Source organism: Bombus bifarius, unplaced genomic scaffold (genome assembly GCF_011952205.1).
Source record: "Bombus bifarius isolate JDL3187 unplaced genomic scaffold, Bbif_JDL3187 scf7180000007977, whole genome shotgun sequence".
Classification (NCBI taxonomy): Eukaryota; Metazoa; Arthropoda; class Insecta; order Hymenoptera; family Apidae; genus Bombus; species Bombus bifarius.
The window spans coordinates 26,021-157,134 of NW_022884362.1; the positions used below are offsets into that span (position 1 = coordinate 26,021).

At 34.7% G+C, this 131,114-nt stretch overlaps 1 protein-coding gene across 5 annotated transcripts; it reads right to left on the reverse strand.

Annotated features, from left to right (window-relative positions):
- Positions 1–49,889: 49,889 nt before the first annotated feature.
- LOC117204064 (protein tipE) lies at positions 49,890–121,669 on the reverse strand. 5 transcript variants are annotated; one of them, XM_033441082.1, is made up of 6 exons: positions 118,691–121,669; positions 116,114–116,447; positions 115,484–115,549; positions 76,006–76,094; positions 73,373–73,426; positions 70,528–70,973 (listed from the first exon to the last, which is right to left on the reverse strand). In XM_033441082.1, exons 1-4 carry the CDS (start codon positions 119,247–119,249, stop codon positions 76,052–76,054), a joined length of 1,002 nt encoding a protein of 333 aa, XP_033296973.1. In that variant the 5' UTR covers positions 119,250–121,669; the 3' UTR covers positions 70,528–70,973; positions 73,373–73,426; positions 76,006–76,051. The 5 variants fall into 5 exon arrangements, with proteins under 5 accessions (XP_033296975.1, XP_033296973.1, XP_033296974.1 ...); XM_033441083.1 differs by lacking the exon at positions 70,528–70,973 and having other exon boundaries at positions 73,341–73,426; XM_033441084.1 differs by lacking the exons at positions 70,528–70,973; positions 73,373–73,426; positions 76,006–76,094; positions 115,484–115,549 and adding exons at positions 49,890–49,901; positions 56,734–57,165 and having other exon boundaries at positions 118,691–121,662.
- Between the last annotated feature and the right edge of the window lie 9,445 nt (positions 121,670–131,114).

A 131,114-nucleotide genomic window follows, 5' to 3' on the forward strand; every position in this document is an offset into this window, starting at 1 on the left:
AATGATCAAATAGTATTTGTTAGGTAGTTGATACATTTACACTGTGCATGTAAATGTGTGTGTAAGCGTCAGAGGGCGCCCAAGACTCAGTTGAGACAAAAGACGATTGGAGGCTGTTAGAAGAATCTAGAAGAGTTGGTTGACAACATGAGTGCGTGCAAGAAGGTTATCGAAGTCTTCAGAGTGTAATATATATATATAGCTGTTGTGTGTGAAATAAAGTAAACTATTTGTATTTCCGAATCCTCTTTATACCTTAACATGGTAGCAGAGCGTGGTTACTAGTTTTCCAAGCTATTTAGTGCGTGGTTTTTAGTCTTGCGAGTTAGTTCGAGTGAGTTTAGTGAGGGAAGAAACGTTCAAAGGATATAAAATAAAAGAAAAAATACTTCGAGCACGTAGGAACGCTTGAGTAAAGAATAAGAAATCAATTAAAATCGAGAGATCGGAAATTATGATATCGATATTTGATGGTGAGGATTACGGTATGTGGAAGACAAGAATAACGATGTTTCTGTGGTACAAAGAATGCCATATTGTTATAACTAGAGTGAAGACTGAAACAGACAATCTAGACTGGAATAAAAAGGAATAAACATAGGGCAATAAACATAATTTATAGTGCCATCTCAAATAGACAATTAGAATATATTAGGGAAGAAAGAGCAGCGTATGAAATAATGAAAAAGTTCGACGAAATGTACTTGAAAGAGTCGACGCCATTACAGATCGTGTGCAGAAGGAGATTGGAGAAGATAGTCTTGATAAATACAGTGATTCTGCATCCTTCTTTAGCGATTTTGAAAAATTAATAAATGAATTAAAACGTGCGGGCGCACAAGTGAGTGAGAGGGAAAAGCTGAATCACATGCTAAATACGTTACCCGAAGAGTATAGTTATATAGCGGATATAATAGATGCATTGAAAGAAGAGAATCAAACGGTAGTGTACGTGAAAAACAAAATAGAAATAGCGGAGAAGAAAGATAAACCTAATCGAGGAGAAATGAAAACTAACGCCTTTGCTGCGAAAAAGGAAGGATGTTTTAAATGTGGAAGAGTGGGACATTTTGCGAGAGAGTGTCAAAATGGCGTCCAATCGGGTAGCAGTAACAGTTATCGGCGTGGGTCAACACGTGGTCGCAGCAAAGGAAGAGGAAACAAAGGCAATACGAGCAGGGGACGTGGAAACTTCCATCGTCAATCAGCAGCCGGCACGAGCGAGTATGGCAACTCAGGAGCAGGCACATGGATGGCAACAGCGCACGCAGCACACAGCAGCGAGATGAACGAGATAAGTGGTAACGAAATAATGTGCCTATTAGATAGCGGTTGTGCCGATCACATAATTAACGATGTAAATTATTTTGATAAATCTATCGACATTAAAGAACCGGTAAATATACATTTGGGCGATAATAGATCGATAAAGGCAACAAAAGTAGGAAATGTTATAAGCTATTTTGAAGCATTTGAAAAGCGAAATAAAATAAATATGAATAAAGTTTTTTATGTGAAAGAAATGTCCGCAAACTTGATTAGTTTAGGCAAGTTAATGGATAATAATAATATGGTTATTTCAAAAGGAAATATTGCAAAAATAATAGATGAGAACAATAAACTTACAGCTTTAGTGGTCAAAGAGAATGGTACATATAAAATGAAAAGTATATTGAAAGGGAAGGAGCACTTAGTAAACAGTGCCGAACGTAGTGGTATGACTAAAAAGGAAAGATGCCATAGGATGCTAGGACACGTAAATTTTAGATACTTAAATATTTTGGGTAAAGAGCAGCTAGTGACAGGTATACTGAATAAACTTGAAAGGAATTTTTGAAATGTAAGGTGTGTATAGAAAGTAAAATGCATAATTTACCTTTTAAAAATAATCGATCTAAGGCTAGGGAGATAAAGGAAATTATTCATACGGACGTGTGCGGTATCTTTAAGACTACCGGATTAAATGGAGAGAAATATTTTATTTCATTTATCGATGATTATAGTAAAGTAGCTAGGTTCTATTGTATATAATCAAAAAATGAGGCCTTTGATTCTCTCGTACAGTTTGTAAATGAATTGAGAACTTAACGGGCAGGAGGTTAAAAATATTGAGATGCGATAATGGAAGAGAATACTTAAACAATTTATACATTCGAATTTATACATTTCCTAGCGATAAAGGTATCATAATAAATAATTGTTCAACCTACGTACATGAATTAAACGGGACAGCGGGAATGTATAATAGAACAGTGATGGACATGGCGCGTTGCTTGTTAACGGAAGCGAAAGTACACAAAAAGTATTGGCCGGAAATAGTATGTACAGCGGCATACTTGAAAAATCGAATACTAGCAAACGCTGTAGAGAGAAAGACACCTTTTGAAATATCCTCCGGGAGAAAACCAAGTGTTGAAAATTGATATCTACATGGAAGTAAAGTTTTTGTAAGAAGGCCAGAACAAAAAAGAGTTTCTAAATGGGATAAGAAGGCAGATATGGGAATTCTGTTAGGATATAGTGAAGTAGGTTACAGAGTCCTATTAGGTGGAAAAATAACAGTAGCTAGACATGTAGAGGTCATAGAAACAGGCACAAAATGTATCGGTTTTGAGGAGAATTCATTCGATGCAGACAGCGATGATAGTAAAGATAATTATTTATTGGACACCATGAATATGGAAAAATTAGAAAGTAGAGAAAATGAAAATGATAATAGTTCTGAAAGCTTAAAGATCCCTAGGAGATCTACACGTAATGAGAGAAATCCAGTAAGGTATCCAGAAAAGGAAAAGAGTAGTGAGATTCACGCAAATTATTGTAGAGTAGATATCCCTTGTACATTTGAGGAGGCGATTTGTTGTGAAAATAGTGAAGATTGGGAACAGGCTATTGTGGTATCGTTAATATAATAATTAGTTTATTAATAATAAATGGATTAAACAGAAAACAATGGTTATTTAACATGAACTAATCGTGACAACGTATTATAATTAATTAGCATCTCTCGTCAACACAGATTCAATTCTCTCTCAACAACGTTAACAACACTATCTCGACAACGCAATTCGCATTCTCTGGCTTCTCAACTCATACTGCCGTTAATTCGTTTATGTCCCTTAGCAACCCTTTGTCTTTTGTCTTAGCCTCATATCTTTTGTTTAAGCCCCATCATGTACATGCTCAGCAACCGCTTGTTTATAATTCGCACGACACTCCCCCCTCCCCCCAGGCCCCTCGTCCTCCATACTACACTCGACCATACCTGACAAAAACATCTGCCCTCAGATGTGCTCACCATCGCTACTTTCACTCGCGTCACTAACACTATCAATGTGCCACCACTTCATATGAACAGCCGCCATGGAGATCGTTTGCGGCCCCTCGTGTTCGCTTTCACGTTGCACCATGTAGCGATCATTCCGCAAGACTTTCACCACGCGGTACGACCCAAGGATCTTCGAATGCAACTTTAGCTCTGGACCGCCCTGCGTCCTCTTGATCGCCACCAGTGCCTTCGCACTACCTCAAATTTTCTCTTTGCTGCCTCATTCTCGCTTTTCATTCGCTTCTTAGAACTCGCGCTAGAACTTGTTTGTTCGACTCTACAATTCGCACGATAATACTCTATACATCCTACAAAAACTTCATCAACCGTCCGTGTCGTTTCCACCCGACGCTACCGCGGTTATGTTCGTCGCAACCGATTCATCTAATAAAATTTTGCTCATTACAACGCTGTCCTTGAGACAAGCACTCGTGGGAACTACAACTGCCATATATTCTCTACTATTCTTCTCGATAGGAACATGAAGAGATCCGTTCCTTTTTTCAACTACGATCGGGTTTGCAAAGTCAGATTGAGACTGATTTATTACCTCGTCTTGCTGCATTTCTATATCTACTTTAAATACCTCCGGAAGTCTATTGCAATCTTTTTCCTCTGTTTTACGAATAGAAGCATTTCCTTCCTTTATGTTTAATTCGACAGTATTCCAGAAGTCTGTGCCAATTATCAACGAGTGTGGCATCAAGGTATCTGAAACTACATGTATCGTTATATCGTACGACTCATTATCTATCAAAATATTCGTCGAAAATTCTCCGAGTGTACAATTTCTTTCGGACCCGATACCGCGAAATTTAACAATTTTCTGGCAATCTGGGCGCTCCAATGTTTACATACTGATTCGCTCGCATTAAAGTTAATTCGCTACCGGTGTCTATCAGCGCGTTTAATTCGAAATTTCCGGTCTTCCGCTTTTACCACGCTTCGTCGGTAATAATCGAAACACGCTACCAACCTCTTTAAGGGACTCGCTCAGGTTATCGCGCTTCGATGCGATGTGTCCGTACTCTCTACATTTAAAGCACTTAGGTCCTCTCGACTTGTTCGGACACTCAGCACTTAAATGATCCTCACTATCACAATTAAAACATCTTCTTTTGTCACTACTTGTTTGTCTCGACTGATTTCGCACTTCTGATCGTTTTCCCATATCGTCCTTGCGTTCCCCAAATTTTGTTTTCACTTTCATATCCCTTTTCATTGCTTCGTACTGCTTGAAACGTGTCTTCAGCTGCTGCATGTTCCTGGCTCCGTATAACGTAACCTTATTTGTGACCTCATCAGTAATACCCTGAATAATATAGTTGACTAACGACTGTGTATCAACCCCTCCTTCTCACGCAATCTCACGCATATTATACATATATTGCTGCAGACTCTCATTTGCTTTTTTCCTTCTATGCGCCAGCTCGCGATGTATCTGCTGGTCACTCACTACGTTCTCGAATTCATCCTTCAGCGCTTTCTTTTTAGCTTTGCCCAGGACTTCGTGCATCGTTCTTGTCGTACGAAAGCCTGAGCATAGCCTGTGAGAAATTTCTTGGCGTAAGCTACCATGTGGGTATCTGACCAACCACACACTTCTGCCATTTCTTCAAAATCTTCTATCCATCGATCTATACTCAGCAGATCATCTCCGCTGAATTTCTCTAACGAGTTCTCTACGTCTTTGAGGCTCAATGTCGAACCAATACATGCCTTTCGATAATATTCATCACAGTCCTGGTACACCCTACGCGTACCTTTTTTGTATTCTCGGTGTATCGTTTCCATCCATGGCCGCCTGTAACCGTGCGCGTAGTTCAGTGTTTCTTCCCGTTACTTTTAACCCCAAACTAGCGAGGCGCGCTCTCAACTCCTCCGTCCTCAGCTTCTCGAGGTCTTCATCTCCCTCGTGATTGCACTCAGTTCTCTGCCCGCTCCTTAGGCCTCGCTGGTTTGTTAATTCTTCACCGTACTTTGATCCCTTAGGAGTCGATCGGCCAGCCCTGCACACTCGGTTCAGCCTGGCAATCAACACTGACTTCGCACCAGATATTGGTTGATTCATCTATGCAAGCTTGCTTCTTAATTGCTCCAGCGCCAAACCCTCTTCATTTGACAATCGTTCGTCCTCAATGTTTGCCATTTTTTATTATTTTTTCTCAACACTACACGAACTTCAACGTTCAGCGATATTGTCTTTTATCGCACCACACACCGGCAAATTCAAAACTAGCACGAATAGTTCTGTTAAACGTTTCGCTTTCTATCTTGTCCGATCCCGGACGAGCCCCCAATTGTAGTATCATCAATATAATAATTAGTTGATTAATAATAAATGGATTAAACAGAAAACAATGGTTATTTAACATGAACTAATCGTGACAATGTATTATAATTAATTAACAACTCTCGTCAACACAGATTCAACTCTCTCTCAACAACGCTAACAACACTATCTCGACAACGCAATCCGCACTCTCTGGCTTCTTAACTCATACTGCCGTTAATTCGTTTATGTCCCTTAGCAGTCCTTTGTCTTTTGTCTTTGCCTCATATCTTTTGTTTAAGCCTCATTATGCACATGCTCAGCAACCGCTTGTTTATAATTCGCACGACCCCCCCCCCAGGCCCCTCGTCCACGATACTACTATATGGATAAAGAAATAGAATGTCTCTGTAAAAATAAAACCTGGATGTTGGTAGAAAGGGTAAAAGGCACATAAGTATTAGATGTAAAATGGGTTTACACGAGAAAATCAGATGACAGGTATAAGGCTAGATTAGTGGTAAGAGGATTTCAACAAAGAAACGTAGTCGATGACATATATTCTCCAGTAGCGAGTAATCAGACCTTCAAGATATTGCTATCATATTGTTGTCAAAATGGATTAATCATTGAGCAAATGGATGTAGAAACTGCCTTTTTAAATGGTGAAGTAAGCTCGGAGGTATATATAAATTAACCAAAGGGATATGCAGACGGAACGAATAGAGTTTGTAAATTATCGAAAGCGCTTTATGGGTTAAAAGAAAGTCCGAGGGATTGGTATGAGTGTTTAGATAGGTATGTGACGAGATTAGGTTTTAAGAAGAATAACATGGAGTTGTGCCTATATACTCATGGAGAGGGTGAAAATGTTGTTTATTTGCCAATATATGTAGACGATTTGTTGATCTGTAGTAAAAACAAAAAAAAGTTATTAACAGATAAATTTAAAATGAAAGATTTAGGTGAAGTAAGAGAATATCTTGGAATAAATATAGAGTATGATTATATCAAAAATGAAATGAGACTAAGCCAAACAAAATACATTGAATCATTAGCAAATAAATATAAATTACAAAACAGCGAATTCTACTCTACACCTATGGAGACAAATTTAAAAATTGAAAAGCTGAGATAAATGGAAAGGACATTGGATACAAGAATTTAATTGGTGCATTGCTGTATATTAGTACAAATACCAGACCTGATATAAGTTATAGTGTGAATTATTTAAGTAGATTTCAAGATTGTTGTAGCGAGACACGTTTTAAATATGTTTTGCGAATATTGAAATATTTGTACCGGACTAGAGATTTAAGGTTACATTATAAAAGGAACGATAGATTGTTATGTGGACACTGATTGGGCAGGAGATCATTTAGATAGGAAATCTACTTCTGTATATATAATTAAATTGTATGGAAATCGGTTGGAAGTCTAAAAAACAAAGGTATGTGACAAAAGCCTCGACGTATGCAGAGTATGTAGCTCTATCGGAAGCGGCGAGTGAATTAATGTCCATTAGAGAAATTATGAAGGTTTTCAATGTAAATCTAGACAATAACCCTGTAAAAATTTATGATGATAACTCTGGAGTGATAAGTATAGCAAAGTACAGAAATTTCACAAAAAATTCTAAACACATGAAAGTTCATTACCACTACGTTCACGAATGCTTAAAGGGAAATAAGATAAATATAATTAAAGTAGGTACAGACGAAAATACTGCGGATATTTTTCACAGGCACTGTGTAGGGAGAAATTCGAAAGGTTTAGGTCATGGATGAATGTAAAATGAGAGAAATGTAAATAAAGCAATAAGTGTTAAATTTTCTGTTAATTAATTCGACAAGCATGTAAATACGATTAAGTGTAGAGTATAATGTAAGGAGGTGGGTTAGGTAGATGATACATTTACACTGTACATGTGAATGTGTGTGTAAGCGTCAGAGGGCGTCCAGGTCTCAGTTGAGACAAAAGACGATTGGAGGCTGTTAGAAGAATCTAGAAGAGGCGGTTGACAACAAGCGTGCGTGTAAGAAGTTTATCGAGGTCTTCAGAGTGTAATATATATGTGTGTGAATAAACTAAACTATTTGTATTTCCGAATCCTCTCTATACCTTAACAGTATTCCATGCTTTATGTGGCGTACATAAACCGTGTTATCATTAAAGCAGTAATACGATGCTCCCTAGACATGGAGAAATCCACAATGAAAACCGAACGTGTTCCCTGCGAAGAGGCTTCGCTGTCTTTGTGCTCGCGTCAGTTGCGGTTTAGTGACAGATTATGACGCGTCGCAGCGTGTATTGAGCCGCAGCCTCATCGACAGGGAATAACATGGGAGATGAAACGATTGTGTTACCACAAATCCATCGTGATTAAAAGTCACAACGGAGAACTGTCAATCGATATGATCGCGGATCATCGTTCGACTGTGTTGCGTTTCGACATGTGATGGGTATAAAATACAAGTTATAGGTATTTTTCGCTTATGATTTAGGTCGGAATCATAAAAGTACCATAGAAATCACGACATTACAAAAAGGGATGTTTCCGTAATATGGGAATTTTTGATTGCAGATTGTTGGTCATTAAATAAAGAATTTGTCTTTAAGAGCTCTAAAATATTTTTTGTAATAAAATGAGTATTAATCTAGAAAACATAACAATTTGTTTCAACGCGCATAAACTTTGATTTATTATAGTTTTATATAGAAAACATTATCAGCTAAATAATCACAACAATCGTTTCGACAGGTAGTCATTCCTTTCTTAAAATTCTTGGTAATACCTGAGCATAATTGAGATTCGATCTTGTTGAGAAACGTTTTGAATTTCAATTTTAAATTCGTAAATGATTCAAGAACTACACATATATTGATGTACGTCTTAATTTTCAAACAACCTCAGACATATAGTTCAAAGAAAGTAATTTGCTCAAACGTAAAAGTTCAATTAACGTCATTGTTTCGCGAAATAATTCTACTACTGAACTTTTGTTTTAATAAAGCGATTTGATCACAGACTAATTTCGATCATAGACCAGTATTTATACGGGCAATAGCTTCGAGTATTATTAAACAACCAACATTCATTTCAAATAAACGAAGCACTTACGCAACTACTTAGCAAAGATTTTATTTATACAATCAAACAATCTTAATCAGATTCTATTACGTTATCACGTAACATAATCACTACTGAATTCATTGATCCAATCTACAGTTCGTCATTTGATACCAGTCAATGGAGTGAATTGATTAACAAAATTTCATAGACTTCTTGATTTGTTATCTGGCTTATAATTTAACGAGAAAGTTTATTAACGGACCCGCGACTGTATGGAAGTTTTAATTGAATGTCCTTGTTTATTTGTTCAAAAGGAAAAGAACAAAGACGCGACAGAAGAACGAGATCTGTCGATTATTTCGAGACTGTAGACGACATTAAGGTGCATTGTATAGGAATTCGTTTCCTCTCAAAAGGGTTGGAAGTTACATAGAATTCGAAGTTAGCTTCTGAAACTTTTGTTAGTGTAAATAATTCCTTTGTTCCATTACGCAGAGTGCTTCTTCAAAATTAATCGGACTTAACACTTGAACGACGGATTATCATGTTTTAGTTGGCGAGCTCTCGTAGAAATTCTTGCCTATTTCTTGGTGTGCACAATGGATTTCGGATTTCAGTATTACGCTGTAATGACATTCTACAGAATCTTGTACATAGTGTTTCCATTTTAAATTTCCCTTATATTTCTGTAGAAATTGTTGAGAATTTTGGATCTTGATAGCCGTACATGGTATAGGAACGCTAAATTTACACTTGGAATTAATATTAGAATAGTTATATATTTATTTGATGAGCGATTTCTAAGACATTCATCGATACACACTTGCACGCGTTTCAGCACTTTCTTCCATACCCGACTGTTAACCGACTGAACAGTTTACATACATTTGTTTTCGAGACGCCGCGCACACACATACTTCCACACACTGATATTCACATACAAGTATTTCTACTACGCATCTAATCTAGTCTAGCACATGAAATTATACATATCTCAATAGAAATAAAGATGATTAGACATAATAGCTGACTTTGACGTAATTAACTACAAGCTGTTAACCCATATACAGTTTAACAAATTTAATATATACTGTATATTAAAAAATAGTTTATATTTATAACAATATTCGAGTAATTTTTTAGAATTTAACAAAATAATTCATAGAGTATCATTCAATAATTTATCGTAGAAACATTGCGTGTAGTGTTCATCGTCGTCCTCTTTAAAGTGCAACTCATTTCTTGTATTATACTGTAAACGTGATCTCATCATTATATCCAATAGCATATTACACCTTTTATACATAACGAAATAGATGCTTCAACTTATAATATCTCATCATTCATTAATTTATGCACTTGTTACTCGCCGAAACAATTTGCAAATAAGAATTTACGTAATTTTCGCTCAGAAATTTGTCAGTAAGACATATTTATTTAGAATTAATTGGAAGAAGTTTTATGTCAAAAATTTAATTCCGATCATATTTATTTTCCTCATAAATTCTATTCATCATTATACTTTATATATACTTTATATATTTATACATATCTAAAGCAAAGACTCAAATACAGACTTGTTTTATTTGTTATTATATAAAATAAGTAAATATCATAAGAGATACTCCAGATATTTTATATATTTATGTATATTACGTGCATTTTTTGCATTTTTGCATGTTTAAATTTTAAATACATAAATACATAAATATCGGCAGTCTATTAATGATGGATGATGTTAACGTAATTTTTTATAACTAGTATGTCTTTCATACCTTCTAACTTATCTTTGCTGGCGTGGGTCAGTGAAGTGCAGCAATGACATGCAATGAAACGTCGATAGTCAGTATGTCGATTAACGGGAATACCAATTATCTGAATACTAATTACTTGAATGATCGATTATCAGAGAAAGGAACGAATCGAGTGCACTACACCTATGGCACTACGAGACTTACCTACTTGAAGTCGGTTGCGCTTTGAACATCATACCGTTTTACATGGAAAGGTCGTTACGTCCTCTTAAGATAAATTTCATTCAAGTTTCAACAGAGTATATGATTCTATCGATATTTTCATTTTATCAAATTAGTAAGGGTTAATAATAGTTAATTTTTTGAATGATTATGTTTTTTCAAGTAATGGCTTTCTAGCAAACAGTAATAAACAAACGATAGTTTGATTTAACGGTGTTTGAATCTTTTGTTTTCAAACAATTTTATTTGTAACGATGACTTTATAACGTACAATTTTTTGATAGACGCTATGAAGGTAAAATATTGAAGTGTCATAGAAATAAATTTCTATAATAAACATGTACACTTCCACTATCTTCGATAAAATTAAAGAGACAAAATTGCAGTAAAGGATTCCTTCAAACCTATATTTCTATCATTTAAATGGTTTTGTAGAAATTAAAAGAGACAATAATCTGAATATATTGTAAATAGTGATAACTATTACCTATCTAAAATTATTTATCTTACGATAGTCGGAAATTGACATTAGTCTCCTAAAAGCAATCTTTTCACTGTCTATCGAAGAACCACCATATTGCGTCTGATTGCTCTTCAATCAAAATTATCTATTTGTCTATGGTGGAAGAGTGGAATAGTTCTCGAGGGAGCGAAGGTCTCGTCGGAGAATCTCGGAAATAATGAGAAAGAATTTCGATCCACTTCTGAGTCTCTGAAAACTGTCGAGTACACGCTTTGACTGTTCGAAGGAGCATAAAAGAGGTCTTCGATGCATCTTACACTGCGGTGAATTGCAACAAATTTCGTTCGTTCCGGGAGAGCAAAGTTCCAATTGGAAACAGCCGCTCGAGCAGTCAGCACTGTTGACAGTAGCTCTGTAACAATACGAAAATCACTGTCAGTTCCTTAGTCAGCACACGGGGATACCGCTACACCGCTGTTTGCCGATCGATTTCGCAGTTGCAGATTCGCCTTCCGCCTTTAATTTCAAACTATTTCTCGCTTCGTGTTTCTTTTACCATTCGATTTAACGCTGAAATTAGCGAAAATTTTCAATCTTCGTGTACGCAAATTTTTCAGCATACTCTACAAATTTCAATATCCTATAGTACGAACAGAAATTGCAATCAAGATGGCTTATCGAGCAAACGGAAATTTATTGTCATATGTTCGGCGAATATCGTTCGTATTCCTCTCTTCATAAAAGTTATTATTTCTCTTGCACATTTTATTATATTAACCCCTTCCATTCGCGAGTCAAACTCGCGATGAAGATTTTGGCCTAAACACGAATATCGCGAGTCTGACTCGCGACCAGATACTTGGGCCAAACGTAAACATAGCAAGCCGAGCTCGCGGACTGTTTTTTTGCCCGTTACGATCGTGACTGAATGTTAGTTCTTGTTTACGAGCACCAATCTGGTCTGTTTATGGTAGCGTGCGTCGATGTCTACCGCTTGGGCCCGAGTTTCGTCGAACTAAATGGCACGGGAATGGGCAAATGACGAGCTAATTGAACAATCGTAGTACGATTTCTCATTGCCAACTATTTTTGTTGATACCTTTCATCGCTGTCTTTTACTTAAATATACTAACTGAGATTACTAACTAAAATGCTAATTTTCGTACACACCTTTCATATACTTTCGTCGATTCGTTAATAGCTACAAATACCCATTTGCTGCCTCTGATATTAAAATATTCCGGAATTTTGCAACACCATATTACATCTTATAAATTTATAATCACATAATTCTTGCTCATCAATAATCTCGCCGTAAACTAAAAATTTACTTTCGGAGGTTTATTTTGCAGTTGCCCATAAACCAGATCCTCTAAATTTCCTTAATTTATATTTCTGCGGCATTTTACGGTTTCGATAAAGAAAGTATAGTAACGGAGTCGACGTACCGCGTATGCAGCTTAACCGGATCTTTGATTAAAAGACTTACCTTCTCCTCCTTTCGGAACGGAGGTGCAAAAAACGCGCGGCTGTTAATGACGTCGTTACGCTCCATAAATTCTGCGATAACTGACATTAAACGGGTGTGCGTATGAAGTTTCGGAGCTGAAAATTGCGCGCCACGGAGAACGTTGCCAACGTTCAACAGTCAAACTCGATTTCCGGGAGCTCAAACGAACCGGCTCCAGTGTTCCACGAGATGATAAAAGCTCGTCGATACTGGCGAACTGAAGGAAGAAAAATGCTGTGAGTAAGTTGTCAACAAGAGTGTTCGGGATTTGGAGTGGCCTTTATGACTCGGACAGCACCTCTCCCTTTTTTGAGAAAGCCCGAATTGCCTATTTCCCCAAGCTGTAAACCTTATGCTGCAGACATTATTAAGAGATTAAAAAGACACCTTAAGTGTCAATGGGTCAGGGCATAGGGAAATACCTGGTAATACCAGAGGATATGCACCCCCGAGAGTACAGGTACATCGGGGAAAACCTAGGGGGAAGCTAAGGGGGAAGCGATAACATCTTGGGACAATCTTCGTCAGAGCGTCTTACCGTTCGTGAAAAATTACATCTTCAGTCTCAACAAAATCGTACAATCGTCGTGATGAGAACATCAAACTCTGCATATATACTGAAAGTGCAAATAAAGTGCCAAACTACACTAGCACTCGATATATTCCATTTACTCCACCTTGAGCGTTAATTCATTCATAATGACTGGTCGCTAGTTAGTTGAGAATTCGCAACAAAGAGAACGTTCGACGTTTCGTGATGAAAAGTGGCGACACGACGCGACATTTCGTATTACAATATTTTCGATGATGCGAGTTGGTTGAATCCGCTTTAGATGTCTGTTTCTCTCGCTATCGTGGATTGACGAAATGATCGGTTCTATGCGATGATCAGGGTGTTGTATAATGAATTCGATTTATTAATTGTGAATTGATGGATTGGCGAGTACTGTATAAGGTGCAGTCTAATGATTGTTGCGAATTGTTGGTTGAGGTGAATTAATCATTGGTTTATATAATGGAACAGTTGTCAGTTGACTAGGATAGGAAAAGGAGTGCTACAAAATTTGTCATTTGAAAGAATTATATGTAAAGTATTCGAATACGTTTAAATAGTAGTATAAGTACATACTTCAAGAAATCGGGTTGGATAAGATTTTTGATATTGTATATGTCAATTATAAGTATTCGTGTTGTTAGTTGTATATTATTGGTTACTTTTTGCTATGAGGGTAAGATTAATGAATGAGATATTGTTACGAGAAATTACTTAAGAAAATGGTTATTAACTGCAATTGATAACTTATAGGTGAACAAATGGATTACCATTCATGTCTTTTGATGTATTAATTATCCTCCCTATTTCCTACACAGACACATATATTAGTTTTCAAAGTAATAGGTTAATCAATTAAGATGAGAACACACGAACTGAATACATTTGTAAAATATCAATTTGTATCGTAGTCCTTATTTGTTGTATCGTAATTAGAAATCGATAAATTTTTGTTATGAATGACAGAAATATTAAACTAAATGGTTCACTTGGATTATTAAATAATGTTATCAAGTAATTCTATCAAAGCGAAGTATCTAGTAGGAAGTAGCGTGATACTGAATCAGGTGGAAATTAAAATTCTAACAGTCTCTGAAGTGTGAAAATAATCTTTGTTTGGAAGTACGAGGAAGCTTGTATACTCAAAGATATTCTGTGACAACAGAAGATTAGCTGTATGTCGATTAGCTGACATTGATATTAATCAAGTCTGAGTTGATGTTGGTATTAATTAATCCACATCCACATTTCAGCTGTCACTTTATTCTTAGACATTGGTCGCAGCCTAATTACAAAATTGTTGATCTTTTTCAGCGACAAAATATCTTCAGAATAGAAAACGAGAAAGAGTTTAATTCTCAAAAATCTTCCCGAATGTAATTTCCTTATGCTTAAAATTTTATTTTCTTCAAGGATTTTTACTAAAGGATTTTTATTTTAGAATTAATACACTTCGCTTATCATCGAAACAGAATATATTTATATTTTCTACTTGACGAATATTCTTCAAAACTATGACGATCGTAGAATTAGGCAGTAATCAAATACCATGAGGGTGAATTAGGAAATAACGTTTCCTCAGAGGGTTAAGAATATAGATTTAACATCGCGTCGCGTCGGTAGTGGATGTATAACATAGAACTGGAAGATTAACTATTGTAGGATTAGATGAAATGATTCTAAAAGTACTGACGAAGGGAAGCTACATAAGATGACACCTTAGTATATTCAGAAGCTCCATTTTAACTCCTTCCCCTACTTTATCGAGTCAGACTCGCGATGAAGATTTTGGCCCAAACGTAAACATCGCGAGTCTGACTCGCGACCAGATACTTGGGCCAAACGTAAACATAACAAGCCGAGCTCGCGGACTGCTTTTTTGCCCGTTACGATCGTGACTGAATGTTTACGAACATCGGTCTGGTCTGTTTACCGCTTGGGCCCGAGTTTCGTCGAACTAAATGGCACGGGAAGGAATTGATATCCATTATCCAGTATCTATTTTAATACGTGTATTATGCAAATGTATGAATTGTAAATAATAACTAGTGATTTCTTTCAGTATGTATTATTATGATATGTTCTGGGCCGAGAGAAGAACATTTATAAACATGTTAAATTAGAGTGTACATTTTAGGCTTTACTGGATTTTAAAGTAAGAACTTTTTTTGTTCTTTTACAGGAAACTTTTTCGTTGCAGTTAAAGATTTTCTCTGATCAGTGAAACGAAGTTTTTGTACATTGAAAAGCTTTTTATAAATTGAATCCTTTTTTAACGTTAAATCGATGTCTTTTGTGCAAATCACGGTTGGCTTACTATTATCAAGATACATTTCTACCAATCACTCTGTAACTTTTATCTTATTTATATAATAAAGATTTATTAAACTCTGTACTTCTAAATGTATCTTTTCGATATTTTCCTAATTTCAAAAAGATCGTTAGAAGATAAATTCTTTTGTAACGTTAAATTGAACTCCATCATGCACATCACACCAGACCAATAACTATTAAAATACATTTTAATAATTGACAAGTACTAACTATTTAGTTATTCAGTTATTCATTTCATTTCATTTACTATAAAATGAGGATTCTATCGCAGACATGTCCATTTGTGTCTCGTTTAACGTACATCAGTCCTCAATCATCGCTTTCAAATCCATTTTCTGTATCAGCAGGTTCTCTTTCCATACACAGAGATCTCGAAATATGCCCCGAAATACATCAAAACGACACCCGTGTAAACCACCAAGCGACATGAGTCCTCGGGACTCGCTATTTTACCGCACGATACACGTTATCTCGTCATACGTCAACGGCGTCGAGTTCGTCATATTCATCATATTCTCCTCGTTAAGTCGACTCCTCTTCATTTAGTAGCAATGAAATGTTGTCAATTTTCACGTTTTCTATACTTATTAGGAAAACATAAGAGAAAGTAATAGAGATGAAATAAATTTACTCGTGTCAGACCGTGATTTATTCGGCTGATACGATGAAATCAGTTTATGCAAATATTATCGCAGTCGAATTGGTTTGGCAACACGCCCGGTCGCGCGTGCTACTGAATCTTGCAACGACGACTCGGATTTCTGGCGCATTAGTTTTGGTGTTACGGCGCGAATACAACCAGGGAATGTAGCCTAAAATTTTCGTCTAGGGAAGATTTAAGGCCCCTATGCAACGGCAAATAATTAGGACGAACGTGTTTTGGCACATGACTGTGGACGTTTAGTAACACGCCACCGGGCGAAATCGAGATTGATCGCCGTAAAGAGTCGTCATTGGCGTCTAGTCAATCCGATCGATAGATTTTTTGAACTGGTTGTCGTTGAATCGAGGATAGTAGCGCAGTAAAGTTATGAAGAATACTCTGATTTTTTCAAAAATTATCAGTGAATTTTGTTTTTAATTTGCATTGAGATTGCAAGGGGTCAAATATTTTTTTGGTATCTTTATTTCCTATAATTATCATAACAAATAATTTTCTTTCTATATCATGAAATGTAAAAGAATATAGAATTGAACAATCTCAGAAGAAGGTATAAAGTTAGAAAGCTCATTTTGTAATTTCCAGAGCGCAGAAATATATACTTGTTCGATTTTGTCTTCGCGATTCGATTAATATCGTCATAAGATAAAAACGATATTTATATACCCCTTATCCTAATTTTATTTTTGAAGGAGTTGATCCGTAAAAAGTTATTTTATACTGCTTCGTTTATTATCGCATGATTATAAAGAAAAACATATAACATATCTAGAAAACATTAATGCTTCTACATTTTTTTCTCTCATTAATATACCCTACACGCTTTTCATAACGATAGAATCAAATAAAAGACCATTATATTTTCGAACGGTCTCACGTCGTAAAATATTGACTTGTTAATCATGAATCTCGCGAGGGTAGAACCAGCACTCGGTGCCATTAAAAATCATTCACAGTTCGTTAGCCCGCAGGCGACCGAGCGTAATGAAGATCCAAAAGACGAGATGTCAGAGAATCGACGTCTTGCCCGCGTTGTGAGAGCGTTTTGGCACGCGCGAGTATGCAAATGCGAGATAATGCGAACGCGTCTAATGAAGCAAATAAAAGATGAGCGCAATTAGCGCGACGGCGTACCCGGCATTTTTTATTATCCTCCAGTCGTGTGCATGTCGGAACAGACACACGAACGTTCGGCTTCCCGCGGAAATTAATGATCCGCCTCCTAACCCTCTGGGCTACGTCGTGATGAACACAGTGACGAATCGTCGAGTTCATTCAAGTATGTGCTCGAGGAATTCAGTGAATTAACATTCGCCTGGTATCAGAGTGAGCCGCGTTCCACGAATTTTTCGTCTACCATGGAACAATGTTCCATGGTGGCTGTTACACGCGTTTAATGACCCACCGACATTCCCAAAGGGGCTTTCTTCGGTTCATCTTTCTGATGTTTCTTCGTCTTGATGGCTTTCAACATTCCGAAAACGGTTCTCTTTCGTTCGTATTTTGATAAGCTTCTTTAGGTTAATTGCCCGTTCTTCTTCATTATGTAGGTGCTTTTTTTCTAGATTCTAAGGAACAACTTTTCATTGAAATATTTTGGAAAATGTGGATTACGAAATAAATTTTAAGAGATAGATAATATTATGGTTCCTCTCACACAATTATGACAAATAAAAAGCATAGAAGTATTTAGAGAAATATAATATAAAACATAATGTAAAAAATATAAAAGTAAGAAGATAAAAATCTACTCGCATAAAATTATTATGTACTTTTGAGGATTAGGGTGAAACGTTAATGAAGAACAGAATGAAATTGAATCATGGTCGTAAAAGGAGAACATATGTTCCCTAGTGAATGAACAAAATTAAAAATGTTAACCACGCGCGTGTTTTCTCTTTTACTGCTTTAATTAATCCAAGAATAGCGTCAGCGTTTACACTTGTAATTTAGCTTTTATTACATTCATCACGAAGACAGTTGCTAGAATTGTAAGTCACTTTACATCCACGTACATTCTTTTATAAAATTAAAGTAATTAGAATGAAGCAGATAAACAAAGCAAAGCGGCTTCTTTATCTACCCTTAATTATTACAACGAGCACTTTACTTACGATGTAATAGGAGTTTGACATATTTTTTACATTAAATTCTATATATCGTTGTACCACTAAATTTCTCATATAAAACATATTCGCAACATAATTATTAATATAATTTATCGCCATTAAACCCGTATTTTAATAATATAAGAATAAAAAATTCAACCACGATTCTAATTGCTTTAATAAAAAAAGAAACAAGATACCATATCGAAAAATAATTTCACCGCTCCACACGAAAAATGAAACTTTGAAGAATCATAAAAAGTATAACGAATAGCACGTAGTGCTTCGATTCCCACGGTGGGGACTAAATACCGAGACGACGAGAATTAGCAACTTAATCTGCCGAGAGGGAATGAAACTTGACGAAATGGAATGAAAACGGCCATCGATGGAGAATTTGTACGAACGATCGGTCCGATATTTTGCGGCTTCGCGAGAACTGGAACGTCGACAGTTCTTACTTCTTTTTCACGCTTCCGCGTCGGCAATGATCGATAATTCATGCACACTCGATTGACGGTGCCGCGGGCTGGTCTCTCCCTTAAAAAGTGGAACATCAGTCGAAGCTGTGTGACAGCAGAAAATCTGAAATCGATATTCCGACCGCTTGCTTCTCCGACTCGCGAAACTCGCGTATCCTCGATTCGCTTGAAAGAACCTCTTATCCGCGAGATCAAAGCGAGAACAAAGATTCCTGATAACGTGGATGAGTGTATACCCTTCTACAAGACTTTGAATTTATTTCGACGATCGTCTTGGTTCGTTTCGTCGGCTTCTTTTGTACAATTACTGTATGCTTATGGCGAATATGAATGAAAAACGAATAGGATATTTGTGCGTTTGATAATGGTATACTGCAGGAATTTTCATTTGTGCTTCTTTGATCTTGATGAAAAAGGTTTTGGTGATGTTGGCACATGTAGTAAAAGATAAATGAATACATCAGAACTCCGTTTATATGGTCTTTTCGGAAGGCAAATGAATCTCTCAAAAGTTATACCGATTATCTCTATCTTTTATAAAGCTATCGATTTCACATTGTTCAAGTACATGATTAGCCCCTTCCCGTGCCATTTAGTTCGACGAAACTCGGGCACAAGCGGTAGACATCGACGCGCGCTACCATAAACAGACCAGATTGGTGCTCGTAAACAAGAACTAACATTCACTCACGATCATAACGGGCAAAAAAGCAGTCCGCGAGCTCGGCTTGTTATGTTTACGTTTGGCCCACGTATCTGGTCGCGAGTCAGACTCGCAATGTTTATGTTTGGGCCAAAATACCAGTACCAAGACCGTTAGATTACAAGTAATGTAAGAACAAATAAACTCCGGGCAAAACAATGTTGCCGCTACATGCAACCATCGAATGAAGACGAATTTGAATTTTCCGGCTCTCCCCCGACCAGTATAATAAACAGAATTCGTCTGTAAATAATTTATTTATTTATTCAAAATACATTTGACGGACAAAATCTATCTATTCTATAGCCCAAACAATTGTAGATTCTAAAGAAAATTGAAAAAAATAATGTCTATTATTGTCATTCTTCTATGGATCTTAATTTATGGAATTAATAGGTATGTTTATATACTAAGAGTTCATTGATTCTTTCTAATATCTACGACTTTTTATTCACATAATAAGAGTTCAGATTCAGATAAGTGAATTCAGCCAATAGAAGTATATTTAATCAGGCACTAACAAACATTTTATTGACATAAATGAAGTTCCCTGTAATATTTGCAAATTGAATTTATTAGACAAACAATAAACTTACAAAAAGAAGAAATAAAATGAAGATATAAGAAAATAGTTAAAATAATATTTATTCTTCGTGTGTGTAAAGTCTTTTCATATTTTCAAGATTTCGTATGCATATTTTTTGCATATACAGAATTCACAATGTGCTATAGAAAAAATTGAAACGTGTTACACGACTGTATAGTCTACACAAAGAGTTTATATTTTCCGTTCGTGTTTGAAATCCTGTTCGCTTCCATGAATCACGAGATCAAAGCACAAGAAGGATTTCTGATACAGTAGTATTTCAAACACCAAAGTATTCTGTTATTCCTTCCATTTCTGTATGAAGGAGAACGCAGGCACAAGATAACAGTTTGCCGATATAAAATATAGTTTTGTATAAAAATATCTAAAAAAAATGATTACATACTATTTAAGTGGAATGTTTGACAAATAATTATTTAAATAATTTACTTTTTGTGGTTCTTATAAAAATATTAAAATATTCACGCCTTGGCTTATACTAAAAAGAAAATAAGTTTTCCTTGAATTATTTAACTATCAAGCTCAACCCTTCATTTGATGTACCTAAACTAATGTCTTTAAACTAATGTCTTTTAAATTAATAATAAATTGATAGAGATGATTCATCATTCCGAGCTGTTATTTTTCGTTCCATTTAAAATAGAATTTATTTGGATTTGCTACAAATTTCATATTCGTTAATGCAATTATTAACTTTAGAATAATTATTAAATATCTTTATGTAATAAAATATATTAAAATGGAGAAACAAATTTATTTAAATTTAAAATTACTTGAAAATTCCCGAAACGCAATGACGCTTTCAAATTGCATTAATTCCAAAATTTAAACATGACGATAATCTCATTTTCAAAAACGCAAGGTTAAGCGCATCTCATTAATTTGAAATTAAAACATTGTGCGACTAATAAACGGGTAATGTAGTAATTATGTAGATGCAGGGTACAGCATTTTACGCAAACTATTATTCTAATTGTAAATTCACTACACATTATATTTGTGTCGTGTCCAGAGTCGTGTCACGTGTCGATAGTCAACGTGCTTTGTAGGCAAGTCAACTACAAATTATGCCTAACACGAATGTGTAATTATTCGTAGTGTGGGACACGAACTGTGTAGAAGTTTATAAAAGGCCATCAAGTATCCAAAGAACTAGTTACTTTAATAAAATTGGGACACAGTTTTTGGTATTTTCGTGTCATGTAATTGAAGGTCGCGTATTAAATTACAACAATATTCTGATTTACAAATTCTATTTAGTTATTACAATAATTCAAACTTCTAAATTCTAATAAACTCATTTCTAATTGGCCCATTTTTGCTAACTGTTTTCCTATGAAATTAAAAACTAAAAACTGTAATTTCTTATGTTTATTTTTACATTTTCAAAAGAATTTCTATTTGCTAATTATAATGCAAATTATAATGGATGATAAAAAATTCAAATAAATTTCTTCTTTACGGTCTCCAAATGGAAACAACGATAATAAAAATTTTAAAAACTTCGTTATTTGGCAATTTACATCTAAGCGAATTTTTATTTGAAGTGTAATATCGTAAAGTAGTTTGAACTAGAGATCGGTTGAAATTAGAAAAAACCGTGCACGTCGTCTTTCTGTGGTTCGTTTACATTTAAGAGCGCCTATGTGACTAAAGTCACCGAGTTCTTACATAGGTATGAGAAAAACAATAGACAACGTTAGATCAGAAGGACGGTTTCGTGTTTCAAGGTGGGACGACCGAAAGGTCAGAGTATGCGAGTCGAAAAGTGTGTGTGTTGCGAGAGTCAGAGTTGATCGAGACACCGAAGAGTAGAGTTGAGAGAATTGATCGAGTTGTTAGAGAGAGAGAAAGAGAGAGAGAGAGTGTTAGATTCGTTGTGACGAGAGTGGCCAAATAACTGTAAAGTTATTTGATATAGATACGAGTATCACATTTAGTTTCAGTTAAACAAATATCGTTTCTGTCCAATTTATATTTGTATATTCAATTTAATATTAATAAATTGTAAGCAATCGGGAAAAAATTTATATCTTTATTTTCCGATATTATAGAAATATTATTAAAATACTTTCATATCCAATATGGAATAGTTTTGCATAATTTGGCCTGAAGTTGTCCCAACTATAGAATTCAAAGGGGGTATGGAAAAAAATATAAGAGGAATAAAGGTAAGGAAGTGATTAGATAAGTTAACTATTGTATTAGCTTATAATCATAAAGTTATATTATGTCAGACGTGCATATCACTGTACCGTATATCTTCGCTATGATACGGTTATTTATATAATGGAAAAAGTTTCCGAAAATTTCTCCTCTATAATGGAAGTTAATTGGCACCGGGGAACTTGCGAACATGTGCGATTATTTGAATCCCCTAACTTTTAGTGCAAGTTTATAACTAGAATTAAAAATTTATAAAGTAGAACCTTTAATTGTAGAATTATACCGAATTATTGAAATTATCGGTTTCGTGAGAGTTTATGAATATCAAGATTTCAAGATAATGGTATTAAATTATTATTTCGTTTTATAATAGCTTTATATATAGTATATTCGTATAGTATATTCGTTTCATAATAGCTTTATAATAGCTTTATAATAGCTACATATATTTCCTGATTAATCATATTAATTCACATGGTTAAATCGTGCAAATTGATTATTTTAAAATTCTCATGGAAGATTCTCGTAAACTTAATTAACATAGAACCCAATGAAACTCTGAATTGAATCTACTTAAACGGTAGTACCTTCTAACAACTTCAAAATAACATACGATAACGTTTTAATGAATTACACAAATAATAATCCAATAATTCTGATTTATAATAAGTCTACTCTCTCACCTTATTTGAAGATAACGCAATGAAAATTCCTACGTATGTATATTTTCTTATATTAAATTCCAAAACATTCTAACAAACCCCAGGTCAATTTTCAGCTAGTTTGACACAGTAGTCACAATATCCAATACTCAATATACGTGCTAAATCGACACCACACGCTGAAAATATACGCTCGAAAGTGAAACGTAGGATTGTCGACATGGGTTTCAGTAAATCTTTGGTAGATCGTGACCAAATGCAATCGGTCAAGTCGCCGCGGCAATTACGAAGCAATTACGCGCATGTTTGCGTGCGCGCACGTGTTCTACGCGATGTTTTGATGGCCGTAAGTGCATCGAATGCTCTGAGACCGCGTGTCGCAAACAGCGAACCGTAGTATTTGCTATGAAAAGTGATAGCGGCCAGCAGTTATATGCGACCAATGCAAGCGATCCAGGTCAAAGTTATTCTACTGCCGCACTATAAAGCAGTCATGCCGAACCCTTCTTTCGCCACCCTTCTTCCTTGTTCCCTTCTTTCATGAGTTGCAGAGTATCGAATATTCATTGCGTTTTTCCATTTGTATCTTGGATACTGTCGCACGCTTTCAGACAACATTTAGTTATTAGCTTCATTATTGATTACTTTCTAAAAACTAGCTAACATTGATAGAAACATTGAATAGATATATTTAGACTAGAAAAATAACGTTGAAAATTGTGATAAAGAAAAAGAAATATTAAGTTTATGTTCTTATTTGCATTCGAATTCTACTAGGATTTAAATATCGAGAATGTATTATATCTAACTATAGGTGCAGTTGTAAAATATTTTATCGAACTGATTTTAAAAACGGTGAGAGTTTTAACTAACGTCCTATATGAATGCAAACTTCCATATTCAAGGATTAGATAGAAAAATTTACAGTACAAGTGTGTTGTTTTGGTTTTTTCAAATATTTATAAGGATGAACAATGAAATATGTTTGCCAATACGAACGAACGTATTCAACGAACATGAAAAAAATTGTTGAATATGGAGCTGTAAAGTATTTCAAATTCGATAGAAAAATAATTTCATAAATAATGACAAAATGTACTCGGTGCGACCAAATCTGCATGTAAAAAACACGTAATTTTAAAGAGAGTTAAGTAACACGAATATGAAATAAGATAACTGTTAAACTTTTATTTAGAGCAAAAGTTATGTTCCACAAGTTTCGAAGGTACGAAAGGAGATAACGAAATGTCTTTACACGACAGGTTGGGGCCGACGTGAACGGAATTTTTATTGGATCGTCAAAATTATTGATCAATTTATAGGGAGCTGCTCATAATTTCTGAAAGTAATATCGAGAGTATATTGTACCTGTTACTTAAAGTAAAACCGAATTTTGATGAACAGAAGGTACGTAAAGAACAAACGACATGAGTTCTTTCTGAATTGTACTATCATTGAAAATGGCGATATTAGTCAAGTACAGTTCATAATACTAATCAAAATTAAAAATAATATACTCTTACGCCATTAGTAACTTCGCATTTATATATTGGTAATATGAATATTGGGACATTTTCTTCTCTAATCTTATGACATATTAATCAAGTATACTTTTCGTGGAAATTACCATTTGGAGCGGAAAATTTAGACTCCGATAAAAGCAATTTCTTATTTTCAGAACTACGTTTCGCGTACGTATTTCTATCCCTGCCCTATTTTTATATTTTTATTTCTATTAAAAGTTTACTGTACTGAAAGTAAGTTATTTCGTTTAATTGATGCCACGATCTTGTGATACAATTTTTTATTAATTAACGTTAATTTCATTACATTTATTTAAAATCTTTCTTTAAAAATAAAGGAATAAATAAAATATTCCAAAGAAGTCATTCACAAAATAGTTTTCTCATAGCCTACTGAAAACTATAGATAAATAGTTTATTAACTTTCTTTTAACGAAGTTAAATTTTTATTTATTATTTTACCAGAACGAATAATTCATCATTGTTTCACAAAATATTTCATGTCACAGCTTATCTCTTAAATACATTCCTATTTGACATTACATGCGGATACATAATGCACGTAGATATAACGTGGTAGACACATAACACTTGTAGTAAACATAGTGTAACAGACATATAATATTAATTACTAGACCGCGGATATTCATGTAAATTCATATTCGTATGAGCAACACTAATTGTAAGGAAATAAAATCTGAATAGAAACCTGTTTCATTCTTAAAATCTAACAACGAGTAGTTTATATATAGTAAACATTCCCCAATTACGAGATTAGTGATGATATACAACCAATCAGATAAAATAATTTATTGCATTGTCAGAACAATTACACAAATTCCATTTGTTTGACAGATAATCTTTCTTCCCAGATATAAAAAGATACAGAAAAATTAAAAAATAAACTTTTTATTATCATATACTTATTCTATAGTCATGCAACGCATAAATTCATATTTTCTACAGTTGGAAAAATCATGCACCTAAAGAACGAAAAAGAAAATCTTAATTTCAAGCATTTATTCGAAACTATTTATTCGTTGGTGTACTTACCACTAAACAGGAGGTTTATTATCCCTTTTATCGAATCGTGCCATCGAGAGACACGCGCTATTTCATTTTTATCTTAATGTTTATCCACCTGTTCTCATTCTCGCTTACGAAAAGCATTCCACGCGCTCTTCGTTATGTTTTCATTGTTTATTCGATATGTACCGTCATCGAGGTCAATCTTGCCCCATGGAGCAACGATCTACTTATTTAAACTTATACAAATCTAAGAAACGCATACAACTGGTTCTTTAGGTGTTAGATTATCATTTGACAATCTCGTACTTTCACTTCATACAGCACTTCGTAGAAGGAGAAAGCAAGATACGGAAAACTAACATTCCATCTGTGTTCCCTTGTCACCTCCTTTACTTTTGTTCGCCATTATTGTCATTTCCGTGTCGCTGTACTTGTTATTGTACATAGTACACATACGCAATAGAAGGTTAGAATTATGTTTATCTCTGACATGAGATATGGGATTGTAATTATCTCTATTTGCGTTATCCAATGAAGGGAATAGCTTAAACGATATACGTATCACTTTTTGTTATTCGTGTTTTTTAATGTGTAAAGTTTTTATTGAGAATGTATAATTGGAAATTTGGATTTGATTAATCCTTTCGCTTCGAGTACCGCTTATAGGCGGCGACCGTGCGACGACTCCTGGATCCGACACCCCATATATCCGATATCCAAATGATGCATATACAAGTGCTATCTGTAGTCAATAATATATTTTTTTGTTATCGGCATCTTCTGTTGATTTCATTGACATATTGGATTAAACACTTCTTAAAGTTACTCATTGTTGAAATAACATCAAAACGTTTCACGCAATATATTTCAAACATCCAAACAATCGTATACTGTTTCATGCTAGAAAAAATCTATTAGATTCATTGACAGTGAAACGATATTTCATACGCGGTTCTTGCAAGAATTATTGTCATTTAAGGCTTAGGAAAACGTATATATAGCAACCACGTGCACTGTGCGTATTTCTGGCGCGCGTTTCCATTCAGTGACAGTACTTCGGCGGACTGGACTGCCGAAGCGAAAGGGTTACTCCTTTGATGGTACACTAAAATGAAGAAGAATTTAGAATTAATAATTTGGAGAGTAATAATATAGATAAAAGAATTACTCTACTCAAATCGGTGAAAAGAGAAAAAATTAATACAACAAAGTTTATTTAAGTCTTCAATCAAACAACTTTCCATCCAAGAGTTGCAAAATACAAAAACGCTTTGTTAGTAAATCTGGGATCAGCAAACGTCTACGAATATCTACAAGACAAAGTTACCAAGAAATCGGTCGAAAGAATATTTAGCCCAGATTAGTCTCGTAAGTACAATGCAGAATATAGACCAGAGATTTTGTTCTCTGTTCTCTGCATTCCTCTTTATTACAAACGAAAGGAACTTAGTAATCTCGCGCCAAGCAGACAGAAACGCGACTCACGGAGAGGAAAAAAGAACGTGATGTTTCAACGATGGCTGTTCGTCGTGCAGCTGTTGAAAAGCTTACTTTAAAAGTCTCCGTGACCGTGTCTCACAGCCACTTTTGTCATGCTCCTGTTGCTCGATTTTTCTATGAACCGTTTCATTGAGACGACGACGACGATGTCAGCTGGAAGAATTTACGCGAAACGGAAACTGGAAGAGATCGTGGAATGCAGTTTGAGATAAAAACGAGAAGAATCTTTATTTTTCTAGATCCTTTATTATTAACAGATCGAATTTGTTGATTAATGTTTGTGACATAATATTGTAATGTTACATATTGTTTTGTATCTGTTCGTCAAATTGGAAAGAGCGAATGAAAAGTGTAAAAATGTGAGATGTTTGGAAATATGTAATTGTTGAAGAAATATGAGTTTGAATATCAGTTTGGTAGACTGAACGCTTTGTTAATTATATATTCAGATTACACATGAAGTATAAAGTAACGAAGTTTTACATCAGTTCGCTATTAATTCAATTTTACTAAATTAATTTGATTTACTGCGTTATATTTTAATCGATACCAAACATTAATTAAAAAATGAACAAAGACATTAATTTAACTTCAAATATTTCTGGCAAGTATGAAGCTGAATTCCAATTTAAAATAAAAAGAAACGCATAATTTTATGGTGTTTAGGAAATATGTAAGAAAATGAAAACAAAACATATATCAAGGTTAAATTTATAAGTGCTTTCAAATCTTATCCTGTATTTCCTGAAAAAGAAAAGAAATGTACTTATACACTGCTGGAAAATTTATTTGCTCAAATTACAAGCGATCAATACTTGTTAAAGAGTATTAACTCGTCAAAGAATGGTCCAACTTCCTTTGCAAAAGAATACAAATTTTGAAATGATCGTGTAAAGTACTCGTACCAGATTGCTCGTCGAATCGAAGGGCTGTTATAAAACTTGAATGTTTCCGTTTTATCGCGTGGCGAGAAGAACAAAAACGAAGGTGCTCGCCAAGTGCCGATTGGTTACAGAAAGTTGAATGGGTGTAGTAAAAAAGAGTAGAGGGGAGGGGGGATTCCACTCGAAAGAACGAGAATTTCTCGAGAGTTTTCTGGGGACGCTGTTGCGTAAACAACGAAAGGGAACGAAAAAAGGTGGGAAGTAAATAATGTTCTGCGAAGGGATAAATGTTCGTTTGGGAACTTTTAATAAACCGTATTGTACTTTAAGCGTTGCGTAACCGAGAAAACCACGTTTTAACGTTTAAAGGAACATACGTTCCAACTCTGTTTTTATCCGTTGATCACCCTTATTCTTTATCTAAGAAATGTTAAAAATTTTTTTAAACAATTTAAGAAAAATCGAACACGAATATTTCTATATTATATAATTGTCCAGAAGTAATATAAATGTTATTATAATTACTTTAAACAGTCGAATATATATATATATATATATATATATATATATATATATATATATATATATATATATATATTATTGGAAAATTATTACTTAATCTTAATTCACTTAATAAGGAAGGAGGAAATGTTGAAAAAATAAATCGAGCAATTCGAATCTTTCGTCTGTTTTATACACATGTTTCATTCGTTCATATTATCGATTGATCGACGTGCCTTTCTTCAGTTCAGTCACATTCCGTCCAGTTTTGGCAACTGGCATAGCAATACGTTCGAAGCAGAGTAGATTTAATTGTCCAAGTGGCTCGAAGACATTACGTTATTTGATCCTGAAAGGTATTGTTGTGACGCTTTGAAATATTATTCCGATCCGTTAATTTACCACTAATTTCTCCAGTAAATGACCTATCGTTATTCTTCGTTCAAAGAATCCTATGGTACTTTAGTACGCTACTCATAAATGATCTTACACACAATTTCTTGAATAGAATATTATCTTAAATGTTTCTTTAGCTTTTATATTGCATTTTCAGTTCTATTTCTTCACCACATATTTTGTACTGTAATCGTCGATAGTTCTAAATTTAAACGAATTATATAAATAACTGAAGTAAATCTATACAAGAGAAATTTTAAATTTTCCAATTCATCGGTACAGCTATTTTTCTGTGTTTATATCAAGTTGAATAACACCGATTCTGATGGATTTATATCTTTTATTACATTTTATTCTATGAAGAACAAAGCACACTGTTTGACAACTTGCGAATAAAAATTTCATACTTTACGACTTATCCATCTACGTGTTACGCCGTTCGCGGAGAGACGCGGTCGCGAGGAAAACGCGTCAGCGAGAGGCGTAAATTCTCGCTACGATTCGGTGAATCGACGCCGCGAAGTAATCGTTCCCCTGTTTCGGTTAAGATAACAGAGGTGGTTAAATGAATATGACACAGCAGAGTAAGTTATATTTCACCGTTTATTCCAACAACTTATAACGAAGGCAGTTACGCTGGTGCGTATGTACGAGATGAGTGAGTGGCTGATCTACGGGTGTGTATACCCGGTTAAAGGATGTTGATCGTTCGAAGGATGCAAAAACAGTACTGTCTTGGGAGACGATGCTGTCTCGGAGGAGAGCTAAGGATGGGTGTGTCTAGCGCACGGGACCATCGGATTTGTTGGTGACGATTTTAGTCAGTAGAGTGATGGAATAGGCTTCGTTGTTAATTGGTTAAACGAAGGGTCTTAACCGCCCTCGAGAGAAAGTGGTTAGTGGGAGGAAAGTTGCAGCGTACGTGAGAAAAACTAACTTTCCCTTATCCAGCCGTGGTAGACAATAGTCTTTAGAAATTCTTCGGAAATAGACGTTTGTTTGGTTTGAAGGACCTTTACTAGGAAATCTATGAGATTTATGGAAGATACTTGAAACTATGGAGGATACGCTGTGAGTATCCGAAGACATCTGGTTGCCATATTGCCCGCGGTGTGCGGCCTGGGCTAGGTAGAGTGTTACGCGACGTAACACTACGTTTTAAAACAATAAAAACAGACTATTACACCATGAAATGTTTTTATTTCTTCCAAATTGCTCTTTAACGTGAACACCAATATTCCGCGAAGTAGAATGACATTTATCTCGCGGAAGTTGATTTTGGCAGGGGCCGCGGCAATTAGTTTAACGTAAATCAGGTAGAGGCAGCCATCCAGTTAGCGCGAGAAGCTCTTCCATTTGGAATTTACCCAGCGTTCGGGGCCTCTGTATACGCTGTGTCTAAAGAGGAAGTCGACGGTGCAAAATAGGCCAGTATCCTACTGTATATCCGTTCAGGAAGCCATCTGTAATGCGGTAAAAACGAGCCGCGAATCGATCTCCCTCGTGGCCGACCTGCGATCGCATTAAACGATACCTTTGTGACGAGGCTAACTTTCTCTAGCCACAATTGAAAATTCAGGTTACTTTCCAAGCTTGTCGTCTTTGTTAGGAGATCAGTATCTACTTATTCGATATAGGAAATGGAAGCAATAGAGATTTCGTGAAAATTCAGTACGATCTTTTCTATTTAAAATATGTACGAAGATTTTCTGTATGATGTGTAAAGTTTTATTAATAACTCATCTTATTTTGTATTGCCGTATAATATTTTTCCGTTATTCTAACAATTAAAATAACAAACTAATTTCGAGATACTTATATAATATGTTTTAATATTTAATTGCGTCTATGAAGTTTTAGTTTAATAATAATGTCAAACTGCGAAGAAAACAATCTTACGTAAGAGTGAAATTGTCTATTTATTTAACAATATATAGCTTCGAAACTGCTAACTTATCCTCCAATGTGAACATTGTAAGATTATCAATATGTTTTTTATCTAATGTGCAATTTGATATTATGTTAAAAGTCGGAAAACCAGATTGTAGATTTTTTAAATTAAGTAACTTCAGTGGAACGTGCTCGTATTTCCTAACAGATTGGGAATAAGTTGGGTAAGTTCTTGCTGGTCGTTTCAACGAAAAGTTTTCACAGACCGAGAAAAGTAGCCGTACATATTGCAGGAGTATTCGGCGCGTAAGCTTTTCAGCGTTAATCGATACTTTTGAAGCACGAAGTTGTAACGAATCTAAGTTAGACACGGCAAAGAGGGAAGTATCAGAATGTTCCGAAAATTCAGGTCAGATAAAAATGATCAGGTCAAAATATTCGGAGTAATTCCAAATTTAAGTAAATTTAAGCAAAACACGCACTGGCATCAAGCTTTCCTCCTAAACCAATCTTAAGTGTTCGGTACTTCTACCTCTTCGTATTAAACTACTTAACTCAAAACCATATAAATTACAGTGAATGGCTGGCATTTCCATAAACCATTTGAACGGAACTCCGTTCAGTTTGCTAAAGAAGTAAAAAAGAGGAAGAAGGAAGCTCAATGAAGAAATCAAATGGTATCGATTTGCGAATAATCCAAGTTTAGCAGCTGCTCCCGTGGTTTACCGCTTCCTTCGTAATTTATGAATTTATATTTCTGGCACGAACCAATAGAAGTTCATTGAAGCTAGGCCCCACCTAGAAACTGAATGGCCAAGATACGATATATAGAGTGAGCCCGCCACGCCCTTGCAAATAAGTAAACGCTTGACCGGTGACGTAGACCAACCGATTAGGTAGGATCAGTGCTGAGAAAGGCTGGCCGTTTGTTGTTGGTTCGGGGACGAAGAGAAACTGCGGAAAAAGCGGGTCGAATCGATGATATCAGAAACGCTTATCGAAGGGTAACGAAACGATGCCATTGTAACACCCGAAACCGCAGAAGAGTACTCGATTTTGCTTGAAATTTTTTATTAAATCATAACGCATAAAGAGGAAAAATATGGCATGTATTTTGTTTTTCATGTGAAGACTATAAGAAAAAAAAGTGTCTACATTTGTTGGTTTATTAATTTAAGTGCTATTTGAATTGATCTTCATATGATATCTCGATCTTCTTCGATTAAAATATATATACTTTCGCTTTTCATCAAAGTAAGTGATTACGTAAAAGTAGCTCAAATTAGAGACGAAAGCTTATTCGGAACAATGTAAAAGTAAAATACTCACTTTCAAAGGAATATCATAGAAACTTATTTATATCTTTAGCAGACAAAAGAACAGAATATTGATTATTCGTTAAATTGTTTATAAATTATGTCTTTGAAGCAAACTATATCTTGAAGGGATACTTCTCGGCTTACAAAGAGCTCGTGGTAACCGTCTGGTAGCTGTCTCGAGTTTCCGTATAACAAACGACCGCAAGTACTTTGTGTCTGACTCGACGTGTACTGTGGTCACTTGCTAGCAATCGTGAAGAAAAATCGCGTGTCGATCAAAGGCTCGAGGCACGCTTGAAAGTTTCAGGAATGCTACTTTCCAGAAACTACCCGGAACTATCGAGCTTTTCTGGCTATTTTCAGCGAGCCGAAATGGAACGTAAGTCGTGGCTACGTCAAAGTCAGAATTAATTTAGGAAATATTAGTTGAGAAGTTTTTCTTTCAACTTTAAATACCTTTTAAATACCTAATCATTCTCTAAATACAGACATTTGAATAGCTTACTGTTAATTAAGAGGAAATTCGTTTGATTGAAAAAATTTAGAATGATAGTGATTCGGTGATTCTGGAATTCTTGATATCAGATTTGAATAATTTCAAAATTCAAGAATGTACTAAATGATTGAGACTTATTGGTACAATATTACTGGAAAGATTTTCTGAAGCTTATAAAATCTTTAAACCTTAATTCAAAATCCAGAAGGAAAGGTTGAATCAAAAATATAATCGTTATTAACCAGGAAATATTCAAAGAGAAGGATTTTCATGGGTTTAAACTATCACAATTGCTGTTGAGAAAAAGATAGAAGCTCCAAGCTCTAAATCTTAATTAGAATTTTGAGCTACCTTCATTCGCAAGTAACTCGATAGAGTCCAATTGTAGGAGTTGAAGAATTCGAAATTTTCGATAACGAAATATTCGAATTTTATTATATTTTTGACAAAGAAACGAAAGAAGATATAAAAAAGTATAACGATTATAATGTGTCAGTTGAAGAAATCAATGAAAATTGGTGGGAAATGTAAACGTTGTTTGAGCTACGATCGTCGAACAGGATCATTCCTGGTGAAATTGCGATGCGAAAGAAACTCCCACGGCTGGCATACATTTCATAGCACTCGTGGGATTCGTCCTGAAAATGGAGAGCGTGAAAGACTATACGTCTCTTCATGGAATATGCAATCGTTCTGCGGAAAATTCGCGGTGTGTAGATCAAACGATTTTGTTGGAAGTTGTTGAAAACGAACGGAAAAGGGGAATTCAAAGGCCAATGGTATGCAAGATATTCCGTTTGAAATGCCCAGAAATTCTTCAGGTATTGATACCTTGCGATACCATCGATGTTTATCGAATGAAAAAATCTAGAAAATATATTCCAATTTTTATATTTTATTAAGCACTGTAAATAGATAGTGATACAATTTCATTTCAAGATAAATAAATTATAATACATACTATAATTTATTCTCAACATATCTATGTCCGTTAATAATGTACAAATAGTTGGAAATATTTTTAAAGACAGTATAACTTCCGAACACTCGCGGTTTGTGAGCGGGATGACAGAGGAAAGAAGTTACAGGCCAGACAGTTGATCACAAAGCGAACTGTATGATTTTATTGGATGCGTGACTATTAAGGGACTGTCCTTTCTAGATATAATACACAATATTGACTGTTATGTCGTGTACGACGGTCAGACTACGGTCCTTGAACTTCGTAAGACGGAAGACGACCGTACTCGATGAATGACTGCTCGTATCTACCCTGTCGTATCCGGCGGTTGGACCGTTGAACTTCGTGAGACGGAGACGAACCGTACTGGGCGACTAACTGAATCTGTCTTGTCATTTTCGGCGGTCATACCATCACCCGGAGGTGTCGTAAGACGGGTGACAACCTTACTCTTGATGACTGCTCCTTGGCGCCTCTGCCTCTCGTGTGTGGCGGCCAGGCGACAACCTTTGGTTTTCGTGAGATGGAAGGCGACAGCTCTTGACGACTGATTTCTCGCTTCTGCTGTTTACCGCTCAAGATGGAGGTGAAGGATAAAAGTTTGCTTCTTTTTACAAAGTGGTTTATGACACTGTTGTCCCTCCAAAAGTTTTCGGGTCTAGACTTTTCTTAGGACCCACTCAGCAGTGTCATAAATCGTTATCTTATCGATGGTTTTGAATAATAATAGAACAATCGCTTTTCAATAAGAAATTTAGCTTCTGTATTTAGTTTACTGAATGCAAAATTGCAATATTTTTCAATTTAACATCATTTTACACAAAACTATCGTAAAGTGTACCTAGTAACGTTAATTCACTTTTTTTTGAAAAAAGTTCATGAGAAAATAACTGGTATATAATAAAACGAAAATGAAATATATTGAACAAGGAGACAACAAGTTTTTCTAGAATCTACGTTACCAAAATCTATATTCTTATCCACGGGAATGAAAATCATGTTTAATCAAACAAACAAGTACGCGTGACAAATATTTATTTCCATTTCGAAATAGCATACACGCGTTCGATGCAGAAAATAATTGAATGCGTGGGCGAAATTGCCGACAGAAATGGAATTCATTGTTTCTCGTTTGCATAGAAACTTCACATGCTGAAATGTACGAGGACAAATGATGAGTGGAGAAAAGTGTGCGTTTTTTTATTTTTTTAATCTTACACCTTCTGAATATTTAAGCACGAAACTTAATAAGGAAGTAAGAGAAATATTAAACAAATTGTTTAAATATTTGCGAAATGTACTTTTCATAACTCGTCTCATTTTTATTTAAAAAAGATTTCTCGAGAAAAGATACATCTAAGTGTGATTAGTAGCGTGATCATAGTTTAATTTAATCACCGATAATTTTCAATGTGAAGGTAGAATTTGTTTCATAAATAAAAAATCAAAGATATTCTCGAAATTTCGAAATGTGTATGTAACGAGAGGAAACCATATAATGCACCGTATAGTTTCTTTGGAACTGTACAACAGCTTACCTTTGGGATTAAACAGGTTATCGAAATGATTCCAGTTTTATACTTCATCTTGTACATCTAAATAAATATTAAAACTGTCATAAAAGGCAGAAGTTTTTAGCTGAAACTGAAAATTATGTCTCAAAGTCATTACTTTGATTGATTACCGATGTAATCAGAGATTCCAACTAAAGTTATAGTATATTATATACAAACAGAAAAATGAAGGAAAGTACAAAAAGTAAAAGTCGAAGAAGCAGTTTGAAATATTCTGTCAGTAATTACGATTAAATACTGAATTGTTTGCCTCTCGTTCATCCTTAAGCCCGTAGATACGATTGAATTTTGTGCAGAGCTGTTTCTCTGTACGGCAGAGTTTGACGCGAATTACGCGTAAACGATACAGCACTGCAATGTGTGACGGATAGTGCTGTCCTCTATGCAAACGCATTGAAATGAAGTTTTTGATAATTAAATTATAATCTTTCTTGAAGATAAGATATTTTAACGTTAATAATTTACTTTAATAATTAATAATACAATTGAGTGTGATATATTTTAAAGCGCGGTACGACACACAGACCCACGTCACAATTTTCACACTCATAGCGCGATAGTGTTTTTCAAATTGCTCTTCGTTTTCTATTTTGAAGCGACATTTTGATGTTGAAGATTCTTAAAAGTTATAAGGATACGGATCGGCATGTTAAAAAGAGCATCTAATAATGGTATATTTATTTTAACGAAAAGCAACAATTGATATCTGACACTGGCGTATCAAAAACAAAGACTATATATTCTATCTGTATATTGTTAACACTGTTATAAAACGTTGCGAGGGCAGGAAAAGTGTGAAACAAGACAAATGAAAAAGATCATTCAAACGGTGAGTGAATGAATAGTAAAGTGAGTCACTGCAGTCCCACTATAACTCGTAATATAAGATGACATCCGCGAAAGTCACTATAATGGCGCAACGTACATAAGAGATTAAACTACGAAACGAAAGATCTGTTTGCGTATTTTATGGCAGACTAAGGCCGCATCGCAGAACATTTCCGAATGCTGACGCTTCTTGCCCAACAACTTTCTGCTTCGAAAGTTACCACAGAGATCTGGAAATTTTCGTGGCAATGCAGCGTAAAAGAGAATTAAGGATGAGCGGAAATAAACGGATTCTACGTTCAGGGAATACTAAAGATGGTCTTTGAAAGAGAATTCTATTGCTACGAACATCGTTTGAAATAATTTTATGTCATCAAGAAAAAAAGAAATGAATTTTGAAATTCTGCATCGATTAAATAGTGCTATTTAAAAAAGAACTATTACGAAGACTCGATTAAATTGTTTGAAATTGGAATAAATGAGACTCGTTCGATGAATAATAATTGAGATAGAAATGAAAGAGATATCGTGTAATATATTAAAATTTATTCGTACATTCTGTACAGATTGTTCATTGTTGCTGAAATGTCGAATTCTGTACAATTATAAAATATTATTTGTCGACACAAAGACTATGATTAAAATAATAATATGTAAAATAAATATTGATGTTTCAGTGCTTCGAATATGATACCTGCCAGTTGTAATTTAAGATCAAATTCTGTATGGCACAATTGCAATAAATTTGTCCAAAATTCGAAAGAACTAATCACTGATAATTATTTTAATATTTTGAAGAAATATGAGAACCATCTTTGATATTTCTATTGTATAATATATTTTTAATCAACGACGTTCTAGATTACAAACGAGTCACCATAATATTACCAGTAAATTATTAATAATTCATTGTCCAATTTTACCTAAACAAATGCAATATAGAAAGTGAAAAAGACCACATATTGATTCGTAATATATCACAAATTATTCCATTGCTCCATTTGCAATAACTACGCGAAATAGAATGCGAGACGGGGCAAAACCGGAAGCAAGGTCGAATAAAAAAACCGTGCAGTTACCGTTTCCGCTATTTCCAGGTTCAATAATCGTAAAAGTGGATTTCACGCAGGGTACACGTACACACATACGCGTTTTTAAAGAGAGGAACGAAGATTTTATTGGCACGTGCGCATGCCACCCTCTCGGCGGCGGCAGAAAGGAAGATTAACAGGGGAACGTAGAGGCGGAAGGAAATAAAGATTTCGTATCTCAGAGAATGAGTTCTCTTTTATAAAACGTCATGGATCACCTTTATTATTGTTTTATGTAACACGTGTCGCTGGTTTTACAAAATCAGGAATCTCGTATGTCGTACATGTACATATGTATAACTTTACACGTTTTATATAATTTTCCTCATTTTTTTGTTCATTCTTTACGCTTGTGTCAACATGTATACGTGTTCTACGTAACGAATATTTTTTTCTCGAGTTACTTACACTATGAAATCGGTCGTACTCTCGCTTTATTTCTAATCGTGGCCAATAAAAAGAGGTAAAAGTAACATTTCTAGTTGAAGTTCACAGGGACAAACGATAGGTACAGTTTCTTAGATTTTTTTTATTTTAATGTCATTTTATGACTAAAAATATTTCAACATAATATTGCTGGAAAATGGAAAGTGGAAAGAATCTGTTAGATCCAGAAATATAGTTGACACATTTTGCAGAAGCAATAAAAACACAGCTGTTAAAATGATATTTTAGTATTATGACGAGCAATATTTTTAAAGCTATAAACAAAGTGTAAAAATACGCGGTTAACACCAAAATCAAACAAGAGGATAATGTTGGTAACATGGACACTGCAAAAATATACCCTACTCTGCTCGTCGTTTTTCAATATGCGATATCATTCCTTTACTTTTTTATTATTTCGTGCGTTTCAACGCGTATGTTGTCACACGTATTTTTTTTTTTTTATTTTATTTAGATGTAAATCTGCACTAGTATTTCACTGAAATATTTCCATGAAAACGAGGCTTTTATCGCGTTGTCGAAATCCCAGTCGTTGCATGAGATAAAATGTATTCATGCCTTTGTTTTCAATGGAATATCGAATCCCATATCGCGAATGAGCTTATTATAAAACGACTTTGACTCTTTGTAGTATTTCATACTTCATACACTGTTAAAAAAAAGCAAAGGGAATGTATAAAATTCTTTAATTACTAAAATACCTCCTCCCCACAAAGCTCTGTTTTACCAATTTTTCATCCTTGTCCGCTTTATTCGCGTTATTCACATTTTGCGCTTTAACAAAATACCACTCTCACAGAATGCAAATTGTACGATCACGTAATCCTACGAAGATCTTCCTCTCGAACTGTTTCAACGTTGTTTCTTCTCCATTTCCTACTTTTCAACCACCGACAAAGTACTATTTCCATGAAATGTAAATTTGTTTAACAACGGCGCGATCTTACGAAAATCCGTTCTCGCAAACACTGCAAATTCTCGCCCTTTTAGATGCTATCATTGAAGCCGTGACCAAGAAACAATTTCCAAGATTTTTCGCGACGAAGCCAGCCTTCGCGATGCTTTTACTGACAACGACCGATATCTGGGTAAAGAGAGAGTGATAACGCTCGAAGCGCGATGTGATCGATGCGACGCGGGTCACGGGAATCACACAATGCTCGTTATTGAGCCATCTAACCGCGTTGCACGCGCACACCACTGCGAATCGGCCTCGTACAAACACACCGACCTGTGGCCGGCACAACAATATCCCTCCACCGAAATGCTAATAACAAATGCTACGTTTTGCATTACTGCGAATGCGAAAGCTCGAATATTATATAACGCGTCACCTTTGCTGAGAATTTTTGGTTCGTTTGGTTTGGAATGGTGATCGTACGTTATGTTAATTCAATCGAGTCAGAAAGACACAAAGAGAAAAGAAGATTAAGTATCAAACAGAAATGACAGAGCGGCAAGAGATTGGAAAATATCGAAGATTTTCTTGTAATATTTGTCGGTTGAACTAATACGATGAAAAGTTGAATAAAAAGGGGTTGGCGAATTAAAAAATGTGATAAAAAATGATAGAAGGAAGGGATTGCAAGGATGTTTGGCTAAGACTACTGTTATTTTTTGTTTTTGTACTTTAGTATCTTTTACTTTGTTCATTCTAGACTTGGAAATTACAAATAATCTTTTCGTTCTTCAAAGTTTTCTTGAAAATAATTATATATCGAGGAAATGAGGAAGAATTTACTTTTGAAATGTTTTAAAATCCAGCAAGTAAGTCCGCGCAAGAACTTCAATTTGGAACAAATTGTAGTCTCAGACGACAATGTAATTACTAAAAAAGTACTTCTGACAACATAAACCGTTTGACCTTCTTTTCAGAGAACCTATTTGTCCCAAAAATCCTCAGAAATGAATCCCTACATAGATCGGTCGAGCATATTATTATTATCTAAAGATAAATTTAGATATGCTTCAAATAATATTAGAGGAAATTGTGTGGTCTTAAAAAAAGTCTCGAAATGGGAAAAAGATATTCTGGAGTACGTTAATTTTGATTACAATACATTTCCTCCGAGAATATTTTCTCAGAATACTGTCCCCGGATTCGAGCCTTTGATCTTTAATTGATTTTACGAGAAAGACGCACAACGATGAAACTAGGTGAAAAATTGATTAAACTGGTTACTCTTATGACTCGCGTGCTTTCGTGTTTCTCTTTTTATTCCTATACTCCTCCGACGTTTACAACTATCATTCTGTGCAAGTCACTATGAGGAAAGGAATTAATAAGCGGTCATATAACTCGAATTTGTGCCAATTAGTACTTTATAAGATTACGTGTAATGAGTATCGTATTATATCCTATGCTCTTTACCTCGTGTTCTCTATAGTCTAGTATACTTTTGACACATCCGACCTTGCTTTTAGGTCCTTACTATCAAAAAGACTGTTATTAATCACATATGCATTTATATGTTAGGTATTATGCATAATTAAAGTACAAATCGAATAGATCTATTTAAAAATATGAAACTTAAACTAGTTTCGCAAAACTTTAATTCCTTTTGCAACGAATTTGAAATTGGTTATAAATTATCAAGAAATTCGAAAATATCAGGAAAGTATTTTGTTCTTGGAAATTTTTGTTCTTTCAAGAACATCTTAATCTCCATACAAAGTTTTCCTATCTAGAGACTCATCTAGAGCTGTCGAAACAATGTTTTCATATTTGTAAACATTATCGTAACCTCCATGTGCCGAGTCTATTTTCATTTCAAGGACTTACGTCGTTTTGTTGAAACTGTGTGAACATAATCATACAAAAATAAACCGATAAAACTTCTCAATTAGAACTGAATTCCACCTACACATCTAGAGATACAAACAAAATTTGTAATTTGTTTAACTTATATCTATATATGTATAAGAACCAGATTGTATATTTTATGGAAGATAATTTTATGGAAGATGATAATTTTATGGAAGAAGACAGGGCATAACGAAAAAGATAAATCATGCTTACCGAAATAACTCAACACGAAAACCTAAAAAACTCTCAGACGACAACAGTCGGAATATCGAAATGGATTCCTATATACAGGAGCACGAGGTTCAAAGAATAAGATGAAGATACATCGCAGGACGAAGACAGCCGACGGTAAAATAGCCGGGAAAATTAGAAAAGCCGCAACAAGGCGCAATGATCTGGGTTTCTTAATGACAAAGCTGCTCGACCATATCGTTTCTGAGATTGTTCGTTCGTCTAGCCCCTCGTCCTCTACGTTCACAGTCCTATCTCCGTTTCCCTCTCGGCATCTGTAATCTGGGTTACTCTACAATTAAGGTCAGGACGGTGGAGCAGCGCTCGAAATAAGACAGCGCCGGAACAGAGATTGCACTCGACGATGAAACGATGCACCGGCGTGTACACGCGCACAGGTTTCGATCTTGAGGAACTGATGCGTCGAACACCGACTAGCTAATTTATCGCTCGAGGTTGCCTGAGATATAGATAGTGTCCCATCAAGCCTATACAGCTTAAACTTTATGCGAAGTCCTCTCGTACGTTAATTTGTTTATCAATATTAGGGAACTAAGGCAAGCGATAAGTTGTAAAATTTATTAGCGTCTTAATTTCTAACTAATAACTTACTCGTACGATTCGTACGAGTCGTGCGATTTTGCTAATAATATTAATTCAAGTGCATAAGAGGATTCAGATTTTTATTCTCTGAAATGAGAAGAAAATTCTAGAAACATGAAAGCAATGATTTTAACGAAACCTTTACACGGTTCATGCGGTAGGCTTCTAGCTCTTAGCAAATCAGTTGTCCACAGAAGTAAATACTCAGAAGTCTGTGAACTATCTCCTTTTGTAGCCACGCGAAAGCCAAAGTTCAGATACATCCCATGTCTTTTTTAAAAAGCATTCTTTGTTCGTACCTATTGATAACATTAAATTTTTTTTAGTTTACTTTTCATATTTACGTTCTATTTGCAGTGGAGAAGAGGTATTAAACGTCTTTTTATCATATGTACAAACGACAATTTTCAACTTAAAACATAAACTTCGTCATGTATTAACACACAAAAATTATAATTCGCGTTACATATTGTTTTTTATTTTCAAACGTTTTTTATTACAAACGTTTTCTAATATTACCCACGAACAAGCTGAGTTACACCCGCAATTCATAAAAATTTCAAATCATAAATAAAACGAAAAAGAAAGTTTGCATCGAAATAACACGGAAGCAAATGTATCTCGTGGTAAATCATAAAATTAAAGGGGTATCTCACCTGTTCGACACGCGTAGAGGAAACCGAATTTCTATATCTGACGGTCTTTCCTGACGTCCGTCATTTAATTTCAATTCCAGCTTCTGATTTGACTTTCATGGATATTCGGATCGTTCTGGGCCAGCGAGAGCTCGATCGATTCCAGATTTCGCGTTTCCATATAGCTCTATTCTCATCCTTACAAGCGTCTCTGTAGAAATATCGATTTATGGCGATCGATTTCTTCATCGATCGTTTTTCACACGGAATAAAGTGTCTCTCTCACAATCGATAAAATTCAACAGCGCTATAATATAGTATAGTATATATATGGTATATATATAATATATAGACACTATATATATATACTATATATCATGTATGTATATGTATATGTATACGAATATAATTAGTAGAAACGAACCCTTTGCGGTTTAGACCAGCTAAATGCCAACATCGGGCGGCTATAGAATACTCTTAATTCTCGATTGGTAACATATCGTATCGCATTTACCTTAAATTCCATTTCAACAAACTTGAAACTTTACATTTTTCATCTTTTTTCTTTTTATCGTCTCTTCCTCTTTACCTTCGTCCTCTTTTTCTTCTTCTTCCGCGATGCTACAGCTCTGCCTAATTTACAGTGGCGTGTCTCTGTAGAGAAGTGTACCTGTGTCTGTGTGTATCGTGTGAGTATGATCGTGTGTGTTTGTCGATTACTTTAAAACGTAGCTACGTAAGTAGTTTACGGGTACAGCTCCATTTTAAACCTCAGTTCTCGTTATTTCCCAATCGATTATCTCGAGGGACAAAGAGAAACATCCTTGACAAACGTGACGAATAACAACAAGTTAAATTGCGTTATGTTATTTTCTTCTAGGAAGTGTTTTAAAAAGTCGCGTTATTTTTCAATTATTTTCAAAGTTGTTCCTCTTCGGTCTTTGAAACGCTTCTCGATTAACGAGAACTGTTCTCTCTATGTGTAAGACACCCTACAAGGGCACACAGGGGTAGCTGTCAAGGATTAGCGTACAAAATTCTTAACGAAAATTCGGCTCGTTACTCGATTAAATATCTCTAGAATTTCTTATTTTTTTTCTTTTTTTTTTTTTTTGTTTGTTTCATTTAACGTTTTAATTTCTAAGAGTTTCTGTTTTCCTCCCGCTGCTTCGATTTTTGGTACGTTAAGCTCGTGACCATGTATTTTTTGGTTTAATTTGTTTCTCGAGTGGTCTTCTATGAAGCTTGGTCAGAGCTTTCCTCCGGCGTAATAATATAGCGAGAAATCGTCGACAAAATCGTTTTGAAATTATCTTCGAAATTGTCTCTCTTTTTTTTTTCTTTTTTATTTGTTGGTAGTAAAATTGTCGACGACCAGGCAAAATTGTCGATTTTCATCGAAATCTTTGAAATTGGCTATGCCGGTTTGTCTTTTTTTGATTAGAGTTGCAAGCCTGGCAGTGCCCATATATGTATAATTAATACCGGAGACAAACATCGTACGTTCACGATTCTCTTTTTATATATCTTTACCTTCTGCGCAATTGGTTATCGTTAATTGCTCGCGAATGAACGATGTCTGTCCCCGAAACCTTAATCACTAACTTTATCTACATCTCTTAAGCTAGTTTCAATCTCTACGAGTTCATCTCGTGGAAAAGAAACAGTTAATCTATATGAGGTTGAAAAATCCTCTTCGTATCTCCTCTTCGAGGCTGAGTATCGTAAACAGAATGCTAATACTTGAAACAACTTCTTTTGCTACGAAGGCTTTGAATGATAGTAACGGAGTTTAATCGTATTATCGTCGAAATTAGAAAATACAATATTCTAACATAAAGTTTTATATAACGAGACAATAGTATCGTATAAGGATTTGAAAAGAAGTTTAAATACATGTGAAAGAAGATAATTATTATAACATTTTTCGTAGGCAACAATCAATTGTAATTGCAGTATTTTTTTATCCTACTTTGCCAGCTGTTTTAGAAGACGCCATATTTACCGGAGAAATGCAAATTTGATACTTCAATCGCATAGAAGATATCGATAGAAATTATAATTTAATCCTATTTCGTTCTTCCTGTCATTCTTGATCCAATTGAATCTTTTTAGCGTTAAAAATATTTCATGTCCGAACAAAATATGAGTTTTATGTCAAACATTTTTAAATATTACACATTCTGTTTGTTTCCTAAAATGAGAGCAAGTTTGTAACGCTCGTGTAACAATTCGAGATATGCAACAGGATTAAGGCTTTCTTTTCGAGGGTAGTAAATTTCATTTTTAAGCCAGTTGTATCAAATGAATATTCTATATTTAAAAATGAACTATTTCATCTATCTGACAAAACAATTTTAATCGAAGTGTCCAGAGTGTTCAGAATAAAGTAACAAGATTTTAATTCTATTTTTACATCGTATAATTTTCTGATCTCTTTATTAAGAAGCTAATACTTTCTCGATACTGTTAGGTAACAGTTAAACGAAGAAAAATAAGAAAGAAGTACTGCCATTAGTTGATCCGTAAAGTGAATTTGAATGTTGTCCTTTCTAAACCGTAGTTACTCGGATAGATTTAATTAAATGAGAACGACACGATCGAAGTTTGATTCATGCGTCGCATGCAAAGTAAATTTCATGAGGTTGATTGTCGAGCTACGTGGAAAAATATATTACCAAGCAACATCGGCTCGATGACTCTACGCTTACATCACGCGAGAAGATTGATTTTTGGCATTACATTTTGACGGTAAAGAATGCGAAGGACACGAAATTACTTTCGTTTCACGCCTATTCCGCCGTTATTCGTCAACGTAAGCCGTTCCCTAAGTTTCAATTTACTAACGCCTTCTTCCGGACATTAGAAAATTCCACTGCGAATGTCGCCTTATTCATCTCAACTCGATATTCTTCAAAGGAAAAGGTAGATTGTGAACATTTCGGTATTTAAAAAAGAAGATGAAAACCGCTGGCCTATATTTAATTTTCCTATTCATTTTTGGAACTGACATTAATTTTTTATTTCTGGAAGGTTTCGGTGCTAGAAAATATTTTTCTACTTCATTTTTTCTATTAATTCTTACATTTTTTCGAATATATAGCAGACTTAAAGCTACGGTGTTATAAATTAATATTTTAAGTTTAATCACACATGTCAAACTACATTAATTAAATAAAATCTTTATTTTTGTAATTACCTTGTATATTACCCGCGAATCGATATTATTTTCTACCGGTTGGTATCACGATATAATAAACATATTGTATAATTAGTGGCAATTTACATTGTTAACGAGTATCGCATGGACAATCGAACCGAAAAACTGATTATTGAACAGTTGAATCTATGGTAATGTAGTTACGGGTTTGATAAACGACACTGTGTGTGCAAATGGACCGTTGTTCACCGGCGAACTAATAAGCTAAACGAGCTTGCGATTGTAATTTAACCAACTGTAAACGCATATAACGAGAGTCGTATTTTATAACATTGAATACATATGGATAGTCATGGCAAACGTAGAATAATAAACATAATTTTTGAATGAGTTTTTCTTCATGAATGAGAAACAATATGATTCTTTCATGAATATAACCTTATTTATGTTGTCCTATTAATTAGTCAAAGTGATCCATGCATTTCTAATGTGGTTATAGAAAAGTGATTAAAAAATTTGTGTTATGTTTCTCGTTTGTCACTTTTTCAGATGTCTTTACTAATTTATTCTAAAATTAATGTAACTTATTGTTCAATTTAATTCAATATCAAATATCCAGCACTATTTGTATGTTAAATATTAAATCTAGTGTTAACTTAAAAAAATACGATCTTTATAGATTTTTTTCAATGTTATCTCACTTTGACTATTTTCATCATTCTCGCATGTTACATATTTTCGTTTGATATGCATTTAATGTAGAGTAACAGCTGGACAATATGCAAAATAAATTGACGATATTCTGTATATCTACAATAATATCAATAACATTGAAAACGAATTTGCATCAATAAATTATATGGGAATTATTTTAAAAACCAACGTTATGTTCAATCAAAAAAAGATAAAAGAGCCTATTTTAATGTCAAAATAACATTATGTTGTATAAAATATCCTAAATGGAACATTCTGAGCTAATTCATTTACCCTAAAAATGCAAGTACCTCAAACACGAGTCATAATATTTTGAAATCTTACTCGAAGTCTTTGAATCAGTTGTAATACACAATACTTATTACGCTTCCTCAGTGACGTTCAAACAATGCAATATAATTCAATTAATTAATATATAAACTAAAATAACTTTTATTTACAATAATAACCATAACAATAAGTAATAATTATCAAATTATAATTTATTTAATTAAAAAATTTTTTATAATTTATAATATATATATTATAAAATATAAAGTAATAGTATAAATATCATGACTCAACTTAATACTGCCTATTACTCAACAAAAAAGAAAGAACAAACTTGTGCGATATAACTGTGTAAAGATAGAACGAAAAGGACCACGTCATCGTCGAATATTTCCCGATTACAAGCGAAGCGAACACTGCCTTCGAGAGACCTCCATTTCGAATTATACAGCAGCACGTGTTCGACAGTGTAGCGGCCACGGCTATACAAATTATTTGCATGCCAGGACGAATTTCAGTGGCTCTAAAAACCTGGCTGTTCAACAAAAAGAAGCACGCGAACTCGCGAACCTACCAGACATAAATGTCAGTGGAGAGAAGAAAGAGAAACGAGAAGAGGGGAAAGAGAATATAAAGGAGAACGCGAAGGATCGTTCTACGTTGCTGCGATTAATCAATGCAGAATTGTTTCGGACCAACTTGAGTTTTTTGTTTCTTCTAATGAGATCGTCAAACGTATATCGATATATAAATATACGTGGGTGGATTCTTAAAATATATTGCTATGCATTAAAGTTTGTCTTTTTAATTTAATGGAGACCTTCGAAGATTGAATTACGTAAACTATTGTATTTATCGTTTTGATATAAGCATTTTCCATTGATTTATTTCTTTCTTTGAAAATTCAAACTAATTTTAAAATAAAAATTCAAAAATTGAGGAAATTTGATTAGGTCTCTCGAATAGGTATTATTATATTAATTTTCGTAAATTATTTGCACGGTACTCGATAAGTATTTTAAAGGGAATATAACCTTCATGGCGATGAACAAGTTTAACGCGATCGATGACAGATATCTGTTCAAGTTTTCCCGGGCTCAATAAATCCAGTCGAAAATCGGAAGCGGGTTTAATCGTTCTGGAAATTCAGGTTGATTACCACGTTGTCGGCTATGGATTTGTTCGATACGGGCGCAATAGACGTATTGTACAGTTTATGGTACTGTGCAATCTCAGATTCGTTCTATCCGAAACATATAGTGAGATCTTGGTCAAACCTGAAATTTTCATGAAATTTCGCTGCTTAATCCGTACGACGATAATTCGAAAAAAGGTTAATTATTTGCTATTTCGGAATGAGTCAGATTCAACATTTTATCGTAAATGAGCCATACTTAACAGATTAAGTTCAAAGGTTCCTCATCATTCAATTACGGTTATAAATTAAGTAAATTTTTTATCAAATATTTTCCGTTAGTAATTTTTTAATTAAATATTTTCTATTAATACGTTCCTCTTAATTTAAGTTTATCGATATGGAAGAATTTATTCTATATACTAAATATAAAATCAATAGAACGAAATACAAAGTTGAATCGCAAATGATTAATTAATGTGTGATATTCGCGTGTAATGTTATAAAATTCTGTACGACGGAGATCTGTTTAAAATATAGGTCAAAGCTTCTTTCGATACTAGAATTATTCTGCATCGCAGAAAAACACAGTCGAACCGACCTTTTTTTCCTTTTCCGAAGAATTTCATTTTTTACACTGCGTCACAATCAAAATTTTAACAGTGAGTAATTTTTTACCTTAACTCGTTATTTATGGGAAAGATAAAATGTTCGACATTTCGTTAACCACTCATTTGGTTAATTTACAATTTGTGAATTAATATTATGTAGGAAATTAATGATGTAAGAGGATTCTCTTTCCTGGAAAATATAGTAAAACTTGGGTAACTTGAGATTATCTTTTGCTGAACAAAAAGCAGATCTTTTTATGAAAATTTAAGAACTTGTAGTGTCCTATCTTTTAAAGAGAAAAACAATTTTCTGTTTTTTTTCGCTAGTTCATTATTTCACTCTAATATCATAAAAGGTATTACGTGCCTGTTTATGATTCTTGTTAAAATAAGCTCCTTTGGTATTTGGAATGGTGGTCTGGATATTCATTTGCTTAATTTTCTGACTTCTGGTACTGCTGTATAGTACTTCTTTTAATTCTCAATTCATTGCTTCCTCATATTTCTTTGTATAATGCTAATGAGAATTTCAAGATTACGATTGTTAAGTCTACAAAATTCTATTACTACATTCGTTCGACGTATTTTATCGCGGTTATTAAAAGCTCATAGTAAATTAAGTAATTAATTCAAAATAAATTTCAGAAAAAATAAAAATACATAATTAATTTTATAGTGGCTACAAAGCGCCCTATATGTCCTTCACGAGTTGTTCTATTCATAATGTAATGGAATGACGAGGAGCTTAAAAGGAATAATTTGGAAAGTATTAAGTTAAATAATTGCGATACCATAATAAAAAATTAACGATTATCTGTTAGAATATTTTAATGATTATTCTTACGACATTTTGCATTTTTGATGTCGGATAAAATAATTCTTACTTGATCATAAGAAACAATTTCAATAATTTCACGATTAAGAAAGTAACTTTCACTTTTGATGTATTGCACGTATCTTTGTTATATTACATTACGAAAGGATTAATTAATCAGCTTATGACATGGCAACATAGAATATGATATTCACACAATCTATTTGATATTCTAATATAGCGATGAAAGATATACTATATTTCTTTATCTCTTCCTCCAGTCAAAATGGAAAGCGCTGTAATTTATCAAATACTCGAAAACAAAGTAATCCAAGGTTTGAATCCGTTTCCATAATGCAAAGTATATGCAAATCGTTCTCCAATTATAACCACACGTTCGTATTACGGATTTATCGAGACGAAAACGAAATATTTTAGCTGAATTATACTACGATTCGTATTAGAGGCTTCTGTAAATCTTAACGATTAATCGATACGCTTCCTGTCGTCTATCGGCGATGTCGGGTCACACCAATTTCACCAAGATTTGCCGAAGCGGTGGCCCAACTTAATATATTGTCGCGTGCTACGGGTAATTCGTTAATGTTGTATAATGGCTGTAATAGTAACTATTACGTCTTGTTGGTCGCGCAGTGTACTTTACACGCGATTGCATTCCTCGTAATGGCGCACCGAAGGTAATGATCGTTTGACTAAATTATTTTCTTCCTTCTCTTTCGTATCAGTTAATTCCCCTGCTGGCGAGATAACAAAACATTTATTTGCACACTAAAGATTTAATCGTAACTATTTCGGAATTTACCTTACTTTGTAAATTGTTATCATGATACACAGCCGACGAAATCTCACGCAGGAATGCGAATTCTAAAATAGTTATATGCTTAATAAGAAGTATTGAATAAATTTGTTGATTAAATTTGTCAAATGATGTATTATTGCGTACCATGGACACTTTGATTTTTTACTTATTAGATCGAGTATGTCTAATTGCAGTTGTACAATACTTTCAACTCCCCAAGTTTCACGCGAGGTAATACCTGACATGTTAATATAATCATAATGCGAAAGGAGACACAAAAAAACTTGAAAATTGTCTTATGTAATATATCTTATGTAATATGTAAATATATCTTATGTAAATGAAAAATTTTTATCCTTTTCTCTAGCTACATATTTCAATTATATTTCCGATTCAGAAAAGTCTCAGACACTAAACTGCAACAAAGTTAAATTACAAGAACGTATATTTGATATTTGCCAATTTTGGTCATCAATATCGGGAAATATTTAATGAAATTAACAGTTTGCGATTACAATTGAAATATTTGATCATGAGGTACAATTAACAATTAAATTCTGATCCAATCAATGTATAATCATAGTTAACGATTACAGCAGGTAATCGTCAATTAATTAGGTGAACGGTTAAATTAGTCATTTAATTGCCAATTGGATTAATGATTAGATTTTGCACTTCCATTCGCCATGAAATTAGTATGTAAATTTGGTCTCAAATCTAAAGTTGATTAGCTTTAGTAGTTAACGATATTCACTTAACACGATACTTCATTAAATTTTGGTTTAAAACTGGTAACAACTGGTAATTGAGAATCAATATTTTTTAATCATCGGTTAATGATTAACGATCGGTATTTCTAACTGTCAATTGACGATTAATTTCACCAATGTTAAATTAATTGCAATTTTTGCAGATCAACTGACTTCAGTCTCGAAAATTAATCAATGAAAAATTTGTATCGATTATTGCTCAACGGTGGTCCGGATTAGAACTTTTCCGTTCGATATCCATTATATTTCAACAAATTGTTAAATAACTAGACGATAAACGTAATTGCCTTCTTATCCTGAAATTGATCTTGACATTTTAGTTCCTTGTGTCTTTTTTACTAATATATTACAGAAAATGTGTCTCTACTATTAATGATCGATAAGAAGTAAATTTCTCTTTACGTAAATGAATTTCGATACCCTCGAGGAGAATCGGGCTCGAAGAAACCAATTCCTCGATTTCTTCTTTTTTACCTTCGCTCTCTTTTCGTTCATTGTTTCGCTTCGATACTCAAAGGTATCGAGAATGAGAACGTCTCCTTACTGTTCGTTTCGCGACTTACTGCCTCTGGTCCCCTTTGCTTTTTCATTTTCTTTTTTTTTTTGCGTTTCTCCGGAATAATGACCTCCTAGCGTGGCAAGAAAATAAATTAGCTATTGGGAGACCTACGCTAGCTACGATCGATTAACTTTTGTCGCATTTTTCTTCATCCACTTTGCATGGTGGTTTAAGGGTTCCTTTCATTCGTTTCATTAGGATTTCGATGGGGTTTCTTAACGATTATTCACTTCATTCGTGCTACCGTTGAAATCAGAATTGTGCGTAAGAAATTATATGACGATAAGAATTTAGGATTTGTGATTTGTTGAAATAAGGATTTTGAGACATGAAATATAAATTTTATTTTAGTTGATTTACTTGTTATTGATTTATCCGTGTGTTAAAGGCATTTTCTAATTTTATATTAATTTTATTTAGTCAGAGGCGTAGTTCCTCAATTTTGTTTAATCTTAGTTCGCTGAATTCACGTCAATATTTTTGCGAATTGCTACGATCTTTTATTTTCATGACACAGTATCGTACATCTTATCCTCTGAACAAAAATTCAAGCACCTGTCAGAAATAAGTGATCTATCGTTACGTTTAATCATCTCACTTTCAAAAGAAAGGACATAAAAAGAATATCAGTAAATAAGAGAAAGAAATAAACACGGCAGGGAAACATCAATCTTTATCCAAGTACATTAATACACGTCGAAAATTGAATGTTTGAATCACTTGACACCAAAACTTTAACGCAAGCAGTTTTCATTCATTTTAACTTACGTACCAAGAATACTTTACGCTACTTTTCCTTTATAATAAGTACTACGTACACCGTATAAAAGTTTGATAAACTGCACGTTATCTTCATCTTCGCGTAGTCTACCGGATTTAACGAAGTTTCGTTCTCCGAAAGTCGAACTACCATCACAACCAATGGTTTCTATCGCTTCGTACCAACTGGAAACTCTCGTGACATGATCCATCTCTGTTGTACTTTTAACTTTGTATTACTACTCGTACGTGAGCGGCTTTAAACCGGTGAAAGTCCGATCACGAGTGCGTGGTCATTTTCTTGACGCGTCCGCACATTAATTCACGCGTCCGTGGACGTGTGCGGAAATTTTTGCCTATGGAAGCTGACTTATTTACATATTCGGAGGAACAGAACCGTCGAGGCAAGACGACGCGGAATTTACGGAAAAATTCGTGTCGCGAAAACGACCACCTCGATGTTCGGAATTTCCAAGTGCGCCCAGATTCAAAAATTTGAAACTTCCACAGGGAATATTTAAGTGCAGTCGAATTGCAGAATTTAAAAAGATCGTGAAAAATGTTTTCTTCTAATATTTATATTTTTCTATTCAATGTTTCAGAAGATTTTTTAATGATATAACATTTTTAAAGATCAAGCAGTTTTGCGAACTATTCAGTTACCATTAGAATAGATGTTTCCTTTCCGGTAGTGTTTGGTGATTTAATTTATATAATATTATAATATTTAAACGAGTTAAATATAATTGCGTATTTTACAGGTTAGAACTCTTCCTGGAGCACCCCTGTCACACGCGTAGGATGGTCATCATGGAGTTTTAGTCGGTAGGAGTCCTGCACTACTCTGCTGTTACGCGATTACTGCAGCAGCGGAGTGTCTATGAGGATTTCTCCACGTAAAAAAAAAAAAAAAAAAAAAAAAAAGAAAGAAAGGTTAGAACTTGTATAAAAATAAACATTTTGTCAGTTTCGCAATATTGTAACTTGTGTACAGCTTTTATAAAGTAGACTTTTTATCTCCGAATGTAACAAATGTCATACTTGTTTTACTGAAGCAATCTTCAGTTGAATCAGAAACTTGTTCAGATTCCCATTTAGCGAATTGAAAAACGAGAATACTTTTGTACCTCGTGTAACTTTTTGATCTATCGAACACAACTCTGCGTACAGCAGCGAACAAACAATTAAAATTTTCTGCTAATAAAAATAACAAATTATCGCACTTTATAAATAATTAAAATTAATTTAATAAAACAAGAAGAAGAATCTTCCAATTTACTTTTACGTTTCTCGTATAAATCTATTTTTATTCATTATGATTTAAGTCGATTATGAGGTACCATCGCAAACTGGGGAAACATATTTCGAAAATAATAGTAGTGCACAATCTATGATGTCTTGGCACAAAATTGCCAAGCAATTCTTCGACTCTATTCATAATTATGTTCATTCGAAATACCTCAAAGAATCTCTTCGTCAAGATTTTTAGCAGGTGAGATAGGAACGAGGATACACTTAATAAGAAATCGATAAATACATAACTTATAGAACTTATTGTAGTTCAATTTCATTTTATAGTAGATCATATATTTTTCTCACAGGTATCCCAACTAAAATACCTTTTTTTATATTAAAAGAATTATCGAACATCGATTTAATTTAAGAATGAAGCTTTCAAAATTTATCTTAAAGCATACGTAGCAATAAATTGATTTAAATAAAAGCGCTACAAAGCGATTCTTCGAAAATTATCATATACTACATATCTTAAATAAAAAATTGTTGACAAATTTTTCCAAAGACAGAAAGAGCATTTTAATATCACTGAAATAAAAAAGCATTAGAATAATTTCATAATTTATTTCCGAAACCTAATTCAATTCTCCGATTAATCGGCCCTTCTTTTACAGCTTTTTCTCTACGCAATATGAAAGTTTAAAATTTTATTTTCATGTTAAATTTCGTCTGCCATTAACAAAATTCAATTTAAATTTCTTTATACGATTCAAATTCTACACGATCAAGCGAAAAACAAAAATTGTGTACAATGTTCCAAATCATAATGTAATTGGCGCATCTCATGATGAAATGTTTTTCCGCTATTAGATAAATGCAGATTCGCCTGTCCATCACCGATATTGCCAGAAGTAACGAAACGACCACCTCTTTTTTTCTTTCTCGCTGTCGTGAATTGCGGTATCGATAATCTCGAGCGGAAGCGCGAACTTACCCGGTGCCTCGTGCATTTTGGCAACCGTCCACACGCATACAACCAAAAGCCCGCCACGTAATATGCAAATGAACATAATCCCTAAAAGGTCGAGACCGGACGTATGCTTTTTTGCAACTTGTACTCTTAGGATCTAGTTTAGGCCACCGGAAGTGCTGACCACCGTCCTTACAAGACAGCTTCCGTAACTCGAAAATTGTTATTTCTTTTTTAAATTTTGCAGCTTGTGTTAAAAGCCGGGACCTTGATAGCTAAAATTATTGTAGAATTATAGTAATAAATTAGATTTCATATATTTATTATATATATTATACGTTTTTTGATCTGGCAAAACGATATTTATACATAATGTAAAATTTCTTTAAATGAAACTTTTAAGAAATCATTATTAATTTCGCTATAACTTTATGTAAAACTCATATAGAACATTTAAGCTATTTTAAAGAATATCTTCTATCGATTTACAATATTTCAAGAAATTCAACGTTTTTGGTTACCTGACTTTCTTTATATGGTAAGTCTTTAGGCAATTAGTAAATTTTTTCAACCGAGCGACAATTCCTTTTTTCTCCTTTCCTCTAGATAAGAGAATGGGCTAAACAGTGGATTGTCAACTAGTGCATCAGTTTTATAGGTACGTATATAATTTCTTACGTAAATCGTAATTCCTGTTAATAAAAAATAAATTTTTCGTCCTTCGTTTAAAAATTTTTCTTTGAAACATAAATTTTGCAAAATCGTTAATTCTTTAACCTAGCAAATAACAAACGAAAATTTTTTTAAATAAATTATAATTTGGATCCCTGTCATGAACTTCTTACTTTGATTACGAAGTTTTCTGCGAAAGTTTTTGAAAATTTGCGAGTTTACAAAACTCCGCATAAAATTTTTCTCCTAATGAAACAGATAAAAATTCAGTGAATTAAAAGAATTTCTGTTTCAATAGATTGGAATATATAATAAATTTCTGCATTGCACAAAAGTTTGATTTACTTAGTTTTATATCAAATATTAAAAACACAATTCTGATTCCCATTCGGGTGAAATTTTATAAGATTTCAACGTTTCGCATAAATTTCAAATACGTATGAAACGAAGTTTATGTACGGCGGAGGTTTTCTAGGAAAAATGGTCCTATAAGTTAGATCGACCGTAGCTTCAACAACAGCCACTTGCGACGTAATAAAAAATAAATTTTATGATAATTTTCATTCAACTCCTCGATCGTTTTTCTTTCGTCTGGCTATTCAGGCAGTTATGCATTTTACTATTGCCGTTTTACATTATCTGACCTAACTCTTAATTTAATAGTTTCAGGATAATTTATTTTGTCAATTTTATTTTCTCTTTTCTTTAGAAGGAAACGATCCAACGATTCTTTTCTAACATATTTTCATTGAAACTTTTTAACACCCTTTTCATCGAAACACACGACTGCACCTATTACACGTGTGAATGTACTTTTAACTGGAAACAACCATCGATAATGGGAAATTAAATTAACATCATTGTTATCGCATTCATTCGATAAACATGTCCGTTATCGTGCATCATGTCATTTTAATTCAACTAGTAATTACCGAAAAATTTCATTTCGTACGATCGAATGTGCGAAGTAATTATACCCTAATGACCATCTAATGCAATGGTAAATCAAACTGACAATCACCAATAATCAACTGTTTCACTTCATTGAGGAAATTTACTTCTAAAATTCGTATTCAAAGATAACTAATGAATGACCGTTCTATGCAAACGATTTATTTTACTAAATTTAGATCATATTATATAGATTATCATTATTTTTTATTCCAAAATTCTTCTGAATTATTCTCGATTATGTATACGTTATCGTATTAATATAAGTTGCAATTATTTTCAAGATATTTAAAAAATATTAAAATATTGATACAATTGAAACGTAAATATTAAACATGAGTATTAAAATACTAACGTAAATAAATATTAGAAGAAGCTCGCACACAATGAACTTTTTATCGTGAAAGAAAAGATAAAAAAGATAAATTTTGAATAAGTTTGCCATGACTCTCCTTAATGAAGTTACACTATTATACGTTTGGTATTTACAGTTCCTTTTAGAAGTATGTCAACCTCGTAATATCACGACACAATGACACTCGATTATCGTGTAACTTCCGGCTCGTTTCCAAACATCAAAGGCAATTACTGCCTGAATCTTCCTGTCGCAGTTTTGATTCCAGCAATAACAACGTGTTCACGATGTTGTACGATAAAAGCCACGCAACAGGACGCTTGTAAAATGGCACACGAAACAGTTACTGCCTGTGAAACTTCCTAAATTTATGGAAATTCGGCTTTCGTTCCAAGCTATAATGCTTCGACGCTTTGGCTTAATGGTTAATGGAAGTGTAGTAATATGCAGAAGTTCCTGTACGCTTTTTTATTGTCTTTTCAGCTCTGCTTTGGAAGAGAGGAATTGATAGAAGTTTTGCATTATGTAAAATATAGGGAAAGTAGATGTCTCTTACTTGTGAAGATTAGAATGTGTTTTAATGTTCCATCTTTAAAAGTTGAAGATGAAATGATGACAAGAATCTCTACAAGTCGCTGTGTAGATGAATTTTTTTATTAAAGAAACAAAATCGGAACCTCTTTTATTACGGACATATGAAAGGTTACGTGTAGGGTCTGAAATGTTAATATGTACAGAACATCGGCAAGAGGTAACCTGCATAAAATTTCTAATAGAAATTGATATATTTGAATCTTGTTTCATTACTAAATTAACTCGAATATATCTGGAGAGTCAGAAAGCATTCTACGGTTGTCTTTCGTTCCCCTTAAATTTCCTACAATTCCTCCAAGTTCAAATCCGAAGGAAAGGAAGAACGTTTTCTCCCCTAGTAAAAGTTAAGACACTTTAGGGCATGTTCAAGTTATCTATTTATTGTTCCTGAGATACAACTGATGAATTTTATCCTACTTTCAATCTTCATCGCACCCCAGAATCAAATCCTTCTCACTTACAGATATCTTTATCTACTTACATCGCTATTTTTTACGCAAACCTATATTTCATATATGATTTCTTCCTTAGATAACAGTTTCCAAATAATTTCCAATAGCTTTGAAAATAATTTCCATGATAAATTAAAAATATTATATACACAAATAAAATCAATAATTCAATTTGATTCTATCGAGTGCACATTTTACAAACGTTTCCTCCTCCATCTTCGTTCACACCTAATTTTCATCAGAGTCAAGAATTAAATGACGAATTACCTGCATCGAGACCCTTAACAGAGATTAACTTTCTTGTTGGAAAAAAGATGGTAAAAATTCCATTCCCATCGTTCGAAGGATCGTTTCCTTTCTCTTTATACCTTGGCTTGCTCCGTTCCTTACACGGTGCTACACGTGCCATTTTGTACATGTGTATTATACGTGTACAGGTGTAATGGAATGCTAGTGGAAGGGAAGGATCAGGTGTGTTACGTACAAGGTGCGATGAGTTGGACAGATGGCAAAGGGTAGTTTTTCGAAGAGGTTGAAACGGCCGAGGGCGGGACGTGGAAGTGAGTGGAATAGGCCTAAAAGTCGGACTGCGACGTGGCCAGAGCACTCTCGGCCGTTTCCTCGCGTCGTCATAAGGGTCTGGTCACTTCGCCGCACTCACAGTGCGTTGGATGACCTCGTCGATCCACGCGATTGCTTATCGAGTGATCGCTGAAACAGAAGAAAAGGAGCTAATTAATTTGATAATCAAAAGAAGACAACCGAAGATGATATTAATGAATATCAGAAGAAACAGATTGATTTTATTATATTTTTTAGATAAAGAATTCTCGAATATAACGGATATATTTACAATAAAGCACGTGTTTTAATTTGCATTCGTTTCTTTTATCCATTGGACTATTTTATTGTTGCAGCAACGGTACTTCATCATTTGCGATTCCTCGAATGTACAGAAATTTCATTTTTCCATTTTTTATAGAAAAGTTTGCAGATTTTATTACTCATTATTCCTTGATTTATACTTACTTTTATGTTATACTATTATATTATATTTATATTTGTTTCTGTGCCATCTAATAACGCTCTTTGTTACATTTATTAATTTATTAATTCACTTACATCTTTAATTATTGATTATTAAAAGTAGCCCAATTCGGTTTGTATGACTTAATAATCTAATCTAAGTAACTTAGTGTATCGATATAGTTGCAAGAACACCATAATTGCCAAAGCAGAGACAAATTCACTTGAGAGTGCAGATAGTGAAACAATCTAAACAAATTTGTGATGTGCATGTGTATTGCAATAATTTTCTATTCTTATGCAAATATTCTTAGAAGAATAAAATTATTCAACAGTTTAAATAATATTTATTGGCAAAAAATAATTAAGTAATAAAATTGTTGATACTTCTGTTACCATAAACTAAATCACATAATATTTAAAAGAAGATACTGAAGTTCGAGCAGCTTCGGATGACAGTGCACGTGAATATGAACGATATGAACATTAAATTCTTCGAACAATGCTCGTCGAAAATGCAAATAATTTCCGACGCTGCGGACAGATGTGTCTCATAAAAGACTGTCGCGAACAATACGTTAGATCCTCGGTTCATGTTTCAAAAGGATCAATTTCTGCGAACAATAGGTCTGCAAGCCGCGAATAATTTTCTTCGCTATGATCTGACTGATGATTCAACCAGCTTACAATAGCCGCTGAGACGAGGATCGTGGTCGAAATTAACTTTCCATCCTTTCCTCGAACCTTCCAACGTGTTCAACGACGTTGTCGGGCCTTCGTTTACGAGCCGAAAAAATGCTTCAACCCAAATATCGTAGATTGATTCCCTTGATTACATCCTGAGTGAAGAATAAGGCTTGGCTGCTACTTCAGCATAGAAGGCTCATTGAAAAATTGGTGTTTTGAGGTATTAAGTATTAATAGCTGAAAGTTGAATCGTGATAAATTGTTTGATGGCTGTTGTAAGGGGATTTTATAAAAAAGCAAGAAATTATCCCTTTGCCTTAGAAAATATTTTCAAGACTTATGTGAAATGTTTGTAATAACAACGATAATAATAATAAATGAGCTATTAACTAATACAGAAGTGCTATAATGCCTTAACAAACAAGGACGGAACACCATAGAAACAAATATCAAATACTTCAAAAGGATTAAGAAGAAAAGATAAGAATAAGATGGAAGTAAAAAAGATATAAGAGAAGAGCATTGTAAAGGATAAAAAGAAAAAAGGAGGATTTGGGGCAAAGAGTAGAGAGGAAGAGGGGGAATATCAAGTGAAGGACAAAACTAGAAAAGATGGCAAAGGATGGATGGAACACAAAGAGGATAGAAACAGAGGGAGAGGGACAGATTAAAGTTTTAAGTAAAAGAAGGAAAATGAAAGTGAAGAAACGTAGTGAAGAAAAGAGAAGAAAGAAAGTGGAAGATAGAGGGTGAGACAACAGGAAAGAATATTAGGACGGATGGAAAAAGAAAATGGCAATAGAACTGCAAAGCTGGTAGCAATTCACTGGTTGCACTGTAAAAAACCTGAATATGATGTTACCATGACCTACATCGATGCGGCTGTGAAAAGAACAGAGAATAGAGGCCGGGCCATTGTCAGCGGTTGCGGACCGATCATATCGGACGAGGCAACGAAGCTCGCGCAGTAGTTATGACCTGATAATGGTCAGACAACGCTGTGAGTTGCGTGATAGGCCTCGTTAGAGCGCACGTAAGAATTTTTAAGTTATTTACTCGTCTCTGTTTGCTCAGCTGTGAGTCCATTTTGATGAACCCATCAATGCACTTAATAATTGTTCTTAATGTATGGGGTGGTCCATTAGAAATAAATCATCTTAATATTTTGTGATACGCTGCATGTATTCAGATTAATCCAATTATTTCGATGGCTACATCCTTTGAATGGAAAATTTAAGAAAAGGGTAAGAACGACATAAGAAATATGTAACATATGTAATAATATATATAATAATATAAGATACCTGTTTGGATGAATTTTAATAAATTATAGAAACGAAGTTTCTTAGAACGTAGCTTAGAAAATGTGAAGCAGCGAACACTGCTGCTCATTTATCATAAAATGTTTCCATCTATGATTTCTTTCAAATTAAAACTTCCTGTTGTTCTTTAATATTTATGTATTATTCGTCACAAAAGGTTAATAAACATTAAACAATTCATATAAAGCATATAAAATATACAATAAATATAATAATATACAATTGTAGTATTAACTAGTCCAAAGGAAGTAATTGAATACAAAATATTCCAAACATGAAAATATGGATAATGAATAAATTATAATATATACTACATAGTTAATAAAATTCTATTTTATATTACAATTCATTGCTTTTCCTCCTATATATGTTGAGATATATTAAACTAAAAAAAAAAAGAAAAAAGACATGAATAATATATATATATATATCATATATATGCAAGCGCCCTCGTATAAAAACCAATTATTTGATACGTGGAAAGTGTTTCGAGCAGCCGCTACTGTTGCCCTATATAAAGGCTCTTAATCTATTTGAATAGCTTGCTGATGAAAATCGATACCATGTATTTATCAATTGCGTAATCGAGAAGTACGCCAGCCATGCTCGCAACGCTTAAGCATTTTGATGATTTAGAAGAAATCGTTCGAAACGCGTAATATGAGGTCGAGCGTAGATAGCTAGTAGTCACGACTGTTTATGATCAGAACACGCATATGCCTTGATAGCATTTAATCGACAAGCACGATTATAATCGCGTTAATTCTTACGACGTCTCTTATTAAATCAGACATCTTTGTCATCAGGAACAACATTAAAATTCTACTTTACTTTAGTCATTATTTTATTTTAACGATGATTAGTATAGATATTACAAACTTTTTGACTGTAATAAAATCTTCCTGGCTTATTTCGACCCAATTGTGTTCCTGTTTTGTTAATTTTGAGATAAAAGAAGTTTTAACGCAAGACATGAAATTAAGAAATTTTTAACGGAAGAACAGAACGATTAGGCGGGCAAAAAATTTGTAATTTTTTTTTAAAATGATCCAAAAGTTACAACAAGGTTAAACTTTAAAAGAGTCGAAGGTACAGGACAGTGGATGTTTTGTTTCTCTTTTCACTATTGAAACTTTTCACTAAATGGAATTTTACATATAATTAATTTTCGAATGTTATTAAAATTGTTTAGCAGAGTAGATAGAATAGCGATCGAAGACATAGTGAGATGAAAATTCCGACATTCAATTCATTCCCTGGAAATCGAGTATGACCTATTAATGGTTAATAATCGATCTGCTTGAGCAGAAATTCCATTAACGACGATGTGCGGAAGCAATTTTAGTGAGGCATTGAAACGGTCGTTCTGTTAATTTAAATTTTTTCGTTGCGGGGAAATATAAACTTAGGCGAAACGTGTCGCAACGATATTACGATTCTGATAAGATTCCGATTCATCAGAATTTTTTCAAAATCTCGAAAACGTTGAATGATAAATACGTATCAATAAAGAATTTATGAAACAGATTAATATCACTTAATGTTAGCCACTGAATATTTAATATCGCGATAATATGACACAAACGCAAAGAATTTAATGAATTAAGGGGAAGATAGAAGGATATTAGTAATCATCGTTCGAATGACACCATGCTCAAATTATCGACAATGTCGAGAACGGTATTATAGATATTAGACGCGATTAAATCGCGATTACGAGTGATTCGCTTCAATTTGTAGCAGCGTCTATTAAATATCGATTTCCGCGCAGCAGAATTTCCATTTGCCGCGGAATATGAAGGTGGTTGGTAGTGGTGCTTTATCGTGGCGTAGCTATCGATTGCTTCTGCCACTAGCTACTTTTTTCTTTATTCTCTTCGCTATTTTTTACCTTTCTTCCGTATATATTTTTTTCTGCAATATGGTACGATGAAAACGTTGCTGGGCATGGAACAAGATACCGGCAAGAGTAATTAAAGCGGCGGTTTCGATCTACCCACAGGCGGAACGAATCATACTCGTAACCAAGAGATCGATCACGAAACCGGTGCTCCCCGCTTTTGTCCCACCGAATTAGTTATGTGTCAACATTATTATACTAACAAGCCGACTGTCGTGTTACCGAGTTATCGATTTGAACTAATGCACACCGAACACTGTTTACGATAGTTCTCGAAAGAAACTCAATTCTAAGAACATTGTACCGCGAAATCGCTAATAAGAGTGTTTCTGATTTTCCGATAGCCTGTGAATGGCCTTCGAGATTGCCTTGATAAGAATCCTTGTGTAATTGTGACAATTTAGGGGTAAAATTGTACTAGGGATATATTATTCGTTTTATGACAAAGATCTTATCTTAAAGGTTACTGGAATGGTTTGGAAATTGGATGGGTTACTACTGCTGATGATAAGAGATGAAAATGATGCCGATGAGAATATGGTAGAAAATATATAGTATTAAATACGTAATGCATAGATAAAGCGCGAAATCGTATATAATAGAATAAAATCATACGGTGATAATTAATAATATCCAGAAGAGCTAAGGAGATCAATATGATTAATTTAGTATCTACCGTGACTATGAATAGTTGATTTAAGTGGAAATAAACTTGGATTACGTCAAATAAATTCCATAATTACTTGCATGATCTATAAGATATCATTTTAATATTCTGAATGTTCTTTGATATTTATGGCCTTTATTTCCCCGATACAACACTACAGAGATTCGTTTCTTTTTATCCGCGCGAAATTTTTATCTTATCTTTGCAACTGCAAGGTGACCCGAAAATAAAACATCTTCCAGTCATCAAACTCTCCTTGATATCCTAATACGTCCATTCCTACAATCAGAATGATCTAAATTACATATACCTCTGCTTCTCTTTTTTTTCTCCAGATACACACATACTCTTCTATCTCCTATAAAATTCTAATTTATTACACAACAGGAACCTTAAGCCATTATAAAAAATAATAAAAAGGACCTTAGAGAAACGTATCTATATGGAAAAAAATATTGACAAAAAATAAATGAACAGACATCCTCGACCTTGTAAAAATCGAAATCCTCGAATCGTCTTGATCTCAGCCACAGGAGGCCTTATTAAATGCGTGCTCCGCTACGGATCCAATATCTCGCGTTCGACGAAATCTGGTCCGAGAAGCAGCTTTAAAATTTGCCATCACGCTGCTCATAATCATAACTTCAATTCCGTCGAGGATACAAGTCACGACGCGAAAAGGGGGTCGAGTATTTGTCCTCTTGCTCTATCCCCCATCTTGTTCTCCGCCACACCCACACCCTGTTAACTGTCTATAACGTTCGCTGACATTCTGAAAAGGTCAGAGACGCGTTTAACGACAACGTTTGTATACGAGGATCCATCTAGAGGATTAAACCCCGTTGAATCGGTGAGACAGGCTCTTTTGAAGGATCGAATGCTTTCACTTCGACAAATATTGGTGACCGGATAATTGGAAATTGAGATACCAAGACTTGATTCCAAGTATTCTTGTTCGTTGAGCACAATGCTTACGGAGGTTTGTTAGAATAAAGTGGTCTAAGTTGCAGCAAGATACAAGAAGTATATGGTATCTACTGGTGACAGTGAAATTTTATAGGTTTAATAAAAAAAAAAAAAAAATAAAATAAAAGGTGTATTAAAATTAACCAAAAATGCTGGTTATTTCCCTGCCTGGCATTGATAGTGGCACGAAAACTTAAAAAACGCAAATTTTAGAGGAGAGGCTTTTTAAAATTTACATTTTTTAAAAGGTTAAATACAGGCCCTGTTAACATAACTGCCCTCTGAAACGGCAGATGTGATACGGCACATAGACACATTAAAACTAAGTTTATTATGCGAGCACCAGGCGGAAAGTTTATCCAAACCAATTTCTGATAACAATGCATCAACCAAAAAGCGAACATTAATATCGATGCAATTTGAAATTGCTTAAATAAAGAAATAAAAGTATAGTTAGCATCATTTTGTGTCTCTAGTGAAGCTACAGTTTCAGGTAGGTTCTAAAATACCAAAGACCGCGCTGAAATAAACACATATAACTACGAATAAATCGAGTTGTAGAGATTCGGCTGAAAACTTGTCTGTTTATTGAGATTCAAACCAACGACCACTCTTTGCGATTACGAACCCAAGCCCTTTTTTATATAGAGTGTTTATTAACAATGATAAAGTGACAAACAACATGACAAAAAATATCTTGCTGCACACTCTGTAATTTACATAATGTTATTAGGATCGGAAGTGTAGAAATAAGAAATTCAACTGTATTATGCGTGAAATATTATAGTGTTTCCAAAACCAGAATTCTCACTGTATCTAAACACTCTTCAATTCAGGAATATACATAATATTGTTAAAAATCTTTCCTTACACAATGTCCCGAGAAAAATCATCCAACTTCCACATCCATACCATCAACGATCGCTGACGGGTAGGGAGTTAGGTGAACACATACTTGGAAACCGCGGAGGGTGATTGTCCTTGCCCTTGGTCTAACTCGCACGCACCACGATCGACAGCATGAAAGCTCGCGTGACGGGCTGATTTTAAGAAAATGATCGACTCGGTGCGCCCCTGAATACCGTTTCACTCCGCGGAGAAATTTCAGGCATTTCCCTAGTCGAGTGTAGCTGATGAAGAAGCGCGTGCACTCACGCACGTATCTCGGGTTAGCGTGATCGTAATAAATTTACCAGACTAAAAGCTTTACGCTGGACTCGACCAGTAGCAACCGACGAGCGGGATACTTGGTCTCGCGTTATTAATTTCGCCTGCTACCCGTATTCCCTGGGATTTAACTATGATTTCGAATATTTGGTGAATTACCTCCCTAGAAACTGCTACGTTCAGATTATGCTGTGTTCGGCTACCTCGGAAATACATGGACGGCTGGATAGACTAATGAGAACCGTGTGCAAGTATGTTTCATTTGGTTCGCGTGTGGTTGGTTTCAATTTATATGTTGTAATATGGATAGTGAAGTAAAGACGTTTTGACGAGTGGATTATTGATTTATTTTTCAAGGTAATTTTACTTGTGGATTATTGAACGATGTTTTGGAATAGAGACGCGTTTAACTTGGAATTATTAAATAATGAAGATATCTGTCAGATTAACGAAGAATGAAATTTCCACGGTTTAATTGTCGATTGTTATTTCACTGATAATCATTAATGATGAAATTTGAAGCATGGAATATTAATTCGCAACGTATTGTTCGCGATAACGATATCGTAATACCAAGCTAAAAAAAAATAGTCTTTTTATTAATGGCAATTATCTGGCGACCTGTACGTTGGCAGAATTCAAGCTGGTTTGCAATCTGACATGAAAAGACGCATTAAAGCAAATTGTTCTCTAATTACCTTTAATTGTGACGAGCAAAGAAAAACATCATTCGACCATCAATATTCTTCCATTAACTGAAATTGCCTTACTAGTACCTAAAAAACATTTTATCGTCGTTTCACAGAATCAATTTGGCAAATAAACATTCGTTTCATTCCAACCTCCCGCAACGAAAACATAATTAACGCACGCATCCAAAAGTACATATTAACTGTAACGAATCAGAACCAAATATGTAATTTCCACTGGAATCAAATATATACATGTTCAAAATATACGTATATATTAAAATTAAAACCAATCAAAACATTATAAGCTTATAGTACGTGAGTGATCATAATCATTCGACTAAGAGGATTAATGTGCACGTAATATAATTGAATTAATCACATACCTCGCTGATCCGCGAGGTTAATCTTCCATAATCCGAATTTTGTCTGATTTTGGAAAAAGAGAAACTATAATTGATTATAGATTCTTATGTTCTTATATTATAAACTATAAAATAATTTTAAAATCACTTTCAATTTTTTTTTTACTTTTATAAATAGATTTCTTGTGATTGCTGAAAAGATAAAATACGAGGGTAAAAAGATAAGATAACAAATAGCGGATGTTTATGCAAATTCATATTTTTATTAATATAAATAAACAAGTGGAATCTGAGTACAAGCTTGTTTCATCCATTAAATATTGTAACCAATGCTTTATTTTGAATATGTTATTTGCGATATATAATATTTTTGCATATTACGTACATGTAAATTTTCCATAAATGCATAAACACCCACAATTTAGTAATGAATAAATGCAGTATTATTATAAAAGTGTGGACATGACTTTTTTAATTCCAAATAAGATAATATGATACAGTGGAAGTTGTAATGGAAATCTGGACAAGGTGCGATTTCAACCTTTCCATCGGACGACAGATTTTATAAACAGATTCCTCTTTTATAAACACTTTTCACCTATAAATAACCTGCCTTTTGCTTTTACTGTTCGGCTTGGATGCCGACGGTACTCTACGAAATAAGCTCTCTCCTTCTCACCCCGCGCCTTTCCCACGGCTATGTTCAATATTTAATCGCGATCGGTGAAAGTGTAGACTGCCAATTTCGTCGAGCGTTTCTAACTAAAAATAAACCCCGACTGTCCCGTTTTAATTCCACCCTTCCGTATTTCGATCCAATCCTCCGTCTTACTCTGCAGAGAAAACGAAGAATTATAAGGTTGATCGGAAAGTTCCGTCACTATATTTTACCTGTTACGTTTACGACCAGCTTTCTGGATTTCTACGAAACGCAAGAACCTTAATTCTACAGGATGGTTCATATAATTGGATTAAATTCTTGTTTCAAAGCAATAGAAGATAGGAATAGGAATTTTATTAAGCAAAATAAGATATTTTCAGATAATGTATATGTCTGTTGGGAAAATGTAAATGTTTGAGAGATTCGAAGAATCTTTTTCTTTTTCCTCTTTTTTACGCACCTTCTGACATAAATATTTTGCATTGAAACATATGAATCTTACCTTTACCTTCTCTCCATACAAACATGATTTTCTCGTTGCAGATTATGCGAAGGTCAACATGTTGCACATCGTTGAATTTGTTTTTTATCAGCTATAAGACTGTTACGATGAAAATAGGTTTGTCCTGTTTAAAAATATTTCGATGACATTGAAATCTTGAAAAAAGTAACCTTGAGAAAAATTTTTTATCTATCACCACATTTACTCCTTCGGACCGAATATATGCTTCCCTTGATATTTTTGCCTATCATAAAAAATAACCGAGATGCTTAAGATGGTCAGGTTAAGCGAAACACCCTGCATATTCTTATCATTTGTAAAAAATTCTTTTACTTGGTAATACTATATATTTTTTAATATTTCAATAATAAGTGTGAAGAATTCTATAACGAGGAAGTAAGTTAAAACGCGATAAGTTAAAAGACAGTGTTAATGAATGAAAATCTTATTGAAGAAAAAACCGATTTCTTCTTTCAAATACATAAACGAATATAACTTTCAAACATCCCAATACATAAAATTAAGAGAAATGTGTATAGTTTCAAAATGTAACGGATAACGATTAAAAAGTTCGTTCGGTGTTGTTTTAAAGACGCTAAAAGACGCATTAATGCATAAAAATGTAACCCCTTAAATAAAATAACTTTCTATTTACGAGTATACATACTCTACTCCATTACAAGACACCATGTACAGTAAAACTTACTATTCTGCATGCTGATATCTTCAGATGTTTTATTCAACTTAAGCAGTTCGCTTTTGTAAAGTCTCCAACAATATATTATAGCGTCAGTGTATAAGTTAGGATAAGCGTTACATTATAAATACATTAAGGAAACAGAGTTATCGGTGGAACTGACTGCCGATAGTTTTCTGTTTATTTTTAATCGTTAGCAGACGATGAGAGGCTGGTGGCCACGTACAATCCTTGTGGGGCATGTAGGCTTAGGCCAAAAGGGATGTGCGTGCGTGCGTGTGTGTGTTTGTAACGAGTACCTGTATGAAGACAAGAGAGTCTTCGCCAGGGAGTGTAAGCGAATGGAATAAATTAATAGTTCAACTTCCCGTGACAGTCATCCGCTCTGTTATTCCTACAATATTAACTTTCGTCCAGGTCTTACAATTAATTTTATATCCTTTTTTCCGGCAGCCCGAAATTTCTCATAAATATAAGATAAGGTTGACCTACCGCTGATAAAATTGTTCAGCAGTACGCAGGCTTTCTTCTCGCGCTTCAACAACGTGTTTCGAGTTGGGTACCGGCGTCCGAATCGAAATAGAACAAGTGCGGCTTATCGGTTGCCGCGACCCAAAATATGCAAGACAAAGACCGGGTCCTTGGGTATTTTCAAATGGGGGAAGTTTAAAATACAAGAGGCAATAACTGTGGTATATATATAGAAATCGTGAAGATACAAAACGAACAGCTGAAGGGATCAGATGTTACCTTGGGGTTGATACTTTTAGAAGGAGAAGGTTAAAGAGAACTTTTGGAGTGGAACAGGAGAAGGAAATGGAAATGGAGGGTAAGATTAAGGTTTTCGGGAATACATGATATTATGCTGGAGATCCACAATTCCAGCTGTTCCATGTTAGAGATATTTTAGAATGTTTATCACTGATTCTCCGATCAAGAAGCATTAATTACAATGCATGTACTTTTATCGATGACTTATAGGATTATTTATTTTACTTTCAATGGATTTTTAGCAATAGTAGTTCAAGTTCTTATTAATATATCTATATTATGTATTTCAATATTTCTTTTTCATTCAGAAATAATCTTATTCAATTTCAATTATCCAAGTCCTGTCTGTTTTTAAATAAAATCACTTATAATTTTTACATTCATAAACTCCAATCCACTCTTCGGACTCTAGCATATTCCATTTTTATTCTAATTTAAGTACACAGATCCACCGTGCCGTTATATCCACGTGGACATGCAAATGAATACGTTGACTCGAAGGAAAACGACTTCCTCTCTCCAGCGACTTAACTTAGGACAATATAATGGGAATATATTAGGAATATATTAAATAACTCTGGTATAATTACTATAGGCATAATGGGTTGGTGGGATGGGTAAATCGTCATCGATAAGGGCGCAAATGGTTTCCCCCGTTTCCTGAAAACAATAAGGGTGCAATTCGCGGGACAAAAGACTCGCGAAATCTCGCGGACAAAAGACGGAACAATAGGTGTCTCCCTTTTCCGTCATATCAGCTGGGGCAGCGCGCGTACACGCTCCTATCAGCGCGGCCACGCGAGCCTGCAAGCGACCGATTTTTATTCCACACTGGAAGAATTGGCGATAACGGCCGCCTCGAACCTCGGTTTCGATCGATGCACCCTGTTCTGCTTAACTGATGTTCCGATTATAAATCGATTCGGATCGTGTATGTAGAATGGCTTAGTTAAACAAGCTAATTTTTTAAGAAGAATAGAAATAACATTGTAGATATAATCTGCAGGTGAGATACAATTGTAAGTAGACTGAGTAGAATTATATTTTTATGTAGTATAAAGCAACTTCTTAAGTAATAATATAAATACAATATAAAGAAATATTTTTGATAGGTAAAGGATTCGTTTTACTCGATAGAAATTATAACCAGTGCTTTACTTTCGATATTTTATATACTTAACATTTCTTACTTCAGTATATACATTCTGTATGTATGTTGCATTTTCAAATTTACCATAAATTGCCTAGAAATCTGAAGTTTAGATGTAATAGATAGATAATGATTGATAAAGTTTGAACTGTAAATATAGAAATAGATCTAAGTAATTTGATGTTTGATTGAATTGGAGTTCGATGATTGTTTGAGGAGAATGAAAATGATGTAAAGTTATAGGTTTAGTCTGGAAACGGACTATAGTTATGATAAAAGTGTAGTTAGAAAGGAATAAATAATAGATATTGATTAGTGAAGTTCGGATTATGCAGGGCTTAGCATAAGTAGATCGTTGAAGTTGCTTCAGAAATTGTATTAGGAGACTCTAAGTATTAGATATATGTGTAGTATAGTAAGTTATAGATAATACAATTATGGTTATAGCAGGCAAGCATAAAAATGACCGAGTTTATGCAAAAGGTAACATATGTATTGTTCTGAATAAAATGTAATGTTACCAAATTAAGATGTCTAAATGTTTTTACAAAAGACAAGTTTTTATAATGTATGTAATAACTTGAATACGTAAGGAAATTACGTACAATGGACAGTAATATATTTCAATGTATGGCAAAAATGTAATACTCGTAAAAGTCAACGTAGTCTGAACAGGAATGGAACTGAAAATTGGTCTAAGTTTAAAGATTTAAATATTTGAATAAACCTAGGTGTATAGTAGCAGATAATTCTACAGTGAAAAAAGACAATATAACTGCAAAAATATGATAGCAATAAAATATGTAAAAGTATGTAAATATTACATGCAAATTCCCGTGATTTCAATAAAGTTGACAATGATTCAAAATTTTACGTGCAATACCTGGTCATTTATACCAGTAACAATATTTCAGAGAAGAAGTAAAAAATATAAAAAAGAATCCTGAACACTTTATATACATACCATTGTTAAAATAGATGCTGTTGAAATTGGTAAAAATGATAAATATCATATATCAAAATCTTAGTAAACAATATAATTCTTGATATTCTGCTGCGTATCTACCCGCTGAATATTTCATTACCAAACTTCCATTTTTCGAAAGAATCGACTAAATATTCAAAGAAACGTAAAAATATTATTAAACAGGTCAATGAATGATTATATGTATAATATACAATAATAAATATATATTTCTAAAATACTTACTGGGCTTTAATACAGGTATCGTAACATTAACACCAGAATTTCTGACTTGTAAATCTATTAATCTATTAATCTATTAACATTAATACATAATTATAGAATGATACGATAAAAACAAACCTATGTACCTATTTGATAAGTTAAATATATCATATTTATAAGTCAATAGAAATTTTGCTAAAGAGCGCTCGAGTACTTTTCCAAAACCTACATAATCTTTCTCCTTTTATTAAATGAGATTTGGTAATTCTAGTGTTAAAGCAGATCATTTTGGATTCAACAGATCGTGACACGAATATCTCTGTACAATTCTTTTATTACATTCAATGATACACCATAGTTACATACATTCATTCAAGCATAATGTACGCCGTTCATCGATACGAGTCTAGCTCGCCGAGAGACTCCAAGAAATTCTTTCTCCTTCTCCTCCTCTCACCCTTAAAAACGGGATTCCGCTTCAGCGCGGTTACCAGGAATTTGCATTTCTAACTTCCGCGAGAACTTTTACCGTGGAGCCCGGATCTTCTCAGTGCTCCATGCGTTCCAGCTGCAGCTCTGCATCGCGAGACTATAACTTCCGGCAATTCGCGCGCGCCATCACGTCGTCCATACGACGATCTCGTGTCTCGATTTCCGTGCACAAGCGCGTCGATGAAAATCGCAAACGACGATCTTTCATCCTCGATTGCGTCGCAGCCGCGTCTGTAGCGTCGAATCTTTGCTCGAAAGACCGATCTGCCTAAAGAAAAGTACGCAAATTGCAGATCTCTTTCTCTCTCTTCCTCGATTTCCGTTCTCCGGATTTCAATCGGATTTAATTTGATTTCTTGGTGTTTGCACGTGCAACGATGCAAAGCACACAGCGAAAAATACAAGCGCAATCGTTAAAATGGATTTTATCTTTATAACAAGAAGTGCAAATCGTAATCAAGATCGTTCTTGATTAAATTTTTATTTCCGAATATTTTTTAACGCGTTTTTTTCTTTTTGTTTTTTTCTTTTTTTAGTACAAAAATGGAAATGTGTGATTCTTTCGTAATATAGCTTCGGTTGTTAAACGATTACAATTTTCAAAAAGCTTTTGTATGTGTCTGTGTATATATATATATATGTATGTATATATACATGTATGTATGTATACACTGTAAATGCTCGAAAAAGTGAAATTCAGCATCAAAATAGGTCGCGCTTAGAGAGTATAGGAGTTGTTAGTGTTAACATCTACTTTTTGGCCCCGCATTAATGAACGAACTCGACGTTTCCTGCGAAACTGTTGTGTATGTGTGTGCTACGGAAAATGTTCGAAACTTGTTACGTTCGACTATAACCTTCGCTTCACATTCTTCTTCCTTTTTTCGCAATCGAATAGTAAAAATTTTAGAAAATCGTTATGTGTATAACTCTTTACGCTAAACCATTTAATATTTAGGAATAATATATATTGTTTACTGAAGTGTATATTATTTTACTATTACTTTTATTTGCTGAATACCTTGATTAATGTTCTAAGATACAGAATTTTTCATAACAAAAATGTAAGTCAAAGTTTTAAAAAGAAAAAAATATTTCAACTCTGAACCACAGATATCTAACCCCTTCCCGTACTTTATCGAGTCAGACTCGCGATGAAGATTTTGGCCCGAACATAAACATCGCGAGTCTGACTCGCGACCAGATACGTGGGCCAAACGTAAACATCGCGAGTCTGACTCGCGACCAGATACTTGGGCCAAACGTAAACATCGCGAGTCTGACTCGCGACCAGATACTTGGGTCAAACGTAAACATAACAACCGAGCTCGCGGATTGTTTTGTTGCCCCGTTACGATCGTCACTGAATGTTAGTTTCTACATTTCGGTTCGTATTGCGACTGTTTACGAGCATCGGTCTGGTCTGTTCAGCGCGCGTCGATGTCTACCGCTTGGGCCCGAGTTTCGTCCAACTAAATGGCACGGGAAGGGGTTAACAATGGTAAACAGCTACATATATTGTCAAGATGTTGTAAGTAGTCAAAAGAAACATCCACAAATACCTAAGTGTTGCAGAAATTGTATTCTTAACCTTGGGGCATCATCTAATTCACGTAATTTAAATATAGAATAATGCTCGGAGTTATTTTCGTAAACCGATGACTCATCGACATGTAGGTACCGGTAGTTCTATTTTTAGCACGGTATGTCAACAAACGACACTTTTGTCGCCCATTGAGCGTCGGCGGGCTCGAGCCTAGGCCGTTTTCTGCTAAGACAGTGGTCTTGTGGTACCTAAACTCTAGCATACGCACATAGGTTTGACCGTGTTTACGTCGATCGCGAGTTGTTTTGTCAAACGTCAAAGCGGAAAAGGCGCTCCGAATTATCTTTGTCAGACGTGCAGCATTGTCACCTTTGCATCACCAGCGTGCCCCACAAAGTATACTTAGCAAAATTTTTCGACCGCGCGTTCACCAACTGACTGCAACTTTTCTTACGATTTGCATAGTCGAATATTGCTGGCCTTATCCGCGTGCCTCGCAGTTCCAGTACTCTAACTCACTCGTACGCTTCACATAGTATGAGTTGCATTTGTTTCCCTTGTCAACTGTTGATTAGCTCTAAGCTTTATTTCTCGTATTCACGTTTCTTTAAATTTTGCTAACGTGTTTGTATACTTTTACTTGAATTCTCTTTGCATCCATACTTTTTCGTTATTTCATTGTAGTCGCATTTCGTTGTGATTTATACGTTATATAAATTGATTTAATCGCCTTTGGCATTCTGCATCGTCTATCTCTGTACCTTATCATTTAGTCAATTATACTCCACACTAACAAATTAATTATAATATATAAATTTCTAATAAAAGTCTAATTTATCTATGTGTAGCTTTATGCTTCTGCTACTTCTTCTTCTACAAGAAAACTGGCTGCTACAATTAACAAGTTTCGAGCAATTTCCATACGAGTTATCCGTGCTTGATATTGTGCCCAGCGTTTCATCCTCGTGTATTCATGCAACACGTAGAAACGAACAGAAGACGAGAAGATGAAACATTGTAGAAATTGAAGGAAAAGAAAGAATAAAATCTCGAAGTGTACACGCGTGTCGTGTACACTGGAACGAAATAGTCAGCTTGAAACTATATCCCGAATTGCTTACCGACGACACCATAGTCGCAAGTCGGACGATTTTTGGCAATGTCGATGGAAGTAGCTGAAAAACAAATCGTATCGATAACTCGAAGAGATCTTGGCACGGTACACGAACGCACACATAAAACAAAATGCGACTGGTCCATCGAATTGTGTTTCCAAAAACTTGGGAAACGTACAGGTAAGCTTACACGAGTTTACGAATCGATCGCAGTCTAGCTTTTTTATCTTCTTCGATCGATTTAAAATAGACGATGCTTCGATGTGTACGCTAATATACTTGTTATATTATATGTAAATGACTTTAATAATTAAGATTCTTTCACAAAGACGCATACGTGAGAAACATTCGTGCGAGTCGGTCAACAATAATAAAATAGCACACAAGTTAGAAGCAATAAGTGCAGAGATTTAAAAAAGGTGATTTCGGAAATTGATGGCTTCTAATATTCGATGTCCCTGGGCAAGAAATTGTTATTGACATTAAACATTTTCAGATTAACTGTTTCAACGCAACTTGTCAGTTCTTGGTTGGATAATAATAAAAATTATGTTCCTTTTATTTCAGAACTTTTTCTTCGATTCTGATAATATGGAAAGGTAAACAACAGAAAACGACAACTTACAATTCTGAAATTCAAGGTAATTACGAGTATAATAAATAATAAAGTTGCGTGAATGATTTTTATATAAAACAGTCGGCTGACGATAAATCAGCTTTGCTTAGCTCATCGAGCACTCGAAATCTGCAAATTTCTGAACTCCCGTTTTTTAACTCCCTGCACAATATCCCGAACGTGATAATGTGTAGAGGGCCAAAGGAACATTTCCCACCTTCGTCGCTGGAAACGTTTCATTGGCGCAAGTTAGTCTCTTCGAGATTATTAATATTTACGTAAATATCAGAATAATATAAACTGCGATATTGTGTGTTATATGTATATCGAGATATTTTCGCATCACGCAGACATGTGTTTCCATAGCCTATATCTCGGCAATCAGCAGTGCAACACACAAGCTTTCATCAAGCAAAACTTTCTTTGAAGCATTTCTCGCGAATATGCTGTGTGGATCCATAATAGATTTGAATGAAATTTTTTTTTTAATAAAATGGAATGAAAAAATTTGCTGAATAATCAATTAAAAGTGATACTGTTAAAATGATAGCAATTGAACATTTTATATATCTTATTGTTAGTTCTTCCATTAAGTTCACTGTAAAAAGAAAATATTGAAATTAGACAAATGAGAAGGTTAATAAGATATCTTTTAAATTACTTGAAAAATTCGTGATAAAAAATGAATAACTTGAAATCGTTATTTTTTACTCTATAGAAAGATTTACACAGAAAAATTTTTTACTTATCGACAATAATAATAATAAAATAAATTCGAAAAGAAGACAAACTTATTGGAACTGTGAGTATTTAAGTTTAATATCTTCGAATAATAATACGTTAGAACCAATTTACAATATTAAACTTTCTATCTTTAGCACGTTCAGTGTCACTGAATTAATAGTTTTCGTATAATAGTCAGAAAATTTTTCAATTTCGAAATGTATTCACGATCCATTCACGAAATAAACATTAACGAATAAACCAATATTTCAAATCAATATTTATTATTTCAAATATGAAAGTTTAAACGAAGCTCCAAAATTCATGTTTGCAAAACACTGAGCATGTTAAGGACACATACAGGGGGTTTCAAAATTAGTAGCAAGATTTATTCTACTCGTTTCGAGAGTGAAGAATATACCATACACGTAATGAATGGTCGAGCACTTCACCATACTTAATAAATGTATTAGTGAATAGCTATTCCAAACGTCCCAAATTGTGAAATATAAATTATTGCAGAATTTAAAATCATTATAGCCCAAATTTCGAAATAATTTCGTCTAAAATATGAGAAAAAGTTTTCCAAAATCTACAAAATCGTCATATTCTCTTATCTTGTATGTTTAAGTCATAAATGATCATAATAGTTCAAATTAGATCTCAACTAGGCTACTTAGTTTCATTTTATATAGATATTAATTAGGTTATCAGATATTAATTAAGTTATATGTAATAATTAAAAATTATCAATATTACTTTTATCCAAAATTAGGTAACCTGCTTAAATTTAACTATTCTCTGTCATCTATGACTCAATAACGTCATTTAAGGATCAAACGCAACAAAGTTATGAGAATACATCCTGAAACTTCAAAATAACGTCGCCATCAATACTATTTATAAAAGGAAAATGTTTGTAGTCGTTGACATAACATAAAATCGTTTTGTACCACAAAAAATAATCAAAAGCTGGTGAATCGACCAACAGAAACTCACAGAAGCATAATAAAAAAATGATTCCATCCTGCATGTTAATATGTAACCATGTATAATCAATTCACTCTCGCAACGAATAGAAATGCAATGGAGATAACGAACGACAGTTTGAAAAGCACTCTCTGTAGAAGCCTCGAAAGATCGTCAGCTTGAACATCGATCGTGAAAAGCGGTCTCGAAACGCGCACACCTTGCGCGCGCGCGCGCGCGCACGACGACGCTCGTTTAAAACGTAACATACGCAACATCATGTTCACTTGATAGACGAGACAAAACGAAATCACAAAACGGCGATACTCACACCAAGCTGGTGTATACTCACACCGAGTATATTAACAGTGACGGTTCTAACGGCCGATATGTATGTTGCAGAATTTACATAACTCGATTCTGAAAAGAAACATTAGCAACAATGTAGTTGTGGCTCCGATATTGTTATTCGCGGTTCGAGATTGATAGAAGAAAGGGCGAAGAATTGCAGAGAAACAGTGAAAAGAATAGAGAAAGGGAAGAGAAAGAGCGGCACAGCGTGATAGATAGAGAAAAAGACAGGGAAAAAGGGGGTAGGAGTGAGAGAAAAGTAGTTGTCGAAAAAAGAGGAAAGAGGGGGAGAGCTCGAAACAAACACCATTCCCGTCGGTAGAAGGAATGGAATTGCTCAGATATTTACATAATTTCATATAGCTTTGTAAATTTATTCCGAAACGTCGCCAAATCGGGGCGCTGCGTTATGTAAATTAATTCATATGCTGGATAACGATTTTTAATCGCGTGTTAAACCGACGATAGCGAGCCATCGATGCATGCGCCGTCGGAATCTGATCGATTGGAAAGCCGGTGAAATAATGGTTGACGCTTTTTTTCTTTTGATAGACTGGCCGCGATTTCACTTCCGTCTCAATGATAAATGAGGGCGAACGTTATTGGAATGCGAATCGTGAACTAATTTTGTTTTATCTCAGTTTATCGCAGCGTTTTAATCACGGTATAATTTAATTAATTTGAATTATCGATTTAATGAGAAGAGAGCAAACGAATGGAAAGACAGATTCTTGTTATGAAGGAGTTGTGTAAGAAACGAAGCTTTTCTATTTTTTTATTTATCGCGCGAAGCAGGATATTTAATGAATAAAAAGTTATTGCATTTTTGCCTTGTGAAAGCTATGTGATAATGTAATACAATGCATTTTTTTAATACTACATTTATTTAAAATACAGAGCATAAAAATCATAGCTGCATTGAACATTTTATTAAGCTTAGATTTTATTTATATTTATTTTATTTATATAGCATGTTCGAATATTTTTATCTCCAACCGAAATTAATAATTGCCTAACAATTTATATACCACGGAAATTTAAATATAGAAATGTAATTATTCAAAAATTTATTTAATATAAATTCACACATATGTGTATTCAACGGCCAATGAAGGACGAGGACAAGAAAATGTTGATACATCATCAGAGTCATGATTGTTGAATAAACAAACATTGAAAGTTCCAAGTTACGAGCTTAAAACCTATAGATTGTTATCATCCCAAACAAATTCTAGTAATAAACAGGGAGGAATTCACAGAATGGGTCCGCAAATTGCAGGACACGCGACGATTATGTCGAATTCTTTCATGCAGAAACGAAGCTGTGTATCTCGAGAACCTGAAGGTCGACATTATGTAAATTAATTCGCTTATCGATAAATACAACCTTCTCTGTTCTTCGACGATGGAAATAGAAAAGACGTTCAATCGATACACCGAAACGAAGAGAGGCAAAATGCTTTCTGCGTATTAAAATTTCAGAACACGGAACAAAGAAATTCGCCCGTTCAATTGATCAAACTAGGAATTAATTTTAGTATTCTTTTATCGTTCTTTGAACACGAATAAAACTTTATTTTTAAAACATGATTGTTTCAGTTATTCATGAAAAGTGGTAGTTCTTTGTTATTTATGTTACCTGATCACTTTCTGGCAAGGAAATATGAAGATTACTCGATAACAGATCTGACCTTTATTTGAAGTAGTCGTTACGTTAATAAAATTCTACTCTTCACCTAACTAAATATTCTACTTTTACTCATTTTCGTGATCAGGGCATCTAGTTCCCTATAACACTATATTAGGACGATTGTATATAGGTATATTATATTGTAGAATTCCTTCCCATTTTATTTAAATTCAAAGCATAACTAACGGAATAGAAAGAGATTTCAACAAATAATAGAACAAGAGACAAATCTCGGAAATAAACATTTTACAGAACCTAAAATAAAAAAAAGAAATTATGTACAAAATCTATTTCATCGTTCGGTATCGTTGTTTCTACCCTCGTTACATCGTAAAGTAGTTGAATCCGTAATAAGTTCGAACGTAACGCGAAACTGGGTGAATCATAATCTGTCCCGTTTGAAAAAGTGGATTAGCGACTAAGACCTGGAAATAAGCTTTTCGTTTATAAGCAGGATTTCTATGGTGGACAAAAGACGGGAGACCTGGTGAAAATTTAGGTTAACTTTCGATATAGAACAACCGACTCGGAGCCTTCGCATGAAGGATCCGACCAATCCTTGACCTATATCCCTTAAAACATCATATCGCCATTACGTGTGCCTTGCACACAAAAAACTGTACGCGCATGTGTGGGGGCACGTATGTACGATGGTCCTGGAGGATGTTCAAAATCACGGCAGATACCTCTACGTAAAGGACTCCCGTTTCCTTTTTGCTGATAACTTTTCCCGTTGTAAGACCGGTCACGGTACCGACGAAATTCGATAAAAGTCCAGCTGGAAAATTTCGTGGCTGGCATACGACGAAAGCACACGACGCCCGCCACTTTGATCTTGTGACCTTTAGAAAATCCGATTTCCAGCTTCGAAGACATTTTTTATACGCCTCTTTGGCGAGACGTTCGCTATCCCCTAATACGCTTAAGGCCTGAAAAGACTTCTTTTGGTCTTTGACCAGCCTCCTTTGCGTCACGAAAAAAAAGTAATTTACTGCTTGTTTGGTCATTCGAAGAATTTTATTTATTATTGGAAGTTTCGAGTAAAAATTTCTTGATCTATGAAATTTGGAGTCCGATGAATTTCTTGTTCGTACTACTTACTTTTCGTTCCGTATCTGATTAGAGCGAGAAATTCTGTCCCGATCTTTCAATGTTTAACCAGCCTTCTTTCCGCTACGGAAGAGAGTAATTTATTGTTTGTTTGAATAAAAATTTGTTGATCTTTGAAGTTTCAGAGATTTGCTTATGGAGTCTGATGGAAGAAAAATTTGTTCGTACTACTTATTTTTCGTTCGACGTCTAAACGAAAAGTGCTGTTTTGTTTTTTCATAGATAGCAATATCGTCTGAAGTTAAGTACGCTAGTTTGTTTACGTAGCTCGTATTTGATTTTTAGTTTCTGTTTTCGAATGTCATGTTTTGCGTTCATTTATTCACGTAATTCATCTGGTGTTTTCAAAGTCAAACGAAGAAGATTTATATTGGTAATGTTGCGATGACATGCTACCATTTTCGTCATTTCAAATAATTATACTGAATAATGATTGTGACATATCCCAGATCAATTAAAAAAATTATATTAATACATTGGTAATTCTGTGGATATTGGTAAAAAACGATAAAATGAACGAAATAAGACATTAACATTACTAATATAATTTTATGGCTAACATATGGATTTCAGACAATGCGGTTAATATCAGTATTTTTATTCGATATTCAATATTTTTCTAAGTTTCTCAATACGATATTGAAATAGTTTAAAGTACAATCGATTTGTGTTATCTATTGAAACTAAAAGTATCCTATTCAATATGATTTTCACTACACGAACTATTTAAAACTAAAACAGTATGAATAATAAAGCATTAAAAATTTGTTAAATATTGCAGATTAACAAATATTATATACAGCATCATTTAAAAATAACATTAATTTATAATCTCAAATATACTTATCTACATATTAAACTTATTTTTGGTATTACAAATAAAATCGCCAGTTTTTAAATCATTTCCAAAATAATGCACTACACAAATTAGTCTCAAACAATTGCAAAACACTAAAGTTAATCACCATAACATAACCATACAGAATATGTTCAGTTTCAACCTTCGTTAAAATCAGGAACAGTTCGTACGAATGACAATTACGCTGATATTAAAATTCGTTTCTTACGTTGGATATTTTTACCTGTTTTACGAACAGCATCAAGCTTAGACTACCGAAAGTAGGTTTTAGAACGTTTAAGGATTGTGTTGAAATGCTTACGTTGCCAGTTTGATGAGGGGAATTAGAACCATCTGGAAGAACGTACGTGTTCCTTTCTTTTTCTTCTGTCGTGGGTGAACACGAATATCTTGGTAAACGGTGCTTTTAAGAAGCTGCAATTAAGTTGTATTCCTCGTAGAAGCTTAAACCTCGCTCAACACCGGCAATTTACCTCACTTATGAACGTTTCTGATGTTTTCGCGAACATGCTGACTGGAATTCACGTTTAAATTCACCCTCGTGTTAGTACGCTACGTGGAACACGATAAATTAGAATCTTTTCTTCCCCTTTTCATGAACTATTTGTTCAGAATTCGTGGATTTGACCTAATTTGAGAAAATGGAGACGGAAACGATACATTTAAACTCGATTTAATTTTTCGCAAGTAGGTGAATGAAATTGAAGTGAAGAGAGGAGATGGCTGGCATTCTAGATCGTGAGTTGTAATAGAATTTCATACACTTAACATTCCTTAATTTAAGTTTAAGTTTAAGTTTAACTTTGAGTTTGGAGAAACCAGAGAGAATAGATATTACAGAATATCAGTAACATTATTAAAAGATTAAATCAGGATATGAAAAATAGACACTGATAATGAATATCTAATAGAAAAATTAAATATCTATGGAAAGAGAAATATAAAAATATAACGTGATCAAAATTTCAAATTAAAAGCCATACTCTTAAGGAAAATTAAGAAGGTACTAATGTATCTTATTTTATTATTTTTTGACAACAATCCAGCTGTTTGTCAGACGTAACCTGCCCTCAGCCCCTACTCGGATACAAATTATTTTATGCTCTGCTAAACAAGCGCGTATACTTTCTCAGCCGGTATTCCATTTCAGAATTGTACGTCCCTTATTTGTGTTCCACCAGCAGGATGGTTCCTCGTAGAGTGCGCCAATTTTGACTGTGTTTCGCTAGAAAATTGTTCCGACTTCCAACACAAGCTTCGAACATCATGGCTCATTTATCTTCTACGGTGTAACTTTGAATGAATTTTCGAAGGTCTGACTTCCTTGACAATGTCGGAATGCTTTCAATGATTCCGGGATGCTTACAGTAGCTTATATTTACTACAGTAATTTAGAAACAGATATGAACGACTAGTAAATAAGTAAATAAAGATTCTTATTCGAAACAGGATCGTTTAGTATGGTAGCTGAGAGAATGAGCAGTATGGCTTTGTTATTAATAATAACTTATTGTAATATCTTATCATATAATTCAGAATGGTAAATAGGGTTTAACGTTAGTTAATAGCGTGGGTCGAGATATACGGAAATAAATGTAAGAAACGCTTTTTGTAGGAAAGACAGAGCCCTCTTGGTATTTTTATAACACGGAGATGTTTTGGGTATGTTCAAAATTAATGCAAGTATATTTCTCCAATAATACTGGAATTTCGCTACTAACGAGCGTTTAGTCCTTTCAATGAGCACCACGAAGGTTCTGCTATTGAAATGGGTAAGTTGAAGGAAGAATCATGGGAGTTACGTCATCGAAATTCAAGGCTCTTTGAGAGCTAAAAGCGTCAAGACCATATCACAGATTCATTTCATAATTATGGAAAATCTTTGAAATTGTATTGTAGGTATTTAAGAACACGAGGTAATAAAAATATGTGTACATAAAATAAATATCGTTAGTACATATAATTAATATATTCAAAGGAATAATATAATGGTATTCATCTAAAGTATCAACGAAGCGAAACATTAATAAAACCCTAATGAATAGAACGCGCAATATTTCCTTATAATATAAAACGAATAACAAATGACAGGGTGGTTCCCAAACCCTGTACTTAATATCCAATGAGATATCAGACAAATAAAACTAATTGCAAATTAGAAAAGATTCCGCTAACGACGCAGGAAGTAAAAGGAAAATATTAAATAATTCTACCGGAGGATCTCCATTTTCCACGGTAATGAGCTAACCTTTCCTCTCAGACGGAGTCAGCGAGGTAGAAGATGTTCTGGGAAACATATCGGCCTTGTTAAATTCTTCCACGCAATATCATTCTGTTGAACATTCCGCGGTTTCCTTGGATTTTCCGTAATAATGCGATGCACGTAGAGGCCAAGCCGATTGAAGGGTGATGAATAGAGAAGGAGATATCGAGGGGTGGAAAGTTGAGATAATTACTTGTTGAGGAGGTCACGGTCCGATAGCAGGTCCCCAATGAAACAAGAAGTCCGGGATCGCAAACGAAACTGATCCCGAGTTGGAAATAGTCCAGAAACATTCGGCTAATAACAACTACCGACGAGATCTTTTATTCGCCAATGGAAGTTTATTCCATTGGTAAGAGTAATTTTCCTCGTGACGGCCGTTTCGAAGATCAGCTCGATTTTCCTCTCTTTTCATTCCATTCGTTCTGTTGAGATCGCTGATAAAATTCCGTTATGAAAGATGAGGTAATAACTTAAAGTGATTAGCAGGAAAAAGATCTAAAAGAATATATTTCCTTTGAGTCTCCCTAGCTTCGATATTTTTTAATCGATTTTTTAGTTAATGCACATTTGACTTGATATTAATTTATATACGTTATGTTGATATTGTATTATTACTCGTTTACTGTTTTATATGTTTTTTGGGGATATAGAAATGATATATGATTACGATGCAAAATGTATTGAATTGATGCATTGATTATTATAATTAGAATGTAATATTAATACACGCTGGAAATGAGGTGTTACGAGTAATATTTTAATAATGACATCTAAATTTTCAAAATGCGGTTTCATTTTGTTGCAGCAGTATTTATAGAACATTACTATGTTCTCCTTTTAATTGATTGGGGAAAAATAGAGACTTACTACACTAAGCAAAAAGCTTATGAAAACAAACAATATGTTACTATAATATTAATGTAATTGAAATAGTTTATACTTCTCTAACTAAATTATAAAATATAATCATTAGTTCCTCGGCATATTTTCAAAATAACTTCAACAAATTATTTTTACACATCGTTCACACCATGAAGCAACCTATTTCTCATCTTAAACATATTTCTCTGTTCACTTATTTAATTAAAAAACGCTAAACGTTCTACTCGTGTCAAACTACTCTGCATATATAAACCTTCAAAGCAATTATAAATAAAACAATAGTCTATCAGTTATTATTTGTATCATCGTTAACAACAATTTTTCGTGACATCGTGCGCACGAAAAGAAACTGATAAGATTGTCTCGCGGATGAATCACGAAAAACAGTAGGTGAGAAATGTAGGTACTTGGAAGCAGTTTGGCGTTACATAAATATCTCTAGGAGACTTACGACGCTAGCGACCGGCCGCCCGGTGGAAATTAACGGCGTCGTAATGCGAAACAAACGACGAAGATCGTGGAATATCGTCGCGAATACCGTTGTTCGCACTATCGAAAACGTATTTCAACGTTTGTAAATTTTCTTGGTCCTCTCTCTTTCTCGAGAGAAGAATACTGCCCGGATTCGATTATCGCTGATCGTTGACTAGTCCGAATACTATGGTTATTATACACTTTCATAGAAAGAGGAAACTGTTAAAATCCCATTTAATTTTTTTAATTTGAAAAGCAAAATCAAGAGTGTAGCATCGTGGACAAAAGGCTTAAGAGATATCGGGTGAACCATAAACGATGTCGCGAGAAAGCCGAAGTGCCGACAGACCCATCAATGTGTCGTCGGTCCTTCGATCGAATAGTTTCGTGGAAAAGGCCTACGTGACCCTGGTTACGAGCGGTTGCAGAACACGTGCGTGGTGGGGCTAAGACAAAAGGACAAAGGGATGCTAAGGGAGAAAGACGAATTAACAGTCAGTATCAGTCGAAAAGTCAGAGAATGCGAACTGCGTTGTCGAGAGAGTGTGGTCCGCGTGAGACAAAACGCTGGATCCATGGTGACGAGAGTTACAAATTAATTATTTAATTGTCTAAATTATAGTACGTTAGTGTGATTAGTTCACGTTAAACAACCATCGTTTCCTGTTTATCAGCATCAACATCTGTACAATCCATTTGTTGTAAATAAATTAATCGTAGTATAAGATCCTACAAGAGTGTTTGATATCAAATTTCCTTTAAATCAAAATATTTTTGAACGTAATGCAGCAACAAAATCTCTTATCTTTGGACATAGAGGACGTATAGCAAGAATCCAATTAAACCGCGAAATATTCAATTAATTCAAGTGGCACGAAACGCTGTGTGCGTTTAGCAAACTCGCAGAAAACTTAATATTGCGATGAAGAATGGCGTACAAACATAAACAATTCGTTTATCTGCTCTCGACGTAATTAAATTACGAATATACGGATAGTTGTCGAACTCGAGATACACCGAGATGCACCCTTCGTTTCGATGTTCACACCGGACGCGATACAGACGCAGAACAATTAATCTGACTAACAAACCGCAGAATTTCATTTGGGTATTTCGTCGACTGAGTTTCACGAAGAGCATGTTCCATTTTCAAGAGTAACCAAGTTGTAGATATTTCTGTCGTCCGCCACGAATTGTGTTTCACTCGGAAACTTACCACTGTTAAACCAGAATCGTTCATGGTGGTTAATGGGGAATTAATAATCTCGTTGCACGAATAACAATATGAATTTAAAGCCAATGGGTATAAGAACACTTTGTCAGAGATTGGAATTTTTGGTTTGTAGCGTGGTTTAATAGGAATATGAATTAAGTGGCAATTTCTTTTTTTTCAAGATATTCTGTATGAGTTTCAAGCTATTTGTAATGGTCACGAAAAGGTTCCATCTATGCCACTTAGGGGATCAATCATACACTGAAGGGTGACTTGTTAGACGAGTGTACCTATTTTATTCACATTGTTAGCATTTTGGAGAATCGACCGGATTTATGACACGTGACGGATAAGAGGCGGAGCAACTTTTTGATACTATAAGACTTGTATCGTAAATTTGTATTGTCGAAACTGTTAATTTTCTACGTGTTAATTAACGTATGGATCATTTTATTAGAATATATACATGTAATTTTAAACGTAACACATACGCTATGTGAAATATATTTCTTCTTAGAAATATAACTTATTTTTATCTTATATTTCACGCGATACTTTTGTGTTTGAGTTCTTTAAAATTTCTTCTTAATATTTCTTATTTTTATTTATATTCTATAGTTTAAAGGTAACCAGTTGTAAACAAGTGCAATGACAACAGTATCAAATGCAACATCAACTTTGTTTTCTAACTCAAGCATAATTTTCTAACAAAAAGTAGTAAATTTGAAAGAAACGTCATATTTTATTCTTCCAATGATAAATAACCAAAACTGTGGAACATCTTATATCCACAGTTGATACACGCAAACTATGAATTATCTCGCACGACAAATGAAAAGAGTATCCAAAAAGATAATAGAGGAACAGAATAATCATAATAATACGCGGTAACCAAGAAAAAAGAAAGAAGAAAAAGGGACTGATAGCATTAGATATTTTGTTTCTTTGGGACGACCTATTACTTATATAAACAGTTATTACCATCTCTACGGACAGTAATACATATTGAAAATAAAATAAAATAATGTATATATACATACTTTACACGGATAAAGCAAAATACATATAAGATGGAACTGATAAAGCAATCGTAAAAAGTTCATGGGTAGAGGTCAACGTATATGTACTTAAAATTGCATGAACTCACGTACGAGTATAAAGTGCAACTTCCTGAACAAACCAACAGCATGGAGGAAATGAAATATGCGTATAATAATTGTATGTTACTTCCGGAAGACCTCCACGATGAATCATTCTTGATCGAAGTGTAACGAAATCTATAAGAACTTTCACCTTTTTGCCTTCGTAATTGTAAAAGATTCGGTTTTTAATTTTTACTTTATTCGTCTTACCCTGAATTTAATTATGAAAAAATTCATCATTCGTAGGCAATAATAAATATTCTATAGGTACACATTTACAATTATTATTAATTCATGCTTATATTCTACAGATACTAGTATTTTCTAGATATAGACAAGCATTAACTTTTTGGCTAGATAGATAGTTTCTCATGTTATACATTAACGACAACGAAATGTTTAAAGCAGTGAGATATGTACATAATTTTTCATCAATTTATAGAAATGTGCAACGAACCAAAATATCACAAAGAATAAAATCCTTCTCTCCTAAAGCATAGAATTCGCATAAAATTTCATCGACCACAATTCTGACTATCCATCGTCTACAATCTCGTCTAACAGAATAAACAAACAGAATCAACAAAAGGTAATTAAAACCGTTCCGCACTAACCCACATACCATCTCGCGTGTAACACGAAGATCATTAAAATTCGAGTCGACTGTCAGGAATCTCGATTCAGTTATCCAACGCTCGTGAATCTAACCTTCTCAAGGCGACAGGTTCCTTAATAAACAACCGATGTATCATTCCACGTTTGTGTTACGCGAAATACTTCGTCAAACCATTGTACTAGCAACTTGATACAAACTTTGACTTTGGTCTAACTTGGCTTTATCGAATATATCACTTTAACGCGAGAAATTTAGCTAACATGCCGAAATGGTCGACCGATTAACATGCATATGATGTTTGCACATCATTCTCCTATCATCCCGATGATCAAACACGATATTTAACAACGTTACATATCTCGATTCGCAGCTGATCCCGTCATTGACGAATTCACTTACCAGCGCTGAAATTGGGACAAGGAAAGGAATATCGAGCTATGAATATGGTAACTACGCAGCCATAGGGTGATTTGTAATGCGCGATGGTAATATTCAAGGTAAATTCTGGTTACTACATATGTCAAATAGATGCGAGCATAGGAATATCATCCATCTGTTACATTGACTACTTATACGATAGTTAGGTGTCATTACAAGATAGTAATGAAATTTCAAAAAGTCTCTTATAAAACACATTATACCTTTATAAAAATTTTCTGTGGTAAATATTGAAATAATTATATTTCGCGTATATTATATTTGGTTCTTTGATGCATTATTTATTTTGATCTCCTAGTTTGTTCAACTAACCACTCTTAACCAACTGACTAACACTGACTAACTGACTAACTTAACTGGCCACTCGATCTTTGGTAATTAAAAATGTTTGATATAACATATATAATATATTTATGAAGACTTGTGACAAAAACTATTGTATAATTTTTTACTTATATAATACGAGTTGATGTTCAATTAAGTAGATTCAATGGACGAAATTAGGCACTAATCAATATTTCGTTGCAATAAATAGAAAATTCCGTTGTAATATTTTTTGTTTTGCTTTCAGGTAAAGCAACTCTGTGTAAGTATGGGTTTCACCACTAACGATAATCTTATTTCTATATATACAGAAATACACTATGTATGTACATACATCTGTTCGGGAAAGCAAAGGAAGCCACTGTGAAGCATAGAAAAGTCTCGCGATCATCAATAATTTCAACGTTGCTAACTCTGGCCTTTCGTTTAATTCTTTATTCGCCTCGGGTATATTCACGTTGCCACTGATATCAACGTTTTTCCTGACTTCTGTTCTCCCTGATAACGAGCAGTACGCGCTCGTGAAAGAAACATCGATTTCAACAAGTTTTCTATGAATAATGAATGGTCGTTTGGTCGATTACGTCTCGTGACCTCTGCAACCTTCATTAACTGTCTGACTCATTGTCGGATTCTGCAAATACTAACGATCGAGTGAACCATTCGATTCAGCGATTCACGTGTCATTTGAATTCGATGTTAAATGATCATGGAGTTTAAATTAATGTTTGCACTGACAAACTGTTCCGTATGTCCTAAAATTTTCCTCTTGACGAAGCAGGTGAAAATGTTTTTTTATCTTTATCCTTATCTCTAGGTCTTCAATTTTTTATTTCTTTTATTTAAATTTGTAAATCGAATTATTGGCGATGACGTATAATTTGTAAATTTTAATTATGTGTTCATTTCTTTGTCGACCTTTATAATTATAAAGACTTGATTGAATTTGCGAAGAAGATTGTAGATATTAAAATTGTAAGAATTTCGAAAATTTTCCTCTTGATCTGATAATACTGATATGTTACAATGAAAAATTAATTTAGGTTAGGCTACTACTCAAAATTAATTTCAAGAAACGCGGTTAAATGTCTTTATTTGATTTCCGAGTAGAACAGAATCAAGGAACAATATCAGATCTAACACGAACAAACGTCACTGGAAGTATGATGAAAAATTCACGTAAAAGCTGAACTCTTGGCATGGTCGAAATCATTCATGCTTTTCAAGGCATAAAGTTCCGAATTGCCTTGAGGTGGTATTTAGTATTATAACGGTAATGGATCATAGTGTCATTGTGTCTTTTCATCTGAATATTTATGCACAGCTTGTACGTTCCATGATATCGGATCCTTTGACTGTGTCAAGTTTAAATTAAGATTTCGAACAAATGTTTAATGATTAAATAAGGAAAAAGATCTAACTTAATTCCTTTGTATATAGAAGGAGTTCAATGAACTATTTGTTAAAATGTGTGTTGAAATCCCGGAGAAATAAAAATGAAAAGATTCCATGAAACTGTCCTAATCAAATTTGATAATGCTGAAAAGTACTACGATTCACAAAGTTGAAAAAAAACATCTCTTTTACTAAAATCTAGACCAAAGAAATTGTGTTGCAAGCAGGAAGTATTTAACATTCGTCTTCTACAATTTAAACTCATAACTTTTCTTTGATGATTTACACGATAGATTTTAACTATCAGCTCCCCTGATTATCTTCAAGACAGGAAGAACTGAAGATTAAAAACTTATTTCATTAAGAATTCAAAAGAATTTCTTGCTATTAAAAACTATTCGGTTGAATCAATTCTCTTCCAAACAGAGAAAATTCTCAATACGTCTTTAACAACTCTTACTACAGATTCTAACTTAGAAATCTTCCATAAAATCATCCAACAAAGTTTCACTTAGCTTGAAATTACTATTAAAAATTCAGAAACGCTCGTACTATTATAGGAGTAGGTGATCTTTGTATGCATTCGATAAACGTACTATGCGTATATGCACGTACTACCTATGTGTGTCTATTTGGATTCGACATGGCGGCAGATATCGTAGAATGTCTTGTTTTCCAGAGAAAGCTGCATGTGGAAACGAAGAACACGCAATCTAAATTATACAATTATCTTCATGGAATGAGGATGTATTATAATACTACCTGTTTCTTTCATTCGTAAATGTATACTCCTACATAAACAACAATTTAAATTGATTAATTTTCATTCAATTTTGCGTTAAAAACTACTGCGTTTCTTCCACTAAAAGATATATGCTACTACTTAAACAGTAACATAAATCGTTTAACTTTCACTCAATTCGATGCTAAAAACCATTAATGTAATAGGTAGATTCAATTTCATCTCTGCATCTTTTTTTTATCTTCCAATACCGTATAAAAGATTAAATCAATGCTAATGCTACAGTTGATTCGATTAAATCAGCCGATTAATTTATACAGCCAGATATTTAACAATTTGACGAACGCAACACGATAAGATAATAATCAAATTACAGGCAGCGTAAATATCGCGGGAAGACTGGCAGAAACGATTTTCAATCTATTTGTGAACTGTGAACGAGACAGATTTCCACGTCAAGCAACGTGAATGATATCGTAATTTCATGGAGCAAGAACAGTCTGCGATATCTCGGGACTGTCGTGAAGATTTGACGAATTCCTAAAGCGAATGTGACTTACGCTGCAACTAATCTACAAGAACGCCTTCGATAAATCATTATTTCATTGACCATTTCTCTTCCTCTCGTTATATTTACTTTTTACCTTTTATCTTGCATGATGACATTCGACCGAACATTTATCTTTTTCTACATATTCGCGACTATACGTTATTCGTCTAGTGAAAAAAGTAGATTTGCTCGAACACTCCGGTGTTTTTGAACAAATAAAATTACTATGCGAGCAGAAAACACACATACGCGAGGAAAACAAAATTTGATGGCAAACGTAAAAAACGTTATTGCAAGTGGTCGATCAAATTTGCGTAAGTGTACTTTTGTAAAAATATGAATTTTTCCACCGATTACTTTTTTCATTTTTATTTTGAATGTCGAAACAAATTATGAAATTGAGTTTGATTACATCCAGTTTGGAAATTGGAAATTAGCTTTCTCGTTTTTTAAATTATTTTTCTTGATCTTAATTGATAATTCAGGTAACAAAATTCTGCTACTATTTGATTACCTCTTTCATTTTTCATAAAATTTATATTTAGTAAAATTAATCAAAATTTTAGATTCGTATATTTGTTCCAAAATACAATTAAATAAACGTGAATATCCTTTTTCCTCCGTACGCTTCATTAAAATAAACAATACAGATAACAGGATCCCATTACAATTCCACCATCTCTTTCACTTTCTACTGCAAAAATGTAAATCTAGTAATAGGTAATATTAAAATCGATCAAAATTATAAATCTGCATACTTTTCAAAATAAATTCAAGTACACTTTCTTCTCCTTTTATCTGAATTTATATCACACTTGGTTGCAAAATAAGGGACAGAATTGCGTTACAAGTGTATGCATACATTCGGAATATCTGGGTTGCTGGATATTACGTGCACGTTTATGCATTTGATCCACGAGATGCATGGACGGTCGCGTCGTTGCAATTTATAAAAGGCAAGGTAACGTAACAGAGGGTTCGATGCAGCTTATGCGCCTCGTCTCGACTGATTACATAATATCGTCCCTTAGGCCAAGTTAATAGATTACGTATACCGGGAAGAAGGAAACTTCTAGGAAAGCTTTTGAAACCGAACAATACCGAGCACTGAATACGGTAACCGGCATGCAAGCTCGATACAGATTTTAGGTCATACTTGAGGAAATTTTGCGAACAACTATTGACATTCTTTTCAATTCTGTTACACGAGACTTGGCCACCCTGAATGGCTCCACGTTTTAGATCTTTAAAAACCGACACTGTTCGTACATTGATATCTCCCTCTCTCTTTTTAGACGCTCTGAAATTATTTTATAAATCGAAATATCTTTTTAAATTGCAAAAATATTTCAAAACGCATATAAAGTACTAACAAAATATAACTTGTCTTAAAATTTAAATAATTTGGTATGATTACAAGGGAGAATTTCGAAGAGAATATAACTAGGGTTAATGCATAAGTATTCCAGAAGATTCGTAAAAGGTTACAAAGATGTAATATGATTGTGCTTATAATTAAAAATAAAGAATTTGGAATAATACGATTTTTAGAAACACAAAATTAAGATTATCTATCGTATTAAATTAAAAGTAGAGCATCAAAATTCAGGCCTGTACGTATGAAACCGGAATTTGCCTATAGATGACCCTAGCCGATAACGTAGTTATCATTAAACTGCGTCATTCATGCCAAAAGTCTTTGTTCACATCTCACAAACATTTTCGACTCGGAACAATACAAGCTTCATACAACAGCATAGTTTGTAATAGCGTCGAACATGTCAAATTTTGTGCCTGGAAACTACGATTTGCGGACAGCATTGATTTTCTGTTACCATTTGAAGAAAACTGCCGCAGAATCGCATCGAACGCTTGTCGAAACTTACGGTGAGCATGCTCTTGGTAAATCACAGTGCTTTGAGTGGTTTAAAAAATTCAGAAGTGGCAATTTTGGCGCGAGGAACGAAGAACGCGGAAGACCACCGAAAAAGTTTCGAGACAGCGAATTGCAAGCATCGTTGGACGAGGATGACGCTCAAACGCAACAACAACTCGCTGATCGATTAAACGTGACACGAGAAGCCGTCTCCATACGCTTGAAAGCCATGGGAAAGATCCAGAAGGTGGGAAAATGGGTTCCACATGAACCGAATGAAAGACAGCAGGAAAACCGAAAAATCACTTGCGAAATGCTGCTCGCCAGATAAAAAAGAAAGTCGTTTCTCTACCGAATTGTGCCTGGCGATGAAAAGTGGATATATTTTGAGAATCCTAAGCGTAAAAGATCATGGGTAGCTCCAGGCGAACCACCGACATCGACTACAAGACCAAATCGCTATGGATGGAAGACAATGCTCTGTGTTTGGTGGGATCAGAAGGCTGTGATCTATTATGAGCTGTTAAAACCTGGCGAAACCGTTAATACTGAGCCCTAGCGACAACAAACGATCGATTTGAATCAAGCTTTGCGTGAAAAACAACCAGAATATCAAAAAAGGCAAGACAAAGTAATTTTGCTTCGTGATAATGCACCATCACATACAGCAAAACCGGTCAAGGAAACGATCGAAGCGTTCAGTTGGGAAATACTTTCGCACGCGGCCTACTCACCAGACTTGGCTCCGTCCGATTACTATTTATTTGCATCGATGGGACACGCGCTTTCTGACCAGCACTTCGCTTCTTACGAAAATGTACGTAAATGGCTCGATGACTGGTTTGACTCAAAAGAGCGACAGTTTTTTTGGCGTGGCATCCACCAATTGCCAAACAGGTGGGAAAAATGTATAGCTAGCGATGGGCAATACTTCGAATAAAATATTTTTAATCATTTTCATAAACGTGTATCTTCTATACAAAAATTCCGGTTTCATATTTACATGCCTTAAATATCATAAGTCAATATCATAAGTAAGAAACAATAACTTCGGCGACTTGATGCGATTACAAAGAAGTTCGCTGTTACAAAGGAGAATAACTTTTTATGAAAAGAATAAGGGATCTTTACGGTTCTCTAGGAAGAAAGTTGTCTTCAAACAAATCTTCCCGATAATTATTGAAGTTATTCTTCAGTTTCTCGAAACATGCACCACAAATCTTCAATAGATTGAATTCTGCAGATGCTAGAGGACCTCGGTATCCTAGATTTCCAAGGGATCGTAATTGTCAGACCTTTACTGCCTTTCACTGCATAATTCGTACCAGAATGAAATTTCTAGTCTTTTTTTTACGACTGGCATAATAGAGGTCCTACGAAAGGATATCAAGGAAGATAGGAGAAGGTTTATACCAGCACGTATACGTAGAATAATTCCACACGTACTGGAAAAATAATTTATGTCATCTTCCAGATTTGAGAATCAGGAAAGTTTAGAATCTCCTTATATTAAGAATTTCTCAATTGTCCCAAAATATAATAAAACAATACATATATCGAAACAACATCCTATAAAATTAAAATTAGTCGTGATATTGATATTAGGCAAAATAGCTAATTCGATTTTTGTTATAATTAGTTGAAATTTATTTGTAGGATGATTATATTAAAAATGTAAAATAGATTCAGTAAAAAGGATTGAACAAATGATTGAACAAAACATTCGAAGGACCAATATTACCAGGTATGTAAATATGAAACCGGAATTTTTCTATAGAAAATACAAAAATGAAAGATATTGAGACAATATATATATAAAACTTTTCATTAGCGCAAAAGCTGAGGGTGAAAAATAAATTTGTCAAATTTTTGCCACTACGAAATCATCATATAGGTAATCATTATTTAGAAGTTCCGATTCAATATCGTCTGACTAAACATTCACTACGGAACTTCGTGTAACTTATAATTATCAGAAAGCACCAAGTTTCAGTCATTTCTTTCCTCTCTTTTAATGAACCTTTAATTCATATCTGGACGGTTTGGAATTCCTCGAGAGGGATTAACTTTAAATCCTTTTCACATCGCCTCGTCCTGACGTTCACGCGAAAACATTCTAGATAGAACAATAGCCAGAAAGAATGCCTCCGTATCGTGAATAGGAAAGAAAGTAACCCAGTTTAAATGCGGAAATATGAAATCGTGGAAAATATGAATATTCGCGAGAAGGATGCAAAAGATGCAGAAATGTAGGTCCACGGAAAAAGACGGTAGATATAAAATGAGATATAAATTCGTGGAGAGATGCAAAAACGTGAAAGAAGGAAAACAGCAGCTTTGTTCTGTCTGAAAACTGTAATAAACTATGGCAAAGAATAAATAGAATCTCCATTTGACCCGATCACCTGCGTGTATATGACAATACAGCAAAGAAAAGTAACAGTTAATGGACCAATGTATCCATGATTATCAGTGACAGGTATTTAAAAGTCAGGTGTTCTTTAAATATAGGTAAAGGGTAGGAAATTAATGATACTAACGTAAGAGTTTTGTGATTGCTTTCTGATCCTCTATAGTAAATTTTTATACAAAATTTATTATATCTCAAAGGACTAATCATACTGTGAAAAACGTATTGTCCAAAAAAATTGTACAATATTTATTCGACTCCGTAATGTGTGTCGACTCTAATAATAAATTCATATTGGTTGTCAATTGTTAAAGTCAATAATCAAACGAAACCATTTACAGAAAGGCCTACAATCTTCAGGAGAAATGCGAGGAATTAGAATTATTTTAAAACAACAAATTTTCAGTGTCAATTTTAATTTTATCAGCTACTCCAATTTTATCGAACTTTTCACAAACTTTAAGAATCTATCTTCTCGAAAAATATAAGATCATATAATAATGACTACTACTACTCTCTAATAATGACTAGAGTGAATCGAGTTCTTGGGCAATACCCAAGTTGCGTAAGCAACGTTCTGTCAACAGTCCCTTGTTGCTTCTATCGAGCAAGCCCTGCACGTCTTTAGAAGCTTCATTGTGTTCGTGTCGTGAATGAAACGCCTACAGTAGAAAATTACAGAAATCTATCTCAGTGATTGACACAAACAATGAGCATAAACATCCACGATCGAATTATTACATATTGCTAAAAAATTAACACGCTATAATTATTATGACACTGTTGTTTCTGTTCGAGAATGAGCGAGCGAAGTTCTCCTCTTTCCCTCGTGCCATCTGAAATGCCATCTTTTAAGCAATGAAGGTACACGATGTACGGTCGTAAAACGCAGAATGCGGCAGATTTCTTACAAAACTTCAAGTGAAAATGTTATGATAAACGGATGTAAATGTAAAGAGCGAAGATTTTCATAAATTTGCTCGAAGAAGCGAACGATTCTTTGAATATGTATACAATTTCAAATGCAAATGAAAAAAAAAAGGCTGGAAAGAAGAAATCAAGTGAGAAACGAACGAAACGTGATTTTGCTTTAACATTCACAGGTTTACGAGGGATCGATTTGCAAATGTTAGTTGAATTTTGAAGCTTGTCAAAGGTTTGCTCTTTAAAATGCAATTCGTCGAGGATAATTTTTACCAATAAAAGCATAAAGGAGGATAGCACAAAGTGCAAGAGCCGAGAGTTCCTTTTCCACGATGCGACGTGTCAAAGAGGCTATAACATTAAAAGGGGGCACAGCTTTTGAATATCAGGCTGGAAAGTTTCCGCTTTATCTTGCACTCCGCCCCATAATAAATGAACCTTTCCGTTTTCCAAGCCTCGGATCGATTCTAGAAAACTTGACGCGCGGAAACTTTCACGAACGTGGACAAACGTCGACCAATTAAAGAGCAACGATCGTTTCTCATTCGCTGGCATCCACCTCGTTTATAAGTTTCTATCTTGGCCAAGTAAAGCTCGAGGAGCAGTCACTTCGGAATTAATGAATATTTCAGACCCCTTTTGTTCGTATTCGCGGAATTGCTCGATACTGAAGCGAAACGTAACTTTGTACGTTCGTTGATAATGTTATTGTGACCGATACGAGTGGGCGATTCGCGTGATGAAATTTTAGTTATGGTTTTGTTCGATGATCAAATGAAAATTAAATGGAAAATTGATACGTGGAAAATGATTTTTCATTGAAAATTGTTTTACTTATCTGATCCTTGATCTTGATTTTAAACAGATAATTATCGAGTAGTAGCAGTTTTATGTTTTTTAAGAAAAAAAAAACAGATATTGCAACATATCTCTGTAAAATATAAAAAAAATGAAAACTCCTTTCACGTTGCGACGATATATTTCTCTCTTTGCTTGCATTCATCCTTCTTCTTACGATTCTTTCCTATTTTCTTCCACACAGTATTCTCTTACGCTCTTCTCACATATATTCTATGTCTTACTCAAATCCTTTTGAACTTGTTATCTAAGACTTGTGATACTCTTACGGATTTTCTCATCACTTCTTATATAATAGATATAAGACCCCTTACGTAATTAACTAGAAAACTGCATTTTATATATTCATTCCAACAGACTTGTTTTTAAGGAACACTGAAGAAAAAAGAACCAAATGAGAAAAGCACAATTCACAATAATCGTTGTTAACTATTCACTATTTATATTAATTTAATCATTCTGTGATTCGATTTCATTAATAAATAAATAAGATCAAATAGAAAAGTATTCGGGAATATGGGTTTTATATTGCGGGCATGGAATATATCGCAACATCCTAATTATCCAATTCGAATTCCTCGGTGCGAGTCAAAAAGTCGTTTTACATCATATTTTCAGACTAGAATTCGATTTGATGCTACTGAAATTCATTGCATACCTCTATCTCTTGTCTTTTATTTTACTGAAAAAGTTCTCCTAAGTGTCGTGAGCTTCATGATTTTCCATAACAAGATTACCTGCTCCGCGTCTTTATTGAATTTTTCTGTTCAAACATGGATTTCGTTTCCAGTTCTACGTTATAGAGAACGTAAGAAATCCTTATCGTGACTACATTTCCGTTCTTGCGCAGAAAAAGAAATATGAAATTGGTCTTTGTAATTGTCCCAGTTTGGCAAAGCTTCGTTACAAGTTTGATTACGAATTGCTATCAAATTGAATTCTTTTGACTGCGATCGTTCGTTTAAAGTTAAATAGACTTACCGATCGAAATTCTTGCGTACAATGTTTTGTCAATCCTAAAAGGATCGATACCTCTATTGGATTCTATAATATTTGTAAAAATTACGCCAATACTTTTTAGTAAAATTAATGAAAGACTCATTCATATATTTTAGACATAATGTAATATGAAGACCATATCATAAAAACGCGAAGATAAACAAAATTTAAAAAGTAAAATTCATCAAATTTTCACTACATTCTCGGAACTCGATTCATTCAATAAACTCGAAATAAAATACCAAATTAAAGCACATTTCCTAAACTCACCACACCATTAAAGAACAAGATTACATGACATATTTCAATCGAATAAAAATAAATAAGCTGAAAACAGAAATACAATCCATAAATTTCGGCGAACGAAAAAGCATTTTCTAAATTCACCACATCATCGAGCAAGAAAGTTATCCGATGAAAAGAAGCACATGTCACTATTCCATTTAGCCTCATCTTTCTACGAAAATCTAGCAGTCCTTTTTTCTTGAACAACCCTTTAGAAAAATGTCGAGCTGTTTCACACGACCTAGCCGGAAATTGTCAAATCTCAAGCAGACGTTGCGAAACTGCTGGTTGGCCGATTTTCCTTGGCACTTTCTCCTCTGCCCACGCTACTGCAAGTAGCGATAGATCGTTGTTTCCGCAGGAACAACTTAGGTGGGTCGGGCGTTGCAAAAGACGCATTCATTGTGGAGGACGCAACAGATTTCCTTCGAACGCGTGGAGAAAGGACGCGAGAGGGTGGCGTTGCGAGTGGTTTCCGAGGGCGTTTCGACTTGCTCGAAGAAAGCTCGTGACCCCGGCCTGGCCGTGATCGAATTAAAGCCCGGACATCTTTTTGCCGACCCTTGGAAGCTTTCAACGCGACGGGCAAGACGACGAGAACAAGTGGAACGTAAATGAGAGAAACGATATTGACAAGAACAAGGACGAACAACGGATGTTCGACCAATGGGTGTTTGACTATCAACGATGGCGTGCTTTTTACTGTCTTTTTCGATTTTGTCGTTAGTATTGTATAAGTAAGTTTTCCTTTGTGTAATTTAAATCTTTCATACCAGAGTTTATGTAAATGTTGTGGTATACTCTTAATGTCGTGAACACGTAACGTTATATTTACTTTAATAAATCATTGATCAAGTAAACGATAATTGTATTTTTTCTGTAAAATTACAAAAAATACAAAATTACAAAAAAATACAATTTTAGTACATTATGTCTTTTTTACAAAACTATTCGATGAGATGTATTTCTATTGGTAATCAATACAGAAGATATACTTAACACAGAGTAAAATATTGATGTTGATAATGCGATTTTTACACTCTTTTTATTTTTTATAATTAGCGAATTTTTCTTTCTCTCTGTTCCTTACGTCAGAGTTACATAAATGTTACATAAATGTTCAAACGTTGTAAACATTGATCATATGACTTTTACCGAGTAACGTGAAATATTTTAGTAATTAGAATTGCGAGATTATTAAACAGCTTCTATCGTATTCACCCTCGTATACTGGCAATAAAAAATCAGCGTTGCAAATTCACAAGCTATCAAACTTTTATCTCCTTTACCTCTCAAACGTGTAAAAAGTGAAAAGTAGGGAAACATGAAATAAATTGTAGCATAAAAAGCTGGATCTAAAGCGAATAAAAATATGGATGCAATTTGTTTTGCAGCCTCTTAGTTAGATTAGAGGGAATCGTGAAATTAAAATGGAGGCGGAAACAATTATGGGGGAATAAAAATGTAAGCCGGCCGTATGGATCCGCGTTCGATGGAAATTGCACCGACGACCGCGATAAAGTTTGTAGAGACGGAGAAAGTTTGCATTAGAGACCGCTTACAAAGAGCGAAACTAATTAATTAGCGGGGCACGGCATCTAAAGTCTGCCTCGTCGAGATTATTTCACACTTTACGTACGATAATGAAAAACGAACGACTCATTACGGGTTTGTGGAATTCTCGCTTTTATTATTTCGTGATTAATCTTTACCTAGCCAACTAGCAATTCCATTGGTATATTGCACCTCCGGGTATTGAATTTATAACGTCGTTTGTGTTAATTAAATTGATGCTCTTGGAACGTATCTGTGGAAAAGCAGTTGCAAGGATTTATTGGAAAATTACAGACGAATACAGATTACAGATGAATCTATAATCTATTCGAATTTGCGAAAGCTGTGTTGACATAAAAATATAGAAATATATTATGAGTATTTCGTATTAGTAGTATTAATTTTCGTTACATTCCTTGTGCTCCATCACTATCTACAATTTATTCATCTTTTATGAATCGTATTAAATAGCTATTCGTATTTTATTTTATATTCCTGTTTACTAAAATATGAGAATATTTATATCATAAATCTGTTAACAATTCGTTTTTATTTTATTATCATTTAATTTGTTGGTATTTCACCAATTCGCAATAAACATAGAAGCAAGGACCAATAAGCAAGAAAATATGCTTCTCTGATACATAGAAAATAAAAATTATCTTCTACAAGAGAAACACTTGGAATTAATTAGAAAGTAAAATATTTTATGCCCAATCTTCCACATCAAGGAACCTAGATAACTAGCTAGAAATATATTATCTCTGACGGAAAAGTATATTCGTAGTAGAAGAGAAGGATAATTGAAATAAAATACAAACCTCTTCAATGTGAATTTCTCTTTGAAAGAATATAAAGAATATTTGTTTCCTCACATTTATTGAAATTAACAATGAAAAAAGCGGACACGAGAGAAAATTAAAAATCTGTTTCGCCTCGTTAGATTGAATGCGAAAATATGGTTTCAATAGGAGAAAAAAAAGATATGCATTTGAAGCCATGTGTGAGAACAAGATTTTGACCTATTTTCTTTATCTGCACGAATATTGCATTGAATAAGGATATACTAAAACATAAAGGTACGAAGCACAGGTATAGAATATTTCTATACTTGTATATTATATTTCTTTTTATACTACATTATTATATTATATTATTCCTTTCTTATTGTATTATACCTTCTATACAAAAATGGAATAATACTTTGTAGGGGCGCTGAAGATATAAAAAATATGCTTTTTCATAAGATATATGATATAGAAGAAAACATTATGTATAAATTACAATAGTATTCAGTGCAGTAAAAAAGATTTCAATTGCAAGTTAATTTTTCTTTAATGAAATGGAAGGTTGTAAAATCATATATGTATATCATATCAAGAAACAACAAATTCTCATTAATATTTTTATTTTTTCAAATTTTTTTTACACGAAAATAAACTTGCAGTTGAAAAGCTCCTTTTCTTTTTGTTATTGTTTCAATTATTCAATTATGGATTTCATTCCATCAATAATGACTCTATTTACATTAACAAATAGCAAATATTCGATAGAAAGCAATCATTCAATTAATTATTGATCCAATGAAAGCAGCTTATAAAATATTTACGGAATAACAACCGACATTTGATATATTTAAAAAAATTCTTTTAACATGAAAAAAGATTTCTCCATCTCGTGAAATACCATGAAAGCCAAAATATTACATGAAAGGTCTAGAGAGGCTTAAAAGTACATTTGTTCCACGAAATTCCTGTAGTTTAGCTCTGGTTTGCTATTATACTTCACAAAGCAGTTTCTGTTAACGAAAGAAAGCAAACAGGAAATTTCTCCAACGACCTTTTGATAGCCGGCATTAACGATAAATCTTCCGTTCCATGCTAAAGCAGCTGGGAAATAAAAACTATAGTTTGTGGCTTGGAATGTGTGTTAAAACGACACATATACGCGGAATATGTGTACTATTGCCTTTTCAATATACAGATAATTATGCGTTTCACAAGCTATGTACATGCGAAAGATATTGAAGATTTCTATTTTACGGATATTCAAATACTTATAAATATCTTTATAAATAGATATAAATGTCTCTAATAAATTCCAACCAATTAATTCTTTGTTTCTGTATAATAATAGGAATGACAGTAGAATTGCATTTTTTCCGTGAGGTACGGGTGCATATACTATGTATGTACATATATAAATTATAAATATATTAATACACCTCTATCTAAATGCACATAACATAATGACAATCAATAAAAATGAACGTATACCGTTTATAAATTACTGCTGATGAGCTAACAATCTATTAAAAATCATATAGAAGGAGGAAAAGATAGAAAAGAAAGTAATCTAAAAAGAATACATGTCACGGTGTAATCTTAGTGTAAGTCATACAGTCCAGACCATAGTATTTCACAATAAATTTGAAAACGAAAATTATCTTGGACACGAAAAACGTAGGATAACTGAATGGAATAGGCGGATGTGAAAAGAGATCACGATCTCGGACACGATGTTCCTGCTGGCTAGCAAAGTGAGGATGTAACCATTCTCTCAACGACTTTCTGATAGCTGAGTTACAGCGGATACTCTCGACCTCAGCGCTTTTTTCTGCTTCGTGCCAAAGTACCCGAAGAATAAAAACGAAGTGTACGCGGTCGTGAATGTTCAAGTAAGAGTGCTGAAACACCGACTGACGAGGGCAAAGTGCATTGCCAACGCCGACAACGCCATGTAGACACGACTCGAACGAATCATTCTACTCGGGAACAAAGTTTTGACAGTACGTTGAAATTTCTCAGTCCGAGCATTCCTTCGTTTCTACTACTCTGAATTGTAGATATCTGGTGAGAAACTTTCGCAATTTTAAATTAATTTAGTTTATCTGAAAACATTCATCACGTATAGTTATTATTCTGAAATTATTTAAAATCTTTTTTTACCAAGTGCTTCATTATCGCTGAGAGTTATCAAGAAAAGCAATTATTTTAAGTAATTCTTTAGAATCTTCAGAATATTTTTCTATTAAATACTCTATTCTCCAATAAATATTTAATTTCATTTAGAATAAATATATGTTGAAGCTTTAATTGTTCTTGGATGTTGATTGTAATTTTTATAGCTAGAAAAGACTACCTACGTAATGTTAAAATAAATATCAAACTTAAAGAAAATTCTGAAAGTGGACATTTTCTTCGATTGATTTTATATATATTCGTACAATTTATATCGTTTACTGATTTTTTTAACTTATGGACTGTCTTCAAATTTCCGGTTCCACCTCACTTTTCTCGCCGTATTTCGTTTCGATTTTATCCTTCCTTTTTTCCTTTCTCGCGTTACCCCTACCTCCTTCCCTTTCTTCCCTACAAGCCTTACCCAACAGCCAATCCGATCGATATCATTTTCCTAAGTGATCTCGTGACACGTCAAGATTATTCAACCGCAGATTACATTTCTGTCTTTTCTTTTGAAGCAGCGTTGTTCAATTTATAGCGGCAACCTTTACTCAAATGTCATCTTCTGAATATTTTTCAAATCTTCAATCAAAGTCATGTTATATTATGAAACCTTAAGATTATTTTATTTCTCTGAGCTATAAGTTATGTAAGAAAAATTCTTCTAAATCGATAAAAGTATTAGAATCGTCAATTCTTCATAATCTAATAATGTAAAACAGATCGCTATATTACAGGATCTCGTATTTAACTTCCATATATTATTACCAACATTCTTAACCATCAGCTGCTATCGTTGACCTTTGGTATTCCAAATATGGAGTAATTTCATCCGTATTTTACGACACTTAAATCGGTGCTTTAACAATTTTAGTATTCCGTTACATTACGAGTTGAAAAATTTATTAATTGATTCATATATTAACTTTTCTTCAAAAACTTGTGAATTGTATTGAACGATATTAAATAACTTTTGAACGAACAACACCACGTAGCACATATTTTGAAGTTTGTTTTCATACACATGGAAATAGTATTCAATTATATCAACATATATTTTCCTAAAAATATATATAGTTGTCACGGTAAGATCAGTTGATGACCTAAGACTCTTTCTCGGCTCTATATGTCTTCAGGCATAGTTAAACGAAGATCATTCATATACTTTTCCCTTTCGCATGAATCGTGGGGCTCTGTTCACGAGCCACCAGTAAGACGACAAGCGAGACGATCGATGGGTCTCGTTTCGCCATCTGTTCTCTTGAACTACTTCTTCGAAACTTGATTCACTGTTCTATACTTGCCGCATAACTTACTCGGCCCAGTCCACAAACTGCATTAGGAACGTTTTTGCAGTCGACCGCCTACGCCAGATTCACGGGGACAGGATACAAAGCAGAAGGTCCAACTAGCTAACTAGCTAACCGATACCAACCCATAGATTCTTAGAAGCTCCGTTAAACACTAAGAATACTATCAGAATATTCGAATTTATCACAATGATAACAAGTATCTTTATATTAATCAACAAAGAAAGTCGGAAATGTATTACATATTTATCAGAATTAAATATTGTTAAAATTAGATGTTAAAGATATTTTTTAAGGAACAAGCAAACGTTCGAAATACAAAATCTGTTTCTACAATAAATTACACATTTACAGACTTATAAGTGTGTCTCTAACATTTAAAAATCTTCCATTTTTCAGTTAAAGTCGAATAAACAACCGAACATAAAAATTTTTCAGATATTACATATATAAAGATGAATATGTATTTGGAAGAAATATATGTGTTATGCATTTTCGTTATAGATTAGGTACATATTAATAGGTTTATGAGTGAATATTAGTCAACGTAAAAAAATCTTTCTTTCCCACCATTCTTTTTTTTTTTTTTTTTTGTTTCAGTCTGTATTATTCCACCTCGACGCGAAATCTAAAGACGTCTGTTCGTTATTGATGGAACTTCTCGAAACAACAGAACTGGGAAAGAATATTCTGAATATTTCAGCCTACAAGCACGGTTCTCGGCGCGTATTTTTGGTCCCTTCGAGAAAACAAACGGAGCGAACTCTGTTTCCTTACATATTGGTGTCTGAAACTGTTTGTCCGAATGATGAATCCTCGTTGATTTCCATTCGAAGAACGTTGAAGCGAAATCGTTTTAACGATTTTCCATCCTGTGTCAGATTTAGGTTTGTTTTCCAAATTTTATAACAGACAGAATTTTTATGGTAACAATTTTCTTTGGAACAATTTTACTGTAGCTTTGTATTGAATTTTAAAATAATGATGTGAAAATCTCGCATTTTTAATTCCTTCAAATTATATTTTCCTTTCTATAGTTCCCCGTATTATTTCCTAATTTTTTATATTTTTAATTAATCATTAAGTTGTAAAAACTTCTTCTTCAGAAATTTACATAGTGATATAGATAATTATTATACAGAAATAACATTTCTTTTAATTGCTGGAAAACTTTTTATGAAATTTCTTTTCCTATTGATCTGTCATGAATTGGATAGGTTCGATGAATCAAATGGAAAAATCTTGGCGAGATTCGAAAAAACAGAATGGTATTCCGGAAGCTCATTTCGTTAGAATCTCTCAGAAAGAATTGTTTTTCTTCGAATCTGGACCAGATGGTGTTCACCGTCCGAAGCTGTCTTAATAAAATCCTGAAAAATATGTTTTCCTATCGACACGAGTGCAGAAGATCGAACGATAAGCCAAACGGTAAGAAGAAATTTAATTTATCTCTCTTACCCCACGGCTCGTTGCGCGATGGCGCGGAACGTATTATGCTAAAACGTCCGAATAAACGATGTGAATGCATCAATGTCGAATAATTAGCAAAGTTGGCGGATCGCCTTCATTTCTATGCAAAGCAAGAACGATATCCTCTTGGATCTAATTTATCTGCTGACGTATAAATCCCTATAACTGAGATTTCGTTTGCTTATGAGAGAAAAGGATTACAGTTCACTTGAATCTTTCACTTAAGTTTAATTGCAATACAATCATCGGAGACGCGTTGTCACATGAATCCAGTACATCATTAACACCGACGAGCACAAGAATAAGATAGGGTAAAATTGATGGATCTCAAGTTTTATGCAAAGTAGAGACGAGTTCTCCTCGAATCCATTTTACCAGTTATGATATTTTCTAGAAATCAGAATTTTGTATATTTATAAATTAGAGAGGAAGATTATTTACAACTTATAACGTGATGTTATTATTACTCGTATATTATAAATTTTATTATAATTATACAATTTATAATGATTTTATAAGAAGTTTCAAGAAAAAAGAGTTAAAGAATTAAACTTCAACTTCATAATAATCTACTTTAACTACGCTAAATTTTCTGATTATTTCTAACAGTTGCAAGGAACAAAAGAATAAGAACCATTTTATCTTTCGAACTATTTGCCAGGACATATGCTTCTTGTCAACCATTATAATTATTCGAAAAAATTTCGGAAGTTTGGAAGTAACGATGAATTAATGGAGTGATGGTAATTTGTGCACCGTTGTGAATCGATGTATTAGGCGAAGATTAATCGCTTCGAGTAAATACGCTGCTCCAGGATCTGCTTGTCTGATATCTTAGTGTACTATACTAATTACAAAGTTTTCGTTGATTATTTGGACAACGTCCAACACACTTCTCCGATGCACTTTTGCTGTTTGGCTCTGTAATGAAGAATGATAGATACCCTGGCTTCTTTTTAGGGGGACAATAACCGTTGCCGTTTATGATGCAGATTATTATTATGGAATTAAGAAGAAATATATTGTATACCGCGGAGGGAAGACACATCGGTTAAATTTATGTTTAACGAAACTATTTATTATATTTTAGATTATGAACGGGATATTAATGATCCTAATTTAATAAAGGTAATATCTATTAATATCAGGCCTGTAAGTATGAAACCAGAATTTGCCTATAGATGACCCTAGCTGATAATGTAGTTATCACTAAACTGCGTCATTGATGCCAAAAGTCTTTGTTTACATCTCACAAACATTTTCGACTCGGAACAATACAAGTTTCATACAACAGCATAGTTTGTAATAGCGTCGAACATGTCAAATTTTGTGCCTGGAAACTACGATTTGCGGACAGCATTGACTTTCTGTTACCATTTGAAGAAAACTGCTGCAGAATCGCATCGAATGCTTGTCAAAGCTTTACGGTGAGCATGCTCTTGGTAAATCGCAGTGCTTTGAGTGGTTTAAAAAATTCAGAAGTGGCAATTTTGACGCGAGGAACGAAGAACGCGGAAGACCACCGAAAAAGTTTCGAGACAGCGAATTGCAAGCATCGTTGGATGAGGATGACGCTCAAACGCAACAACAACTCAAACATACGTTTGAAAGCCATTGGAAAGATCCAGAAGGTGGGAAAATGGGTTCACATGAACCGAATGAAAGACAGCAGGAAAACCGAAAAACCATTTCTCCACCGAATTGTGTCTGGCGATGAAAAGTGGATATATTTTGAGAATGCTAAGCGTAAAAGATCATGGGTAGCTCCAGGCGAACCACCGACATCGACTACAAGACCAAATCGCTATGGACGGAAGACAATACTCTGTGTTTGGTGGGATCAGAAGGGTGTGATCTATTGTGAGCTTTTAATACCTGGCGAAACCGTTAATACTGAGCGCTAGCGACAACAAACGATCGATTTGAATCGAGCTTTGCGTGAAAAACGACCAGAATATCAAAAAAGGCAAGACAAAGTAATTTTGCTTCGTGATAATGCACCGTCACATCCAGCAAAACCGGTCAAGGAAACGATCGAAGCGTTCAGTTGGGAAATACTTTCGCACGCGGCTTACTCACCAGACTTGGCTCCGTCCGATTACTATTTATTTGCATCGATGGGACACGCACTTTCTGACCGGCACTTCGCTTCTTACGAAAATGTACGAAAATGGCTCGATGCCTCAAAAGAGCGGCAGTTTTTTTGGCGTGGTATCCACCAATTGCCAGACAGGTGGGAAAAATGTATAGCTAGCGATGGGCAATACTTCGAATAAAATATTTTTAATCATTTTCATACAATAAACCTGTACTTTCTATAAAAGAATTCCGGTTTCATATTTACATACCTATATTTCCTATAATGTATAAGGTTTTACATTATAGGAAAATTAATATTATAATATTTTGAATATGAGCATCGTCTATTTAACCATAAAAACAGTTACGCTTCTTTGAAACTTAATATGTATATGTATATAGATATATCCAGATGTAATTACATATTACATATAGATGTAATCCGATAATTTTCTAGATTATAGTTACGTGTAAATCAAAAGGATCCAAAATTGTGTGTAACCGAGATACGTGTAACTTGAAACGCAACAAAGCAACGCGCGTCTCGTAACAATAGCCGCGCAAAGTGAAACATGTGTTCGAAGAAATGATTAAATGCAACCAATATGTCGCAGTTTGTAGTTATTAAAAGCGCTTGACTGTTTAACCAAAGCAAAGATGAATCCACTATACGTCGCCACTCGAAGTCTGACCTTATTTCCACGGAGATTAAAGTTTCATTTATCGAATGAAGGTACTAGCTTCGCGCGACCTTCTATACAGTGGTTCAGCTGTAAGTGAAACTGTATTTTCATCCCTTTCGTGTTCACCGGTTAAATAATTCGTAATTTTTATTCGAAACATTTACATTCATAAGAATCTGAATGGCAAAAATGTAATGGTTATCTTTTTGCTTATACGTTATTTACGTGTTCGATTTCGAGTTAATACATCATAATTGACTCGGTACATTGAATTCTTTCAATTTTACAGATATTACATATCGTTATTGATTTTATTTTTTTTATACATAGTTATGGATCGTTGGCTTGAATTTGTATGAAGTTGACAGAATATTATATCTGTTTACAATACAATTTTATAAATTCTCCTTCGATATATTAACAAGCCTCGATATTCAATGGAACCATTTTTAACACGTTTATTATGTTCGTACTTTATACTAATTTTTTACTAAATATATATTTACAGTAAATGTGTTATAGCTTCTATGTGAGGTTGGTTTCGATTTTAATCAATGTAATCATGACAGCGTTAATGAAATTTTACAATGTTCTTTATAACACGTAGAATAAGTCATAAAAGTTTAAAAATAAAAGTTTTCTATGGTAAGAGTTTAAATACTTTCGTGAACTACTGTATACTCGACAAAACTAATGCGACCTGGGCGAAACATATCCCTCTCGGATGGATAATTTTAAAGCGCGACAAGACGAACTCAGAGGGAAGAAACTGTGTTCTCGAGAAGGACAGAGCCGTGACCCGCATTTCGAGTCTCGCATTGTTTCCTCCGGCAACAACTCTCCTTCGTTACAGACCGATCGACAACGAACTCACCAGGGTTGCGTTGCAATATTACGGAAATGTTTTCTCGCGGTGCAGACAGCGCGAGAAACAAAGCCATGCCGTGTGGTAGAAACTTTAATGCCGATTCGTTAACCGTATAATTCATCTTTTTGAAATCTCGATGGCCTGGTTATTGTAGGAAACTTGCAATTTTCGGTAATTGTTAAGTTAATCACAGGGCGAAACTGAGTTCTTAAATGAGTTGTATTTTGGGGGATGACTTCATCGCTAATTTTAGTTGGTAAGAAGAGAGTTAGAGAGAGTATAGTGTGTTTCAGCTTAATCGTGTATGAAAATGGAAACGGGAAACCCAATTTCTGCAGTTTGTAAATAACGATTTCTAACTTTGTTGATCTATTTTTGAAAAACTGTAATCTAACAATTTAAGGAAATGACGTATCTAGAATTCGTACTTTGTCATACAGTATACTGTTTATTACCAGAGTGAGAAATTACCTCAATGAAAAAATTCGTTTAATAATTAATGAAAGGTTACCTTCAGAGGATAAGGTTTATTAACAGACGTATTCCAAAAGGCAGTCGAAAACCATTTCGCGTTACAAATACCACCTTTAAACTTCAACCAGTACAGTGTAAAGCGGAGCTTCAAATAAATCTCCATTTGTTGTTTACAACAAACTACCACTGAAATCAACCGGTTAAAAGTATCTTTCAAAGCTGTTACATTTGCAATCCCCGTAGAACCACTAGAACCTTAACTGCGCTCCAATTTCCTGACGTTTTACCACAAAAAATAAGATCAACGCGATTCGTACCGCTGGGCGCTCTGGGATTCGAATAAATCTGCGAGTCTGCGTCAGAAGTAATTAAACTACAATCATGCCTAACGGCAGGCCAGATAACTGCTTCCAAAGCGTTCGTAACACCAGCCACGTCATCTGAAACTGCATTCCGATTTATGGGTATGCATGTTTTGGCTGTGTATACAGGATGTTCACGCAATTAGTCTCCAGTATTATTCTTACAAGTGGCAGAGATCTGTGAGAAAACTAGAAGAGAACAAAGTCCGATTATTTTCTATGTGCGATGGTTAATTACTAAACCACTAAATTTTCGTAGAAATTTTATAGATAGTATGGCTTTTTTATCATTAAAAGATTCTCAAACTTCTCTCTTTGCCATTTCCTATCTCAAATTTAACGCTTACGAGGAATACCGTATAATTATTTTTATACCTTTCATTCTAATTTCTCTAGTATATCTTTTATACTATAGTTATCTACAGATTTAATATTAAAAATACTACATATCATAAATATTAAAAATATCACTAAACGAATCAAACTATTAAATATTAATGAAACTTCTTTTTCCATTTTTTTCGCGAATTTATCATTTACACCGAAGATGCTGAAAACTAATAATATGAACATCCTATATATACATGTGTATATATGTACGCGTACATAGGAGAGAAGTTCGCTCGTGAAACCGCATTTCTCTGTATGCAGGTGCATGTGCAAGTGCGAGCGGCCTCGAAGCCACGCCGTGAGACTGATTCAGTTTGATCGAAACCGTAATTTCGCGGGCTAGGCACAAGCCGGGAGGTATATAGGGGAATATCGAATACCTCGTATTGTAAGGTGTAATATGGATGTGGGGAGAGGAAATGGAACTGTCGGTTAAGAGGGTGGGCTGCGTTTTTCCCAAGCAGATTTGTAGGTACTTTCTTGGAAAGAGGTTCCTTTAGAGGATACGCTCGAGCAACATTTTCGATGTCCGTTTTTCTCCGACAAAGAAGGACGTTCTTTTTTAGCAGTTAGAGTGGATGCTTGAATCAATTTTTTTGAGGGGAATGCGGGAGTTGATTTCGCCAGAGACTTGTTAAACAGCTTTAGGGATAGACGTCTGAAAAATGATAGGCAATTAGAAAAGAAATGAAAATATATGGTTGGGTTTTAAGAAAGGGTGTTTAGAAAATGTTGTGAATGGATGTTTAAACAATGAGGTAATTATTGCAAAATAATGAATACGTTTTTGAAAGGATGAAATTGCTTCGCCATTATTAATTTCTTTTAAGATGAGTACATTGTTGGTTAATATTTAATGGAGAACGTAAAGGGTACCATGAGAGAATGATTGCGCATGTTGAGGAATTAATGTTTCGGAAATGGTAGATAATTAGAAATATAGAAAAACATAGAAAAACATAAAAATATACAATAAACATTGAAAAACGAATATGTTCTCGGAAGAATAGGGTTCTATTATGGATATTATTATGTTTTCTTAAAATTGAAAGGGAGTGCTCTATTCTGTCAATTTATTTTCTGGTGGAAATACGGGAGTTAGTGCTATGAAAGAGGTATTGAGATATAATGATGACTTTGGACATTAGATTGTTTGAATAATTAATTCATAAATAATTAATTAACAAATAAGCCGTTAAAAATATACTATTTGAGATATTAAATACTCAAATACACAGCTCAAAATAAGCATATATATTCATAAAATACGCAAATTTCACGAGCAAAATTAGTATAAAATCGCCAGATGCTCTAGTAAAATTTATTGCTGTCGCACAGCGTAAGACAACATTTTCACATTTTAAAGCAGTGTACACGATGCTCAATTACTCTGTATGGAACAGGCTGAGAAAGAGTTGTTTATTACCTGGATAATATTAATCAAAAACAAAGAGAGCACTGGAGAATAAGGCAAAGGGATCCGGATGTATCCAGTTATAAAGTTAAACTTGAACAAACTTTTCAACCGTCTGCTAGTTAGTACTTCCTTTGTATCTCGGAGTTATTACATCTTTATTGCAAGTGTTTTATAGTTTGAAGCAATGAAACTCCAATAGCTCGCAGAAAAGACAAACATTAATTATTTAAAACAATTATAAAACAACTCTACTTTGATCCTCGACTAGACACGTTTTAACGTTATCGTCAAGAAACTAGTTTCTTTCATAGTGAATACTTTATAAGTGGAAGAACCAAAAGAATGTAAAAGGATATAAACCATACTCAGTCTGAATCGTACATAATACGATCCATAAAGATTCCAAAATACCATAATGTCTATTTAAAATCATAGTCTGAAAGCATCAACTTATCATTATACGATCTTTCTTCGCGTGGTTGTAAAAATTTAAAGGTTGACGTTTTTTCGATAAAAGTTTCAGAATCGTTTAATGAGTACAGTCATATTATTTTTGAAGATCTATTCGTCCAATTCGCCCGTTCCAATAAAGAATAGTTTGATAATTACTGTTTCCAGAAGAAAGGATGAATACTACCTCGACTTTTCAGTGAGAAATCCTCCAATGCTATTAAAGCTATCTGTAACAAACCAGCTTCAAGAAATTTCAACACTGGAAGCGAAACTGCCCAAAACGACGCAGAGTTACGCTGTTCTCTCGCATTCGAGGTAATTCAACATGCTCTGAACTTCCGAGTCCCAAATACTGCATTTTTGCAGATGACAAGGTCGAACATGTAGTGCCCGCTAGTTGAAACGAATTCCCGAGTTCTCTTTCCTCGTACAGGTGTCAAGGGAACAATTCGTGAGTCTTCTGGAACGCCATTCCAATTAAAAGTTTCATGACGTTCTACGCTTCTTTTCTGTCAATGCCATATGTTCCTAAACACACTCGCCGCCTGTGGTTCAAAATCGCCTCGCGAGATCTCGAATACTTGACAAAACGTCGCGTCCCTTTCGACCAAATGAAAATTCGTTCCGCAACGTGCTTTTCGCTTTGCGGGGCTTAGCATTCGACCACCGATACGTGAAACAGCTGAAAATTTATTAAAATAGCTTCCCTTTCGAATTTCCTGCTCATGGAAAGGTGAGATAAGAGAAAAGACCCATGGAATATCGGGTTCCAAGCCTGGTTTATATTCCGTTGCATGAATTTTGGGATAGCTTACAAGCGCGAGTGGATGATACTTTGAGAAATAATAGGCAATATATGTAGAATGGTATAATATTTCGAATGTTACGAGATCTGGATTTAAGGCAAGTGACTGGAAACACCGTGTTTTTTTACTTAAAGGATCGTTTCAGCTTTGTGTAATGTGGTTTACTTAGCATGAAGGTCTAAATTGTTGTTGCTGCTGTTGAGGATAAGAAGAAGCAGCCATAAAAGATGTTTATATGGTTTGAACACGTGCTTAGTGATGATAAAAAAAAGATTCAAAGTCATCTTAAAAAGTATTCCGGTCTTTGCCTGTATCAGTCTAGTACACAGCAATAAAAATAAATTTTTCACTAGTATTAAAGATAACGAGAAATGAACGAGATGTTCATCTAGCGATGATAAGAAAAAGACTCCTAATGATCATCTTGAAAAATATTCTACAGTGAGAAATGCTATAACAAATACAATGGTGCACCGATACTTTTTATAACTACTGTAAATTAAAATAATAAAAGACAAAACGCCGTGCTCGTAAAGTAACTAAATTTCCATCAAAAGTATCGCGGAAATAAATACGCAAGTAAACAGAGCGACACGCCACTCGCTGGAGAAATGAAAGATTTATTCGCGAAACGTTATCCAAGAGCAATAAAGCGATGAGTTCATAAGCCAAAGGATCTGGAGGACATGAAAAGAGGGGGGAAGCGGTAGAACTGGAAGAAGGGCGATGGTTTGGTCGATTAATCCAGGTCTGATATATCATGGTCCAGGTTAGTGGTGCGTCTGAGTTATCCTTTTCGCGCGAGCATCCAGCCTGTTCCTCCTAATACCAACCACGATACAGTATACCGTGCGACAGCTATAAAGATGACAAACGGGTTACGACAGGAAAATAACAAGCCGCCGGCCATGATGAGCCTGCAGGATGCTCGGCAAACGATCGCGACGTTTAAAATGGGCATGTCTCGACTTTTGGTCAGGAATCACGACCTCTTTCGTCGCAACGATATGCTGACATCACGGTGTAACTCTCGTGGCTCTTTTATGAGCCCGCCATTTGTGTGTATATTTGTCTGGTTCCCTTTGTGTCAGTCGGGTTTTAACGTAAATCAAGAAGTGTGCCAAACTGTTTTTTACTGCCTCTATATTTCCTCTTTTTCTGTTTCGTTTAGCATTTGCTTTTGACTTTTTGTCTATTGCAGTGAAGGTTCGAGTACGTTGTAGCAAGTTGTTGATACGTAGGTATTTTGAATTTCATATTTGAATAATTTTAGACGTGGCATATATTTGTTAAAAGGCAAGAGAAAACGTCAAATATTTTTTTTCCCTCTTTGCCTATTGATGTTCATACATGTAGTATCGGGGAGAAGGGCCCAAGAAACGTCGAGCTAACTACAGACAATGTCGCGAGAGCCGAGGCGCTGTCGGCTCCATCAATGCATTGCCGGGTCCTTCAGGTAAATAGCTTTGCCAAAAAGACCTACGTGACCCTGGCTACGAGCGTCTGTAGAACACGTGTGCGGTGGGCCCAGCAAAAGACAATAGAATGCTACAACGGCCAGAGAGAGTCAGTCGAGAAGCAGAGTGCGAGTTGAGCGGACACGGAGTGTGAGTCGGCGTGCGACGATATCGTAGTCTGTCCTTTGTTATTGAATATCACTCATTAAAATACCTTAAACTTTAAACTCTACCATCATCACTTGTCCTTACTCTAAGAATCCACCAGTTACTACATACATTTTTTAGAGTACTAGCTGCAAATTTATAGACTGCAGTAAATGTTACTTCCTGTGTGGTTATACAAACTATTCCGTTAAAAGCATGTCAGAAAATGAACATCGATTTTGTTGCTTCATTTTTGTAATTTCGGGATTTGGAAATGTAATGAAAGATAGATATTAGGTTCTACGAAAGTTATCTCGCTTATTTAGATCATTTCCTTCGTAGTACTATATTATAGAGATGAGAAATTCCTAGTGACTTAGAAGACCTATTATCAAAAAACGCAAAAACTGTCAATAGTACTCGATACCTAATTTTCATTCTATACGTCGCAATAAATGTTGTCCTTCCAATAATTATACGAGCGTGTTGGTTATATGCGGTGAATAATTTGGGGAATGACGGAGATCCATCAAAAAGCACGTCAAAAAGTCGAAAGACACGGAGAAGTGGCCTCAGTGACGCAGTGGCCTGTAATGGAGCAGACTCGAGTTTAAAGCAAAGCTCTGAGAGCTTTTTTTTCGCGATACCGCATAATAACGCGCGCTCCCGTGGGCTAACGATAAAATAAAAGACGAACTCGTATCTTTGTTATTAAATATGTAACTGTGCTCGAGCGCAGAATGCGCCCGTATTTTTTTAGCAAGCAAAGCATTTGTGGAACGCAAATACTGTTTTAGGATGCACGTTCGTTTCTTCGAACCTTCCTCGGCCATCGAATTTTATAACCGCGTGAAGATAATTAACAAATATACCTGTCGACTTCAATTTACGGCAATTGTCTCAACTAGATTAAAAATAATGAATATAATAATTTTTATGTAAATGACAATTATATATATGCTTTTCATTTTATTAGTAAGTATTTTCTGTACTTTTGTACATAAAGCATAAACCTTTATCCTTCAATGTTATTAGTATTTTCAACTCTTAAGATTAAAATATCTGCTACGTACAATATAAGATTTTTTATATACGATTGGTAAGAGTGGTTGAAATCAAAATCCTATAATCTCATTATCTGAATACCAGAAGATCCTTTCGTTTTTGTCAAAGGAAAATTATTTCGAAAGCTGCCTGGCCAATTTTCATCTAATGAAGAGAAACCTTCCTATTATTTTTTACTCCGACACTTCGCCTCATTGACAGTACGTTCACGATCTCTCGCAACGGTAAATCCATCAATAGGTTAACAAAATTCCAGATCTAACGCTCAATCACTAAAGATACGATCGATTCCCTTTATAAAGGAATTCTTTTCTTCTCTGTGTTTAACGAGATGAAACAGTCTGAAGCGGTATCACGTTCGATGTTTATCAATCGAAGGATTTCATCAAATGTATTCCTGTCACGTTCTTGTATGCGTTAGACGCTGGACATCCGAGTGCAATGAAGAACGAATAAAACAAATAAGTTTTAAATTTGCACTTCTCTTATTTTAAGACGAAGAATAATAAAGAATCGTAATTTCTACAAGTGAAATATTTTATTTAGATTATTAAAACCATAAATATCCAGAAAATATTAAAATATAATGACAAATTATAATAATCTTGTAAAAATTGAAATACTAAAAAACGTTTTAAAATTTTTATAAATTGTATATATTACCATTTTATTTTTAAATATTTTTAGTATACCACTTGTAAGAGGAGAAACTAAATTCAATATTTGTTAAGAATATAAAGATTCTTTTTAAATTTTCGTTGAAAAATAGAAAAATTATCACCATGCATGTGAAATATCTTTATTACCCCCGCTTTAGTTTCGCAATTAATAATTCTCTCATCTACGTACAACATGTCGCACATAGAAGCAAGTCGGTCAATCTTAATATTTGAACAATCGTATTTACCTGAGCTTCAAGATTTGTTTGAGAACCTGCGCTAATAAACCACTTTGTACTCCATACGCCAACCATCTGAATTCAAATTTATACTCGAATTATACCTCGAAAATCCCAAATCAACTTGCCTAGCTTTCATTCTCCTTTCAAACAATCACCGTATCCTATATTTATCTCCAACTTCTTCCCGATTTCAAATCTCACCACGTGACAATTCTAACTCCAAAATCTTCCTGTCGAAGCACGAAACACTATTGGAAAAAGAAAGATTCCACGTCTTCGTTGATCATTGTCAATTCACTAGAGGAAACGTGCTCTTCAAGTACTAGTTCAATGAATAATGAAACGTTCACCGATCTACTGTCGACATCCCAGCCGTTCCCGCCCCCTTGAGAGCTTCTTAAAACCTAATCTAGTGTTTTCCAACTTTCTCGAATCGCAACCCCTTGTATGTTGACTATAATAATCCGAACAATCTAAGATCTGCACTTTCATGTTGTTACGGATTAAAATTTTAGGACCTAGTCAATCGAACATTGTCTAACAAGTTCTACTGCCAGAAGTTCATTCGGAACAGGCAACAAGATAGACATTCTACAGGGGCACTAGATGATTTACCGATGTTTAAAGTCACATTACCTGAGATCGTTGCCCCTGCCTCTTCTCATTCCTCGCGACGAATGCCGTGGCGGTGGACTGCACCTGCAGTCACAGTGCATCACACACAGAGCGACGCTGGTCGCGAGAGTCACTACGAAAGGCGCCGCGAAGAAGTGTATGATGGTGGTGACCTGCGCCTCGCGGTTATAGTTCGCCATCACTATGCTGCCGTTCACGCGACTGTAATGGCAGGGGAATTTCGCGCCTTCGTAGCCTAGTTCGCGGGTGAAGTTTTCGCAGTCGACGATCGGCGGATAGCCGCACCCCTTGATGTTCACCAGGAGCACTGCCTCCACGTCGCCTGGCGTCGGCACTGTTAAAAAACAAAATTTCAAATTATATTAGAATAGATTACAATTTGAAGTTCCACCTTTGTTTTTTAATCCTATTATGATCTTTTTTCATCCCTCGTTCCTACATTTAACCTATTCACAGAGACAGCGGCTGTGTATATTCTCTGAACTCCAATATTGGATACATGGCAGTTTCTGTACATTTTTACTAGGTGCGTAGAAAAGTATGTAGACAAATATGTGAAAAATTATATACTAATGTAATAAATTACCGATGAAATTTCTATTATCGATCCTTTCCTGATTTTCGACGAAATCGAATTTCAACAAAAAATTAATCTAGACACGGTTGAGTGATATAGACCAGAACGCAATAGAAGGGTTAATGAAGGGATCTTCTTCGAGAAGAAAAACATTACAGGTCAAACTGCATGGTTATGTCACTCATACACATCTTCGAAAAGGTATAAAAAGCTTTGAGAAATTGTTTGAAGCATTATTCTGGGTAAAAATGGTGTATAAACGCAAGTAATGTTATTCCCAGTAAGTTACATGGTTATGATATTTTTAAAGTTTTATTGTTGCTATAGCGGGATTTCTAGTCTTGTATGAAATGGCTTCTAAAACATACGAAGCAAAAGACAGATTTTAAGGATTTGCCACAGGATCGAAATAGAAATAGAAGCAATATTTTATATCCTTCCGTTTAGTTTCAATTTCTTCAATGTAATTTTATAAAATTCTAAACTCTTATAACTGTATAAATATCATTTTGCAAAATGCCTTTCTAAGTTGCTATTAAAGCGAAGAACAATTAGAACCTTCTTATGAAAAATTGAGATTTTTCAAACCAAAATGATTCGAAACGAATTGAAATTCTAAATTTAAAATTATAGATGTAATTATCTCTATGAATATATATCTAATAACATTAAAAGAATTAAAAATATTACTTAGAAAATTTTTAAGTATTTTTTAACGTTCATTCATTCATTACGAAAACAATTACGTGTTTTTATAATAAATATTTTAACAAATTAATATATAAAACATAAATTTATACTTATAATTTTCCAATGAATAAACTGATTCTAAAAATTGTACAGTACCCTCGTGATTGCTTTGCAAAGAATTGCTGGAAGTAAACTAACCTTATAATCGTGATGTAATACGCTGATTTACCTCAATAATAGAATCTATTTAATAGAAAACTTTCAATGCTGTCATGATACAACGCAAGTCAATGAAATAGAAAACTTTCAATGCTGCTATGATACAAAGCAAGTCAATGAATTAGAAAATAGGGGAACCTAGACAAAACCAAGATCATTCTAGACAATGTACAACGTACAGTAATAAGTTTTCTGCCAACTCAGCGAAACGATATCGATAATATCGACCTTGTGATGCGGTCGAATTAAAGAGGTGCGAAGTTGCAAGGTTAACGACAAACACAGACATCAAACATCGACTATGGATTTTTATGATGTAAATTTCATGCGTCTTATACAGGATGGTTGGTAACTGGTGGTACAAGCGGAAAGGGGGTGATTCTATGCGAAAAAAGAAGTCGAAAATATAGAATAAAAATTTTTCGTTCGAGGCTTTGTTTTAGAGAAAATCGACTTTGAATTTTCGCTCGGTACGCGTGCGGTATGTTATAACGGATCTCACTGTAGATCGTTGTCTCGATGGAAAAATTAAAAAAAAAAAGAAAATGAAAAAAAATTTTTATTTTATATTTTCAACTTCTTTTTTCGCGTAGAATCATCCCCTTTCCGCTTGTACCACCGGTTACTAACCACCCTGTATATTTATATATAAGATATATTTAATATTAATTATGAATATATTTATGAACGCCAAGAAGTGGGATGAAAGTAAGAACAAACTTTATTAACAGTTTAACAAAAATAATTATATAAAAACAAATACTCGAATGATAATAAAAGGCTAGGATCCTTCTATGGTATTAGTTGTTCAGAAACTTGTGTAAGTTCAAATAAAAATCAAATTCAACTGATGAAATCGAAAATAAATCTAAAACGACATAGAAAAGCACCGCTACCTGCACAATTAAATAGAGACGCACGCTTCGTCATATGTATCAATGATCAAAACAGTATTTAATTACTTCGTCAAAACATTCTGTCACCATTTCTCCACTACAGTCCAAAATTACACGAATCCAACAACAAGTAGATGCTCTAAACTGTGAAGATAGAACTACTCTGCATAAGTCTGCAGTATGAGAGTTTCTTACCCGAAGTGGTTGAGGTGTGCGTGACGCCGGTAGAGTTCTCCGAATTGCCTCTACCCCCGGTGTCATTCTTCATGCTCGTATTGCTCCATGGTGTATACGTGACGTATATATGCGTACACCTATAAACGTCACTGGTGCATCCTTCGCGGCAGGAACTCCAGGTACAATTGAACAAGCCAGCGAGTTCTTCGCGCCTGGAGGTGGTGCAGATGACCGGATCTGGCGAGAAATCGGCAGCCAGAGTGCTGATGGCCGGATCGACGTATAGCGGCACCAAAAATAATAGGGCCGCACCGCCGGACGTCGCGACAAATGCCAACGCCGAGGTGGCGTAAAAGTTGAACCGCTGACGGCAGGTACGCCGTGGCGGTCGGCGCCGCGAAGCGCCGAACCCGAGCTCCAACAGTTTGCGACGACGTAGCTCTCGCTCCTGAAAGTCGTGTTTCTCGTTTAGCTGATGCTGCTGCTGATGCCTGGTGGTGTGCTCGCCGGCGTGATGATCGCTCTGACACTGGACGCAACTTGCCTCCAGCAGGAGTTCAGAGCTGCTCCCGCGCATCACCCGACCGCTCTCAAATAGGTGCCAACCGGAGCTTCTTCAGACGTTCCAGGCAAACGATCAAGGGTTTTCGAGGATCCTTATCTTCACTAGGACTCATCGAGTGCCGGCCAGGCCGCTTTTGTCCGTTGACTACTAAGGGGTCGGGAGCTGTTTCGTTCGCGAGGTCGACCGTCGAGCCTCCTTTCGCATCGACCACAAGTAGCAGCTTTCTGAATCGTTCAATCGACAAGTCGCTTCGGTGATCTCATTTAGCGAACTATGTCATCTGGCGAACACTTTGGCTTGCGACTGGTCTAGAGGTTGTTTGATCAAAGCGTTTATTAAAGCGAGGATCGACGAGGATTTGCCTTTGTTGATCCACCTGAGGTTTTAGGCTGTGCGATGTTTAGGACCGTGTGGAAACGAGGAAATACGATCGGTACGCTTTGTGGTTTCGTTAATTCTATCAGTCCGACGACGTTGCTTTTACGTTCCGCTTCTAGAGTGGAATTAGATGATACAACGCATAGGTGATGCGAGAACAGTCTGAGTCCTGACGAAGCGATCCTCCGTTATCGTCGCTTCGTTAAGCACGACGGTGTCTGTGAAGTCTTATAAAAACTCTGTAAGAACTCGAGAGAGATCGAGGGATGTGCGTGGCACATTTCGCGAATGCCAGGACGTTCTTGATCGGTTGAGTATCCTTGACACGACATCGTGCGGATTAACGAATTCCGCTATCGCCTCATCTGGCCTGTAACGAGGATTTTCTATTGAGACTAGATTCTTGGCCAAATGCAATGGAATAGAATAGGACTCGTGCGTTACGCTATTTCAAAACGAAATAGCTAGGTATCGTAACAATCGAACGGACCAACCGACTTGTCCGCACTTTACGTTTCCGTTTTATCGCTATGCATAATGACCTTGAACGTTTAAAGTTCTTTTAGGCCATCGAAGTAAGTCGATCGATCACGACCTTTAGCTGTAGTCACGCTGTCAGGCATAGAGCATCTTTCCTAGCTCAGTCTTCCGATCCGTGCATGGAAAAGTTTCAAGGCCGTTATCTTTGCTCTGAGCACTCCTACAAACCGCCTCTCTAGATAACTATCACTAAACTCTATCGCGTAATCGACGACACTTGAATCATTACAAAACTAAATCCTTAATTAGGCCTTGGTAATTCCCGTTCACTGCTACAAACACTCTAACTAACGAATATCGAATAAGCCGAATAAAAATATTTCAAAACACGATAAAAGACGGATCAACCAATCATTTCTGTAATATTCCAATTGGCTTCGATCTTCTCGGATATGATACACTTTATTGTCTTTTTGCTTCTTCCTTTCCTTCGTTCCTTCGCCTTAACTAACAACTCGAATGAACAGACATAAACATCCGAGGATCATTCTAATTAACGAAAATTTCTAATAAATCCGCAGTTGTCATCAGCGCGTATAATCGGCAAAAGTCGCGTTCAGAACGAGGATGAAGGATAACGCGTCTCGCGTCGCTTGGCCAAGATTGATCGAAATTCTCTTACTTTCTTCCTCCACCGGAGATAACACGGCTGCTGTTCCTTCGCGTCGATACCGTAACCGTAATCAAGGAAATCCGATCGTGAGCGACGCGACCTTAACGAACAATAGACCCCTTTCTCGCCTAGCTATTTCTCTCCGTTCTTCTCTCGACACCTCTTAGATAAATCCTCCCGTCTCTGGTATCTCGGACGTTTATTGGTCCAGCGTTAGATTATCACGAACGATCTCTTCTTTCTTCCTTCTTTCAACCAAAAAAGAACACAACGTCTGCCGCTGGCCTCGGTTACGGGAACGATTACAGCCGCAACTAGTTGCCTCTGGCCACTGCCTGTTGACCTAGATATCTCGGCCGATCGGTGGCACACACCGGTGTTTACCTTAAACGACTCGAACAAGCGAAGGCGCGTATCCAAGACAGCGAGTGTCCCGTGTTGCTGTGTGATCAATGAATCTTTGAATCTTTCCACACCTTCCACGACTACTATCACCTTTAAAAAATACACCTGTCGCCGCGTATATGTATGTGATTCGTTAGAATTGCTTCGATCCACAAGTGTTCGAAACAACGATTCTATTGGAATGGTGGCCGCGTATTCGTCGAATAAAGACAGACCCAGGCTCGAAGATCTAAAACACCCCAACACCTATCTACGACACCTGACACCCACACCTGTCTCCTGGCTCCTGGAGTTTCGTCACCAGCTCAAAACCACGTCTCCGTCCGGATGTTTCTGGCACAGGGTGCAGGAGCTAGGATCGACCAGCTTTTTCAAAGCTTTCGCGTGTTACATCTGGGCACACCTGCACCTGTGAACTCGCGTTCCGGATAACATCCGCCTCGCGGATCGCGAGTTAAAGCGTGACTACTCGTCGAAACTCGACCGAGAGTCCTCGACGGGACAAGCTTTCGTCCGAAGCGACAGGGCGGGGTTCCAGGCGCGCATGAGCGCGTGTGTTGCCGTCTCACCCTCCGCGAACCACCGCCACCCCCACGTTGCACTCTCCTTGTTTACGCTCCTGCTTTGCTCCCTTTTTGCTTGCCTTCGCGCCATGCCCGTGCGTTCGACCATCCCCTATCCCACCGACCGTTATCATCCTTTAATTGCGACCTCTAATTAAACCAATTTTTTGGTGCCGTCTTTTCCACGCGTACTTTCGCTCGTTAATGAAATTGAAAGGGTTAGAGAGGGTAGGCAAAGGATGTTTTGATCGAATTTGTTGAGAGGAATTTTAATTGTTAAATGGATCTGACGTGATTGGGAAGGGGAGCTTTAATTTACTTTAAGTATAACGCAACTTTATTTATTTCGATGAAATTTCAAAGCATTTGATATAGCGAACTTCTGTCTATTCAACTGAGATAGTTTTAATTAATTTCGTCCTAGGGAAGAACCATATTATTCTATCACCGAATCTAGCTTCGATAAACTTTTTTATTTGTAGATCTCGTTCGATATCGAGACAAGAACTGACCTGACCTGAAAACAACATCAGAGAAAATTCTTTTCACATCATTCGCACATCTCAGTTTTCAATCGGTTATGGCACCTCGTACAAAAAACAATACGATACTTTAGCGACATCGTTTATTCGATACATACATCAACCCCTGTCACGAACCTATCCAAACCTATATCCTATCTTTTTGCCGCGAATCGAACGATTCGTGTTCGCGAGTAGCATTTTGAAAGCAAAACCGTGGACCAGCACAAAAGCAACAGTTTGCTCGTAAATCCCCTGGCTGTTAAGTTAGCGCAAAAAGTATCGTGGCACGTTTCCTGTATTCCCGTTAAAATATTAATTACGCGTGTTCTCAACATCTCAGGAATACTTACGGAGCGGAAAAACGTTGCTTTTGCAATGGTAATCGCGATTTACTCGAAATCGCTCGAATTTCGTTTCATTCGACACAGATATTCGCATTTTATAAAATCTCACATTTAAATAAAGATAGGATTGGAAAATAAGTATGAAGTTTAAGTCAAGCGTTAACGTGTTTGATTGTTAATTACGAAAGATAAGCTCGAAACTAATATCTTAACAATTTGAAAATTACGTAATGACGGTCCAATGTTATTAAAATGTTATCAAAACTAGAATCGTCCAAACAAACTTAAGACCGATATCTTAACAATATAAAAACTCAATAACGCTTCTTACGTTATAGCAGGTCGCATAATGCTATTAACACTTAATGCTCCAAGTGTGCCTCTCAAGCACCGCCGATGTGCGGTGCTCAAAAAATTCTACATATTACTCAACTATAATTAATATAAATATTGTAAACAAAATTATACGACTTCTAAATAATAAGAATAAAGATTGTTTTGAATGGCCTTAATATTATTATTTACACGTCATTGTATCATTTAAAATCTGACACTTAAAAACTTGCAAGTCGAAGTGTGATGAGAATAAGTTGGACGATATTCACAATTAAAAGTCGGAGCGTTAAGGGTTAATAATATAGTGCTCAATATAGAAATATTAAATAAACTTACTTCCATAAAATAGCCGGAAAATTCCCATGATAATATAACGGTACAATATGATCCCCCCTTTTACGACTATCATAAATCTACGTCTTCTACAACCCCTTCCCAAAAGGGACTGAAATCCTTCGAAAGTTCTCAGTTCCAGACTAACACGTGTCACTAAAAGGTCGCATAACTCCCCAGAGATTTTATCCGAGTCTAACGAGCAGCGGAAAATGATCCAATAGAAAATCAAGCACGGCGTTGGCGATTGTCCTAGATCACCGGCCCCGCGACCTTAATTCACTATTTAAGCCACGATGTGAACGCCTGATAGGAAGACGGTCACCGGAGAGTTTATTAACGCGCAACCCTTCCTCGTCAGAGGATCTAGAATCTAGATTCTAGATTGTGAACCAGTATTGTGCCACCTTCATAGTCCTGATACAACACGCTGTTAAAGTTTTCGTCGACGGGGTCGTTGGCGAACATTATTGCCTTTTTATCCTTACGATTGCGTGTTCCGATCTTGCTCGACGATCTCTCGTCGAGCTACAGAATTACGCGACAGAAATATGCAAAAGAAACGAGTCGTTGATTCGTTTCACATTTTCTACCGTTTTAGACGATTTTTATTCACTTGTACGATAAATTATTTTGATACACCGTGAATATTATTGCCTCTTTCCTTCCTTTTCAGTTTTTATTTCTATGATACGCAATTGCAGCAACTGCTTTGTAAAAAGATATGATTTTGTTTCCACATGGCTAGTGTCACAGAGCCATAAGTTAGCGATAGAAAAACCAAGGGGGTCTAACGAACATCCCGCAAGCCATCCAAACAACTACGTAGAGAGTGCTACAGTGTCAAAAAACAGTAACAGCATGGCCATCTCATGTCGCCAACGAACTAATACATCGCGACCTCGAGATACCCACAGTCAAAGAGGAAATAGCAAAATATAGCGACAGATATAACAAAAGAGTCAACAAACATCAAAACCCCCCTAATTACTCGACTACTTGATACGTCGGACCAGATCCGCAGGCTGAAGAGACATTAGACCTAACCACTAGATTTAATTACTTATTTATATTAAGTAATATTTACTTATTTACCACACTTACTTAAAGATTATACTTATCTATAATAAGTATTAACTTATTATAAGTATTTAACCATGTCACTGCGCCACGCCAGAAAAAATTACTGAAAATTCTCAAGGCGAGAATTGATTGTAAATATTAATAAATAAAAAAAAAGCATGGCCATCTCTGACCTGGCCCCGGCAACACCCCCTCCATACGAGCCAAATCCAGAGTACATAAATCTTCCTAAAATCAGCTCTCGACATTCTCTGTTCCAACACTCTAAACCGTCACTCTGTTGAATTCGCACAATAAATTTTACTACTATATCTAACGTTCAATTCTTTAGCTTATTTGTGAAACGTTCGAACTAAGACGCGAGGAGATCACCGGTGATCTGTCAATTTCGTGATTTCTTGTGTCTCCTACGTGACGCTAGCGACAGGAAATGTAGAGAATGGAATGGAATAGGGTCTCGGCATGATATGGCATTTGCGTAAAAGATAAAACGTTTCTAACTGTTTTTTAATATCGTGGTCAGTTGATTTTGTTGAAAACTCGAATTGCATTTAAATGTTGTAGCTTAACGAGATATTTATCGTTATTAGGTTTGAAATGTATGTACATAATGGTTTCATATTTTATAATTTAATGATAATGCAGTCACTCAATAATTCAAAGCGATAAAAGATTCAAAAAATAAAAAATCCCACAGATATTCAACGCTAGACAATTTTCTATAATGACACGTCTACAAGATGAAAGATTTTCAAAGTAATAATCATTCTGCTAAAAAGAAACTGAAAAGAGAAATATTTCTCGTTACTTTTGTACCTACATATATCTGAATCAAAGATATATTTAATAAACAATTAAATCCATCTTTCCAGTTACGTATTCCTGTAACAAATCAATCAAATATACGTGAATTTTGTAAAACAACAGAAATGTCTAAAAAATAAACTCAACAGGTAACTACGAAGTAAAGAAACTTACATCAGTTGTACAAAAAGAATAAAGAGGATTCAGTTAAGCCGCAGTTTTATCAAAAAATAAGCAGCATTGAAATATTTTAGAATTCACCACTCACCGCGTTTATCTTTCAGCTTTAATGTAGAAACACAATGTTTCCGATAACAATCGTTTCAATTAATCGCTAGAAGAAAATATATCGATTTCGCGGATTTCTTCTTGGTTCCGCTTTTATTCGTTGTTTAAGCGCGATTCATCTTCTTCATCGATGTAGTCCTGAAGAATGGCTGCCAATATCATCGATAAAAAAATTGCTATAGATAAAGGACAAGAAACTAGAAACATATTCGTGCTTGTAAATTCGGTTCACTCACTGAATTCCTTAAGGATCTTTTGTAATGAATACTATGAATGATTAATCGTGCACGTTGATGAGATACCTTATTGGAAACGTTTCAGAAAATAATATGTAAATTCTGATATTGTACTTATGGAAATTGTAGACCGTTCTTCTTGATACTGAAATTTTATATACAGGGTGGTTGGTAACTGGTGGTACAAGCGGGAAGGGGGTGATTCTACGCGAAAAAAGAAGTCGAAAATATAGAATAAAAAATTAAAAAAAATTTTTTTTTTCATTTTTCCATCGAGACAACGATCTGCAGTGAGATCTACGCATACCGAGCGAAAATTCAAAGTCGATTTTCTCGAAAACAAAGCCTCAACGAAAAATTTTTATTCTATATTTTCGACTTCTTTTTTCGCGCAAAATCACCTCCTTTCCGCTTGTACCACCAGTTACCAACCACCCTGTATATAGAAATATGTATTGAAGAGATTATTGATGCGAAAATTTTGAAATAGCATATATTTTCCTACAAATATGCATTTGATAATAATTTATATAATGAATAATTTCGTTAAATTAATTTCTAGGAAGTACACAAAGCTATCTATCGTTATTGCTTAATGTTCCATAATTTTGAAGTGTTTAACTTAATTTAATTCATAGTGCATATTACTTAAAAATGGAATAATATTCCTTAAGATACGTTCCAAGCACTTTTCATTCCATCATAAGCTTCTCTGTTATCTTGTACATAGAGTAACGAATAATGGTTTGACACATTGTTAATCGTGGATAGTGTAGATCCGACAAGCAATGCTCTTTTGTCTGCTATGGTTTGTCTTGTATGGTTTGTATTCTATGAGCGAGATTATCTTACCATTTTAGTATGACACGTGATATTTCCGATTCGATAAAACAGATCAAACACAGACGAATTATTGCATGGACCTGACATCTTACGAGACTTCATGTAACATACATATTCTGAAATATCGATCGTTCAAAGAACAAGAGGTTCTGTATGGTACTACAGTTAACCTACAGAGTGTACACATACTAAATGTACCTTATCGGTAATATAGAATAGTCGCGATGTGCAATGTTTTTTCATATCCCACATTTTGAGAGTTAACTGAGCCCCTTACCATTTTCGTATCACATGCGACGTTATCGACACAGTACTCGGTTTAGTACTGTGTACTGGCACAGTACTGACACAGTACTGACACAGACGACTATACGACTCCTATTCTTAGTCAATGGTACTAGTTTCAGGTAAGACTAAAGCCTTTTATGAAATTATGAATAAAATGTGAAACAGAATATTCTGTAATCGCAAAGAAGTATAGAATTCTAACTTTCTACAACGTTTCAGAAAGTATTACACGTTATCACGATCCCTCGCCATCCCTCGTCTAATAACAAGGCTTAAAACTAAAAATTAATCTAAACTTAATTTAGATCTTAGCATTAAAACCTACTTAAACTAAAATACATTAAATCACGGATCTACCGGCAGCCTTTCGTATAAAAGACTTTAACTTGGAGCAAAATTTAAAAAATGAACTTGTAAACGCTTTATTAAATCAATTATTTCATATGTTGAAGTAACTACTTCAAGAAAAACTCTATATTTTTATTTATGTACATCCGTGATCTAGAGACTGCTATGTTTTGGGTTGGGGTCTAGGAATAAAGGAACTAATAAACAGATTCCTATTTATGTTTCCTGTAGCCTCTAGCTAAAGCTATAAGGTTAACTTTTTTGGTAATGCCCTTTTGCTATAAATATATGATCGTGCTCCCTATCGATTCCATTGTATTGTAACACTAAGAGAGTAGGAATCTGAATCAGCATAAACTTATACATTATATTTATACATTATAGTTATACTTATACTCATACCTTTATTTATTTCAATATACTTTTCTATTACAAATTCATCCACTCGTTCTTCAATCAGTCAACCTCAACCTCAACATTATATAATAATTTAGTATTTTCGTCCTAAGTTATAATGTATTTTTGTAGATAAAGCGCGCACAATGGACATGGTTTAGATCTTCCAGGACTTGGCACAATGTCCTAACGCTCCTAGCGCTCCTAGCGGTCCTAACAGGCGCTAGTAATTTACTAAAGTAAATCTATCTTATGATTAATTAGAGCTAAGACGCATGCGTTCTACGTTGCCTGTATAGATCGAGGGTTAAAACTGATACTTAAACCTAAAACTTAAAGGTAAACGTACACCAAGCAATATCTGTTTCCACAGAACGATTACATAGATTGTTACAAAAATTATACAATAATAAATCGTAGGTTATAGCGTATGTATATCTATTTTACAATTATTTGCGATATTCCACGCCGTGCCACAACAGCAAATATTTTCAAAAAGAATATTGGATGGTCTAAACTGGACTAGACTATGTTAGTGTACTTCTTAGCTTCCTATTGTTTTCCAAAGATTAATTAACTGTTATAAAAACTGTCAACACGACCTATCGATTAGGTGGCGATTAATCAGGTTGCAACTGTTCGGTTAAGATCGCAAACTTTGGATGTGTTTTAGTCAACGTATCGTATGAAGATGGGAATCTGTTTTTGTCCAGTCACGGTCATCCAATTGACGGCCGAAGGTGCGTAGTGTAACGTCTCGTTGGCGTCACCGCCCTCGGTCTATTGACGAGCTTCATCGGTTATTTAAGGTTTATGGCACGTGGTTTCCTGTTGAGAGGATCCGTCGAGTGCTTAGGATGCCAATTCGAACCCGGTGCGGTCCCAGTAGTAGACCTTACAATGGATAGCTTGGGAAATTCCAACTTCCCAAAGCTACTAACACATTATTTATAATCCTTGTCTTGCAAAGAAAAATTCGAATCGTTATACCAAACTCTAATACTCTATCTTCATACATACCAATATCTTTTGAAATATTGGAAAATTATAAACTGTAAGACGACTGAACTAAATTTGCCTTAAAAATGGAAAAATCGCGGTGCTTTCGGAACCAACGAGTTCACGATCTTTCGAAACAGTTAACGGACGGAAAGTCACACGAAGCCACCGATCGATGATTTCGCGGTAACCTCAAGGATTGAGCATATAGGCCTGTAAACTGAAACACTCTAACCGAACAAGTAGGATTTTCGGCCCCGAGGGTCCATTGAGCAGGATTAGAAAGGCATGTCCCTACTGAACTACTGGGTCAACTTATAGTAGAAATCTACTGAATAGGATTATGAAGGACATCAAAATACAGCCCCTAACCCTGTCCGTATACCGAAATATCAGGCAAGGCTGCAGATCTTCGATTGGACTCCATAGACACCCTAGTAATCATCGTATATTAATATTATATTAATATTATATTAGTTCTCTAATATTTACATTACTATTTTAGGATATTAATCTCGCTCGAGTCCCGTTATATATCGTAAATTAATTTTATTTATATATATAATATCTATCCTACATTATAATAGATTTTGTTTGGTGAGTTTAATGCATAATTGGGGGGAAGAAATTGGACAGATTTATATTTAATTCACAAGTAATTGTTATTTATATTATCCGTAGTAGAAGATATAAAACTATTTGATAGTGAATAAATAGCGACTATTGTAATTAATACCTAATTAATACTTAATACCTAATTTATTAAAGAGAATAGATTACAATATGTAGATTCAATTGTTAAGAACTTTTGACACCATTATATTGGATTCTCAAATAATTTTATTAATAATCATGTTTTCGAAATCAGACAATAGTAGCTAATATAATATGATATCTATATCTAAAATGTTTTCATATACTCAGCTCTGATTTATTTTCTAATATAAGATTATGTTAAAGTATTGCTTTACTTCGATTATTAATATAATTACTTATATTGTTGTTTTTAAATATCGCCTGTAATTTGTATTTAACACATGGTAGAATTTCGAATCTGTCGTTTATTCGAATCGACTTCTCGTTTACTCTTGTTGACTCGACTTCTTGTTGAATCTTGCAAATCAGATAACGCATTAAATACATGTAATCATTGAATAGTATCGTCTATAGTCAATGTTATTATAGACGAGGTCGTCCATAGTGCTATTATCACAGATGGTCTGTATTACTATACCGGCATCGATACGGTCATTTCAATGTTGCCGACTGAGACGTAAATAAAAGTACAACGTATATTATAATTTCTAAAACAATTGTCACACAATATTATATCTTAATATCGTCATCTAAGAATACTAATCACAATTTACTATATTAGGATATAGAAAGTAAATAACTTGTATTTATCAAGCTAGTAGTGGAAATGTCTTCTCAGTCGAATAACAGATGGCAGTAATGTTATCATTTGAATATTTTTTTACCCCGCAATTATAAAAACATTCAAATATAGAATTATTAGATTATTCAAACAAATCTCCTACTTTATACAGAAAGCACATAAACGAGGACCAGAACATGTAAACAAACAAATTCAAATCATTGTTTCATCAAGATTTTAAGTGTTAATTATTCATTCATTTCAAAAATACTGAAGCAGCGCGATCGTTCGGCAGAAGAAACAACGTCCAAAGAAACAAATAGGACCAATATTATTGTTACGTAAACACTTAGAGGTCACACTGATCAACTCCAGTTCTGATTAATTTCTTACTTTCATTGAAAGTAGACAACTAATTGAACACCCATAAAACAAATGATCTACATCCATAAATTCATTTACCGCAAAAAGATGACATCAATTTTAAACATAGTATTTGTAACATCATCATTTTTCCGTATTTTTTTCTCTCGAGAGAACTTTCACATCCTTGTTTCTGCAATTAATCCCTAGATACATATAAAATCCCTAAATATAAAGAAGGCATGCTCGTTTACATTTCTCGGCAAACAAGTAACCGCACAGTCACGGCGGTAGCAACGAAAAGGGTTAGAATTAAAAAAAAAAAGAGAGAAAAGAAAGAAATACCGTATATGCGGAGGCTGACGACGAGGAAGGATCACCCCCGACCGTGATTCGCTCGTCTGAAAACCTTGCTCTTTTACGCAATTTTAGCGTTTATTAAAGTTTGCTCGCAAATGAAACGAAGCCCATATAACCTACCTAATTTAGCGAGTAGCATTCTCGAGTGGGGGCCACTCCAGGAGAGGAGGAGAGGCCGGGTTCTATTGACAGCGGTTATTGCCTAACTGCGTGCCTCCACCTAATATGCCCGCTCGGGGATTCGCATGCACGGCCGCTCGAACGAAAACTGCGAAACACGCCTGTGAATCTTTAATTCCGCCGGTGGTAATCCAGCATCCCTCTCTTCTCTGACTGCACTCCCACCCCTTTCACCTCACAGTCAGCCGGCCTATTCGGGCTTGATTTTTCCCTGGGTTCGCCAGAGACGAACTGTGTATCGTATGGGAATTCTTTATCGTCCGTTTGCAAACGAA

Excerpts from the sequence above, each read along its gene's own strand:
- LOC117204064 (XM_033441082.1), bottom strand. The coding sequence starts at position 119,249 with ATGCGCGGGAGCAGCTCTGAACTCCTGCTGGAGGCAAGTTGCGTCCAG. Across the intron at positions 116,448-118,690 it reads GCACACCTCAACCACTTCGG|TGCCGACGCCAGGCGACGTG; the intron begins GTAAGAAACTCT and ends GTTTTTTAACAG. Across the intron at positions 115,550-116,113 it reads GGCAGGGGCAACGATCTCAG|ATGGTTGGCGTATGGAGTAC; the intron begins GTAATGTGACTT and ends ATTTGAATTCAG.